The 109,567-nt window shown below is 39.7% G+C and overlaps 2 protein-coding genes across 4 annotated transcripts; one reads left to right on the forward strand and one right to left on the reverse strand.

Moving 5' to 3' along the window:
• Positions 1-11,007: 11,007 nt before the first annotated feature.
• ier2a (immediate early response 2a) lies at positions 11,008-12,059 on the forward strand. The gene has a single exon (XM_014997092.2). The coding sequence runs from the start codon at positions 11,109-11,111 to the stop codon at positions 11,637-11,639; it is 531 nt and encodes a 176-aa protein (XP_014852578.1). The 5' UTR covers positions 11,008-11,108; the 3' UTR covers positions 11,640-12,059.
• Positions 12,060-13,940: 1,881 nt separating this feature from the next.
• Positions 13,941-108,363, reverse strand: cacna1aa (calcium voltage-gated channel subunit alpha1 Aa). Of its 3 annotated transcripts, XM_014997060.2 has the most exons (51): positions 105,418-108,363; positions 79,570-79,675; positions 79,222-79,361; positions 72,396-72,487; positions 71,246-71,398; positions 70,918-71,105; positions 67,360-67,463; positions 67,123-67,238; positions 66,225-66,269; positions 66,036-66,119; positions 64,918-65,124; positions 64,350-64,462; positions 64,105-64,217; positions 63,874-64,005; positions 63,563-63,635; positions 62,733-62,850; positions 62,461-62,528; positions 62,176-62,282; positions 60,059-60,109; positions 57,685-57,850; positions 56,818-57,446; positions 56,327-56,676; positions 56,086-56,218; positions 55,800-55,929; positions 55,377-55,436; positions 55,181-55,287; positions 53,074-53,082; positions 51,423-51,522; positions 51,126-51,286; positions 50,815-50,955; positions 50,528-50,729; positions 50,274-50,438; positions 49,463-49,573; positions 47,941-48,024; positions 45,514-45,516; positions 44,096-44,212; positions 42,994-43,059; positions 42,701-42,798; positions 42,433-42,583; positions 41,713-41,840; positions 40,186-40,282; positions 34,323-34,428; positions 32,883-32,990; positions 30,676-30,779; positions 28,400-28,515; positions 28,174-28,306; positions 25,454-25,567; positions 22,983-23,021; positions 21,026-21,236; positions 20,618-20,907; positions 13,941-19,372 (listed from the first exon to the last, which is right to left on the reverse strand). In XM_014997060.2, exons 1-51 carry the CDS (start codon positions 105,738-105,740, stop codon positions 18,572-18,574), a joined length of 7,563 nt encoding a protein of 2,520 aa, XP_014852546.2. In that variant the 5' UTR covers positions 105,741-108,363; the 3' UTR covers positions 13,941-18,571. The 3 variants fall into 3 exon arrangements, with proteins under 3 accessions (XP_014852546.2, XP_014852563.2, XP_087864396.1); XM_014997077.2 differs by lacking the exon at positions 22,983-23,021; XM_088008270.1 differs by lacking the exons at positions 22,983-23,021; positions 45,514-45,516; positions 53,074-53,082 and having other exon boundaries at positions 20,618-20,865; positions 70,918-71,110; positions 71,245-71,398.
• Between the last annotated feature and the right edge of the window lie 1,204 nt (positions 108,364-109,567).

Genomic DNA, 109,567 nt, shown 5'->3' on the forward strand with positions numbered 1-109,567 from the left:
TCGGTTGAGTTTTTATTATTACTGTGTGTCTTCACAGATCTTGCAAAGCATTGCTAATTTTTGTCTTTTGTTGTCGTTTGGTAAAGATGCAGAGTAACCCGTAAAGTAAATTTATCAGTCTCATTTGTAGCATGATCTGGAATGGAAAATAAAAAAAAAAATGAACGGTAACCTTTCATTTTAATGTATTTCTTCGGAGTTTGAAACATCTGCTAGGAAATAACAGAAGTTTCCTGTAAAACAGATCCTACTCATGGACTTTGATTTATTTATATTCTTCATGTGGGAAATATTTTTGATCTAAGGTAGATTATGAGACTGAACTTTAGCTACTTTCTTTTATATTAAACTATACTTTTCATTTCATTCAGTGATCAAGTTCCCAGAGTTTGGAGGAAGAGTGGAAAAGCACAGAATCCAAGATGTGTAACATCCAAAAGTTTCCACAATTCATCATGACTTAGCTAAATTTGCTGCGTTGCTTTTATCGAGTCCAAAGTCAGCATAGTCGTCTTTTAGCAGTCTTCCTTCACCTGACAATCTATATGCAGCTGCTAATTTATTTTCCAGCAGCACTTGGCACCTACCAACACTACTAGAAATGCCAATACATGGTGTAATAAGCATGTCACCATTCTTTATTGGTTGGCACACTAGCCAATTGAAGCCCCACAGACAGGTTATGGAGTATTGCTAAGAAAAAGAGGCGAGACATCAGAAGCAACCTGGGTTTCCTTAACACGGCAACACAGCCATAGCAAGATGGACGATAAACCACGCCACACTGGGTCAGTAATCTGTGCAAAAGACGTCCAAGAGGAACGTTCACTAGGCTGACATGTCTGTATTACCTGGAGGTCTTCTGTAATATTCAAATTTTCTGAATGTCGGATTTTCATTAGCTGCAATCCATAATCATCAAAATGAACAGAAGTAAAAGTTTGAAATATGTCACCTGGTGGGCAATGAATGAGTATGTGAGTTTCACTATGTGAATTAATTGACTCAACAGATCTACTCGTATAGGAAACTGACTGACATTAGGGAGGGAGATGAAGTTACCACTGTTGGTCACCGATTGCTAGTTTTTTAATAAGTTCACGAGTCTCAGGATTTCAGACTGTATTTATTCTGGCTTCTAGTCAGTTCAGGTCTTACTGGTATGCTACTGGGTAGAAAGGTCTATGACTGCTACTACCACTGCAACTAGAATTATATAATTGTGGAGGGTCGTAAGCATTAATATGAAGAATATGTTTTCATAAAATAGCATGAAGATAGTTTGTGCAATACATGTAATTGGCCTTAAAATTGTGTCTGAACAATGTAGAGAGGAAATGGATATTTTGAAAAGAAGCAAAGGAAGCAACAAGAAGCCATGATGGAGTTAAAATACAACGTACACAGCAGCTTTGAGCATGCACATATTGCATGGTAAAACCACAATACCATCATCCAGAATCATGAAACACATTTACTCTAGGACTTTCAGGTTTTGCTAAAGGTTGAAAAATAAATAATATTACTGATATTACAAGGCAAATACAGTGGATGGGGGCTGCACAGTGGTGCAGTTGGTAGGGCTGTTGCCTTGCAGCAAGAAGGTTCTGGGTTTGATTCCTGGCCCCGGTCTTTCTGCATGGTGTTTGCATGTTTTCTCTGGGTACTCCGGTTTCCTCCCACAGTCCAAAAACATGACTGCCAGGTTAATTGGCCTCTCCAAATTGCCCCTAGGTGTGAGTGTGTGTGTGTGTGCATGGTTGTTTGTCCTGTGTGTCTTTGTGTTGCCCTGTGACAGACTGGCAACCTGTCCAGGTTGTACCCCGCCTCCTGCCTGGAGATTAGCTGGAGATAGGCACCAGCGACCCTCCCAACCCCACCAAGGGCAAAGGTTGTAAAGAAAATGGATGGATGAAGTGGATGGAGTCATTGTCCTAAACTGGTACTCATAGTTCAGAAATTGCTGACACAGTTTGGCCCATGTAATAGAAATATAAACTAAACTACCTGCTAGTGTTCATATGGTAAACTTATATTTTCCTGTTATTTTTTGCTTCATGTCCTTTAGGCTCCATAGGCACCAACCACTGTCAATGCAAAGCAAAACACAGGTGTTGTTTGTTGCTGCACCACCTAGTGTTCAAGTGTTGTCTAGACGGCATGAGGCAGGAAATCATGATCCACAGACTCCCTATAAGAAAGTTCAGCAGTGCTGGCCAAAGGTTTTATCAGGGCTTGAACAGAATTTGATTTGATTTGTCCAATAAGGTCTATAGTGTTCAAAGAAAGAGAGGACATTGAAGCAGCTCTGCTGCCATAAAGGAGCCCACAGAGGAAGCATTTTTGCAATGACAGAGTTGGAAAAAGCAGAGCACAAGCTGAAGAAACTCACCCATAAAATAATCCTGGTACCAGAGGCAACACTCTCATTCCTGGAATTCCCTCAAGCAGATGTGTTTCTTTAATGAATCCAAGAACATTGAAACTATTGTTTTTTTTTATGCCACACAAAGAGTTGAAAATATTTTGTATGATATTTTCTCTTCAAAAAGACACTAAAGCCTGCTGGCTCAGAGAGAACAGAAAAAAAAGAGGTTTTACAATGTAGTAAGGTCATACATGCTGCTTGATGCCGATAGTATGCATTCTCCAACATTTTTTATGATAAAGTATTATTCAAACAGAATATATTAGACCCTATATAATGAAATTATTTTTAAACTTATATATTTTTTGTTAAATAGAACCTGTTTATTGATCAGTTATAATCATATTTGCAATAAATTGCTGCTGTTTTAATAAATCCATACAGTCTTTAGTAGAGCTCTTTACACCTTGACGCAGTGTTGTGTTCAAGACCACCTAACCCGAGACCAAGACAAGACCAAGACCAGAGTGTATTGAGACCGAGACAAGACCAAGACTTTTGGGGTCCGAGACCAAGTCAAGATCAAGACCGAGGGGAGTCGAGACCGAGTCAAGACCAAGACCAGCGGCCCGCGCTACATGACACAATAAAATGTAAAATATCATCGAAATTGCTTCTCAAAATAATCTGAAAGATCCATATTACCATAAAACACCTAGATATTAAATACTTAATACATTTTACCAATATTAAATATTCCATTTATGTGCTAAAAAGTGTGATGGTCTCGTGCCATCCCTAAAAACATAACGCCCTGGGCATTTGCCCATATTGCTCATATAAGAAACCACCACTGTTGCACCATTAAACATAGCAATTGAGGCAATGCCCTGACGGTAAATAATGCTCAACCATGAACACTGACCAAGGAGCAACAAGCAAGAAGTAACCAAACAGAAGGCGCTCATCGTGACTGTTTTCACTCTCAGTACATGAAGCCAGGTAGTCTGACACCATGGCAGACATTACAGCTGCCACTTTGAACAAAAACAATCAAAGAGCAATGTGCATGCTCTGCGTGCTCTTTCGTTCTTGTGTTTTAGTTATTTGTTAATTTAAATTTTAACGTACATAATACAATAAAATAATGATGCAGTGTACACAGAGCATTACAAGAACAAAGAACGGGTGTTCTGTCAGGTCAGATCACGGTGTTCTGTCAGATCAGCATACGTTGTCAGATCGTCGTACGCTTAGCTCAGATATGCATACGCTGTCATTACCATATGATTTTATTTAATCAGCAACATAGAATCATGACGTAGATCATCATACACTTGGTTATTAACAGTTGTATGGCATCCAGCTGCAGCCAGGCCTGCTTTAAACACACTTTGAAACCATGACAACGCATGTATATCCATCTAGTTATCACATTATGTCATATTATAAACAATTTAATTACTTATTTTCGTCATAACTTGTTGCGTATACTGACAACTACACTGACGGTCAGACTTAATGCGCATGCGCTGGCATGGTACTCACTTCATGTATGCTATTCTGACAGCGTATGGCTATGTGATAGAACACCGGCTATATCTGTCAGACACGTCATTACCATAAGATTTCATTTAATCAACAACATAGAATCATGACGTAGATCGTCATACACTTTGTTATTAACAGTTGTATGGCATCCTGACTTAGCGGTTAAGTGAGTTTTACACGGGCGTGTGTTGTAGCTGACTCCAGCTGCAGCCAGACCTGCTTTAAATACACTTTGAAACCATGACAACACATGTATATCTATATAGTTATCATTGAAAACAATTTAATTACTTATGTTCATCATAACTTGCTGCGTATGGTGAACTGACAACTCCTCTGACGGTCGGATTTCTTAGTGCTTAATGCATGTATGCTATTCTGACAGTGTATGGTAATCTGATAGAACAACGGCTCTCAGTGAGTGACACTCCAGTCCTATCTAATAAGTAAAGAGCCGTGGAGAAGAATCGACTGTTTCTGAATGTCACCTAACTATATTGCAGACTTTTGGACATAGCGTTGTCCCATATATGCGACAAGTCAGTCAACACCTCCGCACAATAATTCAGCACAGTGAGTGATAACATTTTTCATCACAATGCTTATGTGTCTCTGTACAGCTAGCTTTGCTAACATCACGTCAACGGAGCTTACCTTCTTTGAGCTACTTTTCTAAGTGACGAAAATAGTTAGACGTTGTCCCCACCGTCTGTGAAAGCGAAGCGCTGCTGAGTTAGCTGTGGCCATCGGATTTCTTACTATTTATGCAGCGATATTCCATTACTGACGATTAGACAAACATTTTCTGCCGCTGAGAGGAAACCACTGCGCATGTCCTGGAGCGCCGCGCGTGAGTGAAAGGTGGGGAGGGTGGGGGGAGTAACAGAAACACGTAGTTGCTTGGATTTTAATCGGTGCGTTTTGCATCCACTGAAAACAAAGATGTTAACAAATAAAGTGGACAGAATGCTGTACGTTTAGTGATATTTTCACAGTTGCGGTCTTGACTGGTCTTGAAATAAAATGCCGAGTCCTCAGCGCCCGAGACCGAGACAAGACCGAGACCAAATGCGGTCGAGTCCGAGACGAGACCGAGACCATCAAAAAATGGTCTTAAGACAGGTCTTAAGACCAAGACCAACTTCGAGTACCACAACACTGCCTTGACGGACTAACATACATAGGAAAGGTTGATTCATTTTATAAATATGAAGAAGCGGGGTGATGCTGACATCTGGTGGACACATGTGAGCACAGCAGATTGTTGTGACAGCTGTTCTGTGATTTGTATGTAGATCACAGTTCACGGATTGGCCAGCTACCGGCAAACTTTGTCCCATCTCATATTGTGTCACTGTGGGTAAAAATGATAAATGACAAACGACATTTGAAAAGTATTTGTTTCCATGTTCAAACTTTGCTGTAATAGCTCAAAGTCTGCGCTTTTGTCGTGGAGAAGTGTAGCATGACATCTATGCGCTTCCTTTGGACACTTATTGCCCAAATGTAGCATGGTCTAAATTAAAATGCTCTCTTTTTTAAACTGTGTCAGTGGATCAGATGCAGGAATATGATCACAATTAACTTGGGTTTGATATGCCTTTTATTCAAGGATAAGTTCTACTTTTATTTTTCACCTTTAGAGCATTTAATTCTCACACGGCTGAGAGTTTCTCTGATGTCTGTTTGGCCTCATTAAAAGCAAAACAACCCTCTGGGAGTTAGTGGGTCTCAAAAGAATATTTGATTTGACCTGATCGGAATCCTGGAGTCGTGCCATACATTGTTACTCCTTAACTTTGTCGACAAAGAGCCTACAGAGGAACATCCTCGTCCCATTGGACAATCAGAAAAAGAAACGTTGCCTTCTGAAAAAAATCACGAGTTCTGCAAAGAGCACAACAAAAGCAATTTTAGGTTTCACACACACACACACAAAAATACATATCCATTTAATAAATTAGAATATCACCGAATAACCCATTTGTTTTAGGAACTTTATCAATAAATGAAACACATTGTATAGATGAATTACACACAAATGGATGTTTGGAAGGCTTTTCCTTCTGTTAGTTGTGATGATTTTTCACTTACAGTTAAAAACATGATGTTTCAAATTAGGATATTACATCAGACCTATAAAATTAACTATTTTTAAAAACAGAAATGTGGACTTGATGACAAGCATGCTTAATACATGCTTACTATTTTCAGCTTTTGTTGTGACAAAACTCATTGGGATGTAAATTCTTAAACGTATTGAATATAACTGTGGACGCATCCTCTTAAAATATCAATCCCAGTCTCTCATTGCATCAAATTAACCTTTAAAATAGTCTAGTTCCTAATTAACACACTACTAGGTGATTTAAAAATATAAAAAAGTACCAGATCAACATCAAATAAGATTTTGCTCATAGCTTCAAAGATGCTGTGGCTGCATGGCTGGAATATCAGGAACCCAAGTCTGATGAAATGTGATTAAGGCTCTGACCGCGATCTACTTTCAGATACATGAAGTTATTCCATATGTTTTTTTTTTTTTGTTTTTTTTAAACTACCAACCTTATAAATATGTAAGCGCTAAGACACTTTGATTTGTTCGTAGACCCTCAGTTTGTCGCAGTGGAGTTGACAAAGCAGCTAAACGTGATTTGAGTCTTGAAGTCAGACTTGCATAAAGTCAAAAAAAAAAAGAAAAATCCTGTAAGGCCTCACTGGAATAAGGTTGGCACGATGATGTACATTTCATGGTTGACAAGGTGGAGCATCATGAGGCTCAGAGGCAGAGCAAGTGAACCATTAGGTGAGGCTGAATCCTTGACACACTTGTCCTAAATTGAGTTCTGGCCGTGGGCTGTTTGCTCCATGTCTCTCCCTTCTCTTTTGACCCTTCTTCCTGTCTCACTACTTACCAATAGACGCCACTAGTGCTAAAAAAAAAAAATATCTTAAAAGAAAAGGATGAATGTTCAGCATTGCTTTCCATTCATTTATCAGTCTCAGCACAAACTCTTGCAGTGAGTGTGACTGATAATTGATGGTGTTAGGCGAAGCAAGGCCTCCATCTTGTGGACAGTTTGTCTATCGCAGCTTCTTATTTCTGCAACAAAGTTCAGCTTGGCTGCTTTTGTTCGTGATGCTGTTAATAGTATGTGAGTAAAATTATGTAAACTTTATGTATGTAGCAATTTTTGCAGATATAAACCACAATGCTTTACAATAAAACCAAGCATAAAAACACAAAAAAGTAAAACCATAACAAGATCAAAACAGATCATGTGTAACATAATACAACAGAGTTCTTTGAATACGAAGTATTTTTTGTAGCAGAAAAAAAGAATGACCGAATAAAAAGTAACACCAATGTTTCTGAGGTTTTGTTTGCAAAAAGAGGCCAGTACACAAGTAAATTATTGCAAACTTCTACAATACAAGAGCTAATAGCAGGAAACATATTTCTAAAAATAAAAAAATACCACAGGGACAATGACATTCAGACACGTAGATGTTTTCATTTAATCAAGTAAAGATGAATGTTATTATTATTTCAGTCCTTTTCAGAGACTGTGAAAGTGGAGAAACAGAAACAAAGTTGTGCCACTTAGATGGACAGAAAGCTTCCACTGACACTACTGACCTACATGAGACACAGAAAAGAGAAAATCATTGCTGTCAGCTTTAGAGGACTCGGGTACTGTAGGGATCACAGGTGAGACAAGATTGTTAGGGCGTAACAATTTATCCAATTTAAAAACATATCATTTGAAAAATATACCATTCTAGCTATTTATGGCTTAATTTAAAGGGATCCAAATTCCCTGAGGTGGAGTTTTATGGACCTCAAGATTAGTAGGCTTCCACAGGTGTTCTAACTAACAACACTTTCTTTTGGATTTCCAGATTGATTCTCATATATATATCTATATATATATATATATATATATATATATATATATATATATATATATATATATATATATATATATATATATATATATATATATATATATATATATATATATATATATATATAGATATATATAGATATATATATATATATAGATATATATATGTGGAGACGTTATTCACAGTAGTGCAGAAGCAGTTTTCAGTTGTACCACTATATTGAGCTGGTGGAAAGGTTAAAAGATACACAGAGATGATTAGTCACATGAACATCAACAACACACAAATTATGATACTTAGGCCAAGAGAGAAAACACAGTTCAACATGTGACCTATTGTGGGACCAAAGAGCGGTTAAATGGCATGAAAAGACTCAGTAATAGATAAACAATCTGTTGGGATGTTGGCAGTTAGCTTCATCCGCATGCATGTTGACATTTCTGACCAATAAAACTTTCTCACGTTTAATAATGGTAAGATAAATAGTCTGTCAAACCAGAGAGAAAAGCACCGGCAGGACCAGGAAGGCAGCAAATGATTAAAACACAATAAAATATTTGAAGAAGCGATCTGGATCCCCTGTGATTTGAGAGAGAGTCAGCATCTACTGTCCCACATGAGAAACCTTGTCTGTGTCCACAAACACGGTGGTTCCAGGGTAGTGTCCCAATGAATATTAATAGTTGAGAAACAAATTACGTCTTTCTCCCTCTTGTGGACTATTTGTGAACCACATGCTTAAGATTTTAACTTTTTTTAAAATTCTATAGCAACACAAAGTACCACTTATGCAAGGATTAATTACCCACGACCACAGACGAGGCCTTCTGTCTGTCTCCTGCATTTTTTATTTATTTTTTATTTTAGTTCCTCATCAACAAGCTTGTGAATGCACAGCAAACAGCAACAATTTGAGCTACATCATTACTGGGTGGGCTGTAAGCACGCAACATTAAACAGTCCATAATTTTCTTATGTTTATGCTTTCAGGCAAGATTATGCTGTCCTGATTATTTGTTTTCCGAGGCTTTTAAAAAGTCTTTCCATGATTTTATTTTCTGTTTTTATTTTTTGTTTTGTTTTGTTTTAGGATGTTTTTGCATTCATCATTCATTTCTGCGTAGTCCTAGTCTTTACTATAAAGAATAAATGAACAATCCCTTAATACAATAAGAAAGTCGATGTAAAGACAGGATGAATGCCAGATCACCTGGATAGTTTGACAGTTGCTCAATGGCTGTGTGTGGAAGATAACATAGATTGTTTTAACCTGTGGTGAACGGCAGATGGCGCATTTGGAGCAGAAATTGCAGACGTTTTGCCGCAACTCTAGCATAAATCCTTTAACATTTGTTCTCTAATATTAAGCATGATTACAGCAAAGTGACCCAGAAAAGAATGAATCGTATTTAGTTTTTTTTTTTAAATCATCCGTTTTTATATCTAATGCACATGAATATTATTTTAAATAGATTCTGGAACATAGCTTAAATGAAGCTGCTACGAAAAACTATTGACAAACCATAACACAAGCAGCAAGTTGCACATTAACTTACGCATCTATTTGAAAGACCACCCGTTTATATGTTGTTTAAATATGCAAGCATGAACCAATTTTTCCTCAATAGAGAGGTTGTCAAACACGTATCCAGACAAAGCAGTCTGGATGAAAAACAACCTTCCACAAGAATGTGCTGCAACAGAATATTTTTGAAAACATCCAAATTTCATATTAGCAACATGCACATAGTTCTAGCACATTCAAGGCATTTCTCCAAATCAAATGTGAAATAGCTGAACTTCATGCAAAGTTGGGGGGAAACGTTTTTTTTTTTTTTTTTTTGCCCATATATGGTCTCGAGGAAGTAGCATGGTGACGCAATCTGTGCTACTGTTACTTTAAATGGCTTCAGGAAACAAGGGCTCCCACACACGTCATGGGTTTTCCTCAGCAAGGCCCCAGAAGAGCAGGATGTACCTAATATGGGCATCTGTCTGTTAACCCCAACCCCCCTCCCCTCCCTCCGCCCTCCCCTTCCTTTTTGTGTTTCCTGCAAAAGGAAGCAGCGCACTGGGGGATGGGTGAGACCAGAAGGAAGCTTGAACTAATAATACAGCTTCTCTTCTTGACTGCTCCAGATAGCTGCAGGAGGGGAATGGCATTCATTCTTGAAGGTGGCTAATAATAGACAGGAATTCCTTCCACTCCTTTGACTATTCCCACTCTTGCACTGTAAAACATGTATGTGCATGAAAATACCGCTCTTTAATAGGATAACCCGAAAGGATTTTTTTTTTTAAATCAGAATATTCTGACATGTCAATTTCCAGCAAAGGTTGGCAGATTTCTTCTAATCTGTCAGAAGGAAATTAATTTTTAATGTTTTACAACTGACTGAGCTGAAGCCATTTCCACCACTTATAAGAAAGCTGCCATCTAAAATAATGATGAGAAAAATAGTCATAATTTTGACTTTCAAAGTAATATTTTCTCTTTCAATTACCTATTTTTTCCCTTGATAGTCACATCACAATTGCAGCTTTATTCTATAGCTATTACCTATTAGTTTTCCAAGTCGTAATTGTTGCTTTCTGTGTCGTAACTTTGAAAATCAAAATGTTGACTTTGAATCTTACTGTATAAGACAAACTTACCATATGTATTAAAGTGAAAGTCAAAATCTAGTATTTTCCTCTTAGTTGTGACTGTCATAGTTTTAATTGTGATTTTACACCCATATTTATGACTTTTAAAATCAAAATTCTGACTTAGTCTCATATTCATGAAATAGAAAGTCAGATTTTTTAGTAACATATAAATCTTACTTTATATCTCTCATACTTGTGGCCTTGATTTTGAAAACATAATTTTGGCTTTGAATTACAACATGTCTTTCCTATAAATACCACATTACATTGTTTTATTATTATTGTGCAGGAAATTTATAGCCATATATGTGTGCTTTTCATCAATTTTTGGGTTATTTTAAAGCTGTTTACATCAACAACTTTTATTTACAATCATAGGACTTGCATTCAAGCCAAAGTTATAAGCTTATTAAAAATAGTTCACAGTTGACCCACAAAGCCGCTCCACGGCCGATGGGCGGGACTTTGCCCTGTGACTGATGACGCTTGGCGTGTGTGACGTCAGCGAGGTTATAAGTATCTGTCCCGCGTGGAATCTGTATTGTGTCTACGAGTGAAGTTGTGGCAGAGCGACAGGACCATTGAAGTGATTGTTTTCCTTCCTCGGACTAGTTTCAAAACAAGCTGCGAGATGGAGGTCAGCGCCGAGGCCAAGAGGATCATGGTGGTGGCACTGGGCAAACTGTACAGCTCCCGCACGCAGCGTGGGGGTCTCCGGCTGCACCGGAGCCTCCTCTTGACTCTGGTGATGAAATCCGCTCGAGACATTTACCACGCGGCGCAGACTACGACTGAAAGTATGGAGGAAGAGCGCGAGGAACAGCAGCCCTCTGAGGTTAAGATGACCACAGAGGCGAGCGGCACTCAGGAGCTCCAGGGTCCCGCTTCTCTTCCTCACCTGGCCGCCGACGCGGACGCGCAGGGCGACGCGCAAAACCAGGATGACGCTTGTCTCGGCGGGCCGCCGCACCACACGCGGAAAAGACGGGGCAAAGCTACCGCTGAGCCGGACTTCCTGCCGTGTAAGAAGGCAAAACTGGAGTACGGGACTGCTCAACAGCTCATTGTCAGCTCCGTTTTGGTGGATTACGCAAACTGTTGTAGTGAGCTGGGACCTTCCCCGAGCCCCATCCCCCTTCAGACAGTCATAGCAGCGTGTTGAACACCCTGAGAGAGGACTTTTGAAAGTTTTCTACTCGGCCCCGTGGGAGCCATGATGAAACGGCCCCGCTACGGTGCGCCTGTTCCAGTGTCTGGGCTGGGGTACACGCCAGGGACAGCGAAGGCCCTGAAGGGGACAGCTTGGGCTCGGACCAGTTGGATCGCTGCAGTTCATGTGACTCCATGCCTCATAATAACTTCATCCGAACACAGGCGGAACTTCTCAAGGACTGGGACCATTTCTGCCTTTCATCGACTCATTTCACATAAACGTGAACTCTGTTGCTGCTTCACATGGCAAACTGAATATGAGCTTGTTATTGTCTACATCCTGACTTAACATAGAAGATGTGATCAAGTGTAAAATTCTCATTGACTGCAACTACCTCAGTATTTATTAAAAACCTTTTGTACTTGAAAACAGACTAGTTTTTGTTTTTTTTCCCCTCTTTGTTAACATGTAATTCAAAGAGATCCACAAAAGGGATTTGCATTTGGGAAAACTGTCTGTGTGAAAGTGGTGCCTTTGGAACCTTGTTTGGGTACTTAGAAGTTATTTTCCTTCCCCCACAGTTTCACATCCCCCCATGCTGATTAGCACAATAAAACCAGGGAGCATTCAGGAGACTGCGGTCCTAAAGAATGAAGGGGGGGGCGGGGGGGTTGCCATAAAGCCATTGACTGGCCAAACACTGAAAACAATGGGGGGGTTTGTTGTTCCTCAAGTATTACTACATGATAATGAGTTGGAGTACACTTTTTTTCCCCTTAAGAGCATTCAATTATTGTTGCATCATTAATAAAATGCTATATATATATATATATATATATATATATATATATATATATATATATATATATAGTTTAATTAAGTAAATATAGGCAATAGGCAGCTATGACATAAATAATTAAAAGTTTAATGTAACTGGTGTGCAGGGATTCACCAGTAGCTGTGTTTGTTTTGGGGGAAGGGATAATAGCCCAAAAAGGGGGGCGGGAAGGAATTTAGTAGGGGGTGTGCGGCTGCGTGAGGCCTCAACTGAGAGCTTATTCTTCCGGCTGAAACCGGAGTGCCGTATGTGTACGGAGATCTAGACGGGACCGGTCATGGCTGTGAAAGTGCAAGCGTCTTACACGTTACACACAGCCTGGTTTCTCTCACCAACTCATCTGTAAAGAGGAATTGCTGAATATTATGACATGGGAATTGTGACCTAGTTCTGATTTATTTTGTTTATTAAGACCTGGGAGTCATTTGTTTTTGCATATGTTCACGATATAAAAGCCTGTGCACCGTCCATAACGCTAAGGCCGGCGTATCGCCCAGGTAGAAATTGTGAGGAGGCAATGTGGGAAAAGCAGGATAAGCTCAAAGTTGATCTGAACTCACCATTAACCACTCACAATGTAAATATTGTCACCTTCATTTAAAATAATGGCTTAAGTCATTTTGTGTCTAAATCATCTTTTTGCAATAAAAAGGCGGTGGTGGTTTTGTTTCCCCCAAAATTTTAGTTAGGTGACTATATGCAAAAAATATACAAAAATTCCTGTTACCAATCTTCCAGATGATGCAGAGTCTGCAACGTCTCACATTAAACCAATTTATTGAAATTATGGTAATAATTGTTAAAGACAAAGTGGGCATCCACTCAGCTGTGGATTAAAAAAAGCAGGGCATGTGGCGTATGCCTCAGCTGATGCATTGATTTCCCCACTGGGTGACAAATGGTTCCCACCCACTCAGACCATTAAGCCTGTCTCTTTTCAGACGCAGACATTAGAAAAGCAGCTACATTACATTTATGGGTATGTGCAGTGCTTGCCTATAATGCTGACATACATTTTACATTTTATAATCTCGTTTTTAACACGGCTGCTTGTTCATACCCATCAGTTCCCCTTTTTAAAACATCAGTAATTCTAGAATAGCCATATCACAATTGAACAATTTCAGTAAATTCTCTAATTTGTATTTATTTTTATCAAAAAGAGTATAAACAATAGGTTTGCAGAGACAGTCTAAGCCGTATTTCATGTTATTTATAAATGTGACAGAAGTGGGAACATCTGAAGTGAAATGTTTGATTTTGATATTCGATTATTCTGGAATATCGATGACATTCCGACTTGTTGGGCTACATAAAAATAGACCAGTGTTCATTTTAAACGTGACATAGCATGACAATAGCCGTCACTGTCAGAATTATTTCGGTAACTTCAGTGAGGAACTAAGCATGCATTTGCTCACATCGATGCACAAAAAGACGGTAGGGGGGGGGGAAAAAAAGGCAAAGGCATGTGCATTCTCTCTGGATTTTATTCTTTAGGAAGAGATCTGTTTGGAATTACAAAATGCACTGGTAGAAATAGCGGTGAGACTGGCCGAGAGTGAGAAAGGTTAGAGAGTGAGAGAGATAAGAGTTAGAGAGGGAGAGGAGGGGGCGGGGGGAGAAAGAGTACGTTAGTGAAGGATCAAAGGTCCAACAGCCAGTTAGAACAAGCACATCAACAGATTTGGCAAGCTCCTGCACCCCTTGATCCTCACATGAGTAGATAGGAGAATACACCGTCTTCAGAACTGTGTTGTTTATTCTCTCTTTTTCATTAAAAACAGTTTTTTTTTTTTTTTGCGGTGTCCTGAACTTGGATGTGTTGTGTCTCAACCCCATAAATGAAGAAAAGAAACAAGACTTTGACTCTTACCAAAGTCTCTTCAGTGTTTTCATATGTTTTTTTTTTTTTACTTTTTGTCTTTTTTGTTTTCAAAAATAGAAGAAAAAAAGAAACATTGCTTTTTTAAAAACATCTATCTATTTATATATCTCTTTTTTCTCTTATTTCTTAATTAATGTGCTTTTTCTTTTCTGTCCTGAAGATGACTTTTAACCCACGGTGTGGCATGCACATAGCACATGCATTTCTGGAACTAGATTTTTTTTTCTTTTTTGATATCTTTTATACTTAAAAAAATCAATCAATCAAACAAACAAACAAAAAAAAAATACTGTTTTCCTCCCCATTGCGACTTTACATTGCTTTTTGAAGAACTCGTGTGGTTAATCAGCGTGTTAGTGGATTTTACTGCAGCATATACACAAAGATGGAAAAGTGAATGCTCAGGTTTTGCACGTCTCATTCAGAAGTTTGACTGACAGCACGCACGCGCACAAACACGGGATAATCGCAAACTGTCGCGATGACATGACAGACATGTTCAGAAGTTGAAAAAGGATTTCTGCTGACAAAGCATAGAAAACAAAAGCAAGCACAAGAAATTAAACGTCAGTGATCCCAAACACATTCACCCGTGTAACATACGTACGAGCAAAAAAGCTCACTTCCACACACCACAACCAGGAGCTACATACCTAGTTGCTTTCTGATTTTTATTTTTTTCTTCTTCAGTGTAGTGATGTGAAAAGTACTTGTTCGTGACATCCCACTAAGGCTGGAAAGACACTAATAGGCAGTTTTTATTTTTCATTTCTGTTTTTGTTTTTGATGCATTCTCTGGTCAACGTGTGATAGGCCTCCAGGTTAAAAACGTCGGTCAACTTAAAAACAAACAAACAAACAAAAAACGGGAAAACGACAGTGGTCTGGGGCTGACAGTGGTGTGCGTTGGTGACCGGGGGTTGTTTTGAGGCACACAGAGAAACACACCGACGAGGAATCGGAAGCCACACGGGAGCGAAACACTCAGAACCCAGGTGATTTCCAGAACATCAGCAAAAGCCCAAAACGTCATTTCTCCAACCCGTCTGAACTGTGCTACGGTGCAGTTCGCTCGCCTGCTGACAAGGGTGAACACTGATGAGGTGGCCTGGAGATGAGAGAACATGCTACAAGCACAACGCTCACTCGAACGTAATTGAGTTTTACTGTCGTATAGCTCCCCCTGGAGGTCGCCAGTGGTGTCAAACATTTTGGATTTATCACCTGCCTGAGAGAGCCAACACTTGGCTGCAGACACAGAAACTGGCAGAGTTCTGCTGATGGGTGGGATCAGCTTCAAGATAAAAAAACAAACAAAAAAAAACAACATGTGCGTTTTATAGAGACTTCAGAAAACAGAAACTTATTATTTTCTTTATCTTATTTCTTGCAACCGCCAAGCTATGCATTGGGAAACTAGTTTTCAAGTGGAAATATATGGACAGTTATTGTGGACCTCAAATCATCTATTTTTTAAAAAATATAAATTTGTTAAAGGGCGTGCTATTAGGTTGTCTTTCTACATTGTAAGGCAAAACTTGATGTATTTATATATTTAACATAAATATAACAGATTACTAACCAGAAGAGATGTGATTGAGCAATAATTTACATTTTGTTGGGGTTTTTATATTAATCTCAAGAGTTGCTGTTATCACTGCTGCAGACGGTTGAGTGGCAAGACAGGATTAATGGATAATTAACACATAACTATGTCCAAAAATACTGGCAGTAATCTTTTAAATACCATCATAATAAATTGATACATTTTTAATATCATCCCTGCAAAGATACCTTTACCTCTGTTGTGTATTTTTGCATCTTTGATAGGCATAAAACTGAAAGTTTGCATTGAATTTGTGCACATCTCGGAGTGATTTGCCCTTTGAAAATGTTTAAGCTTGCTGAAGAATACAGGGGACAGAGATCATGTGGTTTGTGGGAATTACAAAACTATATTACCTTCCTTTAGGTCTCCTGTTCAGGATGGATGAAAGGTTTCTAATAGAAACAACCTTCAAATTTTGCATCTACAGGTTGCATACAATGATGCTAATAGCCTTTTTTAAAATCTTTTCAGTAAATAAATAAATAAATAAATAAATAAATAAATAGAACAGTAATGTTGAAAATCTATAAAAATCCTCCTTAAAATGAAAACATTACGTGCTCTTATCTTTAGAAGCATGTCTCGGCATACAGTTAAAACCATTTTAGTTTTTAGTAAAATGTTTAATGGTGCTGAACAATATCCGCATCCTCATCCCTTGTTTTAAATTAAGCTCACCTCTTTCAAAGGTGTAGATCATTCGACACGTTCCAACACTCTAGATATTATCCGTCCGACTACCACTGAGCCTGCACACCTCCAGAGCTCCGCGAGATTCTGTGTCTGTCTCCAGAGCCGTCTCGAAAGAGGAGACGAGCAAAAAAAAAAAATGTTAGAGGTCCACCACAGGGTTGGAAAAAGGATTACCTGAGCTCCAAAAATAAATAAACAAACAAAACACAGAGCATCCATCTCATTCTCACAATCACTAATCAAATACAAGCAATTACATTAGCAGTTTATCCAACATTTCCCTCGGAGACGAAGAAAAACAAAGATGAAGAGTTTCTCTCCTTTCTGTGCCTTCTTTCTATTGGTCTCTTCCTCTCTGATGCCTCTGTTTGAACCCCAAGCCCTGGAAGACTTTAAGATTTGAGTTACTGATTTGTCTTGACTTTTCACCACCACGTTACAAATAACAAAAAAAAAAAAAATCAATCCATGTTAAGTTTACCGTGCTACCCATTATATCATAATAGCATGATGACGTTTGTTACAAAAAAGTTACTTTCACTAAAAATATGTGCAATTCCAGCTGTATCAGTGGCAGGCATTTGGCACAGAACGGACAGTTGACGAGCAAGCAAAACGCCCCCCACCCACCCCACGCCCACACCCACCCGCAGATAAACATTACACTAACTATCCGATTTCCCTTGTAGCCCTCTGTCGTTTGATTTTTACTGAAAATGAAGGTACGGCAAGAGGAATGTCATTCAGAGCACAAAGAGAGAAACAGAAAGTATTTTTCAGTAAAAAAGAGAGAAACCCTACAGACCACAACGGAAAGGAGGAGAGACCCCCCCTCCTCCCAAACAGACAGTAGATTCTCGTTGTTTGTATCGTTAGTATTCTTTTGTAGCATTCATGCAGGATTCCATAAAGTGTCACAACTCCGCAAGTCTTAAAAAAACGAAGCCGTGTGGGGTGCAACAGAAGATTCAAGCTTCGATGTTCTGAAGAAGAAGAAGAAGAAGAGGAGGAGGAGGAGGAGGAAGAAGAAGCAGCCGCAGGAGTAGAACAAGAAATACTGCAGAAAACAGTTATTTGTTTGTTTTTTGTTGGTGAAATTCTTCCTTGTATTTTTTTTTTTTCTTGGTCATTGGATGAGGTTGGCTAAAGTTTTTTTTTTTTTTTGTCTGTCACTGGGAGGAGTGTGTTAAATATTGCCAACACACTCATCAGGTCCTCTGGCTGTTTTTGACAGAGAGACATTTTGCCACCCCCTGCAACACTTACCAACTCTCCCACCCACTTAGCCTTCTTACCGTTTACAGGCAGAGGGCTCGTTGTCAGATTTAAAAACACAGATGATAAAACTCATCAATATTTCATTGGTGGCTGGGAGGGTTGGATTAGACGATTTTTTGTTTTACGGCTAACTCAACAGTTAGCCTCGAGAAAACGTTATAAAAGGAAAATAAAAGATTGTTCCTTTTGCTCTGACTTTAAAGTGTCTTTTATCGAGTCGCAACTCTTGACATCTTGTAAGTGGCTATAGCTCATTGCCAGAGGCATAAATTAAGACACAAAGAGTAGTGTCTGTCATTTCTCCTCCCATCTTAAAAAAAAACTTAAATCTGAGCTTGGTCTCTTTTGGCATCAAGAGATGATCAACAATGCAAGCAGAACACAAAAGTTGTTGCTTCTTGTTGCTCCAGACTCAACCTTTGCCTTCTCGCTGTGTCTATTTTACGCTGATAACAATCCTTTCATCCCGCGAAGCGTCCACGTGGCACCCCGAGGAGCCGGGGTGACTAAAATTAATAACCAGATGAAAAAGAAAGGTTGTGATTTCCCTTGGCAGTCACTGCTCTGGCTAGGAGCTCTCTTTTTTTTGTTTTTCCAGTCTATTGATTATACATCCCTCCCCCGTCCGCTGGGGGCTAGCACCAATTGTCTTCCTCCCTCTCACCATAGGGTTCGTGCAGTCCCTTGCGGGGACCCCTCGGATGCCCAGCCGGAGGAGGAACCTTGTGAGGCCCAGTGTGTGGAGGTCCGTGGAGGTGTGTGGAAGGGGATGACGATCGGTAGCCGTTTGGCAGGCGGCGCTGGGCAGCGGGCTGAACCTGGTTCTGCACAGGCCCAGTCAGGGCAGTGGTGGGAGGAATCGCGTGGCTGACAGTCCTGGGTGAGGTGCGAGTGGGCTGCGGGTGGGGGTTGTTCACCGGATGAGGCTGCAGAGGAGGAAGGGGGTGGGGGTTGTGAGGCTGTGGTTGTGTGGGAGGAGGCAGAGGGTGGTTGGCTAGGGCGTGGGGGTGAGGGTTTCCACCCTGCATGGCACTTGGCTCATAGGCGGGTGGTTCATGGTGCGGATCAAAGTCCTGGTACTCCTGGTTGTAGAAGCAGCCATCCCCTTCCATGGAACCGCCTCCTCCGCCTGAGTCACCCCAGCGTAGTGGGGGATGATGGCTCTGGCGGGGTGCGCCATGGTGGGCCATCAGGACTCCAGCCGGGGGTGGACCCTGCCCTTGAAGAGGCTCTGGAGAAAAGTGGCGGGGACCTGGGGCTGGGGGTCTGCCCTGTGGTCCCCCAGGAGGAGTGGGCATGGACTTACGGACTACGGGGGAGTACGTGACATGGGGTCGGGGTGTGGCAGGGGTCTGAGGCAACTGTCGGCGACCTCTCCGTGGTGTACTGGTTCCCGAGGTCGATGGAACTGGACTTCCGCTGACTGAACTACTGCCCTACACAAAAAGTGAAATAAAGCAAATAAAAAGAACGAACCACAAATTCAAAGACACAACATGTAGAACAAAGCAGAAGATGATGACGACAGAGCATAAAACAAACAGAGGAGGAGTAAGAGGAATGCAAGAAAGACAGAGGAAGCCAAATAGAGAAGCAAGGGAAGACGAGAACAAGATTTAAGAGCAACAAGAAGAAGAAAAGCCCCGATCATGATGTTTGTGGAAGAAAAAAGAAAAATAATAAAGGCATCAAAGAGCAGCAGAGCAGTGGATAAACAGGAGTAGAAGATGTGAATATAAGAGATGGGATTCCAAACAGCACCATACAAAGAGAAGCAAGATGTCATGCAGAGGAAAGAAAACAAAAGACGACAGAAGAAAAAAAAAGTTAAAGGGTTGATTTGCAGACCAGCAAACACAGCAGAGTGTAAGTATTGAGAATAAAAACAGAAAACAGCTTCAGTTCACTAGAATTAACTTTGTTGTATTCATCCCTTGTATAAAGACCCACGAGGCCATTTTTCAGGGAAAGGAACATTTAGTGGTGGGGTGTGATAAAACACTAGCAAGATAAGAATATTTGATAGCTGGTCACAGCAATAAGGTAGACAAATATACATTTTCATTAGAGATGCACTGAGAAATTAGTTGAGAATCCAAAGATTTTAAGCTTGATAGGCGCCATACTTAATCTAAAATGGTTTCCTGTGCATCTCAGTAGGACAACAATTTAAGGACAACTTTGCTTTGCACAGCTTTCGTTCAGCTTGCAGGTTGACAGCAGTGTTGGTAGAATACTACGTCCCAACTTTGGGAGGACAAAATTTATGAGATTGACGCATCTCTAATTTTAATGAATATTTGCTGGATTGTTGGCGACATACTGACTTCATCAAACATACATGCCTCAGTTATATTTTGCATTATTATTGTCACAATAATGCATCAGTTTATGTGAATGTAGTAGTACATAAAAACATTTTCAATTTTTTTTGACATTCTGAAGACAAAATGGCCTCTGATTTAATAGCAGCATAAATGACAATTTTTGTTTTTTTTTATCACGTAGGTAGTATCCTTCTGGAAAGGATGTGATTTACAGGACATCAATGTGTCTTGGGCACCCCATCATTTCATAATATATAAGGTAGCTGCCATCAAATTAGAAACACTGGAATTGATAGCACAAAAATATCAAATCCGTGGTTTTACATGCAGGAACAGGTTGACCCTGGAGCCCACCTGTCTGTGCGGAACATTCTCACGGCCCTCGCTGGGTGATCGCGACCAGCGCCGCTCCCGGTCTCTGTCCCTCTCCCGGTCATGCTCCCTGTCCCGGTCATGCTCCCTGTCCCGGGAGTGTCTGTGTCCGTACTCGCCGCCGCGTTCGGGCACGTAGCGTTCCTTGTCCACGGAGCCGTGGTGGTGGTGGTGATGGTGGTGGTGCTTGCGGTCTTTGGACCGGCCCCGGTCTCGGTCGCGGTCCTTCTCTTTCGATGTGAGGTCACCAGACTGTGTGGTCGTGCTCAGGTCTGTTCCCGGGCGTCACGTTGGATTTATTTATCAGGTGTGTTAAAAACGCACGATTTAGTTTACAAATCAAATATAAAAGCAACAGATGTAAATGTACTTGTTTTTATTTTCTCTGACCTGTGTCAATTTCACTGTAGCGACAGAGGGACCTCTCAGACGCCCGATGACTGCGATCCTTTCGCCGGTGTCCGTGTCTGGAAGCTCTCCCCTCCTCGGGTATCGAACACTCCATGTGGTAATCATCTCCTTTGTCTCGGTGTCCTCGCCCAGACCTGCTGTGGCCCAGAGACGAGGCGGACCGCTTCATTGGACTGTTGTCACTGATGGTCTAAGAAAGAAAGAGAAGCCACCGAGAGATGAAGAGAAAGTTTCTTGTGACTGTCAGGGCGGCGTTTTTGGGCCAAAATGTTTGTATGCTACATTTTTTTTCCCCCTAGAATTTCTTGAAAACTCATCTGAACTTAAAGACTACTGCTATTAGTAATGCTAATAGCAGTAGTGTGCTATTTCAAAAATCCATGCTCTTTCAAAATCCATGTTAGGGCAAATGAAACTCATAGGGCAGGGATCTGCAAAGCAGCCTATTGGGCAGGTTTGGTCTAAACCCTGACATGTTGTGATTCCTGCTATCTAGAACAATACCTAAGACCATATTAAATACTGAAAAGAGAAACCTGATAAAATTGTGACCATCTATTAATAATGAAATGTTTTTGGTAGCAGCACTAGAATATTTCTATCATCTTCACTGCATTGGTGAGAAAGTAATTTCTTTAAAAATATAAAAAGTGTCACGGAAACGATCAGGTTTCTGGTTCATTTTACAGGAAGATATTCTAGACTAACAAAAAAAAAAAAAAAGAAAAAACCTGTCAGGCACTGAAGCTATGTTCTCACAAATATACATTTATAGCTACAGTGTGCAACGCATACGTCCTTTGCAAGGTTACTTCATGTACTCAGTTCAATTAGGATTTTTTTTTTACTTTTCTGCAGATTCAGAAAAGTGTGAGGGAGGGGCATTAGGTGGAAATAAATGGTTACTTACTATAAATTGCAGTCCCCTATTTAATAATAATAAAAAAAAAAAACAAGCAACAAATAACACAAGAATTACAATAAGAGGAGATCTGGCAAACAGCCATGCCTTTCATGCTTCTTTGACTTGCTTTCAAAAAGTAAAAAAATACAAATTGAAGAATCATTACAACTTGCGATACTTCCCCATCTTCACTCAGAATTGCCCTGAGCATGGCACATTCCAGGTGGCAAATTAATTTTCTGCTTCTATGTCACGTGTGCTTTCCCAAAGTCATGCATACACTGGAGCTGTTTCCATTCATCTGATGGAAGTTTTTGTTTGAGGAAGGAGTGCCTGAGCAGCGCATTTGGTGGAAAAATATGATAATCTTTACCTTGGAACTAAATCTTTTTGGCAGCAAAGCTGACCTAAAAATTTGAGTTCTAGGCAGCAAAATAAATCAGCAGAATATAGTAATTTTAACAACTCCTAAAAATTCCTTGTCTATTTCCTCCAATTGCCCTTAAATTTCATCCTCCATCTCTCGCTCAATCAAACATGCATACACATTTTTGTTTGAGACATTTCTTTTTTTTTTTTTTTTTTTCCCTTCAAGTTTCTTGCATGCAGGTTGAGCAATGCTGAGTGCAGACTAGGGTACAAACGGGGGAACCATCAACAACGTTGCAGTTAAGCAGACGGGGCTTGAGGACACACAGCAACAAAAGCAGTTGGCAGCAGCTGAGCAAAGAGAGACAGAGTCATACGATCCAGAGAAAGTAGTTTGAAAAATGGCTAAGGAGACCGGTCAGGCAAACTTCTGCCCAATTCCAAACTTCAAACTGTGAAGTCTGAACCTACTTCTACCAGTTTGGAAACTGGGCTGGGGTAATATTTCATGCTTTTATAACTCCTTCTCAAATAACCTTCCCCTATAATAATGCATGATAGACACAACATGGAGACATCACATATGAGGGGGCAAAAAAAAAAAAAAATCAACAAAGAGGCTGAGAATGATTGAGAGGAACGAACAGAAGACAGGGTACATACACTGAGGTTACTGCCACGGTGCTTCCCTTTCCTCCGCTGCTGGATGAGCACAAAGAAGACACACACGCACACACACACACACACGCACACACACACACACACACACGCACACAAAGCCACAAATACACCAGAGGTATGGTCACACACGGCGCAAACCCATAAAAGCAAGAGAGGGGCAAGGAGACGATTAAAGGGAAAGGACAGTTGAAAACACAACGAAACAGGATAAAAGACAAGTAAAAGCAAAGGGATGTCAGTGGGAAAGATTCGGCACAGACAAAGAAGGAGCGCCACGATGAAGAAAAGAGACAGACAGAAAGAGAAGGAGGGAAAGATTAGACACCAAAGCAGCAGAGACGGTGAAAGAAACAACACTTAATACAAACACTGGGAGTGGTGTCCACCACAACAGTGCCACGGCGACACTCAAATTGTCACCAAGGTGCAGGTTTGATTGGCTCAATAGAATTTGTTTGCCTAACTTCCTTTAAGTTTGTTAAAAAGCCTAACCTCAATTTATCATGTCAGGCAAATATAGAGCACTTTGCAAAAATATTGGCACAACTTTTTCCCCTTACAATCACGAACGTGACAATGTTTTATTGGAATATTATGTGACAGACCAACACAAAGCGGCTACCAAATTGTGAAGTGGACGGAAAAGGATCTGAAATATCATTTCTAATAAAGTTCCATACATTTTAATTTAAGCCGAGGACAAGCTGTATGATTTATGACCCGATTTTACATCCGGATTACCAAGACAAAAACAAAGTAGTCTGTCTGAAGTCTGAATATATCTCTTATTACCACCGCCTACCAGCATGTCTGTTTCTTGAAAGAGTCACCCTCACAAGAATCTCAATGAGAGTTTGATGCGTTCAGTTGGCTTCAGTTCTTTTTCAAAATCCTGCAGCGTGCGATTCCTCGGCGGGAAAACTTGCTAAGCATGTGATCCTCAGTTTTTCAGTCGAGGAAACAAGAACCAGTCTGTTAGGGTGAACTCGTAATCTTTTCAAAATCTGTGACGATTGTGAAAATCTTGTACTTAATGTTTTGGAATCACCCAGCCAGTTTCCTGAGTGGAAACTGAGCTAAAGATTAGGGTGATGACAAGGAGGCCTGCCGACCTCAAAGCCTGGGAGCTAACGTGCCACTTTTTAATAAAATGTAAATAAAAACATGTACATTATTCCTCTTGAATTAACTTATTCCAGTTACAATGTTTTATCAATGTAAGTGGTAAAACATCCACATTTACTGTAAACCTCTGCAGACCATAGATCTCCAATTAGAACCAATGGATTTTATTGAGACATATCTAATTGAAGTCGAACTAAAATGCAATTGCCACACTTTTCAGGTAATAATTCTAATTATGGAGAGTTTTATCACTTCACAATTGTGTTGATCTTTCACATAAAATCCCAACATAAACAATAAGTTGTGGTTCTAAAGTGAGAAAATGTGTAAAAAAAAAAAAAAAAATGAAAGAAAGCTCTATGAATATTTCTGCATAAGCAATCAAAGATGCACTTCAGTTTTGGTTCTTGAGTGCCTGAAGGAACAAAAAAAACAACCACACACTGGCGACCACAGCGATGACAGTGGGCAAAACATCCACACGTATGAATCTGCCTTCACAAATGTGCACACTTTTGATTTCAAACAGCAGCACACAGCAAAGCAGCAGGGCTGACGTGACTCCGAGGGCACACGCATGCACAACGCACACCTGCACACGCAATCCCACACGTTTAACTACACAGCATTGTGCTTGTTCTATTCCAAACAGTGAGTAATAAACCATTGCCCATTGCCTGTAGGGAAGAAACAATTTAATAAAACACAACTAAAAAAAAAAAAAAAAAGTAATTCGTTAGGTAGGGGTCCTGACAATTAGGCGTAGAAGGAATAAATAAAAAGTTGGGGCTTGGGAACCGTGTACGTGTTCAAAAAGGTCTTTTTTTGTGTGTGTGGATGACAACCAGAGCACTCACTGATACGTGAATGATGACAAAATGGGTGATAGTGTGAGATAAAGAAAAACAAACAAACAAGGAAGTCATGATTAAATACAATCATGCAGGTGAAAGTATAAACTGATGTTAAGAGGTCTGATTTAGACTTGCTAAGCAGAATTCTAGCAAGTAGGCAACATCTGGTAAAACATTTCTATGTCTTAGCATGTCCATGTTTTAGCCAGACAAGTATCTTAATGGACAGGGATTTTCACGACAGTTAGACACGCCGATTGTTTCCGATTAAACACGAATGTTAAACAGAAACCAGCAATTGCAGCAATTTGTCCAACGCTGCCGTAACCCGGAATTTCTTCGGACTGGAACGCCGGGAGCAATTTTGTACTCAGACCTTGTAAGATGCAATGGTGCAAAACAAAGGCAGATGAGGCATGCACATGATTGGGGGAGAAAACAGGAAGACAGTGGAGAGGTGGGGATGCTGCTCACTTGGTTGTCGCCTGGGAGGCGGGGCATGGAAGCGGCCCTGCCGTGGCCTTCCATTGGTGGAAATTGCTCAGTATCCGAGATACCATCCTGCCCCATCTCTCTCATCTCTACCGTCTGTAAACAGAGCAGGAGAGCAGGAGATGGTGTGACTGGCTGCCATGATAGCTAACAGGGGAGTTAAGGGGAACAGTTGGAAAACGTCTGGTACAGTAGAGAGCTAAAGGGTGGGAGAATTTGGAAAGCGTATGTGTCGGCGGCTGACTGCCACAGCGATTGAAATTCAAACACGGAATGACAGGAAGTACACTCCAAACAAAAGCTGCCATCAACTCAACTGAGTGGACAATGGGAGGAGATTTTTTTTTTTTCCTTGTTGAAAGGCTTTTGTGATGATATAGCAGGAATGGAGTTGAGGAGAAAGTCATGTGCAGCCAAAGGGACTTATCAGACAAACAACAGTAAAGTTATCCAGATGCAATAGCGACACGCTGCAGGCAGGTCGTGAAGAAAATGACGACTGCTGTTGAAGGTTAGTTTGCACACAAAGCGGTTAACGCCAAATTAAGCATCTTGTTTTTGTTGACAATGCAAATTTGTCAACAATGTTGATGCATGTTGATGTGATATTCTAGTTTTTTTTTTTTTTTTTTTACATATATCAAAAATCTGACTCGCAGGAACAGTGGAACAATACACGTGTCAGATAAAACCGTTTCAGACCTTTGTCAGTCAGGGAGGGATTGCTCAACTGAGGGATTGCTAAATCTGATGCAGACGCCACTGATTAGATCTAGGAGCACAACAAACACGAACATGAGTCACTTTGAAGACAAACACAAGATCGATGCATGTAGTCGTGTGCTTCAGGGAAGATACAGAAAGATTTTTGAAAAACAAATACATCTGACAAGAAAGACTTTGAGGGTGAGACGGTTAAAAAAAAAAGTAAGTTTGGTGCAAATCCGATCGTAGTTGGAAATGATTTAGTGAGGACAAAACAGCAAGTAAGAATGGTCCAGCAAGAACTGTAAACCCCTCTGTACCAAGGTAGATTTGTTTTATACAGTAGAAAAATAACAACAGAGACAGGAAACGAAGGGGAACTAACATTTACGCATGGAACAAAGGATATCTCATATTACCTCAATTGTAGTGAACGGGTTTGGTTCACTACAATTGAACAATTCATATTAAAATAAGAATAGCTACAGCTGATGAAATCAGTCCATTTAAGAATAGAAAATTACATGAAAAACATTTAAAATATTATTTACAAAAGGACAAACGAGCCTAATTGACGCGCATATTTCAATTTACGGAGATGTACCTGCACTACGCCTTCATTCAAATTTCCTTGAGGTCGAGGCTGTTTCCGAAGATTTATATTAGTCTACTTCATTAATTTCAAAACAACTTCAGATGTGTGTTTGGGATCTCCGTGTCAATTTTGAGGTGATGCTCTGTTTGCGTTATTCCACTCTGTAAAATATACAATAACACCAGAACCGAAAAAAAGGGTGTGTTCACACTGCAGCCTGAAGTGACCCAATTCCGATTTTTTGGCAATTCTGATTTTTTTTTGCCGGGGCCGTTCACGCTGCCAGTAAATGCGACCTGTATGCGTTCTGCAGTGTGAACGGGCAAAATCCTGAAAGTGTCCCGCATGCGCAGTAGAGGGCGCAATAGCGTCAGCATTCTAAGTGTTCTGCCAACTGCCATAAAAAGAAGAAGTGCTCAGTGTTTGCGGAAGTAAACATGGAGGCTAACGGTGGAGCTTAGCTTACATACTTGAAGTTATTGTCCGGCCGGAGCAACATATTAACAACTTAATCCTCATATAGTCCGTCATGGTTGTTGTTTTTCTTCCCGCTTGCGCCTATCAGGACCCAGAACAGTGAGATTTGTTGAGAATCAGTGACGTCGAGTTCGGATGAATGCGGCCTGGACATTAGGTCGCATTTGAATCGGATATGTTTCGGATATGGGTCACATTCGAAAAAAAATCCGACCTGTGCTGTTCACACTGCCATGAAAAGATCGGATACAGGTTGCATTACGTCAAAAAAATCGGAATTGGGTCACTTCAGGCTGCAGTGTGAACTCACCCAAAGTCCTAACTGCAGGTAAAGTGTGCATAAACTCGAAACGGTGACACTTTCTATCGTTGTGGCTCATCTGCTTCAAGGTTCTACTTCTACCCATTTCCTTCTGACAACAACGTCATTTGTTTTAGACACAACTGCCGCTAGGCTGGTTATTATTTCTTTTCTGGACTATGAAATGATTGTGCCTTAAAATACCGTCAGATCAGCAGATTTTTCAGACCAGCCAATCTGTCATCAGCAATCATGAATTCAAGTCGATTACATAAATCTCCTTCCTTCCCCATTCTGATAATTGTTAATCTAATAAAACGACTGGTGTGTGTATGATGAATATATTTGAACTTGTTTAAAAAAAAAAGAAAAAAAAAAGAGGTGTTCATAATTTTAAACTCATGCACTGAGTTCTTTTTTCTGGGAAAAACGGTTCAAACCTCATTAGAAACCAAACATCGATATGACATTCATGTCCATGGCGACTTCTAACTGAGAGTTCATTTAAAATGTTAAATGCTCACTGACTCAAACTTGCATCTGATGAGGACGCATGTTAACTACGCAATGTTGTTGCATTAGCACTAAAGGTTTTCTAGGGTATGTCTTTTGAAAACCGTCTACCTGTGAGTTGGTCATGCTTCCTAGGCCGTCCTCAGAGTGCCCTTCAGGGCTCCAGCTGCCAACCTTCTGGGACATCTCCTTGGCGCGAGCCGTCACCCACGACTGGCTCTCTGGGATCCCGCCCTCCACCGGCCTGCGACACGCACAGAAACACAGCTTCCTGCTTTGATTTTATACTTTGATTTTACTAATAATAATAGTGCGTCAAAAGGACTGTTGAACTCACAAGCTGTTGCCAGTGTCTGTTGTCTCAGGCGGAGGCAAGGCGTTGTTGAGTCCCGGACCCCCGTCCTGGGAGGGGGTTGGTGGCTCCACGCGCTGAAACAGTAATGGCGTGCGGTTCTGTTTGAGATATACAACATGGCCGTCGCCAGCTATCAGGCAGACTGACAAGGGAAATGCAGGGTAAAGGTGCAGAGCAGGAACAGAAAGGAGGCAGTTGCCTAAAGCAAGGCCAGGCAAACAAAAAGAAAAAAAAAGAGTAACTCTGGAACAAGTGATACCCCACAGCTAGATCGAGAAAGAGAAGAAAGAACATCGAGGAAGTTAAGCAACAGAGTGCTCTGTGAAGGACTAGAAGAAAGAGGAATTCACTACTGAAACCAGAGATTGACTAAAGAAAAATAATCAGGCACCCTCTAGGTCAGCCATGTCCATTTCCAGTTGATACGGGCTGGTGTCGTAGTTTGAGGCAAGTTTTAAATTTGTCTCTGCTTCGACAGCCCAGGTTCAAATGTTTTATCTCTTCCTCAGCACGCCATCAAGTTTTAAAGCACCCGTTAACAACCCACCGGTTCACATCAGGTCAGGTCGGAAGCAGAGACACGCCTAAAAGTTGCAGAAAGCCAGCCCTCGAACTCTGGAAAAGGTTTTTGGGTTTCTTCCGAGAATCAGGTAAAGGTGAACATGGACAGAAGAGGCAAAACAAGATGCAACATGCTTCTGGATTAGTGGATGTAAGACGATAAGAAAAGGGAGAGATAAATTAGGGAAGATGATGAAGAAAAAAGTCAAATATGAAGCACTACCTTCTTTGCCATCTATTTATTAGTCGTCTTCTAAAGTTGTAAGATGATTGACAAAACGTATTTCGCCTTGTGTGCAAATTTATGAGAAAAAAAAAATTACAATCCATAAGAGGCTAAAATATTATTTTGAAACATCCAAGCTGTCTTGTTTTATCCAATATTAAACCAAATATAATGATAATGACAATAATTATGTACAAAATGTCTTTAAAAATGAATTACTAGGATCCACTTTTACAACTATAGGAACCTTGACTTCTACAGTAGTTTCTGTCTAGGTATTATGTAACGCATTTTTACCAATTGATATCAACCTTTTCATGTCCCAAATTACAACGTACTCTAACTTGGCGGCTACCGCCTCTTCATCTGTGCAGTTGAAGAGGAAGAAACGGTGAGTACAAGCTTCAGCTTGGCGTTGACGTGTTGTACGTAGCCAATGTCATCGTTATAGTGCTATTGATTATTCATAATTCTTGAAAAATCCTTAAGTTAACAAATTAAAATATGTCTGTAGTTAAAAAGTTAATGGCATGTGCAGCTATGATCAGAAGGATCCCACATTTCTATTATTAAACTTATTTTTTTTCAGCATTCTATATTGTTATAAGTTTCATTCTCCACTTTAATAATGCAAAGTAGTTTTATTAAGAACCAGTGGGAGATCAAGAGGTGGAGCTGGTGCTCCTGACATCATGTTGCATGGGACAAATGAGGTGGAGACAGTTTGACAGTGTGTCATTTTGGTGAGTCAATGAATGAATGAGGGAAATTGTGTGAGGTTGGAGTCAAAGGGATAATAAATGAGGTAACAAATGCACCTAGTGGTCATATTACTGCATGCAGTTAACATGGGAAGCAGGCAAATATTGCTAATACAGTAGCATAACCCTGTCAAGAAGTAAAACATTTCCACTCAGAATATAGGCCCTCTAATGTTTCCAAACACCTTCAGGGGAAAATTTATTGAATACAATAGCCATCATGTAGAGAGTGGTCACTCCACTTCCTTGACAAGTACTTTTATGCAGTGCAAAACAGTCCACGGTCAGGTTAGCAGATGCAATATCTTTGCAGGCAGTCAATATGGGGATTTTTTTAATTTTTTTTTAGGTACGGGCACCTTTGGGGCTGTGACAACACTAGAGGCTAAAAAAATATGTGACCTCGAATGTCACATTCTGAGCTTTGAACTTTGCGAAAGGTTGAGTTTTAAATCTCCACACCAAAATGTCAACACCGAAATTGCTGTAATCGACTTTGGCCACAAGATGGCAGCAACGTGTTTACAGAAGGCCTTTTCCAGCGTAGGAGCATTTTACAAAGTCCCGATTGGAACAGAGGCTGTCACAGCCCACATTTGTAGAAATGAATCTACACACCTGTGGTCTTTATTTCAGCGCGTCAGTCTGCCTTTTTTAATTCAGGGGCTCAGAGGCAGGCAGGTGCGTTACTTTACTAGAGACTGCAGTACCTGTTCATCACGAAGAGCCTGGGATCGTTTGATCTTGCTCTGGCGATAGTACTCCATGATCATCATGGCCGCATAGATTTTCCCAACCGTCAAGTCTGTAGCTGCTGAGAGAATGACAAGTTACCCTGCAGGATTAGACACTTTGGTATGGGCCCTGAGCATGGAGGATGGTAAAGAAGAGCGAGGCATGCACAGAGTGTGCAACCTGCGCTTTACCACACAGAAACATACACAGATGGAGCAATAAGTCTTTTCACTGACAGATGGATATAATTTTTTATTATTTTTTTTTATCTTTCCTCAAATAGAATGGCTCTCAAAAGTATTAGAATTTCAGATTTTTGTGATGCAAACGAAATGAAAACATGATCTTTTCAATTACTCAAATCATTTCGAATTTTTTTTCTTCCAAAATTAATGCAATATTTATTTTGTACAATTCAAATGCAAATCAAACAAATTTGTTAAAGAAAAAACATATATATATATATATATATATATATATATATATATATATATATATATATATATATATATATAAACAGAAATAAAAAGTTGCGATAATCCAGTTACTTAAATTGCCCCTTTTCATTGATCCCAAATATTCTTGCAAAAAGGTATTTGGTGCTTTTTAAAAAAATTTCCAACACGTTTGTTCATTTTTCTGTTGAATTTTACAGCGTAGGTATGAAACATTAAATATTGAAAAAAAAATCGGAAATGATTTATCGTGTGTCATTGTTTTACATCACAAAAACATGTCATTTTAACAGGGGTGTGCAGACTTTTTGTATCCACTGTAAGTTGTGCTTGCTATATTAAACAAAATGCCATGCAGTCCCTCCCACATTGCCAGTATTGATGCATTCATCTATCTTTTTCACAAATTTTTAAGAGCAAGATTCATGCACTCATAACATCTCTCAATCTTTTGAACCACAAACAGCTTTAGAAATGTATTTACTCTGGGGGTGCTGTCATTCTAACTAGCACAGTTCCAAATCAAAGCCTTTCCCAGTGCATGCAGTACAAGCATTTACCAGTTTATCTCCAGCATTAAAGTCATCCAAACAATTTCTTCCGCTTTATGGTTAAGCGTGTGTGACATAAATTATGCTTACATATTTACACTGAGATAAACCTCAGGAAAAAAGTGCACAGAAATACAAGGTTTATCAAACTTTATTCTGGGTACCAATAGAAGGAGCACACATTCCAACATGGGAACATTTACCACTGATTTAGGTTTTCCATTACAGTTGTTTCAGAGCTATCTCCTGTACTGATGTACTTCTTTACAAAATGCAAAACAAAACAATGTAACTGCAATATAAGACATCAAATGCCTGTAGTTTATGCTTTTTAATCCCTTTCTAGACTCTATGTTTTTGTTCATCGGTGTTTCTTGATTCTCATCTTCCAATATCTTGTAAATGTAATCAGCTGACGTACTGTGAAAGACCTCCATGCCACTTGATGAAGAGCTGCTAAGGTAATAGAAACCTTTGTGTAAGGGACAGCGGACAAGGGAGGCAGCTAAAAGCGTCCTGGATGAAGGCTGAAGAATCAAGTTTAGAAAACCACTTCAGTTGAGTAGCATAGAAGTCAATAACCTAGATCACGTTTGTCAAATTATCCCTCAAAAGAGATGCAGGTATAACCTAATGGTGATCTGCATTTCTGCAATACCACAGGCACTGCAACATTGGAATTGAATACGGTGCATCATATTGGGTGCAAAATATACAAGAGCCAAAACGGGTTTACTGTTGATAGTTAGGGATGTATAGAAATGTCTTCTCAGTGTACAGAACTTCACATTTAGACTCGAGCTCTGGCTGCCTGGAGTGAAAAGACATCTATAGAGAGTTTATCTATAGTATGACACCCTCTGATTTCAGGCACAGATAAAGTAAGAAATAGGAGATATGGTGTCGTTTGTATGTGTTTCTTTTTTTGTGTGTGTGCGTGTGCAGAGTTGTGTTTTTATGCGTTTGCTTATTTGGTGGAGGTGCGTTAATTTGTGTTTAGGGATCTGCCAGCTGATTCAGAGGGTGCAGCCGAGACAGAGACAGAAAGAGAGAGAGACTGACTGAGAAAAGCGGACCTCAGGTGGTGTGAAGTGAATCATCGTTGGAGCACTGGGTGCCATAAGGTGGCTGGACCGAGCCACAAATCTGTGTCCGCACCAGCACTCTGAGACTTACCCTTGTGCGGTGTGACCAGCAAATCCAAAGTTTTCTGGGAGAGGTTGGGCCATATCGCCATCATCTCTTTCCTCAGCTCCGCGTCCATCTGATGCTTGTCAATGCCACCTAGACATATTCGTAGCAAGACCAATGCATGCATCCAACATGCGAGTACAAAACCAATAATGTTGTTTAAAATGTTTAACACACAAGAACGCATTATTCGTCCAAAGAAACAAAAATAATTTATATAAAAAAGGAACACACACCACATACAAACAAGGAGACAGACAAAAAGAAAGAAAGTGTTTATTAGTAAGACGGTAGTTAGGATTGGTTCAGTTTGTGACTCCATCTGGTACTCTTTCAATTTTAAGTCGTAAAATCCTGAATACGTCGTACAATCTACAGACCAGATTGTACGACGTAAGACATAAAGACATTACGTCTTACGAGAATCAAATGGAAAATATTTCCAACAACTAACAAGGCTGAAAATTGAATGTAAATGAAAGTCTAGGAAATATTTTAGACAACGTGCAGCGTGGAACTTTGTCTTCTAAAGTAAGTGCAAGCTATTATTATGAAGTTCAGATTTGAAAGTGTGCAATTTAAGCTTGGCACCTTTTGTGACTCTTATTTTAAAGTAAGGTGGGTTGCATTGACGGAGTCTGTTCACAAAAAACATTGATAACAGGTTATAAAAGGACAGAGGAATCCCTAACCATGTTTAAATCATTTATCTGGGCCCATTTTCAGAACTCTATAGTAAAAAAAAAGAAACGGTGACAGTGCGGCAGACAACATTTACGCAGACAACATTTACGCAGTGAGAACGCTGCAATTGCTTCAGCGTAAGCCGCTAACAACATAAAAGTAGGCTTCAGAGCTATTATTTCACAGGGTAGTTTTCATTGAGTCCGGACTGCATTTGATCCACTCAGATCATAAACACACACAATAAACTCGAGAGGCCCTCCCCAATCATCAATCACAATCTGTCACACTACATGTTGCAGATGGAGTTCTGGAACCAAAGGGTTAGAGATATGTTTGGGGGTATTTCCCCATTTCTGGCTGCACTTTGTGCCCAAACACCATTAAAACTTAAAATACAAGCAAAGTTATTGTATGTATAATAAAGCGCGTAGTGGTTTTGGGTTTCTGACTTCCTCTAAAAGTGTATTGGGACATGGTATTGGTGGGCGGACTTCAACGGTCCCCGTTGTCGAGATTGTTCCGCTGATTGTGAGCACGCCTTCAGGATGATGACAAGGCAAATTTAACATTTTGAAAATTTTGAAACTCTTATTTATAAAAACGGAAAATGCAAGCGTTTTCAAAATTTGGGTTTTAAATCAAGCCCGCCCATTGCAAAAATCTCTTGACCGAATGTCGTCGCGTCTCATAAGCTGCTAGATGTAACCTCGTGACAAAGTAATTCCAAACGTTTCATACCCTTTGCAATCTTGATATCCAGAGCTGTGCGGATCAAAGCCATGAGTGTGGAGTTGAAGTGGACCGAGTTGTCGTCACCCACAGGTAGATCCATACGAAGTAGTCTCTGTGAGGAAGCCAATTAAGGTGAGCAGTGAGAAAATTTGGGAAGTAAAGGAAGTGTTTGTGGAACCTCCAGGTGACAGGACCACAAGGTTTGTGGTTGGAAGGGGAGCTGGGAAGGGGGGAAGGGCAAGGGTCCTCAGATTGAAGGAGCTTTGCACAGCTTATATAGTAGGAACTAACTCTACCTGTAATGGCTCAGACTTTTCTGTGAGAAATCCCAGTAAACATATTTGAGCTACTTTTGTTGCATTAAAGAATTTCAAAGAGTCACTCATTTGTTTCATAAGGATCACTTTGATCAAAAGTAATCGCAGGTTGGTTTAACAAATGAGCATTACAGGCTGAGCAGTGCCCAGTGTTACCTAGAGCTCCCCCTCAAGGTTTGGAGGTTCACAGTAAAAACAACTGAGACCAGCTGATAAACCAATAAACCAAAAACAAACTATGGGAGAAATTACAGGAATAAATCACGTTGTTTTTTGTGTTTATTGGTTTGACCTTCTATGGGTCTCATTGACTAGCATTAGAAGAGGACAACACAAAGACAGACACCAACTCACTGCACGATGCTCGTGTGTGTTTTGGTGGAAAAAGACGACGAAAGGGTGAAAAACCCTTGCATGCATTGCGTCATGCATTCCCCGCGCACATTCCATTCTAAGTGCATCTACATTTTTCCATCTTTCCCCAAGTCCTTCTTGCACATACAGTCCCCATGCAAGCATGCAGCGCACACACAAAATGTCTCACAGGACAAGCAGCCGAGTAGCTGTGAACAGAAAGTCACTGCTGGTGACATTGGAATGATCTTGAGTTGTTTCAATGTGGTTGTTGGTATAATAAACGAGAAAAGACAATGTAATTGTATTAACACAGATGAGTAATCTGCTGCACAAAAATTTTAGACGTTGAGATCTAGTGTGTGAAAAACGGATTAAGGTTAAGAGGGTTAATAGGTGAGAGAGAGCAGTGTTTTTTTTTTTGTTTTGTTTTTTGAAAATTGGGAAGAGAAAAATCAAGAAAAGCTCACCATGGATGAATTATTTTTGTACATAAATATGTAACTTTTTGGGTAAGCTAAACACATGTAGGGGATATAAAGTGAAACGTGAAATGGCAGAAAGTTTTTAACTGAAAAGTAAAGTTCGGGAGAGAGAGACGACAGAATTAGAAAAAAATCATTTGGTGCTGAAGAGGTAAGAAAAAGAAGTGACCAAAAACAAAAGAACAAAAAAAGAGAAAAAAAGAATACATTTAAAAAGAAGCAGAAAAACAGAAGCCATTATTGGTTGGCGGTATGTGTATAAAGCAGTCCTGCCTGAAGGTTCTGATGTCTTTCCTCCAGAGAGAGAGAGATAGTCAACAGTGAAAAGCAAAAGAGCTAACTATATCGCCGTTTTGTGAACTGGGTTGAAATTTTCAAGCGAAGCTTGGATTGAAAACACATGTATGGAAATGGTCACATGATAACATTTAAAGGACAGATTATCGGATTAGACCATGCGCAAAGCGCATGTTGTGTTGTTAGGTAGGAGAACAGAAGGGTTACGCATTTCCTTTCTATCAGGAAGGACGCTTTTAAAGCCTTGAAAACTCTTTCACATTTTGCCATATTTCAACCACAAACTTCCAAGGAATTTCATCGGGTTTGTAATTGTAAGAGCAACACAGAGCAGTGCACAATGGAAATGGAAGCAAAGGTTATTTCATAAAAAAATGATCTGGAAGATATGGCATGCATTTTTATGTATCTCCCTTTAAAACTACCTACCATTTGCTTTTAGTCCACCTGAGCGTAGCAGGTTTTGGACATGAAATACTGTTCAGTATGAAAATAGTATGACATAGCTGCAGCAAAAGTCTTGAAGGAACAGATAAACTTGCATAGTGCAGGACTTGATTCTTGGCTGTACTGTACTATATTCATTGGCAGAGCGGCTCAGTCAAAGTCCAAAACTAAATCTAACTGATAGTCTCTGGCAAGACTTGAAATTTGCAGTTCATATATGTTCTCCATCTATCCTTTCTGGCTGAGTGTGGCCTATTTTTCAATAAAGAACAAAGACTCAGGTGGACTGAACATAACCAAGCCACATTTTTCAGATTTGGAGTTACAAAGTACGTGGAAAACTACTTATCTACCTTCCATTTTGCTAATGTACACTACTTTGTTTTTGTAGTGTACAATACAAACATAGTAAAATACAATTAAGGTAGTGACTGTAGTACCAACAAATGTGAAAGAGTTCAAGTGGTACCAATACATTTGCAAAGAAATGTAGTTTGAGAACAAGACGCTGACAGACAGAAAGGGACATGGTGATGGTGCATCCGATGAAACAATGGAAAATAACTGAGAGAGAGACCAACAGAGCTTAAACTGTACGGGTCAAATAGTATTGATCTCTACTTTTATTTGTGAGGTTAGGTTTCCACTGAGGGAAATGGCCCAATAAGACAATAATCTCGATGCGAATATTAATTAGCCTCTGGAAATAAAGTGGGCAAAGGAATGACACATTATTAATATTGCAACTGTGCCGAAGTCCCATTCAGTGTGGAGCGGTAAATACAGTAAAATGTCATCACTATTTGCCCAAAGTCTGTTGATGAAGGAGCGATGGTTGGGAATGGAAATGGTCTCCTGTGCCTAGAGGCTGTTTGGCTAGCTGCCCCCCCCGGGAAGCTTACAGTGATCTGCCAGTGATTTCTCATGGGAGCCGATCACGGGAGGAGTGAGGGGAACATATGCTCACACGGATGTGATTACCATTCTGTACGCTTCTGTTTCGGAAAATATTTCACGAGTGACTCTTTGTGTCTGTGGTATTTGACAAACAGGGCGTGTGCAGAGGGACAAAAGAAACAAACAAACAAAAAAAAAAAAACAAGAAAACTACAGTGGCAGTGGGTGGTCGTCGGCCGTGCAGAAGGCAGGTGAGCGTATGTGTGGGGAGGGGAGCAGCAATATTCAGAGATGAAAGGGGGCTGGAAACAGAATAGAACTGCATTGACGACAGAACCAAAGGACGAAGAAGGGATAGGACTTGCAGATAGAAAAAGAAAAAAAAAAGGCTGCTCGGGGGCTTGGAGCTGCCACTGCTACATGAAGGGTGACTGAAAAAAGAACGGCTTCTGAATGGCAACCAAAGGCTCCCTGAGGAAAACACATCACTGACACAAGCCCTCCTGCTCTCTCTACCATGAGACATAGCAGAAAATATCTATGTGTAGGTTGATGTGACCTAATTCCCTGTGTTTCTGTGTATATGTGAGTGTGTATGTTCGAGAATGGGCCTCATCCGCAGGAGGGAGCGAGTCAGAGGACGTTAAGTCTGGTGGACCTTCCAAGCCCTGTTGCACACGCATACCGTCCGATACGAGTGCGATTTTTTATTGGGGTCCCCTTCCATAAAAAGTTTGGGTTATTAACCTTTTCGCATAATATCGTCATCTCAATATTTGGGGGGGGAAAAAAAGGAGAAAAAAAAAAAAGATGACATTGATCTTTATGTATGTGTTTGTGAGCTTGCCTGTCCAGTGCAAACGAGCTGAGAGGGTCCCTCTTTCACGTCCCCTCCTGCGGATACGCCACATCCCCTCGCCCCGCCTGGAACCCTTCGAAGTATCTTTCCTGCAACCTGCGCCCACCAGTTCCACACCACCACACAAAGGCCACAACATCGACCAGCCGACCCAAAGTTTTCCACGAAAAGGAACAGAAACAAAACCAAAGAAACGACACTAAAGTTTACACCACGTTGAGCGCTTAAATCCCTGATCCCTCCCTTACAGACCACCCCCGAATCCCCACGACACCCATAAGAAATGCTTTGGTAGAGACGTGGGGGGGGTGGGTCTTTCTGACCTTGTAGGCCACCCGTGCCGGACACCTCTTTCCTAGGCCCAGCGGAGGACTCATGTGTCTCAGCATGTCATACATTTCCCTGCAACTGATCCTGCCACTGTATCATCAGCCAGTGCCACCACCCCGTTACCAAATCAGGAGAGGGAGAGAGAGAGGCAGAAAGTAGATGAAGTTAAAGTATAGATTTGAAAATAGAAAATAGGATATTAGAAAGATACAAGAGAAGGTGGGAGGAAATTCACCAAAAACAAATAAAAATAGACAGCGAGGAGGACACGCTTTTGACTTAGAGAGTCTGTGGGAGTGCGGGTTTTTCGAGGTAAAATATTTCTCATCTCGAACGTGAGACCAAAAGGAGGCAGCAAATAAAAGCTGGAGGCTGGGATTTAGTCATGTTTCTACTAGGTTGAGCATATAGATAGGTTTTTCTATGCAAAAGATTAAAAAAGAAAAAGTTTCGTTTCTAAGACTCAAAATTGTGATGTGTTTATCATCTCTACCTTAAAAGATGTCTCCATTTATATTTTGTCGAGGAAAATTAGGCATCACTCAACTGGGCAGGATTTTTTTTTTTTTTTAATCCAATAGCACAATCTCGAAGTCTCCTCAAACCCTTCAATCAAGTCATTTTGAATTTATAGTTATGGACTACCTTAATGTTTTCAACTCCTGATACTCATCATTGTTGTACTTGCTGTGATTTTAGGTAAGCTGCAACCCAAGACAGCCGTGAGCCGGCAACTTTGTGCTCAGTTATTTTCAAGATCATTGCCTCTTTTCTTGTCCATGGCTTGCAAAGCCGTTTCGTAGTCCTCGGTTTTCTTTAACAATATAAGTGTTTTTCAACCTTACACTGAATTAAATAGTAGTTCAAGCAGCCTTTTGCACTGACAATTTTACTAACACTGATGTTGGAATGGCGACAAGTTTTCAATATACTGTGCAGGTCTACAATCTCTCTAAAAACAAGAGTATGCTTTCTGTAGCCAGGTTTTTAAAATTTCTTTTGCTAAACATTTATTTTAATGTTCTACATTTCTTAGTAGTGTTTTAGATGAATTTTGAACAAAGGAATTTAGGCAGTGACAGAATTTGCAAGAATTTATCAACAATACTTTATCGCTCTCTTTGAAATTTTTTATCTACTGGTTTTGGTGGCTTAAATAACGATGAATTAATGATGTTTTAGTATCTTTAATTGATATTTAACATTGGCTATTTATGCTAAATATAAAAATCACCCTTCAAAAAAACCATCAAAAAGCAGAATCATGTTCAGTAAACACTGAATCTTGCTTCCGCATGTCGGTGTGTGTTCAGTATGTTTGTCGCCGTGTGTTTGTGCGCGTTTCCAAAGAAAGGCAGAGCAAAGCTTGACAGAAGGCAACAAGCTGTGTCTGCTCTGATCAGAGAAGGGAGGAAGAGGAAGGGGTGTCAATGCAGTTTCTGTTGTTCCCCTAAAACCCCCAAAACCAAGAACAATGCAACACTACAGTGGACAACCGTAGCTTGCTACATTAAAGCCATGGCTCCACAGCAAGCAAAAAATAAAAAAATTAAAAAATCAAAGATAGTCAAAAGAAATACAAAAACAAACAGAAAAAAGATCCAGTTTATAATGGCAAAACATCTTAAAGTTTTCATTTTGTGCATTTAACATGCTTCTCTAGGTGTCTGCATTGTCCTGCACATTCTCTCAGCAGTTCAGAATGCAAGTCGATAATGGTGGAAAAGAAGTTGAAATGAAAAAAATAAAGAGAACAAACTAAGAGACCAAAAAAAAAAAACAAAAAAAAAACAAATCAAAAACAAAAGCAGCATTCAATCCATTCCTGGATGCCGTGGCTAGCAAGTGTGGTTGAGAAGGTTTCATTTGAATGAGAGTCAAACCTTGCAGGCCACCCTATGGGGGCATTTCTTTCCTAAGCCAAGAGGCGGGTCGATAACTCGTAATAAACTGTACATGTCCTTATAATGTATGCGCCCGCTGCAAGAAGAATACAGGGGAGTTAAACATGGACACAAACAGGGTGGGGGGGGGGTAACATCAAGAGAGAAGAGAGGACATTGGGAGCAAGAACACAAGATCGACAAGAACAAGAAAAGACTTTACAGTGTTGTAAAAATGATCCTTGAGATAAGATAAATTACAAAAAAACATCACTTCAGTGCAAGGGATCTTTTATGTGTAGCTTTCATAAAACAAGCCCTTGATATCTGGCTAAAGAGTCGCAGCGAATAAACAATACGATTCAAGAAACAGCACAGAGACTAGGAAAGTATGCGCTTGATAATTGCTTAATAGCTGCTTTTGATGTGAGGAGTCCCTCCCTCTTAAATACATGTTTAGTGTTAGCTATTTGTTGTTGCTTCCTGGAATTTGTCTCTCTACATGTTTGCTGAAAAAGCAAGTCTTTTCAATCGGCGGCTAGTTATTCACTGAACAAATGCATCCATTCGTAAGCTGACTGGATAAGAGGTCTCAAGGCTATTCTCAAACATTTTTGGTTTTGGCTCCTCAAGTCTTTTTTTACTTCTTAACAGTTAAACAGTTTGCAGGACAGCATAAGGAAACACACAAAATCTGGAATACAGATACCTTGAAACTTAGCATGTCTACAGCAGATATTAGGTTGGTGTGGAGGAGAGACACTGCCACGTTAAGTTTTTGCCAGTATGCCGTTTCCAGTAGAGGGAGGAGATTTAGAAACGGGTAAAAGATATATCTCGGGAAGGAGGAGGGCAGGAGAGGAGAAATTAAGGGATGCTCTGTGTGGTGGAGATAACCAGGGGTCCCATGTGGTTACACACATAGGCAGCTATTTGGCAAGAGCTTCACTTTGTTGTGACAAGCTGAGCACTTGGATCTTAAAGCTGCAGTAGGGAGCAGTGTGCAGAAACACACTTCTTCCAGTCAGAAATACCCAATCTGACCCAGGAGGAATGTCTTAGTATTGCCAGTCGTGCTCGTGTATGTGCTGCTCACACCCTTTAGCTCAAGATTAGCAGTGTGCTGCAGCTGCCCTGATAGTGACGAAGCAACCTAACGTTACAGGAAAACCAACAGTTTGTCAAGTTATCGGCTGTGGCGCAACAGAGAGCAACTGGGGGGGAGGGGTGCTTGTTCAAGATGTTTGAGATCAAGTCCACATTTTCCTCAGAGCTCCCTACTGCAGCTTTAACAGCTTAATTCCCTATAAAGACATTTGCGAATCAGAATTTCTTTTTACCAGAGAGAAAAAGCGGTCACAGAGTTACTCTGCGGTGACCGCAGACCCTGGAGAGAGTCCCTGTGTGAGCAAACTGGTTAGAACATAAAGGTAACAATTTAACAGATCTGAATGTGGTAACTTGATGTGTGCGATTCTACAAGCTTTGTGTTTCGTTGGAGCTGGGTGTAGGCATGTTAGCACTCACCAGGCAGCAGGATCATACTCGGCCCATATCCTTACATACTCATCAAGGTGGTGAGGTCCCAGAATAGATGAATCTCTGGTCAGGTACTCAAAGTTGTCCATGATGACGGCTACAAACAGATTCAGCATCTGCACGTGTAGGCATATGAACCCACAGGTAGAAGAAAGAAAAGTTAAGCATTCAATTTGACAAGAGGTATCTTACAATCAGTCAAATAAGTTCTGCAGCTGGACTACCAACCCAAATATATGTTTTTTCATGCTTTTCCCCTCCGATTCAATACTTTGTTGAACTGTATTTTGTAGCAATTAGCTGCAAAACCTTTAAGGCTTCTCTCTGTCACCTTTGCACATCTAAAAATGGAAATTTCTGCCTATTCGTTTCTGGCAAAATAGCATAAGTACAGCCAGACTGAATAGAGAGTGTTTGTGAAATTGAATTGGCATGTCTTGATCAAGTGAGAAAAATAATCGTCCCAACTAAAGAAAAGAGTATCCACAGCACGATCCAGCCACCACCGTGTGTTTTAAGACGGAGTTGCATTTCTCTACCAAACACAGCAGTATATCCTCTTCTACATGTTGTCGTGTCATGTACATACATCATCCAGTAAATTAGTACATGTTTGTGGTTGCAAAGAGGTGTAAATGATTCTGTAAAACATCGTGATTTTCCTCCACTGGCAGGATGTGACTGTTAAACCTCACAGTGCGTGCTCACCAAGAACGAACAGAAGAAGATGAAGGAGACAAAGTAGAGGTAGGACATCTGGCTTCCACACTCTGGCCCTGTGTTTCCTGAATTGATGTCGCACTCCTTACCCCCCAGACAAGCCAGCATGATCTCATGCCACGCCTCTCCCGTCGCGCTCCTTCAAGTGCACAAAATCGAGATCTTTAGCAAAGCAGGAGCGTCTACACAAAGTGCAAGCGTTACGATCAGGGCGTCCACTTCTTTCTGTGGATCCCAAACACGTGCAAATAATCACCTAAAGAGAAGCATCAAAGCCTGCACAAAGGTCCTGAAGTTGTTGTGTTGGTTGATGGCACTCTCTCCATCTTCTTCAATAGCAATATTCCCAAAGAGCTGCCAAACAAAGTCATATTATTAATATATTAAAAAAAAAAAACACATGATGTTGAGACTATGACTGTTATGCTATTCCCCTTTGGAGCTTGCATCAAATCTCATTGCCCCATGCTATAAATTCACAAAAGTAAAATATATTAAATGCATCTTCAAAGCGCTGCAGGGAAAAGTAAGGTGAAGGGTGTCACCCACCTGCATCCCGATTATGGCGTAGATGAAAAACAGCATGGCAATGAGAAGGCAGACGTAAGGGAGTGCCTAAGGAGGAACAGAGATGACAAGAATTCAAAATATGTAAAACACACAGACTACCATCACCTATAGAATACTGAAAAATTGGGAATCTCTTGATATGAAATAATTAGTTAAAACTAAATTAAGATTTTCACCAGTGTGAAGATTTGAACATTTAAAGACAGAAATCACAACAGATGTGCGTACTTTACCCTTGTTAGAAATCAAGAAGAAATTCCATCTTATGCTAATTAATGATATGTGATTTTCAAACATCATTAACATTCAGATAAACCATTTTTCCTTCCTTTTCATGAAGCTAAATTCAGCTTCGGATAAACATTTATTTCCTGCTTCTCATCTGCAGCGTGGATGTGATATGTACGCAGAAGTCTCAACGACAGAGTCTTGTGGCAAGATAACAGCGAACAACTCGTTTACAGTACGAGTATAGACACATTTTCTACCTGCTAATTATTTAATTTCATTGAAAATTTAAAACTGAAAACAATATTTGGAATACCTGCCACAGGTTTCCTTTTTTCACGTTTTAGATATCCTGAAAATACATTTGCAAAGCTAGGATTAATTTATCTCGTTCTAACGTCTAGGAGACATTCTGCATCAAAATCCTGCTACAATTAACAGGACAAATTTAATAGGTGTCTTGAACTGACACCTAAAAATGCTCTAATTTGTCTTGAGAAGAATTATCTTTAAGAAATCTACAATGTTAAGTGCGCACATGGAAAATGGCATTCACACATGTTTGTGTAAGTATGAATTTGGGGGCATCTTATTTAAGGGGAGGGACTGACTATGATTAGCTGCGAAAAGTGAAACACGCTGATGAGATACGGTTTTATTTATTGGATTTTCTTTAGTCACTGAGTGAGATTCATCAATAGCAGGATTCAAAACAGTGACTATTAAAAAAATGTGCTTGCCATAGAACATTTTAATGCTAAGTCTATAGCTTTTAAAAGCTATGATGTATATATGACAATGTTTACGTTCTCAAAAATAAACGCATAGAGTCTTAGGGTAATTTGAAGCAAACCTTGAACGACTGAACAAAGGTCCAGAGCAGGATGCGGATGGTTTCTCCCTGCCTCAGCAGCTTGATGAGACGAGCTGCTCTGAACAGCCTTAGGAAACTTAAGTTGATGAAATTATCCTACAGTGGAGCCACATCATGACCAGAGATAAAGAGAGACGGGGAGGTTGAAGATAGGAAGCGACAAGGAGAGGGAAGTCAAAGAGGGACAGAAAAGAGGGACAGGAAGGAGGAAGTGGGGTGAGAATAAAATGAAACAGTGGTTAGTTTTGCAGCAAGTTGTGCCATATCTAAAATGACGAAAAACATAAAACGGGGAGAGAAACAAAAACAAAACTCAAATTAATGCAGATTTAAAGTAAATAGAAATGAAATAATACAGAGTCATACAAGTCAAAGCAAACCAAACTCAAGTCAGCAAGGCTCCAACAAGCTCTTCATATCCAGTAGATCGGGCAAACAAAACAATGCAACACACCAGGGGGGGGAGGGGGGGACAAACAAGAAAAACATTCAAATCTAACTAGCTTCATCCAATTAGGGATATGTTATTAGTAGTTGTGGCAGAGAAGGTGAACAGTTTGAGTGCAGGACTGTCAGGACATTTTCTTTCAAAGACAACCAAATGCACTAATTCTCTCAAGGCAAAAATGCAAATTGTAAAGCATGACGAGTACAAAGCATGCAGAAGGAAACAAAGCAGATTTTACAGCAGCTCATGCACAGGCTAGGCTGAAGAAGTCAAATAGACATTGTACTGATGTCACCATCAAATAAGAGCAACAGAACCACAACTTTTTTAAATCATTTCTTAAGTTTTCACATTTGCACTAAAAAAAAAAGAGTTACGTTGGATTTTGTTGCTTTTATTCGATTTTCTTGATTATATAACATCTTACAGAATGTGTGTTTCCACTGTTTATCAGATAACATAACAAAAGACAGCTATTTGAAACTGAAGAGGACCTGGCAGCAGCACATGCAGGTTACTGTACGGCATTTAGTCCATTGCTCTGTGAGTGTGTATGTGTTTGTGTGTGTGTGTTGTAAAAATAAAGAGCTGCTGCCAAAGGCATGCAAGGGTCATCATGCATTACTTATTCTCTCTGCCAGGTGCAAACCTTTGGAGTCACCTTTTCTGTCTTGGCAGAAAAAAAAAAAAAAAAAAAAATCTACCAATCACTTTCAAATGTGTGGGTGAATATGTGAATATTGTACGCTCACATATTTGAATGTAGCAGTCTGTAGCCGTTTATAGTGTCTTAATCCTTTACAAACTCTGCTCAAGTTCTCAGTAAAGGATATACAGTGAGTGTTGTGGGTGAGTCAATCACAAGCATGCACGATTCACAAACATACCACTGGCTGGGATGCCGATAAAATACATGCAGCAAAATAAGATCTCCAAAAAAATTACAAACCATCTACATGTGGATGTTGCAGACATATGGTTTATAGCAGCACATTTTTGGGGATTTTTGGTTGATTCCAAGAGCAACCAGACAGATTGACCAAGCCGGTTGTCATGGGTGGAACACAGAGGATTCATAGTGCATTTTGATTGGGCGAAATCACAGGAACAAGTCGAAGGGGAGAGAGAGGGGAACAGGGCAAAGTAGATTACAGAAGGTCGTCGTAAAGTGTGCAGACGATTTAAAGAAAGCATGTGAAAAGATAAAAAAAAAAGACAAAAAATCAATGGTCATAACATCAAAAAAATCAGCACAGTAGCAGGTGTCAGATTACAGGTTTTACACAAGTTTATAAAACTGATGAAATAAAGCAACAACAACAAAACAATAACAAAATAAAATATATTTATATATTTTTATTGTATGGATTCCTTCCAGCTATCCATAAATTATTCACAGGCATTTGGTTGTTTTGGGTTTCAAGGTACATCACCTCAAATTGGAAAATAAATAAATACCCACATGGTTAAAATTAATCTTTATAGAAGTAATTTTCTTAGCGCTTCTTAGTTAAATTAAAAATTTTACCAAATACCTTCAATTAAAAACTGAATAAATTTCTACAAAATACAATGTGTAAAAATTTATAAAATGTATAAAAATCTGAAACGGCAAAACACTGATAATAAACAGTAACTTCCAAAGCATTCTCGCAAAATTAACATTAATTTAGATGTGCAACATGATTAGCTTTTTAAAATAAACGCATCAGTAGTTTTCTTCTTTTTACATTTGCATTGTTATTCAGACCCATGCTTGCTGTATGACAACAAGAGCAGCATATCACAAAAAAAATAAAAATAAAAATAAATAAATAAATAAATAAATAAATAAATAAATAAATAAAGCTTTGCTGCTCAACAACAGCAATTTCAACCTTTACAAAGTATCTCAGAGTGTTGATACTTCTCGCTCCAACAGACAGAAGTTTTCAACCATCATAACGCTTTGACGTCTCGATCTAACCACGACTTTTTCAATTTTTCAAATTGCTTAAAATCACAACTGCCTGCACATCTGTTTAATATCTTTTTTTTCTACATGTTTCACCCTGGAATTATAAGTACAAAGGTGGATTTTAACTGTTGCGTTATCCTCGCCTCAATTTGTACGAGCCTGGACTAATTTCATTCTGCACTCCTTACATCTTTGATCTCATTTTGTTTGCAGATCTTAGCATGAAAACAACATTATGTTAAATCCAAAAACAACTTACAGAATAGCCTATTAGCAAGGAATATGATTTACACTATACAGCCAAAAGTATTTGCTGTTCCCTTCAAATCAGGTTTTCCGTTCACTTGCATGGCCATAGATGCATAAAATCGAGCACATCTTCTGTGAATTGTTACCATGTGCAATAAGTCCAGGATTAAAGCTATTGAATATTCCACAGTTAACTTTTAATGACACTGTTACAAAAAGAAAGATTAGCACATACCTGTCTGCATTGTGTCAAAGGTAAAGTTTGGTGCCTTTTTCTAAGAGTTGGGTTTACCCTCTTAGTTCTAGGAAAATAAATCTGTACTACTTCAGGAAACTAAGACATTTTGGGCAATTAAATGCTCCCAACTTTGTAGGAGCAGTTTGGGGATGGCCTCTTTCTGTTGGACAAAGTAAGCGCCACGAAGACATGGTTGGGCGAGTTTGGTGCGAAAGAACTTGAACGTCCTTCACAGACAAACAGCATCTGACATCTACCTGACCGAACAAGCTTGTGATGTTTTTCAGCGGCGTCAATGTCTGACATAATAAATGGCGCTCTTGGAAGTGTCCGCTCTACTACTAAATCTATAAGAACGTCCCCGAAGTTTCCACATGTGTGAAAGAGCATAAGTGAATACTTTTGGTTATATAGTGCTTGTAAAAAGAAATAGAAAACTGATTTTTATTAAAATAATAGTCTTAGGTGTCTCTTTGCCAACACTAAGAGTGGGATCATTACTGGAACTTTGAAGCACTGACTGCAGTGACAATCAGACATCTAAAACAAGCAAATAACACGACTGGCTGCTTGGACAAGCTGTTAACTGGGTCTATGTAGAGCATCAGCATGCTCCCTGCCTTGCTGACGGTGGCTCGGAGTTGGCTGGCTGGATCCCCATCTCACCAACTGGGACAATTATATAAGACTTTCAAGAGACGGTCACGCATGACTGAGCAATGCCAGACTCAACGATGATATCTAACTCACGCTCTTCCCTTATTCTCTTGGCTTGTATAAGTTTTCGAGGGACAGTCGCAGATTTAAAACTTCACTGACACATGCTGCAGCCCACCTAACGTATACTGCACTCCCAGAGGCTTTTTTCAAATTTAATACTGGCCTTTTAGAAGAAACGACTTCAGAGCACAAATGGCAAAATTGCTACTTACCCCAAGCTCTGTGACCAGGATGTCTGTAATGCTGCCCAGAACTGTCACACAGTCAAAAATATTCCAGGCATCTTTGAAATAGTTCTGAACAAATCAAAGAAGAGAGGGAGCGCAAGGGAGGAGAAAGATAGGGGCATAAAACGTCAGAGGGATATTGTGGAAAATGATGTGAAGAAATTTATCAAGGTGGAATAAAACACAGGGAAAAAAAACCCATGAATTTGGAAAGGAAGGCGAGTATGAATAAAGGAAATAAATTAAAATAGAGAAAAGGGTTGTTTAAATAATTCGAGATGAAGAGTAAGTAGAACAGAAAAAGCAGCAGAGAGAGAGAGAGAAGCAGAATGGGAAAGTGGCGAAGAAAAAAAAAAGACATGTCAGAATCAGACAAGAACGGATAAAAATTAGATTGGACAAATGGACCATCAGTGACAGTCTACAGGATGGATGGCATGTAGTCAGGTTAAGGACAAATTCTGCTGCAGTGACCATCAAACCTCATAACATCACATACAGAGTATACATGGCTTAAAAATACATAGTTAAAATCAAAGTCTGAAAAAATATCTGGTTTTAATGTGTGTGAAAGGAATCACAGAGCGCTGGTCAAGACAAACAGATGATACTCTGAGCACTTCTTTTTTTCTAGCGGTTGCCTGCAGCCAAACTGTGCATTACACTTAGTGGCAGCTATCAAACTAAACCGCCTTGACACACACCTACAAACACAGACACATGTGCTGATAAAGGACATGTCTGAGGAGTGGCATTATTTAGGCTTAAGATGCCCATGTTGACTGTGTTCTGGCCTTCTCACTAAGATTCAAATCCTCTTCTGGTCTAATCACCGCCCTCAGAGTAATCTTTGCTTCTATTTTCATCACCAATATGTCATTCACCCGATTTCGGCTAATTACTACGGTGCTGTTCCCACACTGTCCTTTATCTCCACCGACCATTCGGGCTCAAAATACATCTTGCTCTTTCCTTGCCTTTTTGTTCCACAGTTTCAGCGACTGCACAATTCACCCTTTGATTTTTGTTAGTTTTATTTAAGCAGCCGTGTACGAAAAAGTAAAGCACAACTTTAACTCAGTCGTCTCCACAAAAATGAAAACAATAATGCGGAACAATGAATATGTGTGTTTCTACATCGGGAATCTTTGTTCAGGAATCAGTTTAGGTCCATTTCCACTGTTTCTACAACAGATCTGAATGAATTTGATCAGCATTAGTTATATTAGTTCATTGTAATTTTCAATCTAATCGACTTTAAATTGCCTAGTTAAAGTTAAGGTTTAGGCTTGTAACCTGTTCCCATTAGGATCTTAATGCATTTTCAACATGTGCTAAGAAATACAAGTGGTATTATGTTTGTACTTTTGTACTTTTACAATGCATTTACATCCATATGAAGACAATGTTAACATTAATAACCGAGTTATCCTCAAAAACTCAACAAAAACTCACAAGGGCAGTGTATTTTTACAAAACAAAAGCTCACACACACACATACACTCACCAGAGCCCCAAAGGCAATGATCTTAAGGACACACTCCAAGGAGAAGAGGGAAGTAAACACTATGTTGAGGTTGGCTAAAACTGCTTCGTAGGTGACAGAAGCTCCATCATACTAAACACAAAGACACGCAATAAACTCAATTAGGAATAAATTAAATGCAATAAACAAACATCAGAATCAGTCTGACCTATTCTGTATTGACTAAATGTTTTACATTAAATATTTGAATTTTACACTTTGGCAAAACATCTTACGGTTACCAGAAGATGCAGTTATCTTAAAGTCTATGTTAGTGATTCTAAAACTAATAATAGTAATAACACCAAGTTCTTCTTTTTGCACGAATTGCACACAAGAATACATTATTTCCAGTGGGCCAAGAGAAGCCCACAGAGGATCTGCGCATCTGATTGGCAGGCCTACCAGAAACATGCAGATACAAAGGTTCCAGCCGGAAAAGAAATTTACACTTTTCACAAATATCATCTCAATAAATTCCCATCTTATAAGTTCTCCTCCAGTGTAAATGTTGATATCATGCTTAAAAGTATAAGTACAGAGAAATACATTGTGATTAGTTTGTATTAGTTGCTCAAAGTAGGTAACATGGTCAAGACGTTTCCAAAATTGAAACTGAAACATGGCTAAACTAGGATTGATGTTATTCCTAGATCCATGGTCTGCATTGCAGACAAAACAAATGGCAAAATCTATTTAAATAACAAAGGCAGCCAAAGTTCTGTTAGTGGTACTTGTAACACTGATAACACCTATGGGGCTATGTCACTGCGTGTAGCTCATTGTTGCTTACCTTCATCATTAGCACCACGGTGTTGAGCGCGATCATAGCCATGATGGTATATTCAAATGGCGGTGACACCACAAACTCCCACATTTTGTACTGGAAGCTCAATTTATTCTGAGGCATGTGGCGTGTCAGAGGCCTGGCGTTGATGGCAAAATCTATACACGCTCTCTGTCCGAGACGAGAGAAAAGTTCTCTGAACTCACAGTAAGAATTCAATTATCATAACGCTAATTTGCGGTGCTGTGTTAGCTTCTTACCTCGTTCTTTTCCAGACTGTATTCCTCCATCATCTTATCTCCTTGTTCTTGGAAGGTGATGATAATGAGAGCAACGAAAATGTTGACGAAGAAGAAGGGGAAGACCACGAAGTACACCACGTAAAAGATGGACATCTCCATCCGATACCCTGGGCTCGGGCCCTGATTCTCATAGGTCGCATCCACTGAATGTTTCAGCACCCTATCGGGGGGAAAAAAATCAGGTTATCAAATTAAAGAAAAAACTTTAATTTTCTACTCAATTTTACATAAGTATAAGAGCTTACTGCGGCCACCCCTCTCCAGTGGAAACAGTGAAGAGGGTGAGAAGGGCCCAAGCCACATTGTCATAGTGGAAATCGTATTTCTTCCACTCCCGCTTCTGCGCCCTCACTTCGTTATCACGTTCATACACCAGATATTCGCCTCTGAAAGACACATATTGCATCCTCACTAAGACAAAAAACACTACTTAGGCTTGTTCTCATATGAATATGTCTTTGGACTTCGGTGCATGTCCTCAAGACATCGGAAAGAAACAAAATGACTTCACAGACAAACAGCATCAGGCTGTCATAAAGCACTGGCACTTCCTGACCTGCAGTCGCGCTCAAACTCTTTGGACTCATCAGTGCAGTAAAAGAAACGTCCCTTGAAGAGCTGCACAGCTACCACAGCAAAGATGAACATGAAGAGTAGGTAGACAATCAGGATGTTCAGGACGTTCTTCAGTGAGTTCACCACACAGTCAAACACAGCCTGATCACGGAAAAACAGAAAGAAGTAGAGATGCCGTTTACATTTAGCATAAATCTGTAACTTGTATTCTTTCTCTTGCCAAATAGAACAGCTATGATACACCCGTTTTTGAGTTTGATTAGTTAGGTGGACACACCTTGAGCTTTGGAAGCCGTTTAATGGTCTTCAGAGGACGCAACACTCGCAGAACCCTCAAAGATTTGATAGTGCTGATGTCTTTTCCTTTACTGCTACCCCTACAGATGGACACGTAGACAAGCGCACACATCAATTAAACAGTATAAGAGCAATACAACAGCCTTAGCCTTCTGCATACCAAAATGACCGTGTGCAGCCATTTTTTAAATTTTTTTCTTTTGTTCGGCACTGATTCGAGTTAGCTCGCAATGAGTAACTGCGTCAGGGTTAAATACATAGCAACACATGCAGCATTGCTATAATATTATTACACTACTACCTTACTTCTAAGTGTGGCTTTGGCATTGTAGCTACATGCTAGAGTTAGGTGTCTGTTCAAAACTATAGTACATGCTATCAATCCTGTCTTAACACTGTTGTTTAACTCTATTCGCTAAACACTTCGCAATGTATTTCAATGCTTTACACATGTGGCTATAGCCTTGGCTTGCACATGCCCAGCCAATGGTAAAATCTATTCATGCTGCATTGAAACCTTGCTTCCATGCTGAAAGATTTTCCTTTTTCTTTTCAGCAGCAGCCAGAGTGATGGAGAAGGGTATATTTTGGAGAATTATTTCTGGAGAGTTTTGTGCGGTGTGGACTTTGCTAGACATAAATAAGTCTTCAGAAAGTGTCACTCTGTCATAGTAGATATATATTTTTTTTAAATATCAGATACACATCTCTCCCATATATTAATCTTTTGAACATATGGGAACATATATGTTTGAACATCAAAAGGCAGACTAGCTGCCTTTTGATGTTCAAACATCGACTATTATATTCAGGGGCTCTCAGCCTTGGTCTTCATGAGTACCAAGACAAACCTTGGTGAAAACCTAACACTAAATCCAAGTCATGCTCTTCTACATACACAATATGAAATTTAAGAACTACAAACATGATATGTTACATTAATTAGACTGCAATTATGCATTAGGGGAATCCTAATGTGAGCTGATTATGAGCTGGGAAACTTTACAGTAGTTTAAAAAGCTCTTTTAGCTCTCGCCAAAGATGTTTCTTTTATTTTTCGTTTTCACCACACTTGACAATTAGGGTGAAAAGACGAAGTTTAAAGGTTACCAAAGCGACAGCAGCTGTTTACACAACTGCCAACTTCTTCCAGCTGTCAGGCCAGATGGCAGTCTGCTGGTAGTTATATACAAATTTCTGACTTGTGTGCAAGACTGCACAAGTGTGCATGCTGCGCTGAGCTTTCACTCTTCACAACAAATTTAGATTTTTTTTTTTTTTTTTACAACATTCTCACCCCTTTAATAATAATAATAAAAAATGGCAATAAGTCAAATTGCAGAGATTTGTTGGGTGTCTGTCTGTCTTTTCCTCACTGATTCTGTCTTGCTTTAAACCTTCCATGAGTGCCTAATGTCGCGTCGCAGCACTGTGATCCGGCTGACACACGATGCAGGTTAAAATGAGGTTTACATGTGTTTGGAGCTGAGTTATTTCATGGTGAAAGGTACACGTTTCAGAGGTGATGAGGGATGAATGAGTAGAAGAACTGAGTGTGACGTGAAGAACAGATGCCGAGAGTGCAGAAGGAAATGAAGAGGAGAAAGACTGAGCAAGACAGAGAACTTTACCCGCCGCCGCTGTTGGTGATCCGAAGGAAGAGATGAGTGAGAAGTGAAAGACAGCAAGAGTAAGGGGAAGAGACGACAAAAAGACAAAGGGCGGGAGAGAGACACCGGATGGGACATAGAGAAAGGAGGTAATACATCCATATGAGAGACAGAGTTAGAAAAAAATACGAGGACATAAGGATTGCTCTTCATTCGGTAAGCTTTCAAAGTAACATACCCCTGCTGCAAAAGCAAACATGCACATAAACATTTCACAAGCATATTTCTAAACAAACGATAAACAAATATGTTCATTAAAATTTCCTTTAAAGGTCACCACTAAAGTTCAGTAATAAGGCATGCCTGACTAAATGGTTGCTAAAAACCGAAAACAAATTTGAATCCCTATTTATAGACACTTTTTCAACACTTAATATTAACATGTTATGAAATAAAAGCAAATGTGTTTCTTTTACATTGGTCTGAGCTCTGACTTCAGTCTCGACAAGAACCTCGGGTTGACATTGGAAATAACCAGGACAGCCACAATTGCGACAAACGACACTGCAGCTCTCAGACCTGACTGATTGGATTAAAGGAGCGATAAACATCTCAAACAAGACTACCGATCCTTTCTGGAGTGCTGCTCGATTTCCAGAAATCAAATTAAGGTGCTATCTTGATGGGTGCAAGTCTGGTCTGACTGGTTCCCATCTACCTAATACTCATTAGAGTTGTAAACCACAATTGCGGTTTAGCCTGATTAATTGGATAATTCACTTCTCAGCTAAAACCCTGTCTGACTGTCCGTACATGAATTCATACATTTGCATCGAAAGCAACTTTGAGAGACAAAAATAAAAAAAATAAAAAAATGCAAACACAAAACCTCACTCACGTGAAATGCAAACAGCTTAAATGATCCAGTTAATGATATGCATTGATCTATTTTGTACACATATAGAAAGACAAATCAATTACACTGAAACACAGGGCAGGACAGGGTGCAGGTAAAAAGATAACACACATAAAGATGAATCAGAGAGAATGACCCAGGAAAAAATCCAGTCTTCTAAATGGAGCACCACCACTGAAGCCCCTGTATTGATCATATTTTGATTTTTGAACAGTTGAAGCTTTGGAAAAAATAAGGTTTGGTCATGGGAAATCAAAATTAATGGCATTTAGCAAATAAATTAAAAAAAAAAATAGTGGTAGAAAAAGTCAATTTGAAATAAATTGAGGGTGTGAATCCGAGTATTAAAAGGGGTAAAAGTATCCCAAAAGAGTCGAGTAATTTAGTACAATAACTCTGGACTGACTGAACCATTAACTGTTATGTTGCTACCATTTGCCACAGCTAAGAGACAACATCAACTAAGACATTTCACAGTGATTGACTTAGCACTGTACAAGTTGAGTGAACGTATGAAATAACACAAATATTGTCTAATTCCACTGACTCTGTGTTTATACCCAGAGTAGCACTTAAACTCTAAGTTAACTCACTTACAAACTATTTTTGCTTCATCCCAGCCATGCAGATTAGGTAGAATTGAAAATACCTGCTTTGTTGAGGAGAAGGGCATGGAAGCCAAGTTCAGCATGACCTGGCCTGGCTTTGCATTGGGCCCACTTTAAGTTTAGAACGCCCTGGGCACTAAAGGGTTACAGGTGCAAAGGGTGGTCCTCCCCTCTCACAGGGTAAAAATCGGGTTGGTTAGGAAGGATGCAGGGGCACTATTTTCTACTAAATGCTTGAGTGTAAAGCAGGTGGAGGAGATGCTTTGAAGGAAGAGTTGCTTGAAAATAAATAAGGGTTTCAAAAATATAAGATGGACTGGAGAGAGAAAGTGGAAAATAGCCAAATGTCAAGGAAGGACAGGCAACAAATAGGTAAAAAATGGTTAACTGAGGAAAGGGTACAAGATAATGTACATGACTCGATGGTCGGGACAGGAGAAAAAGCAAAACGGAACACCAGGAAGGAATGGAGAGGAAAACAAAGAACCATGGAAAGCTAAAGAGGAGTACGAGAGGCTGCACTCCGAGGTACAGCTGAATTTAAGAAATGGGACATGATGAGGTGCAGGAACAAGGAAGGGAGAGGGAGAGGAGGGAGACTTACGTGAAGGCGAAGGCCACCAGAGCACCACTAACCACTATAAAGTCAAGGATGTTCCACAAGTCCCGAAAATAAGAGCCCTGGTGCAAGACCAAGCCCAGATCCACCATCTAGAAGAGAGACACAGTTCATATGCGGTTTGTACTTGAAACTAATAATAGAATAAAAAAAAAAATGCTAGTTTGACAGTTTGTTTTACCTTTATCAGCATCTCAAACGTGAAAACTCCAGTAAACACATAGTCGAAATAGCGAAGCACCTGTGGAATGAAAAATAAAGATCTAAGGAAGGAGAATAGTTGTGCCAAGGCAGACAAACAAACAAAAAACAAAAAAAAAACAGAAATCTATATCCACAAAATCTTTAAGACAAAAGGAACTCAAAAGTTTTGCATGACCCTCCACTCCCAATAAATTACTATGATTGTATAATAAAAAAAGATGACTCGTCTGAACTGTCCTCCCTAAAAACTATAATTTAATTACTGGTCAGATGTTTAAATTACTAGGCCAGAAAACATGTAGAAGGAAAACCAGGGACAAAAGGAAACATAAAAAAAGAAAGTGACATACATTAATATCTTCCACAGAATTGGTAGAAAAATGTTTGTTAACTTTCTTACATTGTTTCGAGGTGATTCAGGCCAGACAGGATCTTCAGCAGCCAAAGCGATACTGCTCATAGCAATGACCAACAGGATACACATCTCAAAGTAGCGTAGGGTACAAATGTAGTGGCACGCCCGCCGAAAGCTAGAAGGACACGACATTGGTTCCTGTTTAACTGCTATGCATAATGTTTTCTACTTCTGAAACAAAGGACTAACTTTAAGAGTTTAATAAATGCATCATTTGTATCATCCTGTTCATGCAAAGTTTTGATTAATGCGTGCTTAAAGCTTCTCTTACGGGTTCGTAGTGGATAAGATGAACATGGAGCTATATGGAGGCATGGGTCTGGGGCCTCCTTCACCTCCCTTATCATCATCGTCATCCTTGTCCTCCTTTGCCGGTAGAGGCTCAGTGTTCGCATTTTTATTGACTGAATCATAAGTCGAGAAAATAAAGTTTTGGTTGGGATTGGTTGGTAGTTTTTTGTTTTTTTTTTTCATTTTCAATTAGGCAGTTTTTTGTTTTTTTTCTGGCCTACCTTGAAGAATAGCGTTAATAGATGGGAAAATTGGCATGTCCACTGACGTGTAGTCAGGGTGAGGCAGCCTGATCACACTGTGCGCCCGATGATGGCCGATGTTGCCGTAGCTGTCCAGTGTGACTAAACTTCCATGAGTGCCACTGTTAGCAAGATGGAGAGCCGATCCGAAGCCAGGGGCTAATGCGTAATTGGCAACTGGGTTAGAACGACTTTGGCCAGGTGGAGAAGAGCCCGAGACCAGCTTGGTGTTCATTAGGTTGTCCATATCTTCACTGTACTGGCTATTCTGCCTGGAGAGGCTCTTTTGGATGGGTCGAGTGGTAGAGAGGTTTGGGACACTGCAATCCCTAGGAAAAAGTCATTGAATAATTAAAAAGGTGGCGGACTGATGAAAATATTACCAAAGCTGAGAAGTAAATAAAAAAGAGGGCATTTGTTTGTGGTCTGAGGACGTCAGAGCACAGTGGAAACACTGAAGAGATACTTACCTCCTTCTGTGCTGGCACATCCTCCTCCCCTCTCCCTCTGACTGATTGCCATGTCGACTTCTTTTTGGCCTCCTCTCGCCACCTTCACTGGCTCCCTGATGGTCTCCTCCGTCTCCAGCTCCGTTCATCCCCTTACTCTTATGCCTCCCTGATTTTCCGGCTCCTCCTCCACCCTCCTCCCCGTCCTCTGCATTCTTTCGATGTGACCTCGTCCTCCTGTGCTCCGACTGCCCTCCCCCTCGACTGCCACTCCGGTTGTGGTGATGGCGCCTGGGTGGCCTCTCTTCTGAGCCCGGACCTGGAATGACTGTCGCGTCCAACCGGACGTGAGACTTGTGGTGATGCTCACCTTTGCGACTCCGCCTGCTCTCAGTGGACTCTCCTCGGTCCAGGAGAGCCCTGGGTTGGCCCGAACCACCCCCGCCTCCCACTCCTACTTGACCGTGTTGGTCTTGCAGCTGCGTTTGTTTGTGGAGCTCGTCGGAGGAATGGTGCTGGGTAATACAGAGGTCCGAATTGTTGGCAGTGGTCTTGTTGGTGTTGTTGTTTCGGTTCTCACGGGGATCGACGACTAACGGTCGATCCAGGTGAGTTTTCATGTCGGGGCGGACGTGACGGGCGAAGTTGACCTACAAGAAGATATGAGGACACAAAAATAAAATATAAAAAAAAACAGATGATGGAAAGGAATGAACACAGGGAGCAAAGAAGAGTTAAAGAACAAGACATTTCATTTTCTAATCAGATTTGAAGTGCAAATTGTATATATATATATATATATATATATATATATATATATATAATGCCAGCCAGCTTGTGTACGCTGATAGCACAAGTCTAAGGGCTAATTTACGCCTGGTCCTTTACATTGTTGTGTTCTTCCCTCCCTGTCCTTGCCTTCCAGCGATCATCGGGGTCCAGCTCGTTATAGAGGGCCTCACGACTGGATGCCAGCGTCTGCTTCCTCAGCTCTTTGGTTCGCTGTTCCCATACTGATTTATTGACACCCTTGTGGTTCTTCTGCTGTTCCTTGCTGCAGGTAAACAAAGGAGGAGAAGAGAGCGTTGTTAGCATCGAGAGCCTTTGCTAGGCTGCACTTTGTGAAAACATAACACTTAAATATATGAAGATGATGACATGAAAATCAACACCAAAAATGTAGGTACGTAAAGTAGCAAGGGCGTAATGACACAGTGGGGCCCACAGACATTTACGGGACGTTTTGGTTAGGTCTATAAAAACAGGGGAGGTTCCAACAAAACGTAGCTACTGCTGTCTACACAGGTTGCCAAAGTGAAGGCCAGTTTGGCCTTACTTACTGAACCATGTGTGGACACAAGTGGAGGATAAATCTGAGGCAAGGTCTGAAATTATTGTCCACAACTGACACAACCTGCTTACACGCAATTTGTAAAATGAATAAATAAAAAAAATAAAATAAAATAAAAAAAAAAAATGTTGTGTAGTTGTCAGTAGTCAGTATTACCCTCGTTGTAGAAAACTGTCTGGACAGCTGCAGTTTGGAAAAAGATAAATAAGTTTGGCACTGAGACACTAGCTAACATCTAGCGATAGCAGACCCAAGACCAAAGTAGTTGCCATATCTCATAGATGTTCCTTCGAAGGCTACTTGATGAATCTTGATATGTCATTCATTTTCACATTAAATTTTCATGAAAAAGAAATACTAATTTAATATACTGAATTTTAAATATAAATTATTTTTATACCATATATTTTCAGTGTTACTGCACGGTGGGGCAGTAACAAAGTTCTAGGTTCGAATCCTGGTGTGGGATCTTGCTGCACAGAGTTTGCATATTCTCCCGATGCACGTTGGTTCTCTCTGGGTACTCTGGTTTGTGCTAGCTAGGCTATAACCAGGTGCTGTAGCTCTATCAGCAAACTCTGGAAGAAGCTTTGCACTAGCAGAAGATTCCAAGTGCTTTTTACCAAAACCATCCATCCATTTTCTTTACACCCTTGTCCCTTAGTGAGTTCGAGAGGGTTGCTGGTGCCTATCTCCAGCTAACGTTCCGGACGAGAGGCGGGGTACACTCTGAACAGGTTGCCAGTCTGTCACAGTACCAAAACCAATAAATGCAAAATGGAAAATGCACTGAACACATTTCCCACTGCTATCACAAGGGCAAAAAATATATATCTGTGCATCCCAGCCACAAGAACAAGAATCTTCAGCACTGCAGGTGACATTGTTAACCACCTGCGCAAAAGAGACCTTTTTTTTATTTTTGTTAAATTTTATATTTGTTGTTTCATACTTAGATGAGAGTCTGTAAGACGGATAAATGGTGGAACAACCCACAAACATGATTTGACTGTTTTCTCCCCCATCATGGTGGTTATTATTTAAATAAATGTATTTTCTGAACATAGTATGCTGTCATTCTGCTCTTCTGTTATAAGTTTGAGGAAATAAATCACCGCCGCACTTGGAGGCACTCTCGGGGAAAAATAAAAGCTTTGCTTGCCACTGGAAAGAGCTTGTGCGCATCCTTATAAACTACATGAAAACTTTTTTTCCGTGGCCTGCATCTTTTGGCTTAAACAAAGCATTGTTATCAACCAAGATGTCACTCATTGTCCCCCCTCAAAAATTGCTCTTAAACAACCGGTGGGCTCAGACTATCATCGATGTTTGATTAAATTCGTCCAATCGCCCAAATTTGGTGGACTGTTTCTGACTACCTCAACTCACTGTTCCATATTTTCATGATTTTCCACAACGGCAGAACTTTGAATGTTGTCTGCTGCAGGTAATAGACCAACTACTGTTAACAACTCCACAGAACACAGAGTTTGAAATAGCAATCAACCAAAGTGAGATCATTAAAGCTATGCCCCCAGAATCGCCACTGAGTTGACCGAATGAGTTATTAGTGACCACCTCCTTTCTTACCCTCCAAAACTACAAACGTTTACTCCATTGTCTCTTAGGGCCAGCAGTCAACCACAGTAAAGCAATAGCAGTGCTGCGTGGAGCAGGCAACAACAACAACAACAACAACAACAACAAAAAAGAACCTGTAACACAAATAAGCCAACGTAAAAGCAGCTAACGAAAGCCTGAAATGTCAGTTTTAAAGGAAAGTTAAATAACGAAGGTAAGAAAGGAAAGGAAGCTGTTCTAAAAAAAAAAAACAAGAAAAAAAAAAAACAAGGAATGGTTGTAAAGTCAAACAGAAGGAATTCAGAAATGAATTAACAAATAAATAAATACCAGTCCAGAAAGGGGTCGGATGCGTTGTGACACTCACTGTGTACTTTGTTGCTGAGGAGGGAAACAGCTGGTGAGTGAAATGGCACAAAATAACAGAAGGATTTTATTCCAAAATTGGTGACGTGTCCACCATAGCAAAGACTGAGCCAACTCAGAAAAATTGCACTGCAGATATTAATTCAGAAAAGCGTTTCATTTTCATAAATGCCAATTTGCTTTGCTTTTTTTTTTTTTTTTTTTTTTTAAGAAATTTTGACATTTTGGAATGCAATCCTTTACATAGAGACACAATACAAAATGCACATTAAACAGTCACCCAAACCACTGAGTCAGCAGTCTGCTCCACCTCTCAATCAAAATCTGTGCCATTTATGCAACGCTGGGCTTTTTGTGATATTCAAAATGTCCTTATGCGGCATGCCTCCCACCATCATTTAATGCGAGGATGCAAGGATTTAAAATAGAAAAAAAAATCACATAGTGTCTATTGAAGCGTGCGTCCATGTTCTATCTAGTTGCGATATTCAAATAATATTAAAAAGTCATACACAGCAAAATACATTTGTCATTCTGACTTTATTACGGTGTGTAATTTAATATGCTTTCATGCTAAGTAGAATATAATTAAGCTCCCAGATGATGAACATGAAAATTATGGCTATTGCCTACGTTTGTGCATTCCACTATGATGGTTTGATTTTGAACATAAAAATGCACTCTGTCGTCATGCTGTTGTTTTGCAGGGTTTTATGTAGATTTCACAGTAGCCTTCTTTCTGAGACGACCGCAGAATATCTTCTTAAAAGATTCTGTATGCATCAGTGGTGACCCCATGTTGAAAATCCCTGCTTGGAAAAGGGAAGGTCTGTTTCGAGGAGGAATTTCAATAGATTTCCCAAATCCTTTCACAAGTTTGGGATTTCAAGCAGAATTGAAAACTCGAAGTAACCTTCTGTTCTAAAATTTAAAATAAGACTTGAACATCCTCTCAGTTACAAATTCAGTCTTATTTTGCAACATATGGCCTTAATCAGGTGTCACAGGTGGAAGTTTTTATCTTTCTAACTACATATATTGGGAAACGTTCCTAGAAGCTGAATGATAGGCTGGAGCTTCTGCATGCAATTGAAACAAAGGCAAAACATTTAATGCCTGTGACTAAGACAAATACACATATGCTTACAGAGAAAGTGCAGATCTGTGGAAATTAAAGAAATAACCATAACTTATGAAATAATGGACTAAACAACAGTCAGATACTATATTTACAGAGGCTAAGGCATCAGAGGAGTATGGTCAGTGTCCACCTGTCATGTGTGTGGTCTCCCTGTTGTGCTGACCATATTGTGGTGTGAGTTTGTGTGTGTGACAGAGTGTGTGCAAGTGGGACTGTGTGAACTTTATCAGTAACAAAAGGAAAGACCCCTGTGTATCCAGAGAGAAGAGATCAAAGACTTATCTGGCTTGAGGAGAACTGGCACAGAGCAACGTGTGTGTGTGTGTGTGTGCGTGTGTGTGTGTGTGTTTTATCAGGCAATCGGGCAATGTGCCGTACTGGGTTTGGCTCTGGTAAGCTGCCTTACATCGAGACCAATGCATTCTCTCTTACTTCAACTCCTCCTTGGTGAAGAACCAGTTAGTTTGTACAAGAAATTGATCAACAAAGAAAAACCTATTGCATTTATGTATGACAGACTTATTATATATGCTCAGTTGAATTAATTGCATTTATATCATTCTAATTCAGAATACATGTCGTCTAAAGGCACTTTGCAAAAAGAAAATTCAATTAAACAATACAGGCAGATTCCAAGCCAAGCACACAGTCCCAGCGGATAATTTTAGTAGCTAGTCAAAGTACCAATAGAAGCAAAAAACAGATGTAAAAAGACACAACCAAAACAGACAAATGAAATGACATAAAGAAGACAAGGCAGTAATCATATGCCCGCCTCAGCACAAAATTACATTTTTCAACCAAGTGTATCCCTATCAACTAAAATGGGAGGGGGGAAAAGGGAAAATACTAATAAAGTAAATTCTCCTGTAAAAATTCTTGACATTCAGATGGAAAAGCTAAAAGAAAAGACATAATAGTGGCAATGACAAAAACTCACGCTGCAATGGAGAGGTTGGCGGCTGACAACGGGCTGACTTCAGCCACCTCCTTTGCTTTCTGCAGGGCAATCTTCTGGCTGGCAGCTTCCTCTTCTTCCTGCTCATCCTGCAGAAAAAGGATTATAGATGAAAATCAAGCACAACGTAAGTGAAACAAAGAGAAACTGAAAGTGCAAATAAGTGGAACAGAACAACCCTCTCCGTAAAGAAAAATAAAATAAAATCTCTGGTTTTAAAAGTAAGGAACTCATATAAAGTGTCAAGAAAACTGGGAAGTACTTTACCTTGGTCAGTTCTTGAGCATTGGCTAAATTGTCCACAGCGATGGCCAAGAACACATTTAGCAATGTGTCTAAGCACAGAGTTAAAAAAAATACAACTCCTCTGGCATCACAAAAGAGTACAATACAGTATACACCCATAAACAAACAGCAAACCACATCTTTATAACGAAGTGACAGGTTATATTAAGTATTTATTAAGTATAACTGTCAGTATTTAGCTCAGGGATTGATGTGCTTATGTGTTTCTTCACCACATTCCCGTCAAAGGATACAGTTGCCAAAAAGAGTGAGAACAATAAAGAAGACAGAGAAGGCCATCCCTTTCTGAACTCCACCCTGAGACTGGATGCCGTCATACATCACCACGTTCCAGTCCTCACCAGTGAGGATCTGTTACACAGACACACAAAATCCAACAAAGTTACTCCAAGATTCACGGATATGACACACAAAGCTCAGTCGCATTTATTGGCAACCCTTGTAAAGATGTGAAAATGACCAGAACATAGATTCAACTTTTCTTTGAAGAATATTTTTGAATTTTTAAATATCTATCTATATATATATATATATATATATATATATATATATATATATATAGCCAATTTTAAGAAACAGCTTTTAGAGAGAGACTACAAGTCACTGTTGGCAAACTTATTGATATACCAAGCAAGTGGCATAAAATGATAGGAACCAAAGCATTTTCAAATGATGTAGTTTTCTTTTCATGCTGATCAGAGCTTCTGAGAACTCCTAATTTGTAATCTACGACTCCCTGGGGTCATATTTATAATATGCGGAGCAGCTCATTTATTTTAGTAACTGGCCAATAGACTGGATAAGGATCCAGATTTGTCTTCAGAAACACTCTCCTTGTGGTCACTGCATTTTATTTTAATCAACCACCAGATGCTATCTACATACCCATTGGTTGCCTGGGAATGGTACCAGAAAAAGTATTTTCTGTAACATAGGGATGTGTAGTTTCTTCCTTTTATACTGTATGTTTATGAGCAAATTGTTAAGCCCGATAAAAACTAGTTTTTCCAATCGTTTTCCCTCCCTCCCGTCTTTCCTCTTTCAGAATATTGCCTCCGCTCACCTGAAACACCGTCATTATTGCTGCAGGGAAGGTATCGAAATTGGTCGGAGGGGTGCCATTTTCAAAATTAAACCTAGTAGGAGGTAAAAAGAAAAAAAGAAAAAGAAAAAAGAAAATATAAAAAACACAACAAATAGCAGTAAAAACATATCTGTCTCACAAGTAAAGCTCATTATGTTTCAAAAACAATTTTAAAAGATTACTCAGAAACCAGCAATTAACAGAAAGCTGTCTCTTGGCGGAAAACTGCAGCAAATGAGGTCAATTATGAGAGAAAGAGAGAGAGAGAAAGGCAAGAAAACAGCACTGACTGTCCTCCGAAGAGCTGCATGCCCAGAAGGGCAAAGACAACTATGAAGAGGAAGAGCAGGAAGAGCAAGCTGATGATGGACTTCATGGAATTGAGAAGAGAGACGACAAGGTTACGCAACGATGCCCAGTACCTGGAGAGAGGAAGTGTGTAATAAATTATGCTTAATGGTGACGGCAACAGGAAGTTGTGTCATTTTTAGATGGTAAGGGATAATATTTCTCTGACTCACTTGGTGACTTTGAAGATTCTTAATAACCTGAGAGCCCGTAGCACGCTGATGCCAAACGATGTGCCCGGTTGGATGATTGACCACAACACTTCAAATATGCTGCCACAAATCACCTAGTGCAAATATACAAATGAATAAGTAAATAAATACATTATACACACATTTTGCATTTACAAATGTGAGTTGCTTTTTCACTTAAACGTTTGAACAATTTCTCAGTTTTTCAGTGCAACGCAGGATCTCACAATGCAGTCGAAACAGTTGAAGGAGGAGTTGAGGTAGGCCTGTTTTCCGAGGCCGTACATTTTAACACACATCTCAGTCAGGAAAATCCCCAGGAAGATGAACTCAGCATAAACTGCAGATGGAAGAAAACAGTAAAAAAAAATATACATTTTTAAATTTTAAAATGGCAAAGTTTTGATCTGATTTCCAAGCTTTGGTGCAAAGAAAATTTGAGAGAGATTATGTCAGCCAACCAATTTGTCTGCATAGTGGATTTATCTCAGGTACATGAAGTGGGAAGGAAAGTGTTAAAGGTAGAGCCTAGTTAAAACGATGGTCAGCAGTTTACATCTGCATGTATATGATATACATGCAGATTCAGATATGCAGCTCCTGGTTACTTCTGGATATACTTGTTTGTTGATGGCTATGTCAGCTTTTTCATGGATTTAGCCAAATTACAGAAAAAAATAAATAAATAAAAAATGTGCTAACCCACTTCCTTTCTGTAAAGCTGTGATGGCAGCATTTGTGTGTTTGCGGGGATAATCTTGTACATAAAGAGAGCTTGTGTTCCCTCCTACTCACATAGAAAATCTGAAAGTGGTTCAGGCTGGTCGTAGTGCACTACAGCCACACACAGTGTGTTGAGGCCCACCAAACACAACACGGTCCAGTAAAACGCCTGGGACTTGACGACTCGTCGTACAAAGAAGCGAAACCGCCGCTCCCGCCGCTTGGAGGTTGAGCCTTCGAGTTTGGAGCTTTTCAGACTGGCACGAGCAAACGGTGAACCTGGAGAATATTAATCAAGAGGTAAACAATTTAACCAGTACACAAATCACTTCACTTGAACGTGCAGCTCTCATAAGTAAAAGGGCAACATAGAGTACATCAATAATAAATGTATAACCTCTAGGGTAGTCATGAAACCAATATAAGGTCACAGTAAAATCATTCATGACCACAGGAATAAACATTAACCTTATGCTTCAGTGATTCTTTGACTAAAAGGAACATAGAGATTGTTTTGTTGGGTGGCAAATTCTGAACAATGTATATATTTTTAACGTTACTGATTAGCAAATTCAGTAACGTTTTTTGACGTTTTGTCCGTTTACAATAAACTGCCCCTGAAAGTTTATTGTGAAGTGAGAGTAGAAGGACGCGTTAGTTTAGAAAAGTAAAAAGTGTGGCATCTGTTTCTATTCAGCCTTCTAAAGTCAACACGTTGCAGAACTACCTCTTTTATTTAGCCTTTTTGCAAATTTGGCACTTACAGTTGCAAGCCTTCTGGAGGTCTTCTATAATTCAGGTTTGGATTTAAATCTAACTAAAAAGTGTTACCGTGCATGAACAGGATTTGATCTAAACCCAGATTGTGAAGTACTGGGAAATGTAACATTACAACTAAGGCATGTAGAATGAAACTTAAGGTCACTCTCTTTTGCAAGAAGATCCGAAGACATAAAACTGAACTGAAACAATAACGTCTTGTTAAAGACGGGGGGAAAAAGACGGCATGGAGGGAGAAATGTAATACCAGGAAGAACACAGCCGTACAGAAGAAGACAGAAAAGCAAAGGGCAGAAGAAGGGAAGAGACGGTGGTCAGATAATACTGAAATGCAAGATAAGATACCATCTCTGTGTACCTGAGGTTTGTGTGTGCTTGAGACAGATTAAGTGAGACAGGACATAACTTACCCAGTGCCAGATCTCCCTCTCCTTCCTCTGGATTGAGGAGCTCCGCTTTGCTCTTATGGTTTTTTGTAGCTCTTCTACGAGAACCTGTGGCAAGATAACACTTTTTTTTAAGCCAATAAAACTCATGTTGAAATGCGTGGTTTACAGACTGGAAAAGCTCAGTAATATGTGCGCAGCGTTATTACGTACCATCATAATCATTTTCATTCTCATCGTCTGCCAAGATGACCTCTTCTACAAAACAAAGAGAGAAACTGTTACTGTCAAACATATCTTCACGTTTTGGCGTAACAGCAGCAAAATCAAGCCGAGCATCAGTTTAACACTAAGAAGAAGACTAAAAATATCAAAAAGTAACTAAGAGAGAAACTTGTTTGTTTTGTACATATAACAAACATTTGAAACTGTGGATCTTGAATATGAAAGTAAAATCATGTGTCTGTGTGTGCCTGCTGCTCTGACTTCACTCCAAAGACACATGTGACAAAGGATCAATGCTGTCAGATATGAGTGATTTCACTCAACATCAAACAAAAACGACAACTGTGTGCCTTGGGTTATTTATCCGTACCTTTCAGTTTTCACGCAGGTGAAAACTGTTTAAGAAACTCAAACGTCTGTTTCCATTTTTATTTCTTTTTCTCTTTCTGATGATAAGCCTTCCATCCCATCCCTCTTTCCCATAAGCATCTGCTACACATTGAGTGTAATGTAATCAGGAATCGGAAGAATCACACAATTAATTTGGTCAATTGACTACGCACTTCAATTAAAGTGTTGCGTATTTATTTTTTGATAAATCGCTCTTACCTATTATGAAATAATAAAATTATTTTTTTTTTAGATCAACAAATACAGAATCTATTAAAACGGCAAAAGTAAATTACACCTTGCTATGTAACATTATCGTTGAATATCGTTCTGTGACGAACTATTGAAATCGTACAAAGCGAGATTCCAGTTTGTTGTTTGCCAAAGGATGAAACCAAACGTTCTTTTGATGGAATAATTTCAGGTGAAGGGAGGTTTTCGGATGGCCTCATTTTTCTCCAAGACGTGTGAAGCGCGTGCGGTGAACTCTCCGTACCGGCCTTGCAGATCCACTCCAGGTACCCATTGAGTTCCCTCTCAATCTGCTGCTGTCGTCTGAGCTTCAGGAACTCTCTCCTGTTCTCCACACGCTCCCTTTCTTTGGCAAACTCCCTAAAGAGAGAAACACAAAAGAAAATGACAACTTTATTGCGGACAACATTGATCCAGCTTAGGAAAATTAGCTAATTGCATTGTACATTGGCTATGATGTGACATAAACTTCCACGCTTACCCTGACAACACGCCAAGCACCAGGTTGAGCATGAAGAAGGAGCCGATGATGATAAGCGGGATGAAATACATCCAGTTCCATGCGCTCCCTGAGGCGTCGTTGCTCTGGAAACACACACCCAGACAATTTGCAGAGTAGTCTGTGTTTTGCTCTCTGCTCCTTTTACTGGTTTATGCCAACGGATATGTCACGTGTCCGGCTGATTACCAACAAAATCAACTATTAAACAGTTAGATAATTACAGAAATGAGGCACATATGAAATATTTCAAAGTAGACTTTAGGTGGCAAAGCAGAGAAACAGATATAATAAGTGAACTAAAACAGAGAATTGATGTTGATGACGTGTTTACTGGAATCCCAGTTCAGCTTGAAATAAAAAGTTGTTCCAAGGATTTTTATGTGATACATTTATACTTTTGATATTACAAACTTAAGTGACTTTTACTACCTGAAAATCAACCTGCTAAGAGTAGGCTTCCAAATGTAACGCTCCATATGCCGTAGAAGCAGAAACACCAGAATGACATGAATGTGCTTGAAGTCATCTTAATAAGTAAATGCATCTCTGCCACTCTATTTAGCTGCACTGTCAAAGTAAATAATATATAAGAAATGCTTTTCTTGTTCCATCTCTGCTCCTGACATTTTCCGGTTTAGGGAACTGTTTTCCTTATTCTCATTAGAGCCTTCGTTTCTTGTGTCCATAATGTTTTTAAACCATATCTAATCACTCCAAATTATTGTATTTTTTATGTCTGCACACCTCCCATTCTTTATCCATTCCCATCCCCTCATTATCACTGATTGGCCTTTCCGGAAATGTCTTCTTTTACTCTTTCTGCCTTGGACTGTCGTCTCCCAGTCTCAAGTCACCCATCTCCCCCCTCATTCCTACCACCTGCATGCAAGCCGCTGCTACTGCTGTGTACTCAGAGTACTGCAGACCTTTTTTTTTCTGCCATTAAACTTTTATTGCTCCTCTTCCTCAGCAGCTGCAAGAATAACTTGGACTGAACAGGCTCTTTTAAATATGGAGCAGCATCGGGAAGGAGAGGCACGACGAGAGAGTGCAACAGACAGGGGAGAGCAGCAGAGGGATGGAGGGGAGAAAGATTAGAACAAACAGACATAGCAAACACTGAGTAGCAATTAGCAAAAGACGGAGTTGTCGTTTTCACGCAAAAAGAAGTATAGAGCAAAATTCTGTCTACATATTTGCCGTCACTTTGGCAGAATGTATTTAAATATCCTGGTTTTCTAATATCCTCCTGACTACCAGGAAAAAAAATATTGTCCAATCACCATTTTTTTTAAATCCCACATTCTTCGTAAGGTAATAAAAGGTTTTATGCACTTACTTTGTCTCGTCCCATAGAATGTGTTATTACTGATGAACACAATTTTTATGTATTAGAAAAAGATACGAACAAAAGTCCCACCCCTTCATATGTGGTATCATTGAAAAGCCCTAAATGTCCTCTCCAGATACCAAAAGGAATTAATTCAGTAGAATGCAGGGAGTGGGAGATATTCAAGTTTAGAAATGTCCTCTACAGAGGACAAAAATGAACTACTGGTAGTCAGGAGGGTATAGACTCAACTTTAAGCATTGTCCATGAATTTTGAACAGGGCTGGGGAACAGGGTTTTAGGAAGACTGATGTTAACATACTTTATTTGTTCCAAGTCTCGTTGTGATGTGTATTTGATATACATTTTCTGTTGGAACACCTATTTGTGTCTAAAGATCAGCCATCTGACCCAAACACTTTCAACCTCATGAAAGGAAATCTTATAGAAAGTTGAGGAAAGGGGAAACACTCAGCAAATGATAAACAGGTCAGCTAAAAAAAAATTATATGTTAAAGATATTCAGAAAATGATAATATTGTGAAAAAAAACGATGCTGTCTGGGTCTCTGGGCAACACAGTCATGGGGAAGACTGCTGACTTGACAGATGTCCAGAAGACAGTCACAGATACCCTCCACAAGGAGGATGAGCCTCAAAAGGCCATTGCTAAAGAGGCCAGTTGTTCACAGAGTGAATATTCATAGACAGTTCAGTGGAAGAGAAAAAGTGTGTGCAGCAGAAACAGGGAATCTCTCCGTGTTCTCCTTGCTGGTTGTTTCTCTGGATTTATGGTTTTTGTTCTGTCTTGGCTCCATTGTTTTTTTTTTTAAAGTTTCAGTCACCTTATTTTATTAAACATTCATCATCAACTCTCGGCTCTCGCATCGGGGCCCTACCTTAAAACCACACCCCATGACACAAATCCTTTTTGTGGGCTACCGACGTCGCAATTTTGGTCTCAAGAAACTCCTGAACCGGAGACAAGTTCAGAAGCGTCTTAGCTGGACTGAGGAGGAGAATAAGAAATGGACTCTTTCTCGGTGGTCCAAAGTCATTTCATTTGGAGATCAAGGTCCCAGAGTCTGGAGTAAAATTAAAGCGGCTCAGATTCTTCGTTGCTTGAACATTTGTCAGTGAGGTTAGAGGTCGCTACGTCACCCTCTGGTGTTGCTTCATCGTGTTCACCGAAGTCCACAGTCAACACAGCCATCTATCAGGAAATTTTAGAGCACTTCATGCTTCTGCTGACAGGCTGCGTGGAGATGCTGATTTTATTTCCCAGCAGGTCTTGGCACCTGCCCACATTGCAGGGATTTATTGGGTGCTGTCAAAAGGAAAAGGAGAGCCACCGCACTGAACAATACTGATGACCTGAAGGCTGCGATGAAAGTGACCAGGGCTTTCAATACACCTCACCCAGTCACCCAGGATGACTGTCTCCACGCCACACCGCACTGATGCAGTAGTTTGTGCAAAAGAACCCAAGATCGAGAATTAAGTACATAGGGGAAAAAAACAACAACATACTTTTAACAAGAGTGATATTCCTGTGTAACACATCTGTTTTTACTTACTTTATAAAATATCAAAATTTCAGTGAGACTGACTTTTGGGCAATCACTCTCTATAAGTCTTGCTAACCAAAATGACAAGAAAGAGAAGCTTGAAATGTTTCACGCTATGTGCAACGAATCCATATAATATATTAATTTCACTTTTTAAAATGAGTGACTAAAAATCTTTTCACAATATAATTTTTTTTTTTTAGATTTACCTGTACTGGAAAGTATTCTTCTCCACACTGAAGACAGTGTTGCATTCCTATATAATGAGACGACACTGGCTAAGAAAGAAGCCCCCACTTCAAAACTGACAAGAAGTTCAACTGAAGTCTAAAGTTAGTCCACGTAGATAAGTCAAGTCCAACTGGAGACAGGTGCAATGGTCAGATGAGGCAAAGACTGAGCAAATTTGGCAAAATAAAAATAGACATGTCTGGAGCAGTCATTGTGACCTTTCAAACCCAGGAAGAATGACTCAACAATTGAGCACGGTGGTAGCTTCACGTCACGGTCTTAAACTCTGCCAACGGTACTGCTTCACTGCCGTGTTGTATAAAGTGGGTTGACCTGAACAACATGAAGCCATATGGCAACACAGTAAAAAAAACAAAAAAACTGAAACATTCTGCTTGGTTGTACGCACATAGTAGAGCAGGTCTGTCCAGCCCTCCATGGTGATGCACTGGAAGACGGTGAGAATAGCAAACAGGATGTTGTCAAACTGGGTAATGCCAAAGTTTGGTCCCAACCAGCGCCCCCTGCAAACGGTGCCATTTGGACACTCCCGGGATGGAGGTTCTTCGCCACATGGGAACTCTTCCCGGATCTCACCTGTTTTTGGGCGGAAGCGGGAATTCATAAAAGAACAAAAATAGTGACAGGTCATTATGTCGTGCATACAATGGTATTACTTTTATTTCTTATAGACCTGAATGAACTATAATATGTATTCATCACAAGGACATTTTCACCTGTGTGGTTGTCAAAGCAGGTTTTGTGGAATTTGCCTATGTAGAACTCCAGACCGATGATGGCAAACATGAGGATGGCAAAGAAAAGCAACAGGCCAATTTGTAGTAGGGGGATCATGGCCTTCATGATGGATTTGAGCACCACCTGTAAGCCTGAAAAGCACAGCAGAAACACACTTATTTTTGTGCAACACGATTTTTATTTCCTACTTGAAAATGACTATCAGGTCCAGATGTATCACTTTTGTGCTTTCGATCTGATCCATCAAGACAGCACTCGTCAGTCTCCTGGATATGCAGCAGCAGAATTTCAGATGTTTCCAGGGGCACCTCTAAACATGTTCCTGTAGTCTATATTTAACAAATGCTGCTTCATAACTGAACTGAAGTACCAGCCAAAATAACGTTTTTTATATCCTCTCCACAAGGCTCAAAATCTGATCTGCTGAATGACTTTCACTGCGGATCACAATAAAGATCTTTTCCATAAAGAACCAAACTCCTCATTGTCATTCTCCTAATACTAACATTTTGGTTAGCTGCATTCAACGTGCATAATAAATGCTTCACTTTCATAAATTTGTGAACCTCATATAAGAGTCAGTCCAGAAGAGAATAAAACTAAAAGTTGTAAAACTGTGACTGAGAAAAATCAATGAATACATCTGGAGTTTCAGACAACTGAAAGCATCTGATTCTTCTTTTCATGGTGCCTCTAAGTTGAAAAATTTACTTTTTTGGTTTTGCACTGAGCCTTATGGCTAACCACTGTGCCCTGAACCGACCCTTCCTTATTCTGTTGTCACCTTTTGACGTAAATTGGGTCGTGAAATAGAGAGGATACAAGTTGACCCTGATTCCTCAGAAAAACTAAGTAAAACAGCCTTTCATTTTAATGTAAAATAGCATGTTGTGCAACTTTAATGTCATAATCAATTCTAACAACATTCATCTCAAGAAAACAAAAAAACAGAATCAGCATGAAACACTGACTTTAAGGCCTGTTAGTCCTTAAAACCAACTAAAACAACAATGAATTTTTTAAAAAAGAACAGCTCATAGTCTTCAAAATTCATCAAAGAAGTAATTCCAAGATAAAGTTGGAGACTTGAAAAAGTTTGCATCGTTCCAATAATAGGTATCGACTTACTAGGTATACCGGACACCAGCTTGAGAGGCCTCAATACCCTCACAGCCCGAAGGGTCCGCAAGTCGAAATCTGAGCCCACAGTGGACAGAATCCTGAAAGCAAAAAAGATAAATGCTCAGATGTGTTCATGGCAAATCAATATTCGAGCCAGTCGGGCTTGTCACTGTCAATCAAACTCTGTGTTTCTCACATTCCCTTTCATCCACACACAACCCCAGCAAGGCCGTTACAAACAACTGGATGAGCACTGTATGTAAATCTTGTAAGAGCCAAACCAATCAATAGAGCTGACAAGTAAAGTAAGACAGAGAAGTGTATCAGGATGAGGGAGAGATACTGCTCTGTATCCAGATTTTAGAGGGAGTGCTAAAGAAAAGGAAAGATGAAAAAAGAGGGCTGGAAACAGATACAAAGGGAGGTACTACCAGATAGTCTGAATGACTCTTTTTCTTATTTTGTCTGTTTGAGACACATTTTAATTTTCTCAGTCATGCTACACAGTAAGCACATTGTAGTGTGAGCTATAGCACCTTTATCAACACCGATCATCAAAGTTAACAGCTTGAGAAGGTTAAGGTGTTCCTGGGTGCTGATAGACTTCCAGTCAGTCCTTCTGTCTGACGCATTCTGTGAATCATCCGTACTTCCCACTTCTGTCTCTCTCTCTCATTCATCATATTGCTCTAACACATTTCTGCTTTCCTCTGTTCCAAAAAGATGGGAAGTGACACAGCAGAAAGTTAATCATGACTCTGAACTCTGCCCACTATGCTCCGATTAGAATACATCACATTTAGAAAGAAGGAAAAGCAACTTTACCTAAGAGTCAGTGGGTGAACAGAAATGCCACTTGAGATAGCACTGGTATAATGGTCTGCACTGGTAGAGATCCAAGAATGGTTTGGTTACCAAAAGTGGTAATTCTTCAATGGTAATTAAAGAACGGCATGTTGATTCTTTAATTACCATTGAAACAACAGCCTCTTTTACAATGAATCTGCATGGTAAGGACGTAGTGACAGATCTGGAACAGCCAACTTGTGAAGCAATGACAGACAGTGTGTGCAGCCAACCGGTTCACTGATTTCAGGAAAAACAAAACAAAAACAAAGATGACCTTCATGGAAGGCAGCCATATTGGATGGGTCAAGCTACCTTGGGTCAAGACAGAATGGATCACCTGAATTAAATCAAGAGTGGTTGCTTTAGAGCAAAACTGAGAAAGTCTCCTTTTATTCCATTGTGGAAGTATTGCATGTGTAAAACAAAAAGTCAGCAGTGGACCGTTATTTACATAATCCCTTAATTAGTTTCATATAACTGAAAGGGAAGGAAGATGCAGGACAATATGAAGGGAGTATTAAACAACAAATGGCATAAGACATCATTGACTCGATGCTGAAGAAATATTCCAGCTTATTCAAAATGTACTATTTACTTTAGATACACTGTTGTGGATAAGTAGGAAGGCCTTAGTGTTGTCAACCATGTGCTGTCCAGTGTGCTAATAGTTTATTGTTGAAGAAAGACTGTTTATCCGTCATTATCGGTGACCATGCTCACTAGCCTGAGGGTTCACAGCAGGCTCTCATGTGGGGAATGAGCTCAGGAGCAGGGGTGTGACTGACAGCACTAAGACCCTGCTCCTGGGTCTGATTAGCTACAAAGGACAGTAGGAGGCAGAGGAACTTGATTTTTAAAGTTATACACTGCAGGTTTAATGCTTTTAAACCCTTCAGTGAATTGAAAATAATTCTGCAAACGAGAAATAGTCGAAAGTTCTTCACAGCAATGTAACAGATGAACATCCAGCCAATGTCTCGCCTTTGATGGAAAGTGTTCCAGACAAGGTTAAAATTACTTTTACATGCAATAAATAACAATAAATGGGGAAATAAATTTCATGTGGCTAAAAAAAGAAGGGTTCTTAGTCAGCATTGCACTGGGAGAAAACCCCCCACAAAATTACAAACATAAGGTACGCTGACAGCAGACACAATGCCAGACCCTTTTCAGTGTGGAATAAACCAGACTCTTTTTCTATGCTTTGCTTTGTACACTGGGTCTGGACTCCAGACTAGAAACGACTGCTTGCTGGAAGCGTATACTCTGTTGAAGTTTTAAATAATTGGATATTATTTTACCCAACTGCCAACGTTTGGTTGTGATGTATGTAACACGCCAGCTTGAAGCTTATCAGAAATTGTGTGCACTGTAAACAACCCAGCTGGGAACAAAGCCACAACATCTTTGGCAGCAATAAAATATCTTGCTCAGACTTTAATTGCTCAAGAGTTGCTAACATGGCCTGAATGGCTTCCTTCACTTGCTCAGCTCCCTTTGCCAGGCTGAAACACCGTGGAAAATCAATGTCAGTCATTCACAACTCCTCCTTCAGTTTGCTGATTGGCACGGCTGAAACTCAACCGAAGAAATCGAGCCGAATGAGAAAAATGCGGAACACTGAAGGAAGATCAGATGAGAATCGAGCAAAATTGCATGGGAAGGCAACGACCAGGCTATTGTGTTTCCATCACAGAGGATAAAATTTTGAAGAAAAAAAAAAAAACAATAAAATATACAACTACAAGCACATCTATGGCATCAGAATAGTATGTTCAATGAAAACACACTTAAAGACAATAGATGTGATCATAGCGAGAAAATATGATGAAAACAACACTGATGTAAATTCAGCTCCCAAACAGCATCATTGTCACTGACAGTGTCACACCGACGAAGCAGTTCCTAATTCACACCGTCTCCACGGTTACAGGACCCTATCTCATTCATAAATGTTTCCATGGCAACAGGTACATCGGCTCATTGATAGAATCTTTGTATCACCTTGGAAACAGGGCCAAGGGAGGAGCCAGATTGATTTCTGCTTTTCTTTTTCCCCCCTGTCCTCTTCTGTGTTTAAATATGCGCATTTGGGAAACAACAACAGATAGACACAGGCATGTGAACACCTGCACACAGATCCACAAGGCAAATGGGCGCGAGGTAAAACACACTGGGTGAAAATAAGTACAAATGCAGGAGGTGGGGTTGTTTGGAGAAATCTTCGAAAATTTTTTTTTTTTTTGCTCCTGAGAGACAGAGGGGCTGTCTAATGTGGAACTTAAAAAAACAAAACACAAATAAACACAAACTCTGTGTCTGGACTTTAGGCAAAGGCAGACTAAAGTAATGAAAATTGAGAATTCATATCCACAATTCCAACAATAATATTGGCTGATGTATTCATGTATCCTTCAGATGAGCTCAACTTAATGCAGCAAATCGTTTATGTTCACTTTCAGCAAAAGCAAAATTATTTCTTCTTTTCTCCAAATTATCAAAATATCTTTTCCTGTGCTGTTTATATGATACTATAAAGTATTTAGGATTTAGTGTGAGAGTAAATGTCCTTTTAGGCGAATGTCACACACTACATCGATAAGAAATTAGCATCTTTTAATGAAATCCCTTTAAAAAAAAATAGAAGCAGAGCAAAAAGAAAGAACGCTTGAACATCCAAAGTACAGTGTGCTGAAATCTGTTAAATGACAGCAGCAGATGCCTGTAGAATAGCCTGCACAGTATTTAATTATCCAAATGCTAATGCTATGGGGAATTACAGCAATTTTTCACATTAACCTGCAGACACATTTTAAACTGGGAGAGATACTCCTTAAGGGCAACACAGGTGCAATGGGTGACACAGTTGCCATGAAGAAAAAAAAAGAAGTAATTTTTTGATTTTTAGTTGAACACACAGTCAAAACATGTAATTTAGGTCAAATTATAACTGTCCTTACTGTAGTGAAGAAAATTATACTTTTATCTTTAAATATCAGCCATGGGATTGATGCCAATCTCTTTTCCCTGCGTCTCCCAAGCCTATCAGAATCCTGAACAGTCTATATTTACAATACTTTAATATCAGTGGTAGGTAGCATAGTCGCCTGATTGCTCTGTTCATTTCTGTGAGGAACTACATTGCAGGCAGAGGTACAGCGGAGGGAGTTATTTATGGTAAAAATGGCTATAAACCAAGAGTAATTGGACTAATAATCAATATTAGAAATTAGAAACAACTCGCCTATTCCCAGGCTCAAACCACTCTGCAAATTTACAACAGATCGATCAATAACACAAAACACAAATTAAATGGCATGCCAAAAGGCTACACAGTGTAACTTTTCTCATGGTTGTATTCCGGCGTAAGTGACATTTCTGAGTTTGAATGTTTTAAAAAGAGCAACTCAAAGAGCTAATATACTGAGTACAAAATGAAAAGTAATGTTTGAAATGGAAATATGTGTAGTTCCAAGTGTGTGTGTGTGTGTCTGTGTGTGTGTGTGTGCATGGACGCTGGTCAGTATGTTATCAAAGGTTTCCAACCAAAGGTAGAAAGAAAGGCCAAGTAGTCTTTTATCTTCAAAGAGCTGTGAACCACCATTCAAAGAAAGCACAACAAAGAATATGTGTGTGTGTGTGTGTGTGTGTGTGTGTGAGAGAGAGTGGACAATATGTAATGTATCACAGAAACATCCCCACAATGGCTGCAGCATTGTGTGTAAATCTTCACACCATTCACCTTTGTCATAAAAAAGGAAGTGACATCGGTACAGAGAGGACGATGCTCACACCAAATCCGTTTTTGTTCTTTAAATTGGTGATGCATTATAGACACAGACAGAGTTTATTGTCATTCAATTGTGCTAATAATTATTACAACAATAAATATAACTGTACTAACCTATACTGGTATAATTATATAACTGTACATAATTATACTATCATTGCTGTACATACTCATAGAGCATATTTTAATTTCCCTTTTGAATGTCGCCACTATGCCTATTTTCTTTGTAACTAACTATCCCTTCAAAAATGACACCTCTATTTCACTTCATTTTTAGTCCTCTAATTCTTTTGTCAATTTCCCTTTTTCACACCTGAACTAAAAAAAAAAAATACTACCTGAAGTGCCAGTTATCATTTTCACTGCTGGTCACTATTTTAATACTTGGGACTATATTTAATCACAGTGTTTGTTCTTTTCTGCCCATCCGGTAATCATAACAAGCACAGCTTTGTTTTAGGTGTTTATACTTGGGAAATAAGAGCTTAAAGAGCATTCTGGGATGACTGTAATCTAAAATCTAAAATAATATCTCACTGACTTCAGAACGATCAAACACGACGAAGAAATGAAATAACTTCAAATTCCAATTATTTCTTCTAATAAATCCTGGGGTTGGAATTTTTCATGTTAACTTTACATTCACAGAAATTCTCCTCTTCCCGCTCACTTCATCCCCCTCCTCGTCTTCCTCGCTGCATCTTGCCGTCTCGCTGACACTTGTCTTCTCGCCTGTCTCACAGTGACTCTGTTGTGCCACACTGAGAGGAGCTTGGTGTCATGGTTGCTCTTGTTAAAGCTTACAACCGCACTGCCAGACGGGGAGGGGGGGGGGAACATTTGTGCCTGTACAGTATTTGTGTGGTTGTGACAAAGTGTGAGAGAGAAAACAGGTGAGCAACAGATGGCAATCACTGTTTCTCCTGACACTTTGTCTGCAAAAAATGCCACAATTGTTGTTATATGTTGTTCAGAACAGAAGTTTATACCACACCTCATATGTTGGAAATTTTTTTGTTGTTGTTGTTTGTTTGGGGTTTTTTTTTTAGCAGTGCATTAAAGATGTTCGTCTTCCCTGGACGGACTGAAAAAGTTTAACTTGTGACTTCAATGTTTCTTAAAGTGCAAAAGTTTGGAATAACTGTGTTTTTTTTTTCTCTCTAGTTCATATACAATATAAATTATTCATAGAGGTTAAACGTACGCATATCCCAACTAACAATGTCACCTCTGCTTTTTGCTTTTTATAGCCTTCAACACAGGCTTGAATATTCGTGGGTTATACCTAAAAGTTAGGTCCACATTGGAAAAACAACTAATGTAATGAACTGTTAATTCTGCCAAGAAGGGCACTCAAACAATTAGCCTGAGTTAAGCTCCCAGAAGCTTGGTGAGGGCAACATAATTATGTGGTTTTGTCTGCAGCTTTCTGTCAGACATTTATACTGGTGTGAATAAACAGTAGAAGAATTTATGAACAACTTTAGCCCGCTGTGGATTAAAGAAAATACAACTTGTGCAACTAATTTTGATTTGAAACATTTAAGTTTTATAATGTTTTAACAATTCACTCCTGAAATAAAGTCACCTGCTCTGAATGGGACCCCCCTGGTTTTGTACCACCATTTCTAATCCACTTTTGTTGTTGCCTTCAACAAAATTATTGCCTCTTACTCTAGACGTACTCAGAGTTCACATTCAACTTTGCTTTTATTTTGTCCTTCACACACTTTTTTCTTTGTTTCCTTCCTCATCCAACTGTTCCCTATGTTTCTACTTGACTACCAACATGTGTCCATTTTTCTTAAACCTCCCATCTTGCCTCCTCACCAGCGTCTGCTCCATCTGTCCTCCCAACCCGTTCTTGTCTCAGCGTATACTGAGGTGACATTTGTTCGCCACCCAGGCGACTGGCTGCCTGCGGCTCAGCTCTGTGATCTGACTTCTACCTTGCGCAGAATGGGGCCCATTCATTAAAGCAGACGAGCTGGTAAAGGACACTCAAACACGTACGTGCGTGCGTGCGTGCGTGCGTGTGTGTAGTGAATCCTGGGACGTTAAAACTAACAAAAAGTGGACCAAAATGACACTGAAGGAAAAGATGATTCTGAATTTTGTAAGTTTTTTTTTTTTATGAAGAGACTCAGCATTTAAAGGATGCATTTTAGTGTGCATGCATCTAAAGTTACCTACCCTGTTAGCACCACCACAAAGTCCATGACATTCCATCCATTTCTCAGGTAGGAGTTCTTGTGGAAGGCAAAACCAAGCGCCAGGATCTTTATTCCGGACTCAAAGCAGAAGATTCCTATAAAGTACGGCTCTGTATCGTCCTACGGAAGGAGACAAAACGACAGCAGGAGAATAAAAATGACGACGAGGAGCTTTGTCACAGAAGACTAGAGCTTGCTTTCTGAGTGAGCTTTTTCAAAAGCATGCATCTAATTTCTGAGCTACAATTAAGTAGGACAATAAAAAATGTAGAACAAAATCAAATTGTTAACTTTGGGCACGTTTTAGTCTAATATAAGTTTGACTCACCAGCCGTTCAGACAGCGGTGTCTTGTCCCCATCAGGCAAATGTTGTTCAAGAGCTAGGACAATGCAATTGGCAATGATGGTAGCTAGAATCATCCACTCAAATGGAGTAGGGAGAGTCAGTTAAGGAATAATTGGATTGGTTTTTCAGTGTAAAATGTTTTCACACATAATCATGGCATAATCCCAAACCCAACTATTCAAAACAGCACTTTATCCATACCACAGTATGCATTGCATTACACAAAGTGACTGATAAAGTTGGCACATAATTGGCAAAGATCATCTTCTCTCAATTCCTCCATGCAAGAAAGAAATCCAGGAAAAACTAAAAAAGGATCGACAAACAGCATATTTTGCTTAAAATACACAAATGGGTTACATTCCCACAAAAATAGAAAAACAACATATCTCTCCTTAGAAAATGTTTTGTAGCAACTACAGTAGTTTCTTGGGTTCACATGTATCAATATCTTAATTGAAGTAGTTTTTTTTTTTTGTCTTTTTTTAGGCCTTCTATTGACATGTTGGGTCTCAAATGTGATGTCCGACACGTCAAACATCCACAAGGCAACATAGGCAACCTGTATGGGCAGCAGCATGTCTGCTAAGCAGTCGACTATCTCAGCAGATAGTCTTGAGTAACTTAAAAATCTGCTGATCAGTGATTTAGATAACTTTACTATGGCGGTAATAGTCAATATGCTGCATTACTTTTTTGCAGCGTTAGGTTTCTAATTTAAATAAAAAGCAGTGATTATTTCTTGTTTACATATTTTAAAGTCGTGACACTCTCACACAAGCCTGTGCCTGGACGAGAGACTTTTTGAGCATTGAAAATAAGAGCACAATTACTTTGTTGATTTCTAAAAAGTGCACTTCTGCAACGATGCGTAGACACGTGTACGTGAAGTAACAACTAGAAAATTCCGCAGAAATTTTGAGGGGCATGCCAAAGTGTGCCCGTCGCTTTTTAATCAAGCCTTCTGATGCAAAAAATTAGCATTAATGCTAAAGAAAGCTGCAATGTAGTCAATAACCTGTGGTGAGTCAGAAACATGTTGACTAAACTGTACCTGTACCATTCAGTATGTTGAAATTAATGCATAAGCCAAAATGCTAATATTAGCATGAAGACTAATATTCATGTAGGATGTGTGGCATCACTAGCATGTTTTCTGTCATTGATTTACTCCATTCAGTATACTGAACATCCTTAATAAGTAAGAAAATTATCTAATAGCTACCTTTAGGGAAAAGGCTAATGCTAATGCTAATGCACTGCCTTGCTGTGCAAGGCAGTGCACTAGTGGGGGCAGTAAAATGCTAAACTTGTGCTAATGTTAATGAACTGCCTTGCTGCGCAAGGCAGTTCACTATCCTGAGGAAAAAAAATGCGAAAAAAGCTTAATATTATTGCAACGCCTACGGCGTTGCACTACCATGAGAGGAATATGCAGACTTTTATTTTGAAACTTTCAGTAGGCTTCATTTTAACCACCACACCAATTCAATGTGTAACAGTAGTTTGTTTAAACATTTCACATAAAGCCCAAAGCTGATGTGAAAAATATGAAGGCTTTTATTTTGAAATTTTCATTAAGCTTTATTTTAATTGACCACAGCAATAAAATGTGTAACAGTGGTTGGGTTAATCCAACTATATAATGCCCAAAACAGCAAGTAGTTCTAAATGCCAGTTCAGCCCTAATCTGTGGTATCTGAGAGTTCCGCCATGTTGTAGTTCTGACCTTCAGTCATTGTAGTTCTAAAGAGCAGCTCAACTATCATGTTAGTGAGACACACAGGGAGAGACAGAATTCTAACTCTTTGAAGCAGTTAGTTTTTCTGATCAAAGCGGCTTACTGTTCAGCATCCATAAGAGCAATCCGAAAACTTTTTGAAGCATATAAGAGGGCAATTTCTTGTCTCCGATGGAACCGCGATTTAAATCTGTAGTTCTCTCTGCACTAACCTGAGAGAAAAACATAATAAAGGCCTGAGAGGAATATTCAGGCTTTTATTTTGAAATTTTCAGTAAGCTTCATTTTAAATGGCCACACTAATCCCATGTCTAACAGTGGTTGGGTTAAACAGTTTATATATAAAGCCCAGAACATTCTGCCCTGTCTGTAGTTATAACATTCTGCTCACCTTCTTTCTGTAATAAGTCAGAGTTCCACCATTATGTACTTCTTAACTGCCAGCTCAGCCCTCCTTTGTAATGATTGAGGGTTCCACCATGTTGACCTTCCGACCTTCTGCTCAGGCCTCTGTAGTAAAGTGTTCCATCGTGTTTAGAACTACAAAGATGGCGTTTTTGTAGTCCTAAGGAGCAGTTTGGCTTTTGTCTGTGTTCTGTTGCTATAGTGACCAAGCCTCCCCCTGTGTTTCTCCAGACAGGGGGAGAAACAATTCTATCTGTTTGAGCCAGCCAGTTTCACTCCAAAAAGCTGTTCGAACAACTCCTTTCCATTCGGGAACCGTGATACGTATTCGAAAACCGTTTGAAGCGTATGAGAGGGCTATTTGTCGTCTCATTTAGTACCACGATTCATATCTGTAGCTCATTCACAGTAATTGCAGTGATGAGAGAAAAATGGTGTGCGCTGAGCTCAGAACTTTTTGCAGAAATGTATGTAAAAAGAGCAATTACATGATGTAAAAATTGTCAAGGCTTTTATTTTGAAAATCTTCAATAAGCTTCATTTGAAATTGCCACACTAATTTCATGTGTAATAGTGATCAGGTTAAATCAGTTATAAAATGCTCAAAGCACAAGTTGTTTATAATACCAGCCAACTCCTCCTCTGTAATAATTGAGTGTTCCGCCATGTTGTAGTTCTGACATGCTGCTCAGGCCTCTGTTTTAACTGAGTCTTGGCCATAGATAGAACTACAGTTATGGCAGTTATGGCTGCTGGTTTGTAGTCCAAACCAGCATATTTGCCTTTCTCTGGATTCTGTTGCTCTAGCGATTGGCCCTCAGCCAACTGCTGTGTGTGTGAGACAGAAAGCTGGGGAAGGATTTCAATCTTTGAGACAACCATGAAATGCTAATGTTAATGAACTGCCTTGCTGCGCAAGGCAGTTCACTATCCTGAGAAAAAAAACATAAAAAAAAGATTTTCATTTTTGCATCGCCTACGGCGATGCACTTTTGTCAGTGCAATTTTCAGAGTTTTATTTTGAAACTTTCAGTAAACTTAATTTTCATAACCACACTAATCCAATGTGTAACAGTGGTTTGGTTAATCCACCTGTATAAAGCCCAAAACAGGAAGTAGTTCTAACTGCCAGCTCAGCCCTCCTCTGTAATAATTGAGTGTTCCGCCATGTTGTAGTTCTGACCTCCTGCTCTGCCCTCTGCATTAAAGTGTTCCGCCATGTTTAGAACTACAGAGTCTTTGTAGTCCAAACCCCAGCAGTTCTCCCTCTCTGCATTCTGTTGCTATAGTGATGAAAGTGCCCTGTGTGTGTCAGACTTATTTATCTTTATGAGACACCCAGTCAGTTTTAATGGAAAAAGCAGTCCGAACGACTGCTTCCCGTTCGGGTTCCGTAAGTCCGATCCAAAAACCGTTTGAAGCATATGAGAGGGTTATTTCTCATCTCATCTATTACCGCGATTCATATCTGTAGCTCAATCACAGTAATTGCAGTGATGAGAGAAAAATGGTGTGCGCTGAGCTCAGAGATTTTTCAGAAATGTATGTAAAACACTGGAGAGGAGCGTCAGTTATCCTGTCCCAAAACTTTGCTCTGAAGCACCTGGACCGAAAACCATAAGCCCTAGGGAAATTTTGAAAACATTTTACCGGAGCAGGCATTCGTATCAATGTCATGACCGACTTTCATACCAATAGAGCAATTTTTGCACCCATGAGAGCGATTTCAAAATTATTTTGGGGTCAAAATTCCACCCTTTTTCTCACTCTAAAAAGCGGCAGTTGGTTTCAGTTACACTCTAAGGTTTCGGCAGTTGGAAATTTCGCTCGTTTTTCGCTTTTTACGTCGCCGTCGTAACTCCGATCCCCAATAAAAATAATAGCTCCCTTCCCGGGATTGAGCCGCACGTTTTGATACCACGTTTGTGGGGTTTCTCGCAGCGGTACGAGCCGCATTAACGGTGACGGAAGAAAAATAAATAACTAGAAAATTCCGCAGAAATTTTGAGGGGCATGCCAAAGTGTGCCCGTCGCTTTTTAATCAAGCCTTCTGATGCAAAAAATTAGCATTAATGCTAAAGAAAGCTGCAATGTAGTCAATAACCTGTGGTGAGTCAGAAACATGTTGACTAAACTGTACCTGTACCATTCAGTATGTTGAAATTAATGCATAAGCCAAAATGCTAATATTAGCATGAAGACTAATATTCATGTAGGATGTGTGGCATCACTAGCATGTTTTCTGTCATTGATTTACTCCATTCAGTATACTGAACATCGCTAATAAGTAAGAAAATTATCTAATAGCTACCTTTAGGGAAAAGGCTAATGCTAATGCTAATGCACTGCCTTGCTGCGCAAGGCAGTGCACTAGTGGGGGCAGTAAAATGCTAAACTTGTGCTAATGTTAATGAACTGCCTTGCTGCGCAAGGCAGTTCACTATCCTGAGGAAAAAAAATGCGAAAAAAGCTTAATATTATTGCAACGCCTACGGCGTTGCACTACCATGAGAGGAATATGCAGACTTTTATTTTGAAACTTTCAGTAGGCTTCATTTTAACCACCACACCAATTCAATGTGTAACAGTAGTTTGTTTAAACATTTCACATAAAGCCCAAAGCTGATGTGAAAAATATGAAGGCTTTTATTTTGAAATTTTCATTAAGCTTTATTTTAATTGACCACAGCAATAAAATGTGTAACAGTGGTTGGGTTAATCCAACTATATAATGCCCAAAACAGCAAGTAGTTCTAAATGCCAGTTCAGCCCTAATCTGTGGTATCTGAGAGTTCCGCCATGTTGTAGTTCTGACCTTCAGTCATTGTAGTTCTAAAGAGCAGCTCAACTATCATGTTAGTGAGACACACAGGGAGAGACAGAATTCTAACTCTTTGAAGCAGTTAGTTTTTCTGATCAAAGCGGCTTACTGTTCAGCATCCATAAGAGCAATCCGAAAACTTTTTGAAGCATATAAGAGGGCAATTTCTTGTCTCCGATGGAACCGCGATTTAAATCTGTAGTTCTCTCTGCACTAACCTGAGAGAAAAACATAATAAAGGCCTGAGAGGAATATTCAGGCTTTTATTTTGAAATTTTCAGTAAGCTTCATTTTAAATGGCCACACTAATCCCATGTCTAACAGTGGTTGGGTTAAACAGTTTATATATAAAGCCCAGAACATTCTGCCCTGTCTGTAGTTATAACATTCTGCTCACCTTCTTTCTGTAATAAGTCAGAGTTCCACCATTATGTACTTCTTAACTGCCAGCTCAGCCCTCCTTTGTAATGATTGAGGGTTCCACCATGTTGACCTTCCGACCTTCTGCTCAGGCCTCTGTAGTAAAGTGTTCCATCGTGTTTAGAACTACAAAGATGGCGTTTTTGTAGTCCTAAGGAGCAGTTTGGCTTTTGTCTGTGTTCTGTTGCTATAGTGACCAAGCCTCCCCCTGTGTTTCTCCAGACAGGGGGAGAAACAATTCTATCTGTTTGAGCCAGCCAGTTTCACTCCAAAAAGCTGTTCGAACAACTCCTTTCCATTCGGGAACCGTGATACGTATTCGAAAACCGTTTGAAGCATATGAGAGGGCTATTTGTCGTCTCATTTAGTACCACGATTCATATCTGTAGCTCATTCACAGTAATTGCAGTGATGAGAGAAAAATGGTGTGCGCTGAGCTCAGAACTTTTTCAGAAATGTATGTAAAAAGAGCAATTACATGATGTAAAAATTGTCAAGGCTTTTATTTTGAAAATCTTCAATAAGCTTCATTTGAAATTGCCACACTAATTTCATGTGTAATAGTGATCAGGTTAAATCAGTTATAAAATGCTCAAAGCACAAGTTGTTTATAATACCAGCCAACTCCTCCTCTGTAATAATTGAGTGTTCCGCCATGTTGTAGTTCTGACATGCTGCTCAGGCCTCTGTTTTAACTGAGTCTTGGCCATAGATAGAACTACAGTTATGGCAGTTATGGCTGCTGGTTTGTAGTCCAAACCAGCAGATTTGCCTTTCTCTGGATTCTGTTGCTATAGCGATTGGCCCTCAGCCAACTGCTGTGTGTGTGTGAGACAGAAAGCTGGGGAAGGATTTCAATCTTTGAGACAACCATGAAATGCTAATGTTAATGAACTGCCTTGCTGCGCAAGGCAGTTCACTATCCTGAGAAAAAAAACATAAAAAAAAGATTTTCATTTTTGCATCGCCTACGGCGATGCACTTTTGTCAGTGCAATTTTCAGAGTTTTATTTTGAAACTTTCAGTAAACTTAATTTTCATAACCACACTAATCCAATGTGTAACAGTGGTTTAGTTAATCTACCTGTATAAAGCCCAAAACAGGAAGTAGTTCTAACTGCCAGCTCAGGCCTCCTCTGTAATAATTGAGTGTCCCGCCATGTTGTAGTTCTGACCTCCTGCTCTGCCCTCTGTATTAAAGTGTTCCGCCATGTTTAGAACTACAGAGTCTTTGTAGTCCAAACCAGCAGCTGTGCCTTCCTCTGCATTCTGTTGCTATAGTGATGAAAGTGCCCTGTGTGTGTCAGGCTTATCTATCTTTATGAGACACCCACTCAGTTTTAATGGAAAAAGCAGTCCGAACGACTGCTTCCCGTTCAGGATCCGTAAGGCCGATCCAAAAACCGTTTGAAGCATATGAGAGGGCTATTTGTCGTCTCATTTAGTACCGCGATTCATATCTGTAGCTCATTCACAGTAATTGCAGTGATGAGAGAAAAATGGTGTGCGCTGAGCTCAGAGCTTTTTCAGAAATGTATGTAAAACACTGGGGAGCAGCATCAGTTATCCTGTCCCAAAACTTTGCTCTGAAGCACCTAGACCAAAAACCGTAAGCCCTAGGGAAATTTTGAAAACATTTTACCGGAGCAGGCATTCGTATCAATGTCATGACCGACTTTCATACCAATAGAGCAATTTTTGCACCCATGAGAGCAATTTCAAAATTATTTTGGGGTCAAAATTCCACCCTTTTTCTCACTCTAAAAAGCGGCAGTTGGTTTCAGTTACACTCTAAGGTTTCGGCAGTTGGAAATTTCGCTCGTTTTTCGCTTTTTACGTCGCCGTCGTAACTCCGATCCCCAATAAAAATAATAGCTCCCTTCCCGGGATTGAGCCGCACGTTTTGATACCACTTTTGTGGGGTTTCTCGCAGCGGTACGAGCCGCATTAACGGTGACGGAAGAAAAATAAATAACTATAATAAAGAGGCATTCTATTGGGTGTAGAACAATAGGTGCCTGCCATGCAATGCATGGAGGCAGTGACTGACCTGCTTCGCAGGTCAGTCACTGCTCTCCTTATGCATTGCTAATGGCATGCCCCAACTATAATAAAGAGGCATTCTATTGGGTGTAGAACAATAGGTGCCTGCCATGCAATGCATGGAGGCAGTGACTGACCTGCTTCGCAGGTCAGTCACTGCTCTCCTTATGCATTGCTAATGGCATGCCCCAATTAAGATTCATTCCCTACTCTCACGTCCAACGCTTAAAAGAAAAATGAACTATCTGGTTCCACTGAGTGAGTCAAAGAGACAGCAGGTCCAAAGCTCGAACGGACCTCTGTCTCGCCTCCCTTTTTGCCACTGCTGCCTGTTTACACACACAAAAGGACACACATACACCCACAAGCTCATCGTTATGAGTCAGTTAAATATGCTCTGCTAAGTGTATTTTCTGGTAACACGTCTCCCACGCAGACAAACAAAACAAACACAGACATAGGCTACACCAAAGTGGTAGAAAGCCTGGACAAGAGAGGTTTATTCCATTCAGCTCCATATACAGGCTTGCAGCATCTAAAAGATTGTTCATATCTTAATGTCTTCATCATAGATTGTTTCTGTCAAACAAACAGTGTCGATGTAAATCAGTGCACCTTAGTAATTAAGGTTTTTATTGCTCAGCTGCATTTTGTACTCAAGCACTATAATAAAATATGGCACTACGCCGTGTCTAGCTAATGATGGCGATGTTTTAATGTTGCACTTGGTGCTAAATTAAAGAACTGTTTCAATGTGTTTTCAACGAATTAGACCGATATTGTATCATGTTTTTTTATGTTTAGACTTGTTAAACCTTAGTGGGGTCATTCTACTCTTAAAGCAGATAATTAAAAAGACTTTGAAATTACTGAAACCTTTAATTTCTTTGCAACAACCAAAAAAAAAGAGCACTTCTAAGGATAAGGATAACTTTATGTTGAGAAGAGAATGGAAATCTCATTATGCGCTATAGAATGAATCATTCTATTTTAATTTCAGATTCTTTAAAAAATATTTTGTCCCCCAGATTTTGGAAACTTTTGTACATCACGTGCAGAGATGGGGTCTTCCCCACAGCAGTATTTCTGCAAGGATTGCCACTCCGATGGAGACAAATAAGGGATTGATTAAAAGAGAACTGAAAATAAAAAACAGGTGTGATCATACAAAGTTTCACTTACAGAAAAATCAGAAATTTTCAAGCTAACCTAATTATCACGGCTCCTATTTATGCTCCCTTCCTCTATTTCCCCCCTCTTCATCTTTTCCCCATTTTTCTTGCTTCCAGTAGCAGAAGCTATTCCCTTAGTAACAGGAGTTGGCGACTGAATGTTAAGGAGTAAAAAGCAAGAGGAAGCAATTCAACATCTGGATGCGTAAAACAGCTGTTAAACAGAATAAGAGCCTAGCTAGGTGCTGTCTATTCCAGATTTATTCAATCATAAGTCTGAACCAAAACTGTGTATGTGATTGCAAGTCTGAGTCCCCCCTCCCAACATTCTTTCAGCTACATGTTTTTATAAAAGTCTCTTCATGTTCATTTGTACTTGAAAAGACGGCATGGGGTTAGGGTGCATCAGACTGAAAACAAGAGGAACAATGGAGGAAACGACAATAGAAAAGAGACTGATTTAGTAACAAGAGGACAAAAGGACAAATATATCATTTGTGCACGAACCATGTAAGGAATAACTGTTAAGCATGACTATGTACTGTCATTAATTCAGCAGCATATATGATCATGTAAGTGTGTGAAATATATAAAGAGCAAAAGAAACTTGGTGATTAATTTCATATAGTTAAGAGAAAGGCTAAACATTTCGTCAAACACTTCATTTTTTTTATTTTTCACATGCTAAGGCTAATTTAGCCGTAGCATGTTTTTGGAGAGTGGGAGGAAATTACATGCCTAAAGGTCAAAGATGGGATTTGAGTCCACCCCTTTTTTTCTCATAGGTAAAAGTGCTAGCAGCTACACACCATGTCCGAACCTTTTTTGATTCATTCATTCATTCATTTTTTTAAAAACTTCATATCTTGCATGTCCCGTGTGTTTGTGGACTGTCTAATTAGGACGAAGGAGTCAATGAGCTAAAATCTTTAGTTTCCACTTGATAATGTAGTTCAATGTTGACATTTAAAGTGCTGTCAAGGCTTTTTAAACAGTTTTGTAACAAAAAGGTCTGTTTCTTCTGATCAACTGATCTTTGTTTCTAACTCTTTTCTACCTGAAAGAGTAGAGGGATGATTTTAGGGCACCTTTTTAGGTGTTGAGGAGAAAAATTGTTGTTAAAAAAATAATTACTCAGTTTGAAGGTGAAAGAGAACAGCAACAAAATGATTTCAGATGGTATATTAAATTACTGGATCACGCCCTTATTATTAGTGAGAAAAACAGCTGTTGTAAATGTTGTTTAGCTATGACATCTTCGTCTTTAACATATTGGGTTTGCCAGATGAAGATTATTTTGCAGGTTTAGTCTTTTTTGTAATTTCAAGGTCTGTTATTTTTTTAATAGTTTGCCACCAGAAAAATTAGGTAAAGTTAGACAGCAAATATAATGTGCAGCCCGTTTGGACAGATGCTCTAATGTTAAGATACAGCGGAGTATTTTAACGTTTTGCATTTCATACGATTTGGTTTAAAAGGACTACGGCTGAATGCAAAATGCAAAAAAAACATGGGGAGTAAAAAAGCAAAAAGATTCATATTTTAAGAAGAATATTGTTGCATTGACTGGTGGTATTTTGACCAGATTCATTTCTAAAGTACAAAAAAAAAAACAATTTCAACAGACACTGACGAGGCCTTAAAAATGAATGCATATTTAATATTTTTTTGTTGCTGTTGCTTTATTTTTGATTGCTTCATCTTTTACTCACATGGGGTGAACAAACTCTTGAATTTCAGACTTTTAGGTTTAAAATATTTACTGAGACAAGTGCTAATGCATTAGCAGACAGACGCATGCAAAACTCAGAAGAACCGATGACTCATAGCTTGCTATAAACCTTCAATAATGAATCTTTCCTCCCTTCTTAAAAAGCCTCATACAATTAAGCCCAAAAACTGAGAGTTAAAGAGATAACAGCACAATGTTCTCCAAAACCCATTCCATATTGTCTCTCCCTCTCTCTCTCTCTATCTCTTTCTCTCTCTCTCTCTTTTGTTTTAGATAACATTTGCCTTGAATTATCACCGTTTTCAATCCATGCATGCATATATTTGTATTGTGAAAATGAGCACAATGTTCGGTTGCAGAACGATGCGCTTGCAAAGGAAAGAGCACGCAGATGAAAGCATCTGACATACATCAAGACACACTTCTAATGGCTTTTATTAACCTGGTCCCTCAGTACTCTACGTGGAATCTCTAATGTTCACCTCTTTGCAGCCAGTGCCTTCCTCTGATATATTTCTCCCACCATCTACCCTCCTAAACCTCCACCACTTACTGCCACGCCTCTGCTTATTTTCTACAGTCTCCTTCATTTCTTTGTTCCATTTTTACCCCCCCACTTTCCCCCCCGGCTCGCTCTTGCATTTGTGCATTTCTCCATCATCTCCCTACTTTCTTTCATCCAGCGCGCCCATCAATCATTTCGCCATCTCTGTTTAATATCGAATGAGACAGAGAAAGGAAAATGGAATGGTGCCGCGTCAGCAAACGCACAAGAACACAAACGCCATGACCATATGAGGAGTAAGGAAAAAAAACAAAACAAAAAGAAAAACGGGAAGAGGAGAGGAAAAATATATGGATGGTAAAAAATGAGAGAGAGAGAGAGAGAGTGAAAAAGAAGAAGAAGGAGGGGGAAAAAAGGAGAAGGATAAAGAAATTGTCCTGTGGGCACAGACATGGTTGAAAAGAATGAGTGATGATGAATAAAAGAGAGAGAAAGAAGGGCGGACCTAGAGAAGGGAAGAGATGAAGAGCACATTGGAGCTGAATGAGGAATAAAGCAAGAGAATTACACAGGGGTGTGATAAGATTGCAGTATTTTCTTCTGCCGAGTCGTGTGTATACTCTGCCATAAGTAGGTTATACACACACACATACACGCACTGTGTAAATTTATATACTGAAGGTGGAGTCAAATCTAAATGTGGGGTTCGGAGAAGCAGAGTGGTTTAAAGGTATTCATTTCACATAACTATTTATGAAATTGTGATCCACTTGAAATGAACATAGGAAAATCTATTAACTGGATTTTGTCGCATTTGCATAATGCCTGGTGAAGAAACTCAAAGAATAAAAATATCAAAATTCAAAACAGTCTGCTGGGAACTGAAGGCACAAATTCACCTCAACTAAAAATGTGTCCATCTGAGTTCATTCCACTCTTCATTTCCAACATCCTTTTTTTTTCTTCACTCACTGGAGAATGAAATCTGACTACATGCTTTGTTTGTGGTAGTTAGCAATACATTTTAAACAAAGATGCCCGAGGACCAAACCTAATTTTGAACATTTCAAAGGTGCCCTCTGAAATAGTGACACCAGTTCTTAAGGCTGACCAAGACATTCGTTTTGGGCGGTTAGCCCTAAAAAGACATTAGGAGAGTCGACAAATAAAAGACACAAAAAAAGAAAATTCAGGCATCAAAAACTACTAAGCAGACTGAAACTATCTAACAGCCATTTGATTTTAGAAAAAGGTCAAAAATCCATCAAAGATCCTGACAATCGTTTATTGAAGGCCAAGTTTTGGAAATAATCTTTTTGGTGCAAAAATGGAAATTTATCTCGAGCTATTTTGTTTGGGAGGTTTGCTTGCCATCTTTTTGTTACAAGCACACAGGCCTTATTGCAAAGAGAAATGCAATTATATGTAATAGTTATATACATAAGGAATAAACTGGCATGTTTAGAGAATCAAAAATGACGTAAGTTGAATCAAAATGATGCCTTTGATTTAAAGTGATCAATGGCATTATTGTGTCGTGAATGTCATGAACATTGTCACGAAACAAGTCTAGAATGTTTTCACATACATTGTAAATTAAGAAAAACATTTTTACCAAAACTGCCTTGAATTAAAGGATGTATGAAAAAAATAAAAAAATTACAACAAAAATCCTAAAATAAAAAATACTCATCTTCAAAGGTTTTGTGATGTTCTCAGGACACAAAGGTAGGAAAAAATGCAGATCTTATAAATGTGCGCCCCCCCTCCCTTCTTTCATTTACGAGACTTAATTTAAATCTCTAATTCCTTTCCTCTCCGTTCTTCCCACTCCCTCCTCTGTGCCCTGTTACATTATGGAGCAGTGGCAGAGCAGCTCAAATAATTACTCTACGTTCTTGTCACTTCTGCCTAAGAAGCTCAGATTTGATCAGATGAATGGGATTAAGCAGTGTGGTTGAAACCCAGCTAATTATTTTGATAATCTGAAGCTGCAGAGATAAGAGGCGAAGTGGTGGAAGTGCTTCGTTTTGCTCTTGTAAGACGAAATTTGAATAGATTTTCATGGCTTCACTCAAAGCCTTGTTTCAGATTTCCGATTACCCTGTAGTGCAGCACTATTCATGGTTGTTAGGTGCTGTTTTTTTGTTTGTTTGTTTGTTTTAAAAAACATCTAGTTGCAATAGATATAAAAAAAAAAGGCTGTGCTTTCCTCATGAAACATTTGCATCTGCAAGTAAAAGTGATGAATTTAGTGGGAGACCAACACAGAGAGATGCAAAGAATAGACAATGTTTTAAAATCACCGTTCGATGTCTGGATACGGAAATAGTTTGGCACAACTGCAAACCTACCGAGATGTGACAGTCAATCTAAACTAAGGCAAAGATTGCATTAGTCAAATAAGCAAACGAGAGGGCCATGATAACTCTGGAAAAGCTGCAGATATCAATGGTTCAGGTGGGAGAATCAATTGAAAAGACTACTATTAGCCACATACTCTACAAATCTGGTATTTATTGGCTATAAAGAAAAGAGCCATTGTTGAAAGGACATGATAAAAAGGTCTTTTTTGCAGATTGTCAAAAGCCTTAGTCTATGGGTAGAAGAAAACCAACAATACACACAAACATACAATCACAACCTAGAAATGTGCAAGAATCAAGCTGAGGAGAAGACTTTTTTTCATCAGACTCAGGGAAGTTGGGAAGTATTGACGGGGAGATGGACGGTTGCTGGAGGCAGCAAAAGAGTTCACTTTCTTGGAGGACAAAGACCCTAAACATACATTTAGAGCTTCACTAGTCAACCTCCAAATTGGTAGAGACATAACCCAAAATACTCCAAGTAAGGTGTTACAACTTTGGTTTTCATTATTTCTACAATATTTACTTCAATACTTCAATTTACTTCTTATCGTTTGTGCTTTGGACATGTTTCCTTCGATTAGTGTTCTCTTTCCATTTATCATTTAAGTTACTTTCAGGCCTTTTATATCTCCCTTTTCTAGCTTCCTCCTCCCCTCAGCCTGACTCCCTACACAGCTGTTGTTCATCTCCTCACTTCCCTCTGCCTGCCTTCTCTCTCGGCTGCACACTATTGCTTCCTGATTAGTCCCTCTGGTTCCTATGTCACGCTCCAGCCCTTCCTCTGTGTATATATATAGCTCCCTTTCTTCGTTGTTTTCCACTGACTCCTTCCATGGAATCACCTGCTACTGTTACCCTTATTATCTCCCTGTTAATCCTCTGTTCTTCTCCCTGATTGCCTTTGTAGCATGTTGGATGCTCCTCTGTTTACATTTTCTTAAAAAAATATATATTGTTCTGCACTGCAAGTGTCCTGCATTTGGATCTTGCTTAAAGCCAAACATAAAAACTGCAGTTTTAAATCTGTTCTATAAGGCATAAACTAACTGGGGTTTATATATAGCAAGTTGGCTTTTCCTTCATGCTATCCAATTATACACTATCTTGCATTTGCATATCACATATAACAACGAGAGAAAATGTAAAAAAGTTTATAAATACTTTCTGCAAGGCCACGAGCAGGGCTAATTTGGTCCAATAAGCTTTCAAATTTATAGACTGAACAGTCACTTTTGCCCTTTAAAAAGCCCATATGCTGACAAAATCATGATTTCAAAATGGTAGCTCATAAACTATCATGGTGGCTCTCTCTACTTCCTACACAAAGGCTATTGTCTCTCCCTCGCCCTGCCACCAGCCCTCCCTCATCACCCACATATAGCCGAGCTGTCACTTTCTACAAGATGCTGACAGTGGCGTGTGCAGGAGGGAGTGTGTGTGTGTGTGCGTGTGTGTGTGTGTGCCCGGGCAGCATGTGACATTTTTTCACATAAGCTGTATGTTCAGGGAACGTAAGCACTGTGTTAATGTGAACTGTGCTCGTATATACTTGACAGTACAGGCTTATTTAAACGCCACTTACTCCCTTTTTTTTCACTGCTGACGTGTATTTGTATGTTGAGTGAGCAGAGTTGAGTTTGAGAGCATGCCAGCACGCCCTGCAGGTAGAGTGGAGGCCTCCAAAGGCGTATGTCTACTAACAGCTGCAACACGTGACCAAGAGGGAAAAAAAAACAAAAAAAAAACATGAGCATAAATAAAAGAAAAAAAAATCAATCCATCACAGACGCTCTCCCTCTATTTTCTCCCTCTCCACGTATCCGAATCCCAAAAATAGATCTCTTGAGCGTCACTGTGCCCCTCTCTCTCTCACACACACGCGCGCGCGCAAATTCGCAGACACACACACACACACACACACTGGTCCGAACTCGACTGGAACTGAATAATTCAGCAGAGTTAGAGCACAGAGCTCAGAGAAACAGAGAACAGAGAAGAATCATGAAAGGAAGAAGATCTGGGCTTGGGGGGAAAAAAAGGAAACATTTACAATAAAGTGTTTAGTTTAAAATGAAAATGAACGACTAGAAGAACAGAGTCTTTACTGTGCTCTCTACAGGTAAAAGTTTCTAATTTCGCTGACTGTATCTGGTATTTCCTCTCAGTGCAGCATTTCAAATATATGCCTGAAATGATGTAGTGATGCAGAGACTGATCAAATCAAGTGGATCAAATAAACTAAATGTTGTGTAAAACATCTGCACACATGAGATCTGACCGCAGCGGACAGCAACTGACACCCAGATTGCTATCACAATGCACAGCTAATTTTAACTCCAATTTAATATTTGCCTAACTGATTTTTTTTTTTTTTTTACCTATTATATCTAACGCTACCACAATGATTCTAGAAAGGAGAAAGGCTCACACTGTAATCATCGCATTTTAGATTCGCATGCAGCACATGCTAAGACCATGACCAGATTTGCGACAGTTTTCAGCTTGAGCAGCCATGACCGGCGACACAGCTGGTCATGTTTGTACGTTTGCCGCGGTCAAATTTGTTCACATGAACGGCCAGGTGGTGCGGATCATGCGCTTGGTGTCAAAGCCGCGATGAAAAACATACTGGATGAACGTGCCAAACCTCGTAAATACCATGAGGAGCGTTTACTGTCACCAACTGCAACCGTCCTGATAAGCAGAATAGAAATCTGATATTTACAAACCACTGAAACTAAACTAAGTGAGATTTTAAGAAACACTTACGTTACCAAAATGCCTTCAGCTCTCACTCGGAAACTATTATCTAAATAAGTTATGACCACTGAAGGCAGTAAAATCTCAACTGATTGGCTAAGTAAAACAGCAAATTAGATGCTCAAAAACTGTACAGCTTTGTTTCTTATATCCAGCTCTTCTGTGCACTGGAAAAGTGTTTTGCATTATGTCTGATCACAACCATAAGCTTCAAAGTATTTTACGGGGATTTAATATGAAAGAACAACACACGGTGGCAAGAAATTATCCAGACGATAGAAAATGACACAAGTCTGAAAGGTATGGCTTTGTATATTCAGACCCTAAATACGATGAAGAGCAACCCACAGTGTCCAGTTGAGTGTCATTTTATTTCAGCAGAACTGAGACGTTAAAGGCTTCTGAGTAAATAAACAGCGTTGTGATGACCAAGGTACACACCCAGCAGGGAGGGCAGGTAATAAAACAATATCCCAAGCTTCGATCAATCTCAAGCAGCAGTGCCCAGTCCAACATCGGGGAAATGGAAACAACATGTTCTTACTACAACCTCAACAAGACTTGGCCATGCACCAAAACAGATAGACGGGGCAAGCAGAGCATAAATCACGAGACGCTGCCAAGAGGCCTACAGTAGCGAGTCGCCCCTCAAGTGGGAGGATCCATCGATGAGACAAGTATTAATTGTGGAAGAGTGGCACGAAGACACCGGGTGCTGAAATAAAAGCAGAGAGACGTCCTCTTTTCAGTTTGCTTCATCACATGCAGGGGACTCAGTGGATATGTGGAAGAACCTGGCTGTTTCCCATAACACCAACATCAAGCTTTTACAGCTACGCAACGCATCATGTGTGGTAAGACACACATAACCCTGAACGCACCGTCACCTGTGTAAAAAATAGCTCTTGGATATTCTATGCTGAATACAAATGCGCATCTCGCTTTTTCTTTTTTTTCTTTTTTTTTTTATAAAATAGTTTGAAAACAATGTATTGTTTTGCTTTCACTTTGCAATTATGAGCTACTTTGTGTTGACTTGTGGTTGTAATGCAATAAAATGTGGAAATGTTCCAGAGGTACCAGCATGTAGTGGGAATGAGGTTTTTGCTTAAACCCCCATAATCTAATAATTTTCAAAACATGTTTTAAGACACTGAGGATGAAAGCTTTTGCAAATATTATGTAACAAAGAAATGAGTATTCTGAAAGTTTAGAATTTATTGTTTTTGTGTGCAACTGAGATTGTGCCTAGGGGCTAAGGATGTGGATCAACTCACACATTTATTACCAGACAGCCAAAGTTACAAGGTAGGCAGATTGTGCCCAAAGGACACACAGACAGAACAAGAAGTGTTGCATGTGTGCCAACAGACTCATGCACCTAGCAACATTTCTGAAAACAAATTAAAAATTGCTAAACTACACTAGCAACCGTCAGAATGTTCTGCAAAATATTCCCCCAAAACATCGAGACTAATGTTTTAAAGTAACATCATAGAAGTCAAATAGACTCAATTCTATATAGTAACAGAAGTGCCGTCTTGGAGAGCTGGAAGAGAATGATAAATCATATTTGAGTGAAAGGGGGGGAAAAAAGAGGCTGTGAAACATGAGAAATGACAAAACCTCACTTCATATCCATCAAAAAGAATGTCAGCAAAAGAGAGAAGAAGAAAGGCAAGCAAAAGGGTGGAAGTTTCCTAAAGTTAGCCCTTACAGTTTGATTGTATATCATTATATTAGTCTGAGCTAATGGACATTTTGGAATAAAATAAACACATCTTCCATTAAAGGATTTAATTTGTGGCAATGCAATGCAGGTTAAACATCCCAGAATGTCCTTTCAAGTAAAAAAAATAATAAAACAACATCTTAAGTACAACTTTCACAACTTTGTTTAATTTATACACAATTAATTAATTGTCTGCCCTCTCAATAATGTTTGTCTTCCAAACTGTTCTTTTTCTGTTTCTGTTCTGAAATAGCCCCTTTGCTTTATGGACCAAAGTTTCCAAAGGCAGTAGTCACCTTGTTGCATCCAATTAAAATCCTTCACCTTCATGTGAGACTGACTCATTCAAATGCCAAACTTTTACTTTGCAACATTTGGCCAAGAGCCTCGTGCAAAACGGACAACTAAAAATAGCTGCTGCTAGCCAATACAGTCTTGGGACTGTGCCAAAAGGTTTTGGTGTTTTCCATCAGAAGGATGAATGTCAATTTAGTTGCCTGTTCTTTTGTGCAGCCGGGATCTGGTTGGGGTTGGCACTGGCAGAACAATGCCCATACATGACCCAGACTACCAATAAATACTGTCTCAATGATCAAATCTCAGCACATCACTGCTTAAATATGAGCCACATATTAAGGTTGCATTCATGTTTGCTGGCTATTATTTGAAACCCTAACACTATTAACCAGTTGCTTTGATGGTTTCTATTCTGCTTTAGTCAGATTGGTTGATTACAAACGTCATAAAACAATAAAATCAAATAGAACTGTATAGTGTAACTTTAACATGTTTAAGTATTCTCCAACTAAAGCCTAAAATACATTAGACTTTTGCACACTTGTGTCACTGTTCACTTAAGATGGGATCATAGTTAGGCATGAAAACTAAGCTGAGATGTAATTTAAATTGTTTTAATTATTTAAAAGCAGTGAGGGGCCACCACATGGCTCAGTGGGAGGGTAAGCGCACCACAAGACGAGGCTAAAGTCCTCAACAGAGTGGTCACCGGTTCGATCCCCAGGTCTGGTCCATTTACTGCATTTCTTCCTCCTTCTCTCTCTGCCCTTTTTCCTCTCAAGTCACTATTGAATTTCTGCCACAACAATAAATAAAAATATAACAAACAACTAGGTGTGGACCATTTACCAAGGTTTGGAAAAATCCAGATTTTAAAGCTGCAAACAGTCGTGAATAATTTTTGCCAAAACGGCCAAACACTTCAACATCAGTTTAATCACACAACAGGACATCTTTCCAAAAATTAAGGTCTTATTCCACGAATGCTTTCATAACGTAATATTTGGGGTTTTTTTATTGACCTTATGGCTTAATATTAAAATCAAGTTACCAAGTAAACAACATAGATAAAGCCATTTTAATTTAATCAATGTTTTGTTATTTCATCTGCCGTAGTAATAATTGCTGATTTTTTTTATTTTAATTAAAAGCTATTACACGTTAGTACGTTTTTCTTCAGCTCTTGTCTGAACACCAGAATCCTGTGAAAAGCCTGCTCTCAAGCATTTATTTACACTGAAAAAAGGCTAAAGAATTGGAATGAGAAGGTGGAGATTCCACCTTTTTTTTTTTTTTTTTCTATTTTCTCTGTCAACAGGACTTGTTTCAAGCCACACTTGTTACGTCCAAGCCGGTTCAAAGACAAGCAACAGCACTCGGACGTATTTAGACTGACGAGAAACAGAAGACACCATGCGAGCCGTCCGGCGAAAAACGAGCAGGGGAAAAAGACAAGAAAAGACTGCATGAAAGAACACAGATGAATACAAGACAACTTCTACAAACAGAAGTCAAGTATCCTACATAATCAGCTGACAAAAGCAAGTTAGAGAACAGCAAATGAATAATTTAGATCCTGCAGTGAATGTAGATCACCACCTAAAACTACACTGGTCCCTTTCTCCTTTCCTGCTTCTTGACTCATTTGTGCATCTCTCGTTCCCCTTTTGTCGCTCGGATTGTCCTGATGACTTTAATTAAATTATGACTGGCACAATGTCTGCGGCTGATAAAAGGGCAATGCCAATATTTCAGAATATTACCTTCTTCTAATATTGTGCAGAGTTAGTTATGAGTTTAGACTGCATGATTGCTTGTCCATTTATAAAAATAGAATATGTATTCCTATGACAGACCTAGAATTATAATAGCCTAACTATGCTCTTTAGTAAGCATTGTCCAGTTGTTCATATTACTAAAGAGAGACTAGGAAACAGAGCTTGCTCATTAATTAACAATATGCATGTTTGTTTTATATTACGTTGTTGAATGTCCATACAAATTAAAAGCTGGTGGGCAGATAAGCAACACGCCTGTCCTAATTGAGGAAGGAAATCGGGCTACAAAAAGAAACACGCACACAAGAAAGAGTAAGTCGCAACAATCATCTTACCATGCACAAACAGGCATGGTAAGAGTTGGATCTGACAAGAAGTGAGGAAACAAAAAACTAAGCAATGTGAATGCTGTGAAAGGAGAACAGGTGAGTGGGTTTACTGATAAATAAAAAAATAAAAAAAAAAACTACAAGAGTCAAATGTACAGAGCCACCTGAAGGAAACGTTGGGGAATTTTAAGGGAATGAAAGAATAAAGAACAACACAGGAGAAATCTAATGGCAGAACATCAAATCTAAAATCCTGACATTATGCCACTGTTATAAAAATTTAAATTGATGGGCAAACATGTCATTTTCATATTGTCATAAATTTGTTTGGTAGGATAGTTCTTGCTTTACTTTGCTTTTGATGAAATTTCATACCATAGCACAACATCTCCTGTGTTTTCCATATTAATATATAGACCTACTGTCATATGCTCTCTTTATGTGACAACGGCAGAGCATCGCAAGAGCAATAATACTTCTTGAGCTTCATTACATTCTGCTACACTGAGGCCACAATCCTCCATGTATTATGTTTGTGACTCTTGCCAGATTTCTGAGTCAATACTGTGCAGAACTGTCTTTCTTTGCAGTCACAGCTACACATATTTCAGGTTGTCTCTACCAGCTGCTTTCCACATCTGGGGCCTGAATCGTTGTCCTTTCTCTCTTGAACATTGATTAAGTGCATCTGTGAACTCTTATTTTCAAGTCTTGCTAAAGGTTGTGAGTCGGATGAGGTCTGGAATTTGACTCGTATTAAATCCAAACAATTCAATTGAACTTATGACCTGGTCTCAAGTCTGCTGCAACCCCTAAGAAACTTTATTCCAGTTACTGTGTGAATTTAGCTCTTCTCATCTTTCCATTAGTCATGGAAAGATGGTTAATGGATGCTGCTTTTGGTAAATTGTAATTAGAAATTCTGATAGCTTAGTTTTACCCATGACTTTTTTCTTGCTACTTTTATTCAGTAATTGTGTGACTCCTAAAATACGTTTAGTAACACTAGATTTTATTGAAGGGTAAATGAGGCTGAATACAAATCCATCATATTTTGTCTACCACATCTATCTCAAACATAACCTCATAGTATGTTAAACTTTGTGGTTGTAACATGGTAAAATGTGATAAAATTCAAGTTAAATAAATATGTTAAGTTCACTGGCTCTGCTTGATGCTTCTTTGGAAATAAGCATATTGGTGCAAGACAACAACTGTATTGCATTAGTCTTATATTTGGTATTATAAAAAAAAACTAACATGGAAAAACGAAGAAGGGAGTTTTTGCATGTCTTTTGTATCTTTTTGTTTCAGACTTGTTTGTTTTGTAAATGTGCAACACTGGTTTACTGCATGATGCCGTGACCCTTGATCTTCTGAACGAGTCGTAGGTCAGGTCAGAGAGAAGCAGCAGGAAAACAATAGCAATGAAAACAAATAGTTTTGAATATGATGAGATAAACATACTCAGCTGAAAACACGTATCCAGTAATACTTAATAAATTACAATATTTATCATTTGCCAGAATAAAAGAACCTTTTGAAAACCTAAGCAGGTTTCAAACATTTTTTTTTATTAAGGCTACATTTCTGTAGTGTTTTTTTTTATACACTTGATATAATTTTCAAATATTAAATGTCATTTTGTTGTTAAAGGTAAGCAGAAAACCATCATAGCTAACATAAATAAAAGCTTTCAAACATCAATCTGCAAGTAATTAATCTATGTAATGTGCTTCACTTAGTGATGAGGTTCCTGAAATAAATTGACTTTTTCAGGAATAATCAAATTTATTGAATGGATCTGTAGTCTAAAAAAAACCTCTGAAAGACCTTCGGAAGCCTGTAAAAATATTACTTAAGATCACTTGCAAAGACAATTTGAAGTATTAAGACAGTAATATAAAGATGTGAGGTTGGTTCAAGACATTTTGCTCAGTACTGTATTTCAAGCGGAGCTCGTTGTTGCTATAGATAGAACATATATTGACTTCCTCTCCATTTACAGCATCAGGAGGAAAAAGCACTTAAGAGCATGCGGATGATGCAGACGCCATATGGTCATAATGCAGCGTGACCGCATGCGTATGTGCACAGGACAGCAGGTGTAACTGGATCCCAATTTTGAACTTTTGGGAAACTTAATAGTTATATACAGTGAGGAAAAACAAAAGCTTTTTGTTCCCCTCAGCACCAGCGAGCAAAATATCCAATATTTTATATTACACTTCAGACTATTTGGTTTTAACTTCCAATCTTTATAGCGTGGCATGAGTTTTGAGCAGATGAGGATTTGATGGTACAGTAGATTTGTGTATCAATACAGTGGTCAACAACATATTTGACTCCGATTATGTTTGGTGACTCTTCAGGCACAGTGGTGTGATGCAATGAAAAAAGCAAGTAAGAATAAAGAAAATGCCTGTCACGTGCGTCATTTTGTTTCTATTGCAAAAATGTCAACTAGAAACAATGAATATTTAAAATGAACAGATTTAAGCCATTTTAATGCAAAATATTGTTAAATTACCTACATACTACACAAACTGCTATTTTCAAATATTTTTTTTACAACATGCAACAGACACAATATCATGTTTCAGACTCCAAAGTAATATGTCATTGCTTATTTTAACATCTTGAAATTGCAGAATAATGCATCTGAATTCTGAATTTTGTTATTAAATAATGAAATATTCACCTTTGTAGCGTCAGTGTATTTTGTGACAGAGTTGCTCAGCCTTGGTGCTTGCCAGCAGAGTTGGGTAGTAACTAGTGACATTTACTCAATGATTTGGAAAGTTGTATTTTGTTATTTATAAGATATATTGTCATTTCGGTCCTTATAATACCAAAATTTCCACTTAACTTTATGTTTTGGTCCATCTGACTATGTAATTTTTAAATAATAAATTATAGACATTTGATCGGTTCCTCTGCACTTGGGTAGACTTTTTACCAAATAATAAATAAATAAATGGTCTGAAAAATGGTATGATGAGGACAAACGAGGAAGAAAAGATTTTAATTTAAATTCTCACAGTCCTAATCTTAACCCAGTTAGAGAGAAATATTCCAATTTACTTTTTCTGCACGGTTTTGTTGCATCATGCAACTGGAAAGAGACTTTCTAATGAGAAAATCTTGAGATAAGTGCTGTATTGAGAGAACTGTATGTTAACATTTTCTCTGTAATATTGCCAATTGACAGCTCCAAAGTATGAATAGTGACCATGTGACCATACCAATTCATTTTTACGCATCTGGTTGTCATTTGTTACAGTCACTGACCTCTAGGGGCTCTCTTCCTGAGAGCTCTCTCTCTCTTTGTGTTTCAGGTCTACCTGACTACCACAGGTAAAAGGTGTTGGAGCTCGTCAGCCACTCCATAAACACCTCCATGCCAAAGATGTCAGACCCTTTTTTTCCCCCTCTGGGCCTTGATCTGCAGTGATCTTGTCTGTCTGCTGACTGTTGTCTGTGGGGACTTCAGTGATCTTGCTGTGAGCAACATTGTGAGGAATTAAGTGTCTCACTCAAACAGTGTGTTTATATTCACAGTGGAAGCTGGTAGGGGTTATCTGACGTTTTTGTCGCAAAATGTTTTTCTCCTGATTGTGGTTAGCTAGTGAGTTCAGTTTTGTACCTTTTTTCAGTTCTCATCGAGAAAGTGGTTGTTTTATTTTTATTTTTTTTTAATTATAAGAGGGTGTTTTGTTTGTTGTTTGGGCCTTGGAGACCCTGAAGCTTAAAGCTTCCTTGTGTCTTTCTTCTCTTGTGATTGAGATTTTTCCATGAGTTGTAAAATAATGTTTTGCCTCTGACATCAACTTCTTAGTGATTACTGTTTTTGTGTTAGACCCAGTGCCGTTGTCTTGCGTTATGGGAGGTTATAACATCATCCAATCAAGCACTTGCAAATCTTGCGGTATAGAAAACGTATAGAGTTGCATTCGTCTTTATCTTACTGGATAATTGGTTGATTTAACATAATGTGAACTCTACTGTAAAGATTCTTTGAAGCTGCAATAAAACTTGTCTTTATGGTATTGACCACGGCGCATTGCAAAAGGTCTAAAATGGCTTGCGATAGTAAAATCTAAATGGTTCTTCAAATTTCACCATGAAAACTTAACTCTATATTTAAATGCTTTTTATGCCATCAAAACAACTTCACAAGCACAAAAGCCCCTGGAGACCAATTGAACCTTGAGTGAGATATTCTTCGAAACACGTTAAAGGGGAAAACATCGAGTTCTGCAGCTGCAGTCTCATTTTTGTGAAGCCACTATTGTGTATTGAATATTAAGAACATAATACAATCACTGAAAGTACCAGAGGGACAAAAGAATAAGAAGCCATGCTTATCTCCCAAAAATTTACTCCATAAAATAAATACAATTATAAAGAAAATCAAAATTACTGCAAAGAAATGCAGTACCTGACATTTCGTAGCTTGAAATCCAACAGAGGTTATTCTTTAAAGTGAATACAAACTCATCTACTTTTGTATCCTATAGGTACAACAAAGTTAATACTGATAAAAGCTTTCAAAACTCTGGTGACAGAGTTCAGAATGTTTTGTTGGATTACACCGTTTGAAGATAGAGCATCATACACTGAATGAATTCAACAGAGACTATGTTTAATCTGTCCAAGTGAACTGTACAATGACCATTTTATGCTGGAGTTCTTTGACTAACTTCTTTTTCCACCAACACGTCTGCCACTTAGTGTTGGTTCGAAGGCTCTTTAGTTCTGCATTTTGCCAGAAGAGACCAATGCAGTGCAGTTATGTCATGGCTCAGGCGTCGGCACAATCATTACTACAATTTCCCTTCTTGCCATTAACCAATGTGGGGGGAAAGAAAATGCAAAAGGTGCACACTGATAATATCAACATGAAAACCTTCACTTTACTTGCTGCCTTTAGCATGAATTGTGTATGAAAACTCAAATGTAGGAGGTTGATGGGAAGAATTCCCCGCCACTTGCAAAACAGAGTCATGCAGGCAGTTTGGAAATTATGACATTACTTCAGTGATGCCTGCATCTTGGCCGATTAAGAGCAGAAAGCCTCAAAATGTGTGTGTGTGGGGGGATAAAAACTCCAGTCACGATTTAATGCTGGGGTTAATACACCATACAGACTGCTACCTGCTATGTCTCCTGCACATCCTATCTATAAAGACACCTGCATCACGCTGATAGGAGTGTGTGTACAGCAAGGACACACTCACCCAAACACACGTTCACACCAATATTGTGCTTTTTTTGGCCTCCCCCTCGCCTCCCCTCCAACTCCACTTCCTCTCGCCACTTTCTCTGTACTAGGCATCGGGCCTGCTGCACATGCTGACATCAGCAACCAGCGGCGGCCCCTAGACACCCCCCCAAACCTCCCACCCTTATCACACGCTCACACTACATACACCTCTCACAGACAGGTATATCAAGCAAATCCTGCGATACTTTGACATGAAATTAAAAGGAATAAGTGATTGATGGGGATCAACAGCCTCCCGCTCTCCACTTAATTACCTGAAAATGGCATAGTCAGCATTTCTTCGGCCACCTCACATAGATAGTCCGGCTTGTTACACTTATATATATATATATATATATATATAGCTTACTTACTAGCTTACTATATTTGAAAACTTACCTACTGGCAAGACCTGTATCATGAATGTTTACTCACTGCACAACGCCTGAAAAAGGATATGGCCATTCGGTGATCTTTTTGGCGTATTTTCTCACGAAGTTATCCTCGCTGAAAATGAACAGCGAGCGATTGACAGTGAAGCAGTTCTGGCGTACCGGGATGGGGTTATAGAGGGCCATTGTGCGGGCTCTCTGCGCCATAGACTGCTTATACATTCTCTGGGCCCCGGGTCCTCCTGGTGGTCCGTGGCCGTGGCCGTGCCCATGGCCGTGGCCATGTCCGTGTGGCCCGCCTTGCCTGCTGCCGCCGCGGCCCCCGGGGCCCCCTCCACCACCGGGCCCCCCGCCGTACCTGCCCGGCATCTCGTCTCCGAACCGCGCCATTCAGCGGACACCGATCTTGGATGCCAATCTTCACGAAACAGCGGAAAAGGAGACCAATGCACAGCTGTGTGGCCACACCACATTACATCTCATCTGGATCCGAACGTCTCATATGCACAACGGGGGTTGCCTTGCGAGCTTGCCGATCAACACCTGCACCTCCCGGCTTCAGCAGACGAGGACGCCCATGTAAGCCTACGGCGTCTCCTTCCTCTGTGTGCCTCTTCCAACGGCCAACTGTGGGTGTGAGGAAATTAAATGTGTGGTCGGTTGGCTGACTGGTTGCACTGTAGGGTAGTGCTGTTGGGCGTCTCAATCTTAGTCCGATTTTATGTCCATAAAAAGTAGGATTTGCCTCCAAACATGGGCTCATGAGGAGACTATCGAGTTAAACATGAATGTTTCATGTTCTTCTGTATGGTTCATGCTTGGATCAGAGCGCACCAGATGTTCCCGCACCTTTCTGGACGCTTCAGTTCTTCACTCTTCATGTTAGAATTTGTGATAAAAACTCAGGTCCCAATAAATAAAGAGATTTTTAAAATAGATTTACGGACGTTCTCTCAATGTGTTCCAAATAATAATAAAAAAAAGGAATTGGCAAAAAAAAAAAAAAAAAGAAAAAAAAGGAGGGAGAGCCAGAATTATTTATTTATTTATTTTTGGAACATCCGCAATGTTTGATACAGCGTGTGGCAATAATGTGGCTCCCGTCGCCCTACAGCTGCTTTACGAGTGCGCTCTGACTAGCCTTGACACCAAGAAAAAATGTGACATTTGTCAATCTCAGACCTGATCGCATAATCCCATTCAGAGATAAGATGTTGGGGGGAAAAAATACCGTTTTCCTTTGGAGCCTCGCTGTCATTGATGTACATAAAAGTATTTTCTTCTTCATCAAACGAATTCAGAAGCATCCTCTCCTGTCCTCTTCGTTGCAACCACACTGTCCTCTTCTTCAATCCCTCACCTGCAGCGAGCATCCATCCAGAAGCGGAGGGAAAAGGACGGCGTCGTCAAAGACAAGGCTGTTCTTCGCTGCCTCACACCCTCTCATGATCTAGGTTCGGCCGATCGAGGAGGTGCCGAGAAAAATATCCCTCACCATCCCCACCCCGAACAGTCTTGGATCCGCACCGATGAGCCCAAATGTCCTGGAAGAGCTCTCTCTCTCTCTCTCCCTCTCTCTCTCTCTCTCTCTTTCACTGGAGAGGGCCTCCTTATCCAGCAGCCCTCAAGGGGAGAGGGAGATGGACAAACGGACGAACGAACGTATGGATGGATATTGAGACAGATCGATCTGTGTATGGACAGAAAGGAAACAGAAAGGGGAGGGGATCGTGTTTTTTTTTTTTTTCCCTCTGTAAATATCAAGCCGATTAAATGAAGCCGCAAGCAAAACCAGTTTGTCTAAACTGTGTTCTGCGGGTACGGCGCATGACGCACGCAACTTGCACACGTATGCCACGGGTGGACGCTTCGTTCTTCGTTCATAGCCTGTTTCTCCCCAGGTGCTTCTGGCTGCAGTATAGACGCGCCCATTCCACTTGAGCCACCCCAGTTATGCGTAAAATATTCAATTGATTTGAAGGGGGGAATGAGGTGTTACACATTTTATAATGTCCATATTAGGGTAAGCGTTATTATAAGCCAGATGCGCGTGTATGTGTGTGTGACTGACGTTGGCATCATGCAGTTCCTGCAAAAGACACAGCTGCAACCCGAGCTGACAATGACTGCGCGCACACGGGAGCGTGTAACAGAAAGAAGAAGACGACGACGAAGAAGAAGGGGGGGGGGGGGGGAGAAGCTGCGCGTCACAGTGCGAGCGCGCAAGTCTGCATGTGTTTGTTAGGGAAGGTGGAGGGGAGAGGCTATTCTTAGCAACAGACGTTTGGAAATTAATGGACGAAGAGAGCTCACTTCTCTCCCCTCCCTCCCTGAAAGTGAGTCGAGGATCTTCTTCCCTCACTCTCTCCTCTGCTCGAGGCTACTTTTTTTTTTCATCCCACCACCAAAACATTGGTGCTCGTTCCAAGGTGTGACCAGCAAGCACATGCTCTGCGCTAAAGCCGCAGTACTCTGCAAATGTTTTCAGATGCAACTCAGGGGAGCGTGAACTGGATAATAACACTAACATTTTGAAAAAAAAAAAATCAAATTTTTTGTTAAAGCTGACATTTTTTTTGGCATCAATCTTCTGGATATAAAGCGTGATGTCACTTGTCTCATACACCTTCTTTAAAGGGCTGTTGCCACGTTACGTGAAGCGTCAGCGGAGAGAAAGGCTGGACCTCACATCATCATCATCATTATCATCATCATAATCCTTTTTCTTTTTCTTCTTCTTCTTCATTACAGGACAAAAATGTATTACGAGACCTAATTGATTTGACTCCACAAATAGCCGCGTGTGTGTCCGTGTTTGCGCGCGTGCGCGCCTGTGTGAATGGGCAGTGATGTTGCATATCCAGATTTAAGGGTGACCCGAAGAGTCAGCTCTTCTCACCTATTGGACAGACTAACCTGGGGGAGGGAATAGCTTGCAATCGCGAGAGCCAATCGATAATAGCGCGACCTTAAACGGCCATTCGATATGTCAGGAAGAGGATCGTTTTGCCTCGTGTCCACTTAGAGAGGCTTTTGATTGTGAGGGGAGGCTGACCCCACCGCAAGGACAGAAAAAAACATGATTAGATAGATAGATAGATAGATAGATAGATAGATAGATAGATAGATAGATAGATAGATAGATAGATAGATAGATAGATAGATAGATAGATAGATAGATAGATAGATAGATAGATAGATAGATAGATAGATTCAGCACAACAGACAACTCAGACCCAATCAAGATATTTCAGCACCACGGACAGCAGCAAAAAGTCAATATTAACTAGACTACTGGTTTATTTTATATGGTTTCAAAACCAGTCCTACCATAAGGCACACGATGTCCATCGCTTCATATGCAAAAACCTCCATTTCAGACATGGATCACTGCAAAACCACCCTACCCTCTTAAAACCTCTGGGTACAAAACATTCAATATTTGTCACAATAAGAAAGGCTTGAGTTCCATGTGATTTTGGATTTGTTTTGTATTCTTGTAGATGCTTTTGTTTTGTTTTGCTAAATTCAGTTCAGTCCTTTAATCTTAATCCAACATTTCTCTTGTGATTTGAGTCTTTGGTTTTGAGCTTTCTATTTACTAGCTTCATTTCGATTACTTTACTTTCTCAAATCCCTTTGTTTTCCTTTTTTGATTATTCTGCCATTTTCTCTGTCTCCCTCCTCTGGTGTCATCCTCTTAAGTTCTCCCACAGCAGCAACCTGTTTGTTAATTAGAATCACCTGTTTTCCAAACCAGTAATTACTCTCCTCTGCTGATACCTCTACCAGCTCTTCCACTTAGTTGTCAGTTCCTCCTGGTATGTTCTTGTTATCCTCCATCCTCTGTTAGCCTCTGGTGTTTTGTCCTCTCTGGATAATAAATGAAATGTGCTCTAGTCAAAGCCAACCACTCAAACCAATTTAACCCACAATCTTTCATCCAACTGCTGTCACATATGAATCCAGCAATATGGAATATAAATGCAGACACAGATTAGTGGGCATGTTGGAGTTAAGTGTCTGGGCCCCGCAACATCCTAACCGACAAACAAAATAACTATAGATTTGGGTTACTTTGCCAACCCAATTAAATAGACTGATCCAGCTCTGTGATGATTTAGAACATCAATTTTGGGCTTTGAGTTTGACCAGAGCATAATTGTTTATGTTTTCAACCTCCAAAAAGTGACAAATGACCAATGCAGAGGATACTG

Source organism: Poecilia mexicana, unplaced genomic scaffold, assembly GCF_051168715.1.
Source record: "Poecilia mexicana isolate PSO_F unplaced genomic scaffold, ASM5116871v1 scaffold_8, whole genome shotgun sequence".
NCBI lineage: Eukaryota > Metazoa > Chordata > Actinopteri > Cyprinodontiformes > Poeciliidae > Poecilia > Poecilia mexicana.

Coding starts and splice junctions, on each gene's coding strand:
- ier2a (XM_014997092.2), top strand. CDS start 11,109: ATGGAGGTCAGCGCCGAGGCCAAGAGGATCATGGTGGTGGCACTGGGC.
- cacna1aa (XM_014997060.2), bottom strand. CDS start 105,740: ATGGCGCGGTTCGGAGACGAGATGCCGGGCAGGTACGGCGGGGGGCCC. Junction 60,110..62,175: donor GCCAACCTCTCCATTGCAGC/GTGAGTTTTTGT, acceptor TTCCCTCCTCAG/CAACAAAGTACACAGTGAGT. Junction 55,437..55,799: donor CTGAATCACCTCGAAACAAT/GTAAGAAAGTTA, acceptor TTCATTCCACAG/GTGCTTCGCTATTTCGACTA.